At 49.1% G+C, this 135,286-nt stretch overlaps 5 protein-coding genes across 14 annotated transcripts; 1 reads left to right on the top strand and 4 right to left on the bottom strand.

The window, feature by feature from the left end:
* Positions 1–44,002: 44,002 nt before the first annotated feature.
* On the bottom strand, positions 44,003–53,474 carry LOC149273285 (sorting nexin-17-like). 3 transcript variants are annotated; one of them, XM_089506504.1, is made up of 15 exons: positions 53,415–53,474; positions 51,125–51,199; positions 50,842–50,959; positions 50,501–50,565; positions 49,986–50,096; positions 48,385–48,475; positions 47,960–48,047; positions 47,811–47,880; positions 47,425–47,517; positions 46,916–47,119; positions 46,703–46,819; positions 45,744–45,821; positions 45,474–45,548; positions 44,223–44,264; positions 44,003–44,122 (listed from the first exon to the last, which is right to left on the bottom strand). In XM_089506504.1, the coding sequence occupies exons 1-15, from the start codon at positions 53,472–53,474 to the stop codon at positions 44,003–44,005; spliced, it is 1,407 nt and encodes a 468-aa protein (XP_089362630.1). The 3 variants fall into 3 exon arrangements, with proteins under 3 accessions (XP_089362630.1, XP_089362631.1, XP_089362632.1); XM_089506505.1 differs by having other exon boundaries at positions 51,161–51,199; XM_089506506.1 differs by lacking the exon at positions 51,125–51,199.
* A 4,990-nt stretch (positions 53,475–58,464) lies between these two features.
* LOC149273284 (guanine nucleotide-exchange factor SEC12-like) lies at positions 58,465–61,311 on the top strand. 7 transcript variants are annotated; one of them, XM_089506500.1, is made up of 9 exons: positions 58,465–58,599; positions 58,880–59,075; positions 59,203–59,405; positions 59,744–59,824; positions 59,898–60,022; positions 60,102–60,275; positions 60,353–60,425; positions 60,893–61,052; positions 61,217–61,311. In XM_089506500.1, exons 1-9 carry the CDS (start codon positions 58,465–58,467, stop codon positions 61,309–61,311), a joined length of 1,242 nt encoding a protein of 413 aa, XP_089362626.1. The 7 variants fall into 7 exon arrangements, with proteins under 7 accessions (XP_089362626.1, XP_089362625.1, XP_089362621.1 ...); XM_089506499.1 differs by having other exon boundaries at positions 58,880–59,079; positions 59,195–59,405; XM_089506495.1 differs by having other exon boundaries at positions 58,880–59,079; positions 59,117–59,405.
* A 1,065-nt stretch (positions 61,312–62,376) lies between these two features.
* Positions 62,377–70,182, bottom strand: LOC149273283 (protein ABHD1-like). The gene is made up of 9 exons (XM_089506511.1): positions 70,078–70,182; positions 69,657–69,817; positions 69,356–69,538; positions 69,216–69,261; positions 65,693–65,805; positions 65,301–65,474; positions 64,596–64,644; positions 63,776–63,941; positions 62,377–62,651 (listed from the first exon to the last, which is right to left on the bottom strand). Exons 1-9 carry the CDS (start codon positions 70,180–70,182, stop codon positions 62,377–62,379), a joined length of 1,272 nt encoding a protein of 423 aa, XP_089362637.1.
* Positions 70,183–78,611: 8,429 nt separating this feature from the next.
* On the bottom strand, positions 78,612–88,116 carry KHK (ketohexokinase). 2 transcript variants are annotated; one of them, XM_089506508.1, is made up of 8 exons: positions 88,025–88,116; positions 85,886–86,002; positions 81,904–82,038; positions 80,422–80,494; positions 79,898–80,044; positions 79,585–79,673; positions 79,071–79,228; positions 78,612–78,697 (listed from the first exon to the last, which is right to left on the bottom strand). In XM_089506508.1, exons 1-8 carry the CDS (start codon positions 88,114–88,116, stop codon positions 78,612–78,614), a joined length of 897 nt encoding a protein of 298 aa, XP_089362634.1. The 2 variants fall into 2 exon arrangements, with proteins under 2 accessions (XP_089362634.1, XP_089362635.1); XM_089506509.1 differs by lacking the exon at positions 81,904–82,038 and adding an exon at positions 81,278–81,412.
* A 7,776-nt stretch (positions 88,117–95,892) lies between these two features.
* Positions 95,893–110,361, bottom strand: LOC149273281 (EMILIN-1-like). Its single transcript, XM_089506510.1, has 10 exons — positions 109,883–110,361; positions 107,217–107,393; positions 101,914–102,039; positions 101,427–101,641; positions 101,306–101,311; positions 98,445–100,625; positions 97,894–98,019; positions 97,441–97,458; positions 97,221–97,355; positions 95,893–96,224 (listed from the first exon to the last, which is right to left on the bottom strand). Exons 1-10 carry the CDS (start codon positions 110,359–110,361, stop codon positions 95,893–95,895), a joined length of 3,795 nt encoding a protein of 1,264 aa, XP_089362636.1.
* Positions 110,362–135,286: the final 24,925 nt, after the last annotated feature.

Below are 135,286 nucleotides of genomic sequence, written 5' to 3'. Positions count from 1 at the left end.
AGACAGACATTACTCCGTGACGCTCTCACGTTATATGTAAAATGCAGCCTCACCTATAGGGCTATAGATAAATCTATAGATTATCTATAGATAAATACAGCGATATATATATATAGTATATGTATCTATAGATAAATACAGCGCTGTGAAAAGTATTTGGCCCCTTCCCGATTTCTTCTATATTTGCATATTTGTCACATTTAAATGTTTCGGATCATATGAGTCATTTTAATATTAGACAAAGATAACCCGAGTAACACACAATGCTGTTTTATGTATGGAAGGAAAAAACTTCCCACCCTTCCTGCCCCTGTGTGAAAAAGTAATTGCCCCCTTTGTTACTAATTCAACCAATTAACCAAAATTAATTGATAATTGGGTTTGGTTTCACTAGACCCACCCAGGCGTGATTACTGCCGGCCCTGCCGGATCTAAACACAAAAATTCCCCCAAGACCTCCTCGACCGCTCATCCAGGAGGCCATAGAAGGACCCGGACTAACACGTAAAGAACGGCCGGTCTCACTTCCTCAGGTAAAATCCGTGTTCTCGATTCCACGATAAGGAAGACTGAACAAAAATCTCATCCATGGCTGAGTTCCAAGCAGAGGACCACCGCTGACCAAAAAGCACACAAAGCCTCCTCTCGCATTTACCCAAAAACATCTTGATGAACCCCAAGACTTTTGGGATATTACTCTGTGGACTGATGAGTCAGAAGTGGAACTTTGTGGAAATAGTGGGTCCCGTTACATCTGGGGTAAAGATAACGCAGCTTTCCACAATAACATCCTCATCACCCACACTCACGCGGAGGAGGGTTTGCTGCTTCTGGACCTGGCAACACCATAACTGATGGAATGATGAAGTCTGATCCACCAGAAAATCATGGAGGAGAACGGCCGGCCCTCAGTTTGTGATCTAAAGCTCCCGTGCAGATGGTTCTAGAGCAGGACGATAATCTGAAGCAAACATGCGAGTCCACCTCTGAACTCAGAGGAAACAAAATGAAGGTTTTGAAGAAACTATGATGTCTTTATAGGACTGAATGTGGGGTACAACATCAGACGCTTTATGATGATCTGTTCATTGATAGGACTGTGCAAAGAACAAGACGCCTTCCGTTAAGACTCAACAAATTTTCACCTAAAGCAGCAAAGCAACAAAAATTGTTCTTTGCAGTACGATCAGTAAAAATGTGTAGTCCACTTCTCACAGAGATTGCGCAGTCATATCCAACAGATGCCTTAATTATGGGCTGTAGAGTATATAATATATAATATGAGGAATATACATGGTTTTAAGGGGTTATAAGGACGGGATTAGTTATACGGGGGGAGAGTATAAAATATATAATATGAGGAATATACAGGATATAACGGGTTATAAGGACGGGATTAGTTATACGGGGCTGAGAGTATATAATATATGATATGAGGAATATACAGGGATATAACGGGTTATAAGGACGGGATTAGTTATACGGCCAGAGAGTATATAATATATAATATGAGGAATATACCGGATATAACGGGTTATAAGGACGGGATTAGTTATACGGCCGGAGAGTATATAATATATAATATGAGGAATATACAGGGATATAACGGGTTATAAGGACGAGATTAGTTATACGGCCGGAGAGTATATAATATATAATATGAGGAATATACAGGATATAACGGGTTATAAGGACGGGATTAGTTATACGGCCGGAGAGTATATAATATATAATATGAGGAATATACAGGGATATAACGGGTTATAAGGACGGGATTAGTTATACGGCCGGAGAGTATATAATATGAGGAATATACAGGATATAACGGGTTATAAGGACGGGATTAGTTATATGGGGGGAGAGTATATAATATGAGGAATATACAGGATATAACGGGTTATAAGGACGGGATTAGTTATATGGGGGGAGAGTATATAATATGAGGAATATACAGGATATAACGGGTTATAAGGACGGGATTAGTTATACGGGGAGGAGAGTATATAATATATAATATGAGGGATATAACGGGTTATAAGGACGGGATTAGTTATACAGGATGGAGAGTATATAATATATAATATGAGGAATATACAGGGATATAGCGGGTTATAAAGACGGGATTAGTTATACGTCCGGAGAGTATATAATATATAATATGAGGAATATAGAGGATATAACGGGTTATAAGGATGGGATTAGTTATACGGCCGGAGAGTATATAATATATAATATGAGGAATATACACGGATATAACGGGTTATAAGGACGGGATTAGTTATATAGCCGGGGAGTATATAATATATAATATGTGGAACATACAGGATATAACGGGTTATAAGGACGGGATTAGTTATACGGCCGGAAAGTATATAATATATAATATGAGGAATATACAGGGATATAACGGGTTATAAGGATGGGATTAGTTATACGGCCGGGGAGTATATAATATATACTATGAGGAAGATACAGGATAAAACAGGTTATAAGGACGGGATTAGTTATACGGGCCGGAGAGTATTTAATATATAATATGAGGAATATACAGGGATATAACGGGTTATAAGGACGGGATTAGTTATACGGCCGGAGAGTATATAATATATAATATGAGGAATATACAGGATATAACAGGTTATAAGGACAGGATTAGTTATACGGCCGGAGAGTATATAATATGAGGAATATACAGGGATATAACGGGTTATAAGGATGGGATTAGTTATACGGCCGGATAATATATAATATGAGGAATATACAGGGATATAACGGGTTATAAGGACGGGATTAGTTATACAGGATGGAGAGTATATAATATATAATATGAGGAATATACAGGGATATAGCGGGTTATAAAGACGGGATTAGTTATACGTCCGGAGAGTATATAATATATAATATGAGGAATATAGAGGATATAACGGGTTATAAGGATGGGATTAGTTATACGGCCGGAGAGTATATAATATATAATATGAGGAATATACACGGATATAACGGGTTATAAGGACGGGATTAGTTATATAGCCGGGGAGTATATAATATATAATATGTGGAACATACAGGATATAACGGGTTATAAGGACGGGATTAGTTATACGGCCGGAAAGTATATAATATATAATATGAGAAATATACAGGGATATAACGGGTTATAAGGATGGGATTAGTTATACGGCCGGGGAGTATATAATATATACTATGAGGAAGATACAGGATAAAACAGGTTATAAGGACGGGATTAGTTATACGGGCCGGAGAGTATTTAATATATAATATGAGGAATATACAGGGATATAACGGGTTATAAGGACGGGATTAGTTATACGGCCGGAGAGTATATAATATATAATATGAGGAATATACAGGATATAACAGGTTATAAGGACAGGATTAGTTATACGGCCGGAGAGTATATAATATGAGGAATATACAGGGAATATAACGGGTTATAAGGATGGGATTAGTTATACGGCCGGATAATATATAATATGAGGAATATACAGGGATATAACGGGTTATAAGGACGGGATTAGTTACACGGCCGGAGAGTATATAATATATAATATGAGGAATATACAGGATATAACGGGTTATAAGGACGGGATTAGTTATACGGGCCGGAGAGTATTTAATATATAATATGAGGAATATACAGGATATAACGGGTTATAAGGACAGGATTAGTTATACGGCCGGAGAGTATATAATATGAGGAATATACAGGGATATAACGGGTTATAAGGATGGGATTAGTTATAAAGCCGGATAATATATAATATATAATATGAGGAATATACAGGGATATAACGGGTTATAAGGACGGGATTAGTATACGGCCGGAGAGTATATAATATATAATATGAGGAATATACAGGGATATAACGGGTTATAAGGACGGGATTAGTATACGGCCGGAGAGTATATAATATATAATATGAGGAATATACAGGATATAACGGGTTATAAGGACGGGATTAGTTATACGGGCCGGAGACTATATAATATTTAATATGAGGAATATAGAGGATATAACGGGTTATAATGATGGGATTAGTTATACGGCCGGAGAGTATATAATATATAATATGAGGAATAAACAGGATATAACGGGTTATAAGGACGGGATTAGTTATACGGCCGGAGAGTATATAATATATAATATGAGGAATATACACGGATATAACGGGTTATAAGGACAGGATTAGTTATACGGCCGGAGAGTATATAATATGAGGAATATACAGGGATATAACGGGTTATAAGGATGGGATTAGTTATACGGCCGGAGAGTATATAATATATAATATGAGGAATATACAGGATATAACGGGTTATAAGGACGGGATTAGTTATACGGCCGGAGAGTATATAATATATAATATGATGAATATACAGGATATAACGGGTTATAAGAACGGGATTAGTTATACTGCCGGAGAGTATATAATATATAATATGAGGAATATACAGGATATAATGGGTTATAAGGACGGGATTAGTTATACGGCCGGGGAGTATATAATATATACTATGAGGAATATACAGGATAAAACAGGTTATAAGGACGGGATTAGTTATACGGGCCGGAGAGTATATAATATGAGGAATATACAGGGTTATAACGGGTTATAAGGAATGGATTAGTTATACGGCCTGAGAGTATATAATATATAATATGAGGAATATACAGGATATAACGGGTTATAAGGACGGGATTAGTTATACGGCCGGAGAGTATATAATATATAATATGAGGAATATACAGGATATAACAGGTTATAAGGACAGGATTAGTTATACGGCCGGAGAGTATATAATATGAGGAATATACAGGGAATATAACGGGTTATAAGGATGGGATTAGTTATACGGCCGGATAATATATAATATGAGGAATATACAGGGATATAACGGGTTATAAGGACGGGATTAGTTACACGGCCGGAGAGTATATAATATATAATATGAGGAATATACAGGATATAACGGGTTATAAGGACGGGATTAGTTATACGGGCCGGAGAGTATTTAATATATAATATGAGGAATATACAGGATATAACGGGTTATAAGGACAGGATTAGTTATACGGCCGGAGAGTATATAATATGAGGAATATACAGGGATATAACGGGTTATAAGGATGGGATTAGTTATAAAGCCGGATAATATATAATATATAATATGAGGAATATACAGGGATATAACGGGTTATAAGGACGGGATTAGTATACGGCCGGAGAGTATATAATATATAATATGAGGAATATACAGGGATATAACGGGTTATAAGGACGGGATTAGTATACGGCCGGAGAGTATATAATATATAATATGAGGAATATACAGGATATAACGGGTTATAAGGACGGGATTAGTTATACGGGCCGGAGACTATATAATATTTAATATGAGGAATATAGAGGATATAACGGGTTATAATGATGGGATTAGTTATACGGCCGGAGAGTATATAATATATAATATGAGGAATAAACAGGATATAACGGGTTATAAGGACGGGATTAGTTATACGGCCGGAGAGTATATAATATATAATATGAGGAATATACACGGATATAACGGGTTATAAGGACAGGATTAGTTATACGGCCGGAGAGTATATAATATGAGGAATATACAGGGATATAACGGGTTATAAGGATGGGATTAGTTATACGGCCGGAGAGTATATAATATATAATATGAGGAATATACAGGATATAACGGGTTATAAGGACGGGATTAGTTATACGGCCGGAGAGTATATAATATATAATATGATGAATATACAGGATATAACGGGTTATAAGAACGGGATTAGTTATACTGCCGGAGAGTATATAATATATAATATGAGGAATATACAGGATATAATGGGTTATAAGGACGGGATTAGTTATACGGCCGGGGAGTATATAATATATACTATGAGGAATATACAGGATAAAACAGGTTATAAGGACGGGATTAGTTATACGGGCCGGAGAGTATATAATATGAGGAATATACAGGGTTATAACGGGTTATAAGGAATGGATTAGTTATACGGCCTGAGAGTATATAATATATAATATGAGGAATATACAGGATATAACGGGTTATAAGGACGGGATTAGTTATACGGCCGGAGAGTATATAATATATAATATGAGGAATATACAGGATATAACAGGTTATAAGGACAGGATTAGTTATACGGCCGGAGAGTATATAATATGAGGAATATACAGGGAATATAACGGGTTATAAGGATGGGATTAGTTATACGGCCGGATAATATATAATATGAGGAATATACAGGGATATAACGGGTTATAAGGACGGGATTAGTTACACGGCCGGAGAGTATATAATATATAATATGAGGAATATACAGGATATAACGGGTTATAAGGACGGGATTAGTTATACGGGCCGGAGAGTATTTAATATATAATATGAGGAATATACAGGATATAACGGGTTATAAGGACAGGATTAGTTATACGGCCGGAGAGTATATAATATGAGGAATATACAGGGATATAACGGGTTATAAGGATGGGATTAGTTATAAAGCCGGATAATATATAATATATAATATGAGGAATATACAGGGATATAACGGGTTATAAGGACGGGATTAGTATACGGCCGGAGAGTATATAATATATAATATGAGGAATATACAGGGATATAACGGGTTATAAGGACGGGATTAGTATACGGTCGGAGAGTATATAATATATAATATGAGGAATATACAGGATATAACGGGTTATAAGGACGGGATTAGTTATACGGGCCGGAGACTATATAATATTTAATATGAGGAATATAGAGGATATAACGGGTTATAATGATGGGATTAGTTATACGGCCGGAGAGTATATAATATATAATATGAGGAATAAACAGGATATAACGGGTTATAAGGACGGGATTAGTTATACGGCCGGAGAGTATATAATATATAATATGAGGAATATACAGGATATAACGGGTTATAAGGACGGGATTAGTTATACGGGGGGAGAGTATATAATATATAATATGAGGAATATACAGGATATAACGGGTTATAAGAACGGGATTAGTTATACGGCCGGAGAGTATATAATATATAATATGAGGAATATACAGGATATAATGGGTTATAAGGACGGGATTAGTTATACGGGCCGGAGAGCATATAATATGAGGAATATACAGGATATAACGGGTTATAAGGACGGGATTAGTTATATGGCCGGAGAGTATATAATATATATAATATGAGGAATATACAGGATACAACGGGTTATAAGGACGGGATTAGTTATATGGCCGGAGAGTATATAATATATATAATATGAGGAATATACAAGATACAACGGGTTATAAGGACGGGATTAATTATATGGCCGGAGACTATATAATATATAATATGAGGAATATAACGGGTTATAAGGACAGGATTAGTTACAGCTTGTTGATTCAGTGAGAAGGAATTTGGGGGTTTTGCCTCATCTGTATCAGCTGCCCCACAGCGGGACATATTGGGACTGGGCTTTTTTGAACATAAATTACCGTATTTGCTCGATTATAAGACGAGGTTTTTTTCAGAGCAAATGCTCTGAAAAATACCCCTCGTCTTCTAATTGGGGTCGTCTTCTAATCAGACCTCAAATAGAGGTCTGATTAGGAGACTAAGATCCAGATCCCCCCACCGCTGCAGGGGACCTGGATCCTCCTGTCTCACCCCCCCCCCCCCATCATACACACACTTACCGGTGCTTCCTGCTGTACTGCCGGGGCAGCGGGTTGACGTCTACGCGATTCGCGTAGACAACGTCCGCTGCAGCCGGAAGGAGGTGTGGCTAGCAGCGGGGGTTGTCTGCGTCCGTCGCGTAGACCTTCCCCGACTGTCAGAGATCAGAGTTCCCCGCACCGGAACCGCACCGGTGCGGGGAACTCTGATCTCTGACAGCCGGGGAAAGTATACGCGACGGACGCATACAAACCCCCCTGCCAACTCCACCTCCTTCCGGCTGCAGCGGAAGGCGACGTCAACCTGCTGCCCCGGCTGGAAGCACCGGTAAGAGAGGGCTGAGAGGGGAGAGGGGGGGGGGGAGAGAGTGTGTGTGTGTGTGTGTTAGTTAAATGGGGGTATAGGGTGTGTGTGTGTGTGTGTGTTAAATGGGGGCATAGGGCATTTCTGGAGTGGCGTTAAGGGGGCATTTAATAGAGCACTCTGCCTCCTGAAATGCCTTATACCTCCCTATATGCCACTCTGCCCCATAATATGCCTTTTAACCCCCTAAATGCCAGAGTGGCATATAGGGGTATAAGGCATTTCTGGAGGCAGAGTGCTCTATACAATGCCTTTTAACTCCCTTAATGCCACTCTGCCTCCTGGAATGCCTTATACCTCCCTATATGCCACTCTGCCCCATAATATGCATTTTAACCCCCTAAATGCCAGAATGGGATATAGGGGTATAAGGCATTTCTGGAGGCAGAGTGGCACATAGGGGGTCAAAAGGCATACCATGGGGCACAGTGGCATATAGAGGGTTAAAAGGCATATCATGGGCCACAGTGCCATATTGGTGTGGCAAGCCTGGGGGCAGATGTGCGTAACTGGGGGACAGGTTGGAAAATACAAGGAAATAAAAACAAAAAAAATATTTTTCTCAATCATAGCTTTTATTTAAAAAAATAGTTTACATGAATTAACATTTACTGGTAAAACTTTTTTCCTTTAGGGTCGTCTTATATTCAGGCTTTTTCTTTTTTTCCTAAGTTAATATTCAGATTTTGGGGGGTCGTCTTATAATCAGGGTCGTCTTATAATCGAGCAAATACGGTACTATGTTACTGGGTTATATACTGTGAGTGGGATTGCTATGGGGGGGTGGGGGGGAAATCGCCAAGCAGCCCAGGACCAGAGGCGTATATAGGGTATGGCAGCCATGGCACGTGCCATGGGCGCCATCCCAAGGGGGGCGCCGGTGAGCGGCTTTTAAATGCCGCTCACCGGCATTTTTTTTTTTGATGCGGAGGAGAGAGAGGGGCGTCTAGCAACCGCTCGGCGCCCCTCATTCTCCTCCACGAGCCCTCTACCCCCATCCCGGTGCCGGCATTTCATGCAGAGCGCCGCAATATGCCGGCATATTGCGGCGCTCTGCATGAAATGCCGGCACCAGCGAGCGGCTTTTAAACACTGATGCGGAGGAGATAGAGGGGCGCCGAGCGGTTGCTAGGCGCCCCTCTATCTCCTCCGCATCAGTGTTTAAAAGCCGCTCGCTGGTGCCCGCTGCTTCGCTGCTGGGCGCCGAAATATGACGTCACATTACGGCGCTCAGCAGTGAAGCAGCGGGCACCAGCGAGCGGTGCAGGAAGACAGCAACATCGTGCTCCCGTCGCTGGACTTCAAGGTGAGAGGAGGGGGTTAAAAAGTGATGAGGAGGGGGTTAAAAAGTGATGAGGAGGGGGTTAAAAAGTGATAAGGGGGGGGTTAAAAAGTGGTAAGGGAGGGGGTTAAAAAGTGGTAAGGGAGGGGGTTAAAAAGTGGTAAGGGAGGGAGGGAGGGGGTTAAAAAGTGGTGAGGGGGGGTAGATATAAGTAAAGAGTGTGCATTAATGTGTGGATGCATTGAGTGAATGAGGGAGAGCATGAGTTAATGTGTGGATGCATTGAGTGAATGAGGGAGAGCATGAGTTAATGTGTGGATGCATTGAGTGAATGAGAGAGAGCATGAGTTAATGTGTGGATGCATTGAGTGAATGAGGGAGTGCATGAGTTAATGTGTGGATGCATTGAGTGAATGAGGGAGAGCATGAGTTAATGTGTGGATGCATTGAGTGAATGAGGGAGAGCATGAGTTAATGTGTGGATGCATTGAGTGAATGAGAGAGAGCATGAGTTAATGTGTGGATGCATTGAGTGAATGAGGGAGTGCATGAGTTAATGTGTGGATGCATTGAGTGAATGAGGGAGAGCATGAGTTAATGTGTGGATGCATTGAGTGAATGAGGGAGAGCATGAGTTAATGTGTGGATGCATTGAGTGAATGAGAGAGAGCATGAGTTAATGTGTGGATGAGTTGTCTGAATGAGGGCGAGCATGAGTTAATATGTGAATGTATTGTCTGAATGAGGGAGAGCATGAGTTAATGTGTGGATGAGTTGTCTGAATTAAAGTGTGAATTAGTGAGTGACTGTAAAAGTGTTTGTGTATCATAGATGTATAATTGTGGAAGGGCAAAGATGGCACTAGCAGGAGGTTTGAGCCTTGCGGACCAAGATGGCACAGGCAGGGTGTATATGGGACAAACATGGCACTGGCCGGACTGTTTGGGGACAAAGTTGACTTGTGGTGGGCTATTTGGGGACAAAGATGGCAAATCTTATGTGTGTTACCTGGGTGCTGGCCAGGTTCTATGTCGGCAGTGTGGACGCCAGGGCTGGCTTTGGGGTGCAACCTGTGATCTATGCCTGTAATTTAGGGGGTTTTAAATATACCTTTAATGCCGTGTTTTTATGTGAATTCCAACTGATCTTTACCTGCAAAGCTGGGTTTTTGTGTTATGCTGTAGATCCATATCTGCTATGCTATGTTTCCATACATTATTTATGTGTACCTGCAAATACAGGGTTAATATGTCTTATTCAGTTGATCTATACCTGCGATGCTACGTTTCATATATTATTATTGTATACCTGCAAATACAGGACTTGTATGTCTGATTCTGTTTATTTGATATATACCTTCAGTGCTGAGATCACAAGTGAATTTCAGTTGATCTGGGTTTGCGTGTTGATCTATACCCGCTATCGGCAGCAGGGACTAATATTTATTTATATATATATATATATATATATATATATATATATATATATATATAGGCAGCAGGGGCTAGTAAATGGGTTTTTATTTGGACAGGGGCGCAATTTCAGTGCTTGCCATAGGCGCTATTTTCAGTAGATACGCCTCTGCCCAGGACACATTTGTTATACTGGGTCTCCTACACACAAAGGTCGGCGAACCAGTGGGGACGCACGACTCATCTGTCAGAGAACAAGCTGCACGCACATGGTCCAGGAGCATAGAAAACACATTTACAAAAAGAGACAGCACAGCCATGACATGAGCCCAGAAAGGATCCAGTGATTGAGCAAATGTTGTCTGGAGCCAATGTTACGCTCTGCCCCCTGTGGATACACGTGGAACTTCAAGTAAAACACATGAAAACGCTGTAGGTCGTGGCCTGAAATCTTTAAATGCCCCGGAGTGCAATTACCCCCTACCCTAAAGCCACCTTTGCAAACCCTCCCCAGTACATTCACCAATACAAACACTAGCGGATGTAGATAGACACCCCCTGTTCCCTGGATGGATTCTGTCCAGTTCACCCAGTTAAACACACAGCTCAGCTCCCAGTCTGTCTCTAAGCACTGACCTGTGTTGTGTTTGGGGGTCACACAGCCCCCCAGGGCTGCATCCCATGTGCTGACAGGACCCCCCCGGCTATGGAGGGCAGGAACAAACTCAGCATCCTCTGTGCAGAGCCATCTGGTCCAGACACACGCTCTGCTCCTGGATGCGGGTGGTTTGCTCCCCGGGGCTGGATGCTCTGCTCCTGAGGCTGATGGGATGCTCTGTATCCCTGTGCAGTGTGGACGCTCTGCCGCCTGTATCCCTGTGCAGTGTGGACGCTCTGCCGCCTCTATCCCTGTGCAGTGTGGACGCTCTGCCGCCTCTATCCCTGTGCAGTGTAGATGCTCTGCAGCCTGTACTCCCGTGCAGTGTAGATGCTCTGCAGCCTGTATTCCTGTGCAGTGTAGATGCTCTGCAGCCTGTACTCCCGTGCAGTGTAGACGCTCTGCCGCCTGTATTCCTGTGCAGTGTAAATGCTCTGCAGCCTGTTTTCCTGTGCAGCGTGGATGCTCTGCAGCCTGTTTTCCTGTGCAGCGTGGATGCTCTGCCGCCTGTATCCCCGTGCAGCGTGGATGCTCTGCAGCTGCTATCAGCGCATACAATGCACTGCCAGTCAGTCTGATGTCACTACCTGGAGTGGGCGGGACTATGAAATCCTTAACCCTTTACTGTCTGTAGCCTGACACACCGGGGCATTTAATCCTCTGCTATAATGTGAGAGATTCCGGCTCGCTGCAGCTGTTGCTGTGACTTTTCCTGCGTGGGGACCCCCAACCACCTGAGGGCCCCAGAGGCGCACATGCATGGGGCTGGCGTGTTTGGGGGAGACTAAAGCCCCTGAAGTTGTTGACGCGCCTGTTCCCGAGATCCACATCCCAGGCCAGTGCCAGGAACATGGACCAGGAGCACTGCCGGGAACGTGGACCTGGACCACTGCTGGGAACATGGACCACTGCCGGGAACATGGACCTGGACCACTGCTGGGAACATGGACCACTGCCGGAAGTGTGGAACATGGACCACTGCAGGGAATGTGGACCCGGACCACTGCAGGGAATGTGGAACATGGACCACTGCAGGGAATGTAGACCACTGGCGGGAACGTGGACCCGGACCACTGACGGGAGCGTGGATTCGGACCACTGACGGGAACGTGGATTCGGACCACTGACGGGAACGTGGATTCGGACCACTGCAGGGAATATGGATCACTTCTGGGAAAGCGGACCCGGACCACTGCCAAGAACATGGACCACTGCGGGGAACATGGACATAATTTATAGGGCATTGCTCCCCGTGGTCTGCCATGGTGGCCGGGATTAGGGCCAGTTCCTTTTTGGGGTTTCTCGCTTATTAAGGACCACAGATTGTTCACAGTTCTTCCTCCAGTTTCTGAAGTTGCTGCACATACTCCGGGCGCTGCGGACTGGGACATGCGCCAAAAATCCAAAAGCCGGACACATTGTATCCACTTAAAACGCTTTACAATTCACAACATTTATCTTCTAATCCCCAAAACTGCATCAAAAGCTAAAAATATGAATAAAAAAAAGCCTAACTGATCAAACGGGTATCTAATGTTTCATGACTTCCAAGTGTCCCTGTTTAATTTGACCAGTCCCTCTATGGCCCCATATCTATGTGTCTCTCTTTCATTTCTGATGTCTCTCCTTTCTAGGAGCACCATCATATTCTGTGGCGCTGTACAACGGGTGGCAAGATATAACAAGTAGCGCATCACAGCACTCAACATCAATTTGACGGCAGATAATAACCATTAGACCCATCTAGTCTGCCCACCCCCAGTCTGCCTTCTACCCATCCCCAGTCTACCCACCACCAGTCTGCCATCTACCCACCCCCAGTCTACAATCTACCCATCCCCAGTCTAACCAACGACCCCACCCCCAGTCTGCCATTTACCCATCCACAGTCTACCCACTGGCCCAACCCCAGTCTACCCAGCGGCCCTATCCATGAACAATAAGAATTTTGGAAACAGTCTGAATGGGGGGGGTAAGAGGTGACACTGAGGCAGCAAGCTCGTGGTACTGAAATCCAAAGGATGAGGGAGGTCACATAAAGTGAGAAAAGAAAGGGCTCTTGGGGTACCCAGACTGAGCGGGGAGAGGGAGCGTTACTGGGAAGGGAGAGAGGGGATGAGAACCAGGAGAGAGCGAGTCACGGAGCCTAAGAGTGTGAAGCTCGTGCTCCGTTTAGTAAGAGGGTCCAGTGCGGAACCCAGACTGAAGAGGGCCAAGCATTGCCATAAGGGTTTATACAAGCCGTCGGAGAGGTGAGAGGAAGTAGATGGGGGTCTTACTTACCCACATATGACCCACCAGGCTTTATCAGTTGTGAACCACGTGCAGAAAGGGGTATGATAACATCCGAAACTCATGCCAATGACATCATCATAATGCTACCGATGCAGTTAATGACATCACACCAAAGAGTCATAGAACATGAAACTAATCTGAATCAGGCCTATATATAGAAACTTTTTCTGCCTGTGTTCCGGCCCCCCCCCCCCAAACCCCCCCCACCCCCCCGGCCGCAGCGGGTGATTGATGGTTTGGCCCAATGGCTTATTGATCTGCTGACGCGATGGGGCACTGAGATTAATTATTACTATTGAACAAATCGAGCTGTAACAATAGGCCATCATTTTCACAATTGGCTGGTTAATGTAACTTGAGAAGCCTCGTCATTTCCCAGGAGGCCGTAGGTGAGGGTGGCGGGTCCCACCTAGGCCGCTCGCCTACAGCACAGCTGTTACAGAGGGTCGTACGTTTTGGCCTCCGTGGGCCTCGTCAGTAGGAGGCTGCTGTCTGTTCTCAGTTGAGTTGATCTTCGGCGATCTCTCAGAGTTCACGACAAGTGTAAGGGAGAGTCCAGATGTGCGTGGAGGGATCCCAACCGGACCCTGCGGACGAGGCCCACAGAGGCTGAAGCCTATGTTCCGGGTTGTTGGTTCCCTCGTGGGGGGGTAATTTGTCTTGCCTTTTGGGTGCACACCGTGGGGCAGGGTATTAAGCGTCTGCCTGGTTGAGTTGTTCTTTTAGCGTGCGATGGCTCCTCATCACGCAGGAGAAGCGCCACTTTCATCTCTATGGCACCAGCAGACGCTGTAGTGCTGTACAGCGCTGCACCTTATAAATGCCGGAGTGCGTCATTGATCCGTCTTGCGGCTCATCAAAGCACCAGCAGTGCAGGCAAACAGCGAGTGGCCGCTGTCATCCGTGAGGCAACACGTGGATGGCTTACCAGGCGTGTTTAACCCCCGCAAAGCTCTGCTCTGTGAGCAAAGTCAGCTTTGTAAACCAATACATTAGGTGGAGAGGGCCCGGCTCACAAGCTTAGAATCTGGAGGGATTCATAATATTGGCAGCAAATCAATAATGAACACAGTTTGCTGTCATAACGTCCAATTATTGGAATAATCAACCAACAAGGGACATGAGGGACCCCCCCCCCGGCAAGATGTATGTCCCAGCGAGCCCCGCAATCAGCCAAACCCTCCCCGTGTCTGGATTCAGGCAAAACCACGCGTACCGAGACCACCTCTCAGGGGGTGCTGCCAGCAGGGCCGCAAGATGACGCGTAAATCTTATCTGAATGGCGTGTTTCTCTCCTGGGCCGGAGCATTGCTCTCCCGGATGGTGTTTCGGGGGTCTGGCTCTTTCCTGGGTGGTGCGTTTCTCTCCTGCATTGTGTTTTGGGGGTCTGGCTCTCTCCTGGGTGGTGCATTTCTCTCCCGGGTGGTGTTTTAGGGGTCTGGATCTCTCCTGCATTGTTTTGGGGGTCTGGCTCTCTCCTGGGTGGTGTTTAAGTGGCGCCTTGTGTTTTGGGGGCTGCTGGATGAGGAAGTGAGTCTCGGAGAAACATTGTGTTTACCCACGTAATATTTGGTGCCATTTGCAGATAACGCTGGCACCCTGGCCCTTTCCTGCAGTTTGTGCTCCTTGCAGGATCCCTCTCACCATTGAATAAACTGATGATCTCATAATGCAGATATAGATCTTGGCCAATCTCTAACGCGCTCTCTCTCTGTCTCATTCATTTCTTCTCCCTCTCTTTCATTCCTGCTATCTGGGCTGGCCCTGGGGCCGTCTGGCATCCTGTGCGAATCCCTAATACAATGCCCTATACACCCACATAAAACAGCGGCCGTGCTCCATTGCGCGCCCCCCGAATTCTAATAAACAAAGGCAGGTGATACACTCTGCGGCCGCATCCCTAGAACCTCTCAGGATAACGCGGCCCGGGGGGATAAGGCGGCCCGGGGGGGATAAGGCGGCCCGGGGGGGGATAAGGCTTGAAAAGTGGTGAATGATATCGCGGCTCCCCATGTGTGGCCCTTTGGCATGCGCAGCACTACTGTCGTATCATTCGTATCTGGGACGTGGTGATGTCCCGGCCGGTAAGGGGCATTTTGTTCTCAGGTATTCCCTCTACCAGAACAGGGCCCTCTAAAAGTTTTTCCTGATTATCTGGGCACATGTCCTAGTGGTAGTCTGGAGGATGTTGCCATCTCTGCTGGTTTTGTTTAAGCAAAATTAATGTGATTAATTCTGCACACACTCCTATCACTCTTGGCCAAAGAAATGTTCATCTAGAAATGGTTGATGGTTTCCCACCTGACTGGGTTATCTCAGGGTGAGCATAGCCAAACCACGAGAGGCCTGTCACTGATATTCAGCTCGCGGCCCCATGCAGGGTTAACATCAGTCATATAAGCAGCCCGCGGCCCCACACAGGGTTAACACCGGCCGTATTAGCAGCCCGCGGCCCCACACGGGGTTGGCACCAGTCGTATAGGCAGCCCGCGGCCCCACGCAGGGTTGGCACCAGCCGTATAGGCAGCCCACGGCCCCACGCAGGGTTAAAATCAGCCGTATAGGCAGCCCGCTGCCCCATGCAGGGTTGGCACCAGCCGTATAGGCAGCCCACGGCCCCACGCAGGGTTAACATCAGCCGTATAGGCAGCCCGCTGCCCCATGCAGGGTTGGCACCAGCCGTATAGGCAGCCCGCTGCCCCATGCAGGGTTGGCACCAGCCGTATAAGCAGCCCGCTGCCCCATGCAGGGTTGGCACCAGCCGTATAAGCAGCCCACGGCCCCGCGCAGGGTTAACACCAGCCTTAGAAGGTTTTTTCAGTAATTGAGGGTCTGGATCAGTAATTATTCTGTGGGAGTTGGGGAGGAAATCTCATTAATTAGCAGCTGAATTGTGGGCCGAGCGCCTTCACGCCCACAAATCTTATACAGTTTCTCCAACCATCAGACACTACGGAACGCTACGGATTCTGCTGGCGCTATACAAATCAGCGGCAGTGCGGTTCACCGTGAGATCAGCGGCAGTGCGGGTCACCGTGAGATCAGCGGCAGCGCGGGTCACCGTGTGATCAGCGGCAGCGCGGGTCACCGTGTGATCAGCGGCAGCGCGGGTCACCGTGTGTTCAGCGGCAGCGCGGGTCACCGTGTGATCAGCGGCAGTGCGGGTCATCATGGAATCAGCGGCAGTGCGGGTCACCATGGAATCAGCGGCAGCGCGGGTCACCATGGAATCAGCAGCAGTACAGATCCAAGTGAAAAATATTTTAAAACATTTCTTAATAAAGTGAAACAGTTAAGCAAAATAAAAATAAAATTAATTAAATCAACTGCAATGATGTCACCATGACATCACAAGCGGTACCATCCCATTCCAAGAGAGATCATGTAGGTATTTAAAGAGCTCACAGGGATCTCCAGTCAAAAAAAGATTCATAATAATAAAAATAAATTGTGGCCCAAACAGCACTTACCCCTCCCACCAGAAAAGTCACCCCTTCTTTGCCCCTATCTAGAGTTGTTAACAACAATAACTATAATAATACTACTACTAATAACAATAACTGTAATAACACTGTTACTAATAATAACTGTAATAATACTACTACTAACAATAACTGTAATACTGTTACTAATAATAACTGTAATAATACTATTACTAATAATTACTCTAATACTGCTACTGCTAATAATAACAATAATACTGCAACTACTAACAATAACTGTAATACTACTAATAATAATTGTAATACTGTTACTAATAACTAATAATACTGTTACTAATAATAACTAATAATACTGTTACTAATAACAATTACTCTAATAACAATTACTAATAATAACTAATACTGCAACTACTAACAATAACTGTAATAAAAAGGTACTACTAATAATAACAGTAATAATGCTGCTACTATTACTACTACTACTAACAATAACTGTAATACTGCTGCTACTACTAATAATAATAATAACAACTGTAATAATACTGTTACTAATAACAATTACTCAAAAACTGCTACTACTACTACTAATAACAATAACCAATAATACTGCAACTACTAACAATAACTGTAATAATACTGCTACTACTAATAATAACAATAACTAATACTGCAACTACTAACAATAACTAGAAAAAAGGTACTACTACTACTAATAATAATAATAACAGTAATAATACTGCTACTAACATTACTAATAACAATAATAATACTGCTACTACTACTAATAACAATAACTAATACTGCAACTACTAACAATAACTGTAGAAAAAAGGCACTATTACTACTACTACTACTAACAATAATAATAATACTGCTACTAATATTACTACTAACAATAACTAATACTGCTACTACTAATAATAACCACAACAACAACTGTAATAATACTGCTACTACTACTAACAATAACTGTAATACTGCTACTACTACTACTAACAATAACTGTAATAATATTGCTACTAATAATAACAATAACTGTAATACTGCTACTACTACAACTAACAATAACTAATAATACTGCTACTAAGACTACTACTACTAACAATAACTGTAATAATACTGCTACTAATACTACTACTAACAATAACTAATAATACTGCTACTATTACTACTACTACTAACAATAACTGAAATAATACTGTTACTATTACTACTACTACTAACAATAATAAAATAACTGTAATAATACTGCTACTACTAATAATAAGAACTGTGATAATACTGCTGCTACTACTATTGCTACTAACTGTAAAAATACTGCAACTTCTGCTAACAATAACTGCAATAATATTGCTACTACTACTAGTAACAATAACTGTAATAATACCGCTACTACTGCTAATATTAATAATAACTAATTATATTGCTACTAATACTACTACTACTAATAATAACAATAACTGTAATACTGCTACTACTACTAACAATAACAGTAATAATGCTGCTACTACTACTACTAATAACAATAACTGTAAAAATACTGCTGCTTCTACTATTACTACTAATAACTAAAAATACTGCAACTACTGCTAACAATAATAATATTGCTACTACTAGTAATAATAATAACTGTAATAATAATGTAATAATAATAATAACAATAACTGTAATAATACTGCTACTACTACTAATAAAAATAACAATAACTAATAATATTACTACTAATACTACTAATAATAACAATAATACTGCTACTATTAACTGTAATAATACTGCTACTACTACTATTACTACTAATAGTAACTGTAATAATATTGCTACTACTACTAATAATAATAACAGTAACTGTAATAATACTGCTACTATTACTACTAACAGTGACTGTAATAATACTGCTACTACTACTACTAAACAGTAACTGTAATAATACTGCTACTATTACTACTACTAATAATAACTGTAATAATACTGCTGCTACTACTACTACTAACTGTAATACTGCTACTATTACTACTACTACCACTAATAACAATAACTGTAATAATGCTGCTGCTACTACTACTACTAATAATAATAATAACTGTAATACTGGTACTATTACTACTAATAACTAATAATACTGCCACTATTACTACTAATAATAACAATAACTGTAATAATACTGCTACTATTACTACTGCTAATAATAACAATAACTTTAATAATACTGCTACTACTACTACTAACAATAACAGTAACAATACTGCTACTACTAGTAATAATAACAATAAGTGTAATAATACTACTACTAACTGTAATAATACTGCTACTAATAATACTACTACTAATCATTGTAATACTACTACTACTAACAATACTGCTACTAACAATAATTGTAATACTACTACTACTACTACTAATAACAATAACTGTAATAATACTGCTACTAAGAAGAATAATAACTGTAATAATACTGCTACTAATAACAACAATAACTGTAAGCACATACCAGTAAGTCTTACCACAGTTACTACAGACCAGTAAGTCTTATCCCAGTTACTACAGACCAGTAAGTAACCTGGGAAGTTAATGGAAACTGAGTTAAAGGAGAGGATTGTTAAATATCTGGATGGAAATGGTTTGTAAGATCAGAAGCAGCTCTGGGTTTACTGCAGGAGATCGCACCAAACAAACTTTATTTATTTTACGGGGTAACTAAAATAATACCCCAGTGAAGGACAGTAGATATCGCCTATCTGAATATCCATAAAAAAATAATACGCCAGGAAGGGGTAATAGATATTGCCTATCTGGATTTAAGGGAAGGGCAGTAAGAAATCCACATTTGTGTGGTGTGTCTGTGCATGACAGCGTTTCTTGGGAGGCATTTGGGGCCCCGACGGTTTCTCCTTCGGTAATTCAGAAAGATAACAATAAAGTAAAATATGAACAAGCCGGGGGAGATGGTTAGCTTTTAATGAGACAGTCTAAAGTAGGCCCCGGAGACACAACAAAATAGCAGGAGGGGCCCCATGATCCGGCCTTGATTATTGTAAGGGTCAGGCTTGACCTCAGATTGGCCCTAGGCGAATCAAGGGGGCGTGTGGCCACTTGGCTATTTAAGGAAGGCCAGGGGTCGTGGCCTTCCACTTTAAAAAATTTGGATTATTATCAAAAAAAAAATAAAAAAATAGCCCTATTTTGTTTCTTACCTGCTCTCTCTTTTCAGTGCCATGGCTGACCTGGATGGGCTGCTGTCTCGGGTCCGGGATTCTGCGGTGCAGTTCGGGACGTCCTGGATCGAGGAGCGTTTGGCCCAGCTGGCGGAGGAAACGGCTCAGCTGTTGGCGGGAGCGACGCAGGATCCGGTCGTGCCGCAGGAGAGGGCTACGAGGACGCGGAGGACTCGTCCGCCGGTGAGGCTGAGTCCGGAGGTGTCGGCTGGCCAGAGCAGACGCCTGAGATCGCGGCCGCCGGCCTTCTCGGCGAGTGGTGAGCAGGCCTCATCTGAGGTGCTCGAGTCGGCGGTTGAGGAGGGGTTATGTGGCTGGCGTCGTGCCAGTGAGTCGGAGGGACAGCGGGACGGCAGGCGTCGTCGGCGTTCGTTTTCGCCGGCGCCAGTGTTCCGGGGGCGGCTTGATGCGGCGTCTACCAGTAGCCGACGGGGGAGTGCACAGCCGGAGGATCTCCCGCGACGGCGGTCCCCGTCTCGGGGATCGCTTTCTTCTGCCGCGGCTTCTAGTCGGGTCCGGGGCAGGGCGCGTGGTCGGACACCCCCCCCCCTTCACGGCGGTCTCGCTCTCGGCGGGGTTCTAGCCCCCGTTCTCGGACGGGCGACCGCTTTTCCCGGGATCGAGGCGATGCGGGCAGCGGTTCCAGGCGGCGCAGCAGGGCGCGGTCTTCTCAGCGGTTGTCGGCTACTCCTGCTCTCTTCACTACACCTGCTGCTGGCGATGTGAGCGCGTCTGGAACGGCTGTGCATGGATCTCAAGGCCAGCTCAGTGAGTCTACAGGGGATACTGGTCCCGCAGGGTTATCTCAGGCTTCTCAGCAGTCCGTTGCGCGCGTGGCTGGGGCTGGGGCGGCTGCACAGGGTCCGGTGGCTCCTCCTGGGGATTGGGGCTCTCTGGTTGCCGCCTTTAAGGCAGTTTTAGACAAGTTTCCGGCTGCCTCTGCTGCTGTTCCGTCTGCTACAATTGGGAGCGCGTCCCCGGCTTCTGTCTGGGAGAGTGGTGTGGCTCGCGCCGGTGAAGTGCCGTCTGTCCCTGGCTCTTCTTTAGGATCGGCTGCTGTGGGGGAAGGGGGTGCTGGCGCGGGCTCTCCTGCAGTTGTGTCCCCTACGGCTGCGGCTGGTGCAAAGGAGGCAGGGGATTTGGCTCACCCTTCTGACACGGCGAAAGGGGAAGTTTATGTTTGCTTCGAGGGCCCTTTGGGGGCCCATCTCAAGCAGGAGGTTAAGGAAAAGATATGGAAGGGTGAATATGTCGATATTTTCACCCTGCTGCCTTTGGAGCGATTTAATTTGGATAGGTCATCCAAGACGGCGGAGAAAAAGAAGGAGGATGAGGAACGGCGTAGGTTTCGGCTGATTCCTAGGACCTTTCAAAATTGGCTCCAAGCGTTTGCCATATTGGCCAGTGTTATCGGTGAAAGGGCGTCTGATCACTGCTCGCAGCTGTTTTGTTATATGGATAGTATTGGCGAGGCGCATAGGGTTTATGGCGGTTTGGCTTGGCTCCGTTATGATGAGCAATTCCGTCAGCGCAAGGCGGTGCGTCCCTCCATTCGTTGGGACCACAAGGACATTGCTTTGTGGCTTAAGGTTACGGCTCCGGTGCAGCAGCCCTTTTCAGGGTCTGCCGGCGGAGCCCATAGCTCGCCGTCGGCGGGTCCCAGAAAGGGCTATTGCTGGCAATTCAATGAAGGCCAGTGTAAGTGGGGTTCCACTTGTAGGTTCAAACATGAGTGTTCAGGGTGTGCCGGATCCCACCCCCTGTCCAAGTGCTTTAAAAAAGCAAAGGAGGGAAAGGCCTCTGGTACTGGGGGTAAAGGGGGCGACTCCAGTGAGGGTAAATGAGATGGTCCCCTGGTTGGATAGGTATGCTGATAGGCAGGCGGCCGAGTTGATTTTTTCTGGTTTTTCCGAGGGTTTCTACTTTCCGTTTCGGGAGGGGGTGGTTGTTCAGGCCCCCTGGAACTTAAAATCCGCTTTGTCGTTTCCTGGGGTGGTGGGGGAGAAATTGGCCAAGGAGGTTGAGTTGGGGCGCATGGCAGGACCGTTTGTTAGTTCTCCTCTTCCTAATTTGAGGGTTTCCCCTTTGGGTGTGGTGCCCAAGAAAGAACCGGGCAAGTACCGTTTGATACATCACCTCTCCTTTCGTAAGGGGGGATCCGTTAACGATGGTATTGACAAGGAGCTGTGTAGGGTCTCATACGCTTCATTTGATTCAGCCTTGCATTGGGTTCGGCACTATGGTCGTGGTGCCTTGTTGGCTAAGTCTGATATAGAGGCGGCCTTCCGGCTATTGCCGGTTCATTCGGATTGTTTTCACCTCCTGGGCTGTGTGTGGGATGGGCAGTTTTTTGTTGACAAGTGTTTGCCTATGGGGTGCTCGATCTCCTGTTTTTATTTTGAAACGGTTAGTTGTTTTTTGGAGTGGGTGGTCAGGGAGGAGTCTGGGGTTCCGTCCGTCATCCATTATCTGGACGATTTTCTGTGTGTCGGTCCGAGTGGTTCTCCGGTCTGTGCCATGATTTTGGCAACGTTGCAGGGGGTCATGAATCGTTTCGGGGTTCCGTTGGCCCTGGATAAGACGGAGGGCCCTGTTACCCGGCTGAAGTTTTTGGGCATCGAAATCGATACGGTGTCTATGATTTTTCAGCTGCCCGAGGATAAAGTTACTGATTTGCGTTCGTGGGTCGGTCGTTTCCGTGCGGCTAAAAAGGTTACGTTGCGGCAGTTGCAGTCCTTGTTGGGGAAGTTCAATTTTGCGTGTCGCATTATCCCGATGGGGCGGGTTTTTTGCAGGTGGTGGGCTTTGGCCTCGGCGGGCGTCCGTTCGGCTCATCATTTCATTCCGACTACCTCGGATTTGAGGGAAGATCTTGCTGTTTGGGACGTCTTCTTGAGTGAGTTTAATGGGAAGGCTATTTGGATTGACGAGGCGGTGGCTAGCATCGATATGGAGTTTTATACGGATGCTGCTGGTGGCGTGGGTTACGGGGCTTTCTTCCAGGGTCAGTGGAGCGCGGCCTCTTGGCCTGCGGCTTGGACGGCCTCTGGGTTTTGCAGGAATCTGGTGTTCCTGGAACTCTTTCCAGTTGTGGTGGCCATGGAACTCTGGGGGGAGGTTTCATTGTGATAATATGGGCGTGGTGTTGGCCGCCGTTGGCCAATGTTTCTGGTTCCTCTCCCCCTGTGTTACGTTTGCTGCGGCATCTCGTGTTACGCTGCCTGCAGTTAAATATGTTTTTGACGGCTGTCCATATCCCTGGCGTGGACAATTCCCTAGCGGATGCTTTGTCTCGACAGCTGTGGTCGCGGTTCCGGGAGCTGGCGCCAGGAGCGTTGCAGGAGGGTCTGGCTTGCCCACCTTGGCTTTGGACCATGGGGGACGTCGCACTTTGATGTTGCTGCAGCGGTCCCTGGCTCCCTCTACTTGGACGGCCTACCAGAGGGCTTGGTCGGTGTGGGATGCGTTCCTGGCTTCGTCTGGCGACTCGTCTTCAACTAAAGGAAGAGTGTTGGCTATGTTGAGGTATCTGGGTGAGGCCTTTGAACAAGGTGTGTCGGTGTCTAGGGTCAATCAGCTGATGGCCGCGGTGTCCTTCAGGTGCAAGTTGGTTGGTGACACTGATTTTTGTAAGGAGTTTCTTGTTCAACAGGCGCTTAGGGGTTTTCGGAAAGGTTTTCGGTCGCGGGATACGCGGAGGCCGGTGACTTTTTCTATTCTGGGTCAGCTCTGTGGCCATTTGGTTTTGGTTTGTACGGATCTCTATGAGCAGGTGTTTTGCGCGGCTTTTGTGGTGGCCTTTTTTGGGGCGACCCGCATTAGTGAGTTGGTCAGCTCGTCGCGAGTCCTCAGCGGTGGGCTTCGTCTTGAGGATGTGTGTGTGGGTCGTGACGACGTTCGTCTGGTTATCAGGAGATCTAAAACTGATCAGTCGGGCAGGGGTTTTACTGTTGTGCTGCGTAAGTTGGTCGGTTCTGACCTCTGTCCTGTGGATTGCTTAGTTCGTTTTTTGCGGCTCCGTCCGCAGGTCCAGGGCCCCCTTTTTGTTCACGCAGATGGCTCCTTTTTGTCCCGGTTTCAATTTGTGGCCGTTTTCCGTAAGGGTTTATTGGGTCTGGGCCTGTCTCCTGGGGAATTCGCCTATCATTCCTTCCGTATTGGGGCCGCTACGGAGGCGGCTAGGTGGGGTCTTCCAGAGGCGACGATTATGAGGTTGGGGCGTTGGGGTTCTTCTCGCTATCGCTCGTATGTTCGGCCTTCGTTGGTTTAGTTGTTTTTCTTGCTCTGATGTTGTTTGTTGTTACTTTCTTGCTCTTTTTCAGATCGTGAGCGTTGCCGTGTCTGGATTTTCGGGCACTCCTTCGTCTACTGGGCTGAAAGGAGGGCTGCGGTGCGCGTTCGGGGTACTCAGCTTGGTCTCCCGCTCAGTGAAGCTCAGGTTCGATGGTTTGGGTTTCGGGGCAAGTCTTGGGATTTTGTCCTGTCGGAGTTTTATGATCGGGCTGCCTTTGGTTCGCCCCCTCATGTTTTGGTGTTGCATGGGGGGGGGGTAATGATCTTTGCTTGGTTCCTTTGCGGGTGTTAGTTCGGAATATAAAGTGCGATCTGCTGCGGTTGTGGACCCGTTTCCCTGGGCTAGTGGTGGTTTGGTCCCACATCACGCCTCGGCTGTTTTGGAGGGGTGCTAAATCTCTTCAAGGTGTCAACAGGGCACGGGTGAAGGTTAATAAATCGATTTCCCGTTTTGTGTCCCGATTTGGGGGGATAGTTGTGCCCCACTCGGGCGGATGGTGTTCATCTGACGGATATAGGTTCTGATATTTGGTTGTTAGATGTTCGTTTTGGTTTAGAGAAGGCGGTTGCTGTGTGGAGGAGCCACTGCATTCAAGTAGGTTCTAATGCATTGGCCGTGGCGGGGAACTGAGGTTCCGGTTGGCTGTTTCTAGGATACTTATTCGTGGTACCTGGTTATAATTGGGTGGTTTCTCATCCGAGGTATGGAAACCATGTGTTTTTTTCACGTTTTGTGGGCGTTTCCCACGGGCACGGTCCCAAGGGAATGAGGGGGCCGTTGTGCTTATGCCATGTGCTAGTGCGGTTTACGGCTCGTGGTAGGGGTGCACGGCAAAAGTTGGTGACAGCTCCCGGACGGAGGTGGAGCTGTCTGAAAAGGATGTCGGTTTATCCTTGAGGGGTGTGGTAGTGACCTCCATGGGGTGAAGTGTGGTAGTAGGGGTGGAGGGACCCTAAGTCATGGAGGTTACAATGTTACAAAGTTATGTACGTTTAAAATTCAAATAAAGTTTTATGTGTCACAGTGCTTTTACAATAAATAAAGCTGTGGCCTTTTCAAAATCCAGTTGGTTGTCCGTCTCATTTATTTTATGGTACATTACATTATGTTTTAAACCCGTTAGCATGACCCACAAGCTGTCAAGTGCTGGGATCATGCCCCCGACACCCAACTATAGTACAATGCATACTAAAGAGACAGTCTAATGCCCCTGACACTCCACTATAGCACAATGCATACTAAAGAGACAGTTTAATCCCCCGACACCCCACTATAGCACAATACGTACTAATGAGACAGTCTAATGCCCCGGCACCCCACTATAGCACAATGCGTACTAATAAGACAGTCTAATGCCCGGACACCCCACTATAGCCCAATATATACTAAAAAGACAGTCTAATGCCCCTGACACCCCACTTTAGCACAACGCATACAAATGACAGTCTAATGCCCCCGACACCCCACTATAGCACAATGCATACTAAAGAGACAGTCTAATGCCCCTGACACCCTACTACAGCACAATGCGTACTAATGAGACAGTCTAATGCCCCCCACACCCCACTATAGCACAATGTGTATTAAAGAGACAGTCTAATGCCCCTGAGACCCAACTATATATTAAAGTCTCTGTGAGTGACTGCAATACGTATGCTTCAAAAGTAAGTAGTAGACAGTTACCTGACCCTGAAGCTGCAGCTGCCCTCCTCCTCCTCCTCCGTGGGCTCCTCACTAGCAGGAAAATGCCCCACACAGGTGTTCAGGGGTCTGAACAAATCGCTGATTTGGTGGGTGGGGAATGGCCAAATGCACATGGGGGGGCTGTCTCTGAATTAACCCCTCATACATTTACAAAGGTGTTTCCGGAAAATCCACCTCTCAGCCATTGCATGCTTTACAGTGAATAACGGCTGCAGCTCCTTTAATGAAATGCCCCTGCGTGTAGGAAGGGGTATTAAGGGTAGTTGTGTTTTATCTTAACAGCCAAATCTCAGCACAGGGGCAAAAAGCCTCTTAAAAAAAGCAGTTAAATTAGTGAAAACGCCAGGCATGTTGCCCCTGTGTGGGGTGAAAGCGTCAGGCATGTTGCCCCTACTGTGGGGTGAAAGCGCCAGGCATGCTGCCCCTGTGTGGGGGGAAAGCGTCAGGCATGCTGCCCGTGTGAGGGGGGAAAGCGCCAGGCATGCTGCCCCTGTGCGGGATGAAAGCATCAGGCATGCTGCCCCTGTGCGGGATGAAAGCATCAGGCATGCTGCCCGTGTGGGGTGAAAGCGTCAGACATGCTGCCCCTGTGTGGGGTGAAAGTGTCAGGCATGCTGCCCCTGTGTGGGGTGAAAGCGTCAGGCATGCTGCCCCTGTGTGGGGTGATAATGCCAGGCAATCTGCCCCTGTGCGGGGTGAAAGCATCAGGCATGCTGCCCCCGTGTGGGGTGAAAGCGTCAGGCATGCTGCCCTTGTGTGGGGTGAAAGCGTCAGGCATGCTGCCCCTGTGTTTGGTGGTAGCGCCAGGCATGCCGCACAGTAAAGGGTTAAACATTGCGGCTCCTGCCCAGGCACTTGATCGCTCTCCGGGGCTCAGCATAGGTCCCACGCGCTTTCTCCCTCCCACGCTTGCCCCTGCGTGTCCTGCTACTTTCAATGCTCTGATTGCAGCTCCTCCCATCCCCTGCTAATCGCAGACATCGTCATCATATTCACGTTTCCACTCAAATAACCCCAAACCCTGCCGGCCATACATTCTGCCCCGCACTGGGCGCATATTCTACCCCTTGCCAGCCACACATTCTGCGCTTCTCCACTCTCCAACAACACATTCTGTGGTATACAGTAATGTATCCCCCAGCGCTGTATACAGTAATATAACCCCCAGCGCTGTATACAGTAATATACCCCAGTGCTGTATACAGTAATATAACACCCAGCGCTGTATACAGTAATATACCCCAGCGCTGTATACAGTAATATACCCCAGCGCTGTATACAGTAATAGCCCCCAGCGCTGTATACAGTGATATACCCCTCAGCGCTGTATACAGTAATATAATCCCCAGCGCTGTATACAGTAATATAACCCCCAGCGCTGTATACAGTAATATATCCCAGTGCTGTATACAGTAATATAACACCCAGCGCTGTATACAGTAATATACCCCAGTGCTGTATACAGTAATATACCCCAGCGCTGTATACAGTAATAGCCCCCAGCGCTGTATACAATGATATACCCCTCAGCGCTGTATACAGTAATATAATCCCCAGCGCTGTATACAGTAATATAACCCCCAGCGCTGTATACAGTAATATAACCCCTAGTACTGTATACATTAATATAACCCCCCGGCGCTGTATACAGTAATATAACCCCTAGCGCTGTATACAGTAATATAACCCCTAGTGCTGTATACAATAATAACCTCCAGGGCAGGATACTGTTACCCCCTAGCGCTTACAGGCTGATTATGTCACATGACAGGAAGTAAAACGCTGACTCTGCCATCACTGATGTCTATAAAGGGGGCCCCCTGGACCTATAGGAAAGGGGGATCATGACTGCTGGCCCATGCATGGTGGTTAGTAAGCTTCTTTTCATTGGTGGGTAGCTGCAACAATGTTGCAGCTATCAGGGTTTATAGGAAGGTGAAGAGGTGACTCTTACCTCTTTTTCCTGTACCAACAGCAGTTTCCAGACGTTCCCCTCCCGCCCACCCCCTTTTTTGGTCGTGTATAATTTTGTTGTATTGTGTATATTGTTTTGTTTTTTCTTTCCTGTTTGTTCTCTTCATTGTCACAGCAGCGGTCTGGGTCCCCTGGCCAGCGCGGTAATTTCAGGCAACCTGGATCATTTGCCCATAGCGGGCTTGGGGAGGCGAGTCCTTTGGGCGGCTCATGGCACCCGCAGGGCTGGGACTCTTGGTACAATCGGTGGTAATTTAACTGCCTGTTGGGCCTAGCGCTCAGCAGCTGGCAGGTTGTTTTCAGATGTGTAATGTTTGGTTTCCGCTGGCCTGAGGAATGGTTTAATAAAGCTGTGGCCAAATGCCCTATCCCACTCAATGGTGTCTAGTGTCTTTATTTCTGGGGTTTGGGTGGGGTATTTGGTTCTTCTTGTTTGTTCACCTTGCTATGGGTTTAAGCAGTCATGGAGTCTGTCTCTGCAAACAGTCCTGTGGCCGGGGAAGTTGGTCCTCACCCGGGCTCCGCATCACCCAGCACTGTATGCATGCTGAGCAGACACACACACGAACTGCAGTAAGTGGGGGCCCTTTACCATCAGGGGCCCTTGGACATTTTCCCCAGTATTAACCCCCCTTCCCTTCTCACTCCTCTGCGTCTGAACACACAAAAGGGCCACCCCTGTAGTGCCCATCAGACAGACCCACACCTTGTGACTTATCTTGTGTAGTTGGAACATATTCTCATCCAAGGGAACTCTTTGCCCCTTGGAGGACTGTTCCCAAGGAGACAACTCCAGCCAATCAGAGCTCAATAGTTTTCTAAGCGGGAACAGAGTGAACGGACAGAGGAGATGAGGGAGGACCAACTTGTTCTCCTTTCCTGTCTGTGTGTGGCCCCGGGGCCCGGTTCCTGCAGGGAGCTCCATGTTTAAGGCATATACCTGTCAGGATCTGCCCTGCCTGTATGTAACCCTGTCAGGATCTGCCCTGTCTGGCCCTGTTAGTATCTACCCTGCCTGTATGTAACCCTGTCAGGATCTGCCCTGCCTGTATGTAGGGGGAGATTCATGCAGCAGTCTGGGCCCAGGGCCTGGTTAGAACGGCAGAGTAGTTTCTTGTCACAAAGTCTCTATGTCTTCACCTCAGATACCTGCAACAAGGTATGGGCCCCTACAAAGGCCAAAGTATTTAGTACTGACAGAGCCGGCCTTAGGCGTTGTGGCGCCCTGTGCGGACTACTCCTCTGGCGCCCCCCTCACTACCCCCCCTCTCTGCCCCTTCAAACTACCGCCCCTCAAACTACCCCTTCAAACTACCCCTCCCCTCTGCCCCTTCAAACTACACCCCCCCGCCCCTTCAAACTACACCCCCCCGCCCCTTCAAACTACCCCCCCCCCTCTGCCCCTTCAAACTACACCCCCCTCTGCCCCTTCAAACTACACCCCCCCCTCTGCCCCTTCAAACTACACCCCCCCCTCTGCCCCTTCAAACTACACCCCCCCCCTCTGCCCCTTCAAACTACACCCCCCCCACACTTACCTTGTTGCCGGAGTCCTGCGGTGAGAGCGGGAGGCATCCGTCTTCTCGCTCTGCCGCGGTGCCGGCATTTCATGTTGAGAGCCGGAATAGTCCGCGCTCAACATGAGATGCCGGCACAGCGACGGAGTCACGGAGAGTAAGGGGCGCCGAGCGGTTGCCGAGAACTGACCGGGACTTAGATTTAAGCATCGTTTTTTTTTATAAACTTTACCCAAGAATCCACAAAAACCCTGGTTCATTCCCTTATCATTTCCCGTCTTGACTACTGCAACACTCTTCTGGTTGGCACTCCACTGTCTCGACTCTCTCCTCTACAGTCTATCCTTAATGCGGCTGCTAGGCTCATCTTCCTTGCACGTCGCTCCTCTTCTGCTTCCCCCCTCTGTGAAACCCTCCACTGGCTCCCAATTACCTTTAGAATTAAATTTAAGATCCTGGTACTGACATATAAGGCCATCCATAATACTGATCCTCCGTACATTTCTGACCTCATTAGCAAATACTCTCCTACTCGATCCCTACGTTCCTCCCATGGGCTAAAGCTCTCCTCCTCACTCATCACCTCTTCCTTTTCCCGTCTACAAGATTTCACTCGAGCTGCCCCATATCTCTGGAATCTACTCCCAAGGAACCTTCAGCATTCTCCCTCCCTCCCAACATTCAAGAAACATCTAAAAACCCACTTCTTCAGAGAAGCCGCACCATCTTAGCTGCTAGAACTTCCTTGTCATCGATACAACCCCCACAATACCTCTCACCCGTCACTGATACCCCCCACACTACCTCTCACCCGTCACTGATACCCCCACAATACCTCTCACCCTTTCTCTATGCCTTATGTTTGTCACCCCATTTCCCTCTAGATTGTAAGCTGGCGAGCAGGGCTCTCTCCACCAAATGTATCGGTTTGTCTTAGTCTGTCAATTCTTGTCTTGTCATATCCCTTGAATTTATGTATTGTATTAAGCGCTGCGTAAACTGTTGGCGCTATATAAATAAAGGATAATAATAATAATAAATGAATGATGTTAAATAAAGTTTTAAAAAAAAACACAAAAAAAAAAAACCGATGCTTTAATCTAAGTCCCGGTCAGGCGCCCCTGCAACCATGGCGCCCTGTGCAGTCGCACAGGTCGCACACCCCTAAGGCCGGCCCTGGTACTGGATGAGTTTCACGTGACTGTTGAGAGAATTACAGGGTGAGTGGTTCCTATTTACAGGAAAAGGGGCATATTCCGGGTGCTGGGTCTTGTTTTATGTGACTGTTGAGGGAATTACAGGGTGAGAGGTTCCTATGTATGGAGGAGGGGCACAGAAGCCTTTTGGACTTGGGGGGTGCCTGGAGGCTGTATTTCCCATTATAGACGGTGGACCCCTAGATTGCATTACTGTGACGGGACCGACCTGTACCCCGACTGGGTACTCCCGCCAAACGTTGCTTCTTCCTGCCGGGACACCAACAATTAACCCCTTCAGTGCCAGGTAGAACCAGTATTGTAAATAGAAGGGAGGGACGTCACTGCACCGGAGCTGCGTTGGCACTGTGGCTATCCGAAGCTTAGCTACACAGTGTGGCTATTGTCATGAAAAGGACAATAAAGGATCAAAGCAGCCCACCCCAAGCATCAGACAACATGTTGAGGTGAAAACAGGACTCAGTTTATTGGGAAAACACACAGCCTTATATACAGTCCAACAATGAAAGGGTCATAAATCACATTAACATATCCACTCCCTGCCCAGACAGCCCGGCGCCACACTCAGGCCACCAAGCCCCGCAATGTCAGCATAACCCCAAACCGATGTTCTCGGGGGGGGGGGGGGATCCCGGGGTACTGATGGATAGCTTGAGGTCCTTAGAATATTCTGTCCAAAAAGCGACACGACCCACTGTGGGGACGCCGAGCGGTAGCATTTTAAAGTTTCCCTGGGAGTGTGATATAGCCGGGCATGTGTTCTGTAACCGCGCCGGCTGACCCCCGCTCTCCTGGAAGTCACAGCGACAGGGGGTCCATAGGAGGCTCCCTCTCCGAACCACCCCTGATCTGTACTCCACCACCTGTGGGCTAACTCCACGAAAGAGCGCTCTGGTGGGGTCAATGGTGTCCGGGTTATGAGGGGTTAAAGTCTGCAGGCAATTGCTCGGGTCCTAGCTGAGAAACCGTTCGAGGATTATGGCCAGGACCCAGTCAGTCAAAAGGGCATGTGATACAACAGGGCAAACAAGAACCACAAGTCAATAATTAAAACAAACGGATCGCTGCAACCAAGGGTTGTGACAACTACCCCCCTGACCCACTGTCCGGCAGACCTGGCTAGATCCTCAGCAGGTTGGCCTGGGGCTGTCCAGGAAAGTTAGGTAGCTATTAAATCCCCCTCCCAAAATGCAGGAACCCCAAATCTGTCCAAGCTCCACAGTCTTTAGAGTCTCTTGTACTTTGGGAAACGTGGCACTCCGTACCAGGGCCCATACACTGTAGAAAGGAGGCTGGCACTCAGTCCCCTCCAGGAGCCCATAGCACAGAGGCTTCCCTGGCAATTACATACTTCCAGCAGACGACAGCAGACACTAATTACATCACAATATATGGTTCCCTTTGTTTGGGTTTATGTTTAAGTCACCCTGTACTTGACTAGGGGTAACTAAAGGGGGGGGGCGACAGTAAAAGAGCCAGAGTTCTCTAGATCCCAGTTTTCCCCTTTTCTCCTGCCTGGCTGACCAATATTATTGGTTCTGATGGCAGGATTGTGTAAATTGGTGTTGGTTGTATAATTTGCATATGATCTGCATATTGTGTTACATATGGTGTGATGCATGCTGGTCATAACTCACCGCCAGTCTGTTGAAAGGCTCTTGGAGACTGGTGGTCATTGTTTCCTCTATAAAGTCAGTTCCTGTTTTATCTCACAATGAGTTTTGTTTTGTTATTGGAGTAAACCAGGGCTCCCTGGTTCCACTCGGATGTGGGCAAATTTGTAAGGGAGCACCAGCTGGAGGGAGTTAAACCGGATTTGTGGTTACCCCGTGTGATCCACAAGCTCATCAGAGCCAAAGACACTATCGAGAACATCCCAGGGCTCCCCGACGCCACAGCCAAGACTGTCTGGGCTAACGTGTCGTCGAGCAGGCTAACCAACAGGCATAAAGACATTGCATGGATGGCCATTCAGGGAGGCCTCCCGCTAAGGACATTTATGCATACCAGGGGGGTGTGCAGATATAGACACTGCCCACAGTGCATTGTGGAGGAGGAGACTTCCCTTCACTTGTTCTGGCAGTGCCCGTTTGCACAGGCTTTGTTCAGAGCCCTGGAGCTGGATCTCAAGGACTCTATCGAGAGAAAGTACCTGTCCTACCATTCGGTACTTTACGGACTTTTTCCAGGAACACACGGAGAGCGCCATTGACGATGCTTAGCGTCTCATGTGCTGTGTAAAGGACGCTCTATGGTTTGCCAGGAACCGCCTGGAGCTGAGGAGGGAGCAGGTCACAGTCCGTGACTGCCGCAGGCTTATCCACAGCCTGCTGAGAGACTACTCTCTCAAGGACAGTCTAGAGGCTGAAGACTAGTCCCACTCTCCTTGGCCCCCTTTACTCTCCCCCTCACCCACCCCGACCACTCCATTCCCTCATTTCCCCAGGCTGTTTCCATTAATGTGCTAACCATATGTGCCATATCTGGAAATGTAATTGTACATTCTTCTTCTGCATATTACTGAGCTTTCCGTAAACTGAAGTCGTACTGTAACGTGTATTGCCCTGTGCTGCGTCGCAGTACTGCTTATCGACTGTCTGAACTAACGTAATTTTGTCAAAAAAGGCAAAAAATGTTTGTTTTGCCATAAACAGTTTTGTATCAATAAACTTAAATACAAAAAAAATTGGAGTAAGCCTTGGTGCTACCGGTAAGCACCTTTTGCACCTTGGATCCCTCCATGCACTTTTTATTTTTGTATGTGTTAGCCCCAGTCTTTTGGCTCAGTACGCTCAGCCGGAAGGCTGGGTTTCCTTGGGGGCACCATGTTGATAGCTTTTTGTTTCACACGATTTGCATTGTTTTGTGCACAAGCGGATGGACACAGTATATGATTTTTGATTCACTGAAAAGGTCAGTTTTTTCTGGTGAGGAGGGCAGTTAGGTAACTCTTCTGAGCCGCCTCCCCTCCTTTTGTCCGGGGAGGGAAGGGGCCGCATATCCTTTGGGAGTGCGACCCCAGAAGAAAATGAAGAAGGGGACCTGGTGTCCACTGTGGCCTTACGGCACTCGGTACTTTTTTATTATATCTTCACAGCGAAGCACTGACCTCGGGGCTTCAAGACGAAAAAGCCTCGGTGCTGCCCTTGTCAGGGCGGTAAAGCACTGTATTGCTCATTTTACAGCGCTGCCGAGGTTCCCAAAGAGCTATGTTTCCTGCTGTTTTTGATGCTGGTCCTGCCTGACGGTTGAAGTTTTGTGTTCCTGGTGGCCATGGGAAGAAGGAAAGATCGTCTGGCGGGTGTATCAGGTCGTTCCTGTCACAGGGCATATTCTGGGTGCTGGGTAATGTTTCATGTGACTGTTGAGGGAATTACAGGATGAGAGGTTGCTATGTAGAGGAGAGGAGACATATTCCGGGTGCTGGGTATTGTTTCACGTGACTGTTGAGGGAATTACAGGGTGAGAGGTTGCTATGTATGGGAGAGGGGGTCCGGAGCGTGACCCCATACATTTTAGTTAATTCACTCCAGACCGTTACGCTGCAGGGAGCTCGTTGACTAAACCAAGTTTCTGCTTATTGCTTTATTGCATTTTCATCAGTGATTGACAGTTTTATCAGTGATTGACAGTTTTATCCATGATTGACAGTTTATCATGTATGACAATCATGTAAATGCCGCTGACGTGTAAAGCTAGTTTTCTGCCTTGGTTGAACGAGACCAGAAGTTCCGCGCAGGAAATCAGCTCCCAAGCAGTGCGTCACGCAGCGGCTCTTGTGAGGTCACGGCTTTATCCTTTCTGTTAAATGTAAAAACAAGTTAACATGCAGATAGAGGGGGAAATCTCAGCAGATATACCCAACTTACCGCACATGCCGTATCCTCTACATATATCATGTGGCGTATCCCCTGCCCCTCTCCACACATGACATGGCATATCCTCCCGCACATATCACATGGCATTTCCCCCCCTCTCCTCTCCAACTATCCCCAAGTCACCTCCACATACCACATTGTGTATACCGCCACATATATCACGTGGAGTATCCCCACTCACCTGCACATATAACGCTGGAATCTTGCGCATGGTCGCAACCACCTACTCTTGATATCAGGGCCCCACAATGGGACAAGAGAGACTCGGAACCGTTACAGAAAACTTTCTCCAGCCACACAGGTCCTGATCCTTGGCCAAAGACAGCTCCTTTAGGTGCCTCCAGTGCCGATCCACATCCCACCTGTCGACACACCACATTGGCGTCCCCCAAGTCCCACTCCTCATCGCAGATTGTGCCCCATTGCCCCTTGTGATAAATCTCCACCCGGCCCTCGCACGGACTACTCCCCTGCACCAAGGTCACGTTGGAGATTCCTGTGATGGAGACAAAGTCAGATTGCAGACATGCAGATTGATTAGCCGGCCATGGAAAAGGTGAGATCTATGAAAATGGCAAGGGGCTGCCGCGGAGCGAGTGCCACTAAGATGCTTCTGTCCGCACCCTTCGGCTGGTAAATGGTGGGGAGATTCTAGGGTGCTCCAGAAGGGATAAAGGTAATTTGGCGACTATTTACATTTCCCCTCTGACGCAGCCATTACTTACTTATTTGCTTTTGACTTTTGTCATCTTAAGCTCACAACATTTTACCGGCCCCAACAGCACACAGCTTTAGCCAAATCCAATTTAGTGACTAAATCGGCGCAGTATGCGTGATGTACCCCGTGGGGCTGTAAGGAGGACATTATAAATCCTGTTACCTGACTGCGAACACAGGACCTCGGCTTCCAGGAAGTCACAGTCATACCCCTTGGAGGCCACAGCCGCACAGCGTGACAGATTGGGCTCATTCCCAGCACAAAACAATCTCTGCAGGTTGGCCCTGGCCTTCGGAGGCCGTGTTATCCACTTCTGCTTCGTTTTTATCGCTGGACCACATCCTACTTCCCGGCAAACCACAACATCTTCTGCCAGGGTCCAGTCATCTGCACAGAGAGGGCCACTGGTGCCGTTGATCTGAACCTTCACTCGGCCAGAGCAGGTGCTGCTGCCACCGACTAAACGAACCCCTGTGAGGTCTTAAAGAGACGAAGAGTTGAGCATCTGATCAAATACCTGAATCTTAATCCCTGTATCCCCAATTGTATCCCAAAACCTAATCCTTGGCTGTAGAAGGGACATGACATCACTCTGCATCTTATTCTATGAACATGAAGGGACATGACATCACTCTGCATCTTATTCTATGAACATGAAGGGACATGACATCACTCTGCATCTTATTCTGTGAACATGAAGGGACATGACATCACTCTGCATCTTATTCTATTAACCTGAAGGGACATGATGTCACTCTGCATCTTATTCTATGAACATGAAGGGACATGACATCACTCTGCATTTTATTCTATGAACATGAAGGGACATGACATCACTCTGCATCTTATTCTATGAGCATGACAGGGACATGACATCACTCTGCATCTTATTCTATGAACATGAAGGGACATGACATCACTCTGCATCTTATTCTATGAACATGAAGGGACATGACATCACTCTGCATCTTATTCTATGAACATGACAGGGACATGATGTCACTCTGCATTTTATTCTATGAGCATGACAGGGACATGACATCACTCTGCATCTTATTCTATTAACCTGAAGAGACATGACATCACTCTGCATCTTATTCTATGAACATGAAGGGACATGACATCACTCTGCATCTTATTCTATGAACATGAAGGGACATGACGTCACTCTGCATCTTATTCTATGAACACGAAGGGACATGACATCACTCTGCATCTTATTCTATGAGCATGAAGGGACATGACATCACTCTGCATTTTATGTTGACTGGTAAAAGGTATCCTGAACTTCGGAGGACCCCGGGGCCAATACAGCTATATCTATTTTTGTGCAGCTCTATCCTAAACTCCCTGGCCCTGCATCTTTATCAGGAACCCGTGATCCTCGTCGCTGCAGCTTAGTCCACCCCATGTTTTTATGCTTTATATTATAACTATGAATATTTTGGTCCAGGGAGGCTTTGTACCTGATGGAGAGCAGGTAATCCCTGCGTGGATGTTCAGGTAGCAGGTCTCGGGTCTCCACAAGCTGGCCCCGCATTCCGACAGCTTGGACTCTGAACCGGAGCAGATCAGCTTCTCCACCGTCATGATATTGGGGTCGGGTTCGGCCCGATACATTTGGATGTGTTGCAGGGATCCGCATGCCAGCTGCCGGCAGATTATCGCAGCCTCCAGCAGGTCAAAGTTCCAACTACAGACTCTACTGGGGTGGTTATTGAGTGAAACTTCTACTATCCCATCGCAGGGACCAGAACCATTCACCAGACTAACATCACCAACCCCTGAGGAACATGCGCAAAACAAGGCCACGTTACTCCATAACGTTCTACAATGTAGTGAGCCTCTGACAACTGCAGCTGTTAGGGTTAATGATAGTTTATGCACGGTTGGCCATGTGGGGGGGGGGGAGGGGGGCAGGATTGATTAGATTACTATTTATTGTTTTATGTAGCGCCATCATATTCCGTAGCGCTGTAGGTTATAGGTTCATTTTTAAAACCTGATCTGGCCAACAATTTGTACCTGGAGGTGCGTGCCACAATGCACCGTGTGGGTGTTACATTGTGAAACCTGCCAGTGACTGAATGAAAGAATCCACCATGAAGAAAATAATTATTCCACCCCAGAGGGTCACTCCATACACCTCCAAATACTGAAAGACGTTTTAAAGAGTTTTAGGAGTTTAAGTACATTTTTAAAAATATTATTTAGTTCCCACCCCATATGCCTATCCCATGCATGTTTATCCTCTCGCTGTATTAACCACTACCACTTATGCTGGGAGGCTGCTCCACTTATCTACCACCTTCTCAGTAAAGTAAATCTTAATCAGTCGTTGGTCTTGTCTTGAGTCAGGAGCCGTATGCCTATCCCATGCAGTCACTCACTGTATTGGCCTCTACCGCTTCTGCTGGGAGGTAGACACTATGCATTTGTGAGGCCACTTTGAGTTTGGGTGAAACTTGTGAACATTTCAGCTGGAGGAGGACGTCCAGCAGGCGGAATGAACTTCCCTGGAAATGTATCTGGGTACCAGAGCCAAGGTTATGCCTGTGTTATCGATGCTGCTTGCTGGAGGCAGGGTTGGCCCAATACATACGCGTTTACAAGTTCCATGGCGTCAGGGTGGGCATATTGTGTGGGGTAAATACGGGGGTTTATTCCAGAGGGTAGCAATTCAGCCCCCATATGATTTAAATGTGAACAGAGATTTACGTGTGAATAGTTATACTGGGGTATAATCTCCCTTTTGCCACAGAGTGTTCTGCTGGCTCTTCTCATGAGAACTTCCCTGACTATATTTCCACGTTCTAGGCTTTCAGTAACTGGCCGTTGACTTTCTGTACCACAGACAGGTCTTCCCACCATGCGATGGAGTTTGGAGACTAAACCCCTGCAGAGCAGCCTCATGTGATTGTAATGCACCCCCAACCCACACAAACTCCACCTGGAGCAAACCCACCTGAAGGCAAGCAGACCACACCTGCCCTTCCATGGCTTCCTGGGGCTTCCTCGGCCCAGACTCCCAGCAGACACTGAGAAATATCTTTCTCGTACCCAGTGCAAGCCACCGCTTGTAGAACGTGGCCACCTCCGGATCCGAACGCGTCTCCTTTCAGGGCTTCCACAGAGGGACCACAACGAAGCTGTCTGCAGACCACGTCGGCGCTACGTCTCGTCCAGTCCTCGTCACTCAGCCAGCCCCAGGTGCCATTGTACAGCACTCCCACTCTCCCGCCACAGGGGCCCGTACCATTCACCAGCCTGACCTGGGGCAAAACTGAGATGGGAATAAACAGCTGGGACTGAAGCAAACGCTCGGAGAGAATGGACAGATATAGTACCCGCGCCACGCATGGCCCCGTGGTCCTAGGATATAAAAGCTGGGAAACAAGGACATTTAAAATGCATGGCAGGTGTCGCGTGTCCCGGGCACGCTACTCACGTGCTTTCTTTGCTTTGCGTTCGTTCCGTTCGATGCTCATGCAGACGGCTCGGGTTAATTCTGATATGAGCGTCTCTGGATGGTCATGGTGGCGCCAGCTGTAGACGTGGGTGTCCGGTGGGAAGGAGGCCACCTTCTCCCTCTCTACATCTTTGATTTTGTCGTATTGTACGGTGAAGATTTCGATCCCCTGTCTCCGCAGCTCCCAGACCGGGGCATGGAACCCGTAAGAGGTAAAAGAACTCAGAATAATATAGATCTGGGCAGGTTTTTTGCCGGAACGGGGAGTTCCGCGGAAGAAATCCCACACCGATGTTTTGGTAAACTCTGGGATTCCTTGGTTCTTTAGCGTGTAATTCACGTGGTCCACGTGCGGCTTCTTTGTCACAAACGAGTAATGAGTGAGGAACAGGTGGACGTTATAGTTCTGCTTCCTAAAGTTCTCGATCAGGTTCTGCAGGTGTCCGAGTTCATGCAGATGGTCTGAATAACGGAATCTGTCGCTCGCTATTGCAATTTGTGCGGAGCTGGCGATGCCGTGGGAGCAGCCTGGAGGAAGCCAGAGAATTTCGGGGCATTTAGGTCGCTTACAGAGGAGGCATCTACTTTGTTAGGGATATTAATGAGACAAAATAGGCAAAACCAATATTTCGTCACACACACAAAATAACGACGCTAGCAGACATTGTAGGACCACATCCACAATATTAATTTAAGGAGATACCCTATATTTTATCTCCGATCCTAAATTCTTTCAGATCGCCGAAAATTATAATTCAAATTAGATAGATATCGCCACGATAGTCAATAAAAATATTATTTATTGTAAATCCAATTTATAAAATATCTATATGGGTCACACAGTGCATGATATAAAACAAAAAATTCTTAAAACATTTAAAAAATGAATCAATTAAAATACAGTATATTATCGATAGTTATCAATATGAATTGTTATTTTATGAGTCTAACACACAATTAATTTCCAGTCCACTCAGCAACCAAAAATTGATAATAATCAGGGCAATAATAAAGATATCACTATCTGTCTTATATTAGTTCAACTAATATGACAAATTAAAAAATAATTTAATAATGTCTAAGAGTATTTAGTGAAATTCCTAATAGATGCAAATGATGTCAAACCTCATCTACAGGTAAAAATACCTTTTCATTATTGTTATTATCACGGGTTATAAGCTGCAGTCTCACAAGCCGTCATATACAATAATGCAATATATTATTTCCCAGAAACAGGGAATTCTATATGAAGAAGACAAAATTCATCTCTATTCAGAATAACAAAACAATTATATTTACCACCACTTGTTGCTGTTGTCCAACTGGTACTTGTAGAAATTAATCCAGGTTCAGTGGCAAGAAATTAAGTGGGAAAGAATATAACTTTCTAAAAGTTATATAGGTTAGGACTCCAAGTAACTCCAAGAGTGAAATATGGTGCCAGGATCTTTAGATTCCAATTCTCTGGGGTAAATTTGGTGAATCAGTCCGTCCTTTTTCTCTTTCTTTTTTTTTTTTTAATTAGCCAAGACATAAGCTTAAAAACAGAGCTTATTATCATAGCCTCCACCTCTTGATTGGAATTCTCCAATCATAACGGTGGGTTTTACCCATTATAATTAGGATTTCTACTCATATTTACACCGTTGTAATTTCTTAATTTACCTGTGAGAGACGCTCTGGTCTAAGAATTAACTTAAAACCATTACATATGTGTTTGGAATTTATCCTTGGTCACCCTAATCGCCAGGTGTTACTTCCTAGATAGTAACTCAGGCCTTGGTAGTCTTACCATGTATCCCCCATTCCAATTTACATTCCTAAGGATATGCAGCATCTACTCCTTAACTTTCTCATGGAAGATAACATTAATTGTATCATACATACGCTGAAACATCATTATACATGAATACTCCTTTGTTCTCTATTATAGAGGGAACAAAGACAAAAAGAAATCATCACTACATGATTAAGTAAAATAAAATGGCTCTGACTCCATTTTGTGTTCATGTAAAGTACAGAATATATGGAATACATGTTTTCTATGATAAAATATCTGACAACTTCCAGAATACATCGAGACTAAAGGGGAGCCAGACAGCAGCAGCTACAAACAGAGGGGCATTTCTCGTCGTCTTCATTTACCTCACATATTTGGCGTCCACAATTACAGTTCTTCCCAGTTACACTTAGTGGCCCAGCAAAGGAGGAACCGGGATAGAAGGCGAGGAGTATTGCACAGGGTAAGGGAGCAGGGCAGAAGGCGAGGAGTATTGCACAGGGTAAGAGGGCAGAAGGCGAGGAGTATTGCACAGGGTAAGGGAGCAGGGGCAGAAGGAGAGGAGTATTCCACAGGGTAAGGGAGCAGGGGCAGAAGGAGAGGAGTATTGCACAGGGTAAGCGAGCAGGAGTAGAAGGAGAGGAGTATTGCACAGGGTAAGCGAGCAGGAGTAGAAGGAGAGGAGTATTGCACAGGGTAAGGGAGCAAGGGCAGAAGGCGAGGAGTATTGCACCAAGCTAAAGGAGAGGATTGTTAAATATCTGGATGAAAATGGTTGGCAAGATGAGAAACGGCTCGCTGTTTACTGCAGGAAGATTGCATCAAACTAACTTTAATTTTATGTCACCAGGTAAATAAAATAATAATTAGAAGAATGAGGGAGAGCGCGGCCGTCTGCAGTTTAATGTAAGAAGAATGGGGGAGAGCGCGGCGGCTGCAGTTTAATGTTAGAAGAATGGGGGAGAGCGCGGCGGCTGCAGTTTAATGTTAGAAGAATGGGGGAGAGCGCGGCAGCTGCAGTTTAATGTTAGAGAAGTGGTGGAGAGCGCGGCAGCTGCAGTTTAATGTTAGAGGAATGGGGAGATCGCGTCGGCTGCAGTTTAATGTTAGAGGAATGGGGGAAAGCGCGGCGGCTGCAGTTTAATGTTAGAAGAATGGGGGAGAGAGTGCAGCACCTTTTGGTTTTTATTCCCCGGATGAATTTGGAGGAGGTTATGGTTATGGATAGGAGACGTGGGATTACTTTTATCCTCCCTGCCAGGGCTTATTTGACTTTCAGAGCAGCAGACCGTTACGACACCAGGGCCCCTGCATGTCTACTAGGCTTCAGTTAGCCAATAAAGAATCATTTTTACCAACTTTGCTCTTTTTCTTTCTCTGGCTGCCACGCATTATCCTACGCCCGGTGTCTGGAAATACCCACCTGCACGCTGAGCCGCGACCCACGGGAGAACGGCGAGGAGAATCAGATACTTCATGGCGGCAGACCGGCTGCGGGGACTGGCAAACACCTTTATTCCGAGAAGAGACAAACTTCACTGGGATCAAGGGTCGGAACGCCACTATTTACACACGTAAAAGGGGAATTCAAACCACGAGAGAGAAGTGCACTTACACCGAGTCCCCCCCCCCCCGCAACACGCTCCCGAGACTCCCCACGTACCTGCCTCCCCCCCTCCTGAACACTTCCAACTGGGTTATTTTCTTACCCCATCGCTTTTAATCTTCTTCCCCCTGGGGCCAGTCCTTCCACTCATCCCTCTTACCCCTACACAATTAAATTCAAACTCCTGAGCACTTACCTGCCCTGCAGAGCCTGCAACAGCCCCGCTCCCCATGACCCGCAGAGCCTGCAACAGCCCCCGCGCCCCCTGACCCACAGAGCCTGCAACAGCCCCCGCGCCCCCTGATCCGCAGAGCCTGCAACAGCCCCGCTTCCCCTATACCTTATTCCTCATATATTACCACCTTTTCCCCCCCTCACCCGCGTCTCCATCGTCGAGATCTCCAGCCACTGACTTCTCTGCCCTCCGCTCGCTACGATTGCATCATCCTCAGCCAAGCGGCCCCTGTCCTTCTGTCTCACTCTAATAGATTGTAAGCTCTCGAGCCCTCTTCTTTTTGTACCATCTTATGTGCGTCATCAGCAAATTACATATTGTCCCCTATTGTAACAATATAAATAAGCGTAACGCTGAATAAAAGGTACACTCGGAGAGTACACTCCCAATACAGGGATCGTCTCGAGGACCAGGGGCTGAATGTTCTGCCCTAGCGCAGGATACAGCCCCGCACACGCTCCCTGAACGTCACTAGACACGCGTGGCACACGGATCAGTGACTGGCGAGATAGGTCGGGTACAATCCTCTTTAATGGTAAACAGCTGGATTATTGGAAGATATCAATCTGTAAACACAGCAACGGCCAATCTACATTCTGTGGAAGAAGCACGTGGATCAATATGCGCCTCCATAGAAAAGTGTTTCACTTACATTGATTGGTGTGCAAAGAATAACTGTATATTATATATATGTATACACTATATATATACGTATGTATACTATGTACAGGCAAATCCCACAGTGCAAGCAGCGCGTTCCGGGGAAATGCTGCTCGGCTTCGGGTTTCATCATCTGGTCCTTAACGGTAATTTCAGGCCGCGTACGGCGTGTCGTGGTCACCCATCGGTCAGGATTTGGTCAGAAGACATCAGGACGGCGAAGGTGCAGAGAGCCCTGCCCGCCGGAGACACGAGAGGCTTTAAGTTCATGGACGCCCTGACGTTTTGGAAGAAAAGTGAAAGGCGCTGATTGAAGATCTGTAAATACTTCATTGGTTTCTAACGGGTTAAATTGGCACAGAGGGCTTCCGACGAGCCGCTGCCGGTGCAAGCAAATCTCCGGGATCATCGCTAGCTGAAGCATTTCAATCACCGAGCGCTAGATTAAGCATAGAAACGAGCGAGCGCCTCGCGTTCCCTCGATGCTGGTGTTTAACGCGGATCCTCTCGGAGGTAGAGACCACCGGTCCATCCGCTGCACGGCTCTTCACAAGTCGTCATCGCCGATCCCCTCAAAAGCGTAGTTGCCGTGGAAGTCTTCGGCACTCATGTCGTTGGTGGAGCTGGAGTTGCTGATCCCCCGGAGGCTGACGGAGCTGAGCTTACTCTGCAGAGAAAGCAGGGCAGTCAGACTCACTGCTCGATGAGCGCACTCACTCTGTGGCCGACTACGGAGCCCAAAGAGCTCGCTCACAGCGACTACTCACCGACAGCTTGACAATGGGCTCCCTGGTGGAATCAGGGGAATCCTGAGGAGACGGGACAGAGAGAGAGAAACGGTCAGATCAGGAAAGACACACGACGTGGACATAGAAGAAACTATAGAAGAGACAAGAGCGTGGAGGGAGAGAACAAACGGCAATGCAGAGAGAGGACAGAGCGTGCAGACAAGTGTGCAAAGACGACTGGAAGAGAGAGAGAGGACAGAGCGTGGAGAGACAGAGAGAGAGGACAGAGCGTGGAGAGACAGAGAGAGAGGACAGAGCGTGCAGAGAGAGAGAGAGAGAGAGAGAGAGAGAGAGAGAGAGAGAGAGAGAGAGAGAGAGAGAGAGAGAGAGAGAGAGAGAGAGAGAGAGAGTGGACAGAGCGTGGAGAGAGAGAGAGAGAGTGTGGACAGAGCGTGGAGAGAGAGAGAGAGAGAGAGAGAGAGAGAGAGAGAGAGAGAGAGAGAGAGAGGACAAAGCGTGCAGAGAGAGAGAGAGAGAGAGAGTGGACAGAGCGTGCAGAGAGAGAGTGGAGAGAGTGGAGAGAGTGGACAGAGCGTGCAGAGAGAGAGAGTGGACAGAGCGTGCAGAGAGAGAGAGAGGACAGAGCGTGCAGAGAGAGAGAGAGAGGACAGAGCGTGCAGAGAGAGAGAGTGGACAGAGCGTGCAGAGAGAGAGAGTGGACAGAGCGTGCAGAGAGAGAGAGAGAGAGTGGACAGAGCGTGCAGAGAGAGAGAGAGAGAGAGAGAGAGAGAGTGGACAGAGCGTGCAGAGAGAGAGAGAGAGAGAGTGGACAGAGCGTGCAGAGAGAGAGAGAGAGAGTGGACAGAGCGTGCAGAGAGAGAGAGAGAGAGAGTGGACAGAGCGTGCAGAGAGAGAGAGAGAGAGAGAGAGTGGACAGAGCGTGCAGAGAGAGAGAGAGGACAGAGCGTGCAGAGAGCGTGCAGAGAGAGAGAGGCCAGAGCGTGCGGAGAGAGAGAGAGAGAGAGAGAGAGAGAGAGGCCAGAGCGTGCGGAGAGAGAGAGAGAGAGAGAGAGGCCAGAGCGTGCGGAGAGAGAGAGAGAGAGAGAGGCCAGAGCGTGCGGAGAGAGAGAGAGGCCAGAGCGTGCGGAGAGAGAGAGAGAGAGAGAGGCCAGAGCGTGCGGAGAGAGAGGCCAGAGCGTGCGGAGAGAGAGGCCAGAGCGCGCGGAGAGAGAGGCGAGAGAGGCGAGAGAGAGAACAGAGATCGGTTTAGAGTATCTCTCTGAACTTTACCAGTAAAGGTGGAGACTTCACTGCCTGCTGACTGTCTGAACGCCGCACTAGACAGCTCTGCTTCTTCCGCAGCATCTGGAGGATAGAAGAATTTATACACATTTACGGTACGGACAGGGAGGGGGGCAGCTGGTGATGTAACACAGGATGTTAACATGGGCGGGGAGGGAGGGAGGCGCGGGCAGGGAGGGAGGCAGGTGGCGCGGGCAGGGAGGCAGGCGACCCGGCAGGCAGGTCCCTGTACTTGGTGCACGTAGGTTTCCCGTTTACCTTTTTGATGCTCCCTCCGGATTTCTTGACCATCAGCTCGTCCACCATGGACTGCAGACAGATACTCATCATTATGGCCTGAGAGAGACACAACGAGAAGACCATAGGTGACCCTGCAAGATGCAGACACAGAGCCTGCGCAGCGAGGTCACAGCATGGAGGAAGCTAGGACATGATGTCATACGGAGGCTCTACCTGGGGCGAGGCAAGATGCCGGTGCTACCCCCCCCCCCCATGTTCTCCTGCTGCCCCCTACCAGAAAAGACACCGAACCAGCTGGTAGCCACATTAATATTACTGGATGTTGAGGGGAAGGCGATGGCAGAAAATAGATGCCAAGAGGAGGCAACACAAGCCTTCCCACCAGAGCCAAAGGGGAACAAAGCCCCCTGAAGGCCTAAAGGGGGGAAAATCCACCTTGGATAAGAAAACAAATAAGATGGAGCGTAACATTAATAAAACTCAAATGGGAGAAAAATATATTCACAAAGACCAGCCTGGGCAGTCCCGGCTCAGGGTTATATCCAGAAGAGCCTCCTTTGTCCAGCCGTAACCTACTTCTGGGAGCGCAGCAAGGCAGGACAGACCGGCCCTTATCTGCTGGAAATATCTAAATACACAAAATCACAGCTTTTTTCATAAAAATTAATATAAACCTGGAATCCACCGGCAGACCGGCCCACAACGGACTGTCTAGTCTGTAAAGACTCAAACCTTAATCAGTCGTCAGTCTTGTCTTAGATCCAGGAGCTGTATGTCTATCCCATGCATGTTTAATACCCTCACTGTATTACCCTCTACCACCTCTGCCGGGAGGCTGTTCTACTTATCTACCACCAACCCAATAAAGTTAAGCTTCTTTAAATCTAATCTAATAATAACAATAAAAGAAAACCAGCCAAAACCTAGAAGGTGGTGCGACCTCAGAGTTCACGGGACGCGATCTGAAGACGTCTCACCTGCGGGCTGGAGATGGTTATCCACTGCAGACGGTCCTTACTCATCAAATACTCGAAGGCCAGTTCCAGCCTCGCTTCGGTCTTGTTGGGGCTCCCCGTGCCGTTCGCAAACGGGACCTGCTTACAACCAAACGACACGCTGAAGATTTTTCCCTCTACCTGCCCCTGCCGACACCCACCACGAGTCAGGGGGTGCCGGGCCCCGCCACTCACCGATGAGGTAACGCGCCAGCATCTCATGCGCGTCACCTTAAAGCTGCCCTCTTTCATTTGATCGTTGGGCAGCTTGACCTGGAAGTTGAGCTCGTTGTTTCCGGCGCTGACTATCACCTGGCAGCCTTTCTCGGGGAAGTCTGTGACGCACGCCTCAAACTTCAGGTAACCGTAATACTTCAGGGTCTGCGCCAGCTGAATGAACTTGGAGAGAGAGACCGATGAGGTCTGTTATTCAGCATGGAATCCACACATCCGCAGCTAGAGGGGCCAACCCTGGTGGGAACAGAACTCCCGCCATTTCCTGTTAGTAAAGGTCTTTAAAAACATTGCGGCGGAATTCCATTACGGACTTCATTAGCATCACCATAAAGCATCAGCTCAGTGCGGGGTTTGAGCCGGGAAAGTCACCCAAAATGTCACATGACTGACAGCAATGGGCCCCCCAGTTTTGTGGTTTATTGGAACAATATTAAAATAAAATCAGCGTGTTGTCAAGGAAACGATACCTCCTTCTTGGACACCTTCTCCTGCAGGGACTTCAGCTGCCGGAGCTGGTCCTTGGTCACCTGCACCCACCCACGATCTATGTCACAGACGGTCTGAAGGACAAAGGAAGCCCATATTAACATCACGGAGACCCCCCGGAGAGAACCTAGCCATAAATAATCCAGACACACGCAAAGTCAGCGGGGGATACTTATACACCCGCAGAGCCAGCAAGGGGGGGGGGATTATACACGCACAGAGCCCGCAGGGGGGGGAAATATACACGCGCAGAGTCAGCGGGGGGGGATTATACATGCGCAGAGCCAGCACGCGGAGGTTATACACACGCAGAGCCAGCTGGGGGGGGGGGTTCCGGCCATAGGCAGCGCCAATCCCAGGGACCCACCTGCGCGTACAACAGGTTCAGGCCGACTCTACTCTCCATCACATCGTCATCATACGAAGAGTCCCAGTAACTGCAAACAGATCCACGCGTGTGAGTTCTACGTGTTATTACAGTAATTATTAATTACACCGCGCATTCACGGCTCTCACCTCTTGCGAAGGATGATCTTGTAATCGCGATTCCGCAGGCTGGTAACCGACACGTAGGGCAACTCAAACTCCTGCAGCTTTCTCACAACTACCACGAAACAGAGAAGGAAGGTTCCACCGGGAAGTGGGATCACAACAGACAATGGGGGAGAAAGGAAGGGGTGCGGTGACACCGAGGGGGGGTAGAAAGAAAGGGGTGCGAAGACACCGAGGGGGGGGGAGGGGTGCGGCGACACCGAGGGGGGGGCAGAAGGGGTGCGGCGACACCGAGGGGGGGGGGGAGGGTTTGCGGAGACACCGAGGGGGGAGAAAGGAAGGGGTGCGGCGACACCGAGGGGGGAGAAAGGAAGGGGTGCGGCGACACCGAGGGGGGAAGCAGTGGGTGAGGGAGAGTCAAGTGTAGTTTTAATGAGCCCATTACTCACAGGAAAAGGAGCCGTCACTTCTGTCCTTCACGAGATAGAGGCTGAAATATCCCACCAGATCCTCCGGAAGGTCCAGCTTGCTTGTGACGGCCTGCGGGAAACCGAAAAGGTGACCCAGTGATCAGGAAGGGCCAGGGCCGGCCCTACCATGGAGCAGACTGGGGCAATTGCTGCCCCAAGCGCCGTTGTTTTTTTCCGCATCCGATGCTGCTACCGGTTTTAAAACTACTGTACAAGCGTCTCCGTTTAAGTTATTTGAAAGCGGTCGGCTTGCCTGCATGCCGATCAGTTCGGCTCTTCGTCCCACCCCATTGAAGATGCGCCGTGACGCTCAAGGGGGTGGGCTCACGCAGAACAGTTGCTCGTCACCGCGTGACAAGGAGAAGATCTCGAGGGAGAAGAGCACGTCAGTGGAAGAAAGCCAGCAGAAAAAGTATTTTTAAAAAAAATAAATAATTGAGGTGATAGACGGACGGATGGAGTCATGGAGAGACATATTCATGCCCCTAGAGGGTGGCTGGGGACATAAATACACAACAGGGTGATTAGGACAATCTATACACAAAGGGGAGGGGGGGTAATACACATGGGTATGGGGGGCATTACAATTAACCAGTACAAAAGGTGGGGGGATCAAAACACAAGGGAGGGGGGCTGGCTGGGGGCATCAAATAAATCAATAGACAGGGGTGTGTTGGGGCAGAGCCTGTCCTGGTGTGTGTGTTTGGGTGTCGATGTGGCAGAGCCTGTCCTGGTGTGTGTGTTTGGGTGTCAATGTGGCAGAGCCTGTCCTGGTGTGTGTGTTTGGGCGTCGATGTGGCAGAGCCTGTCCTGGTGTGTGTTTGGGTGTCGATGTGGCAGAGCCTGTCCTGGTGTGTGTGTGTTTGGGTGTCGATGTGGCAGAGCCTGTCCTGGTGTGTGTGTGTTTGGGTGTCAGTGTGGCAGAGCCTGTCCTGGTGTGTTTGTCTGGGTGTCAGAGCCTGTCCTGGTGTGTGTGTTTGGGCGTCGCTGTGGCAGAGCCTGTCCTGGTGTGTGTTTGGGTGTCGATGTGGCAGAGCCTGTCCTGGTGTGTGTGTGTTTGGGTGTCGATGTGGCAGAGCCTGTCCTGGTGCGTGTGTTTGGGTGTCAGTGTGGCAGAGGATGTCCTTGTTTGTGTGTTTGGTTATCTGTTTCCTGGCACTTTACTTACTGTAGGGATAAATAGAACTTCGTAATTTTTATTTTTCCAGAGATAAAACGCCTTCCTGAATTTCTGGTCACTTCAAAGGACAAAACTCCAGAAATCAGTGTGAGGAAAAGTGAAAGTATTGTGTTATTTACTCTATTTCAATCTGATTATATTATGAAAAAGGAAACTTAAATTGGTTCTTCGGTGTTTGTGAAACACAATTGCCGATTTCATTATAGAGGGGGCTGTACACCACACATACAGGGGGGGGGGCTATAGAGGGGACTATACACCACACATATGGGGGGCAGCATTTCACAATTCGCCCCAGGCAGCACAATGTCTTGGGCCGGCCCTGGGAAGGGCCTCTATATCCGCAATAAACCAATAGGGTGCCCAGTATGCAGCGCTGGGGCCCGGGGCCCCCTCTTACCTCCAGCACATCCTCTGTCTGATCGGAGGTCAGGATATTCACTTTAACCTTCTGCCCGTTGGAAAGGAAGACCTCCAGCTGGACCTCCTCGGTGGGGATCTGCTGGGTCTCCTGGGGGCAGAAATACATTTTACAAAGTCCCGTGGCCCCAAAGTAACAGTATTAGAAAGGCTACGCGCAGCCGGGAGTAACCCAACACACGCGCACCGCACACGGGCTTAACCCAACACACGCGCACCGCACACGGGCTTAACCCAACACACGCGCACCGCACACGGGCTTAACCCAACACACGCGCACCGCACACGGGCATAACCCAACACACGCGCACCGCACACGGGCATAACCCAACACACGCCCACCGCACACGGGCATAACCCAACACACGCGCACCGCACACGGGCGTAACCCAACACACGCGCACCGCACACAGGCGTAACCCAACACACACGCACCGCACACGGGCTATACAAGCGCGCAGGGCACACAGATTATGTCACGGAAGCGTCTCTGACCTGCTGCGCGTGACGCAGGAAGCTGTTGAACGTTTCGCTGGATCCCAGGGCCGGGTCCTGGCGCACTGCGAGGAGATAAGAAGAGACAGTCAGGAGAAAGAGGCAGGGGCTCCCTCCTGTCTGTCACCCTGCAGTGGGAGTGGCCGGCTCCGTGTCCCTTATCTCCGTCCTGTCTGTGTCACCCTGCAGTGGGAGTGGCCGGCTCCGTGTCCCATATCTCCCACCAGTCAGTGTCACCCTGCAGTGGGAGTGGCCGGCTCCGTGTCCCATATCTCCCTCCAGTCCGTGTCACCCTGCAGTGGGAGTGGCCGGCTTCGTGTTGTGTAGCTCTGGTTGCACACCTGCTTGCATGTATTTCTCCAGCTGCTCTCTCCTCAGCTCCACCTCTGCTGGGGTGAGGGTGAAGAGTTTCTTGGGAGGGAAGGCTGGGACCACGCTGCTCCCATACTCTTTGCGAAGCTGGAAAAGGAGGAATTAGCATTTATTTTCCCAGCCATGGAAAATGGCTGGGGTCTCTCTCTCTCGGTAGGGAAGGGGGATGCCCCTTTCTGGGGTCTCTCTCTCTCGGTGGGGAGGGGGAACCCCGTTTTGGCGGGATGCTGGGCCGCTCCCCGTTCCCCGCACCTGTTCGTGGAGTCCCAGCAGCTGGCTATAGCGCACGCGGCAGTGCAGGACGCCGTTCACGTGGATGTTGTAGGCCTGGAACAGAAGACCAGAAAAGAGTTTAAATGCGAACATCCCGCGGTGCTGGGCCCGTATGATCCGCCCACATTTTATACAACCAATGGGAGACCGGCGCCATCACAGCCAGCCGCGGAGCAACGTACAGGCGATACTCTGCAGTCTGCACCATTATAGCCAGACGCGGAATAACGTACAGACGATACTCGTCACATTACAGCCGCGGAGTAACGTACAGATGATACTCGTCACATTACAGCCGCGGAGTAACGTACAGATGATACTCGTCACATTACAGCCGCGGTGTAACGTACAGATGATACTCGTCACATTACAGCCAGCTGCGGAGTAACGTACAGATGATACTCGTCACATTACAGCCACGGAGTAACGTACAGATGATACTCGTCACATTACAGCCGCGGAGTAACGTACAGATGATACTCGTCACATTACAGCCGCGGTGTAACGTACAGATGATACTCGTCACATTACAGCCAGCCGCGGAGTAACGTACAGATGATACTCGTCACATTACAGCCACGGAGTAACGTACAGATGATACCCGTCACATTACAGCCGCGGTGTAACGTACAGATGATACTCGTCACATTACAGCCACGGAATAACGTACAGACGATACTCGTCACATTACAGCCACGGAGTAACGTACAGATGATACTCGTCACATTACAGCCGCGGAGTAACGTACAGATGATACTCGTCACATTACAGCCAGCTGCGGAGTAACGTACAGATGATACTCGTCACATTACAGCCAGCCGCGGAGTAACGTACAGATGATACTCGTCACATTACAGCCAGCCGCGGAGTAACGTACAGATGATACTCGTCACATTACAGCCAGCCGCGGAGTAACGTACAGATGATACTCGTCACATTACAGCCAGCCGCGGAGTAACGTACAGATGATACTCGTCACATTACAGCCGCGGAGTAACGTACAGATGATACTCGTCACATTACAGCCGCGGAGTAACGTACAGATGATACTCGTCACATTACAGCCACGGAGTAACGTACAGATGATACTCGTCACATTACAGCCGGGGAGTAACGTACAGATGATACTCGTCACATTACAGCCGCGGAGTAACGTACAGATGATACTCGTCACATTACAGCCGCGGTGTAACGTACAGATGATACTCGTCACATTACAGCCAGCCGCGGAGTAACGTACAGATGATACTCGTCACATTACAGCCACGGAGTAACGTACAGATGATACTCGTCACATTACAGCCAGCCGCGGAGTAACATACAGATGATACTCGTCACATTACAGCCAGCCGCGGAGTAACATACAGATGATACTCGTCACATTACAGCCGCGGAGTAACGTACAGATGATACTCGTCACATTACAGCCGCGGAGTAACGTACAGAGGATACTCGTCACATTACAGCCACGGAGTAACGTACAGATGATACTCGTCACATTACAGCTGCGGAGTAACGTACAGATGATACTCGTCACATTACAGCCAGCCGCGGAGTAACGTACAGATGATACTCATCACATTACTGCCAGCCGCACCGCATATAATTATTATCTTTTATTTATATAGGGCTTAATACAATCCATATATTCAAGGGGTCTGAAAAGACGAGAAGTCAGACTAAGACAAAACGATACATTAGGTGGAGAGACTCGGCCCGCAGGCTTACAATCTTGAGGGAACGGGGTGAGTATAGATACTCGGCACCGTTATACAGCTATAGTCGGCGGCACAGGCAGTTCAGCGCACGCAGCATTAAATCGCTTCCTTCCTCACACAGGAAGTCAATGTCCGATCCACGCAGTAAACCCGAGGGGGGGGGCTTAGACAGGAAGCGCACTGCAGCTGAGCTGGGGGTTGTGTAGAAAAACTGATTCTGGCGCAAATCTTAAAAAGGGGTAGTATCACCATAGCAACCAATGGAATGGTCCAATCAGTGGGATAAATACATTAGTCGCCATGACGAGAAGACCAGTGCCCAAACCTTTTTACCCCACGCTGAAGGAAAAACCCTGTAGCTCACTAACCGGTACAGCGGCCGGAGCAGAGGGGCCCATAGCCACATGCCGGGACGGACCCCCCCCCCCCCCGAGGTGCTGGTGTCAGCAGTGGGATACGTCGCTCCTTCTTCTCTCCACAAACACCAAAGGAACAGAAAAGGGGTAATGGGGGGGAAGGGGGCCCAAAACAAACAGGAAGCCGTTACTCACCACATAGGGGGCTCCGTTCTCCGTGCTGCACGACTCTGTCTCAGGAATGGAGAAATGCATGGTCTGGGGCAACTAGCCAAACACAGAGGCAGAAAGTGCCCGGGTGCTAACTCAAAAGGGCTACTAACCAAACTCAGAGATCAGGGGGCAAAACCAGCATCTAACCCCTGGGGTATTAACCAAACTCAGAGATCAGGGGGGCAAAACCAGCATCTAACCCCTGGGGTATTAACCAAACTCAGAGATCAGGGGGCAAAACCAGCATCTAACCCCTGGGGTATTAACCAAACTCAGAGAACAGAGCTCACAGAGATACCCCAGGCAGGTGTCACTCTGACATCCTCCAGTACCAGCTCCCAGCAAATTCTCCCTCCGGAAACAACATCCAGCCCGAGGCCGCGGAGAACAGTGCATCCGACAATACTGACCGACCTGCACCACGTAAGCTACATATTGGTTCCAGGGACACTAATACTCGGGCACTAATAACTGTCACACACACGGGGTCGGGGGTAGTAATAACTGACACACACGCGGGGTCGGGGGTAGTAATAAGTGAAACAAACAAGGTTGAAGGGACGCTTATATCTGATACACAGGGTTGGGGCAACTTGGGGGTACTAATAACTGACACAAACAGGGCTGAGGAGACGCTTATATATTATACGCACATGGGGGCGGGCGTATTAATATCTGAAACAGACACGGGGTTGGGAGGTAGTAATAACTGATACACACAGGGCCGGGGGTAGTAATAACTGATACACACACAGGGTCGGGGGTAGTAATTTCTGACACACACACAGGGTCGGGGGTAGAAATAACTGATACACACACTGGGTCGGGGTAATAATAACTGATACACACACAGGGCTGGGAGAAGTAATAACTGACACACACACACGGGGTCGGGGGTAGTAATAACTGATACACACTGGGTCGGGGGTAGTAATAACTGATACACAAAGGGCCGGGGGTACTAATAACTGATACACACAGGGCCGGGGGTAGTAATAACTGACACACACTGGGTCGGGGGTACTAATAACTGATACACACTGGGTCGGGGGTAGAAATAACTGATACACACACTGGATCGGGGGTAGTAATAACTGATACACACTCAGGGTCAGGGGTACTAATAACTGATACACACTGGGTCGGGGGTAGAAATAACTGATACACACACTGGATCGGGGGTAGTAATAACTGATACACACTCAGGGTCAGGGATAGTAATAACTGATACACACAGGGTCGGGGGTAGTAATAATTGACACACATACACAGGGTTGAGGGGGCACACATAACTGACGCACACAAGGCTGGTATAAATAAAGCAATTTATATTTGATTCATGATCTGGGGCCGTCTGCGCGGTGTCGCCCACCAGTGTATATGGACAGAGTTATACTGAACGGGGGGGGGGGCACATGCTCGCAGGATGCGGGGGGGTGCAGGGGAGGGAGCATGCTTGCAGGATGCGGGGGGGTTGCAGGGGACGTCGCATGCTCGCAGGATGCGGGGGGTTGCAGGGGAGGGCGCATGCTCGCGGGATGCAGGGCATGGTTGCAGTACATGGGGGTACATGCTCCTGGCGGACGTATTTGTGAACTCACACCAATGGGGATCCGTTGGGGTTAAAAGTAATTTTAGCATTATTAGTGCAGGGGGCAATTTAGCTTTTGGGTATAGCTTTTTTTGCGATGCGCGTAGACAACCCCCGATGCTGCTGGCACTTTCGCCGGCGCTCGGTGATAGACGCCCGGTGTAAGTGCCGGCAGAAGCTGAGGTTACCAGACAGGAGGATCCAGGTCCCCTGCAGCACTGCGGGGGATCTGGATCTTAGTCTCAAAGTCAGACCTATTTGAGGTCTGATTAGAAGACGACCACGATTATAAGACGAGGGGTATTTATCAGCGCATTTGTCTGAAAAAAACCTTGTTTTATAATCGAGCAAATACGGTAAATAAAGTTTATTATTATGAGCAAGTGATAACATTAGCGCTGTATCTTCCAAAAAATCTTGACATGGAAAGAGTTAAAGTAAAAGCATTTCAAATACCGAAAGGGTGTATAATTTAAAAAAATGAATGGTTTGATGGGGTAAATTGGAGTGGCCGGGCTCAAAGATAGGGCATAGGCACAGACTGACCAAAATGGGGGGAGCGCCCTTCCCAAATGTGGCCTTTTAACCCCAAACACCAGACAAACCCATGCATGTGGGGTATCATGCACATGGGGGCAGTAGGACCAGATGTAAAAGTTCCAAGTCAAAAAAATGCGCACTTCCTAAATGTGGGGTTTTCCCTCCCAAACAACCCAACAAAACCAGGCAATGGGGGTATCAGTGTACTCAGGAGATGTTACTGAACACACATTGGGGTCTTGTTTGATAGTGACGGATACCAGGAGCTGTAAATTTACACCCAAAATACAATTTGAGTGGGAAAAAAAATACCACAAACTGTGGCAAAGGCTGGTGGTAGAATCTCATGCATGGAAAGGGTTAAATACTACCATTTGAAATACCTTTGGGTGTCTTGTTTTAAAAAATATATGGTTTGATCGAATAAATTGAATTAGCCGGCTTCTAAGATATTATTAATATATAGATTGGCAGCAGGGGCTGATAATATAAATCGTCAACAGGGGCTAATATTAATAAATATATTGGCAGCAGGGGCTGATATTAATAAATATATTGGCAGCAGGGGCTGATATTAATAAATATATTGGCAACAGGGGCTGATATTAATATATATATCGGCAGCAGGGGCTAATATTAATATATATATTGGCAGCAGGGGCTAATATTAATATATATCGGCAGCAGGGGCTGATATTAATATATATTGGAAGCAGGGGCTAATATTAATATATATATATTGGCAGCAGGGGCTGATATTAATATATATCGGTAGCAGGAGCTAATATTAAAGAATGAAAACTAACTGCCAGTTCAGCGGTTATCATTTTGAAATCATATTTCAATCAAGGTTTTTACTTCAAAGAGAAAAGTACATATTATGTAGTTAAAAATGCACGTCTAAAGCATATATATAGTATGTATAGTATGTCCCTGAATACAAAATCTGGTCACCCTAGTATGAAGGGACTGGGATAGGTCACATTGGGGGGCTGTATGGCATTCCATGAAATGTCCCAAACCCCAGGAGGTAGAATTGCAGTGTGTTTGGCCCCCCCCAGAGCTGGTGCACCTCCTTTGTCACACGCTGGCGGGGGTAGTTATAAAATTGTTTGGAAAGTGCTTTCAGCACCGTAACAACCAAAGAATGACTGAACAGTCCATTGGTTACCATGGTGATTCCAGGGCTTGGATCAAATTTTATTTATCCCCCTGCAAAGACCTGATTTCCCCGGCAGGGGGCGCGCAGTACACGGCTCAGCCAGCGTGATCACGTGACCACGGACAGCTGACGTGTCGGAGGGGGGGACGTTTGCGGTGCGCATGTGCGGAAGCTGCGAGCGCCGTAAAGTACGATGGTCTTGTAGCCAAAAGCTGTGCTGCTCTTGGGACACGGAGCTTTCTGCTTCGCGGAAGTGTGCGCGCATGCGCGCGTTATGTCCTGTCGGGTGACGCATGCGCTGTGCTGGTACCTGCTGGCAGATTCTGAAGCAAAACCTGGCACGAGAGACTGGGGCGTACCGGTAACGGCATACCGAGGGGACTGGGACATACTAGTGCGCGGGATACGGTTTTACTGGGTTATACTGGTGCGGGGGATACGTACTTACTGAGATATATTGGTGAGGAGGGTACGGGCTTATTGGGGCACACTGGCGCGGAGGGTACGGGTTTACTGGGGTGCACAGGTGTGGTGGGTATGGGTTTACTGGGGCGCACTGCTGTGGGTACGGGTTTGCTGGGATGCACTGGTGTGGTGGGTACGGGTTTGCTGGGATGCACTGGTGTGGTGGGTACAGGTTTACTGGGGCGCACTGGTGTGGTGGGTACGGTTTACTGGGCCACACTGGCATGGTGGCTACGAGTTTACTGGGGTGCACTGGCACGGTGGGTATGGGTTTGCTGGGCCACACTGGCATGGTGGGTATGGGTTTGCTGGACCACACTGGCATGGTGGGTATGGGTTTGCTGGGCCACACTGGCATGGTGGGTATGGGTTTGCTGGGGCACACTGGCACGGTGGGTATGGGTTTGCTGGGGCACACTGGCACTGTGGGTATGGGTTTGCTGGGGCACACTAGCGTGGTGGGTACGAATTTGCTGGGGCACACTGGTGCGGTGGGTACGGGTTTACTGGGGCGCACTGGTGTGGGTACGGGTTTACTCGGGCACACTGGCACAGCGGGTATGGGTTTACTGGCACAGCGGGTACGGGTATACTGAGGTGCACTGGTGTGGTGGGTACGGGTTTACTGGGGCGCACTGGTGTGGTGGGTACGGGTTTACTGGGGCGCACTGGTGTGGCTACGGGTTTACTGTGTCACACAGGCGCGGCTGGTATGGGTTTGCTGGGCCGCACTGGCACGGTGGGTATGGGTTTGCTGGGCCACACTGGCACTGCGGGTACGAGTTTGCTGGGGCACACTGCCATGGTGGGTATGGGTTTACTGGGGCACACTGGCATGGCGGGTATGGGTGTACTGGGGCACACTGGCGCGGCGGATACGGGTTTGCTGTGGCACACTGGCGCGGCGGTTACTTGTTTACTGGGGCACACTGGCATGGCGGGTACGGGTTTACTGGGGCACACTGGCGCAGCGGGTATGGGTATGCTGGGGCGCACTGGTGTGGTGGGTACGGGTTTATTGGGGCACACAGGCGCGGTGGGTACGGATTTGCTGGGGCACACAGGCGCAGCGGATACGGGTTTACTTGCACGGCGGGTATGGGTATGCTGGGGCACACAGTCGCAGTGGGTACGGGTTTACTGGGGCGCACTGGCGTGGCGGCATCCCTTGCGGCGGCATCCCTTGCGGCGGCCACATGCGGAGATCTGATGAAGAGACTTCTGTTCCAGGATGCGGGTGATTTGATTGACTTCGCTCCCCAGCATTTGCCGAGATGGGCAGACGCCGGCTCCCCGATCTGTACCGGGCCCCGTTCCCCTTATACACCATCCGGACGCACCCCGACACCGGCCTCGTCGTAACCGCCGGAGGCGGAGGAGCCTCCAAAACCGGCATCAAGAACGCCATGGTGAGGGGGGGGCTCATACAAGTGGCTGATACGTGTTTATGCTGTTTGGTTCTGTACTGAACGGTTGGTAGATAAGTTGAACAGCCTCCCAGCAGAGGTGGTAGATGGTAATACAGTGAGGGTATTAAACATGCATGGGATAGACATACGGCTCCTGAATCTAAGACGAGACCAACGACGGATTAAGGTTTGTATAGGCCGGATGGGGCCGATTTGCTAGCGGGTTCTGGGTACTCCGGTTTGGAGGCTGCTGGTCACTCACTTCCTGTCTCTCTGACAGCACTTCCTGCGGCTGGAGCGCATCTCGGGGAAGCTCAGTGCCTCGCTGCTGCATTCGCACGACACGGACGCCAGAGCCACGATGACCATGGCGTTACACGGGGACACGCTGGCCGCAGGACAGGATGCCACTTGCCAAATTCTACGCTTCCAGATCCGGCCCCAGGGACAGAAAATCGGCAGCCGTGAGAAAGATGGTGGGTTCAGGGAATGGCCGACCCGCCGGTGGCTGAGGAAGGTTTCAGGCAGGGCAGTTGGAGGTTACGTGTAAGCAGTCAGCGGGTGATAGACATGCGTTTCTCTCGTACGCAGAGAGCGGCGGAGCGCGCAAGAGGAGGCCATCTAACAGCGGCGCGGAGGAGGCGTCTAATCTCACCAAGAACCAGACTCCGGAGATCTCCCTTCAGACCCTTCAGGTGGTACAGACCGACTTCAGCCCCGACAACCTGCAGAAGGCTGTTTGCTTCAACCAGGATGGTACCAAGTTACTGACAGGGGGAGTAGACGGACATCTGCGTGTGTGGGAGGTATGTCCAAAGTGTGTCCGTACCCAGTGATAGCGTGTAGATGGCATGTAAAACCGCATCTGTTTAATCATTAGTTACCAGGAGTCACGTGGTGATGCCCGGCCTCCTGTAAGGTGCTAGGGGGGTGGCGATGCCCGGCCTCCTGTAAGCCGTCAGGGGTTGTTGCGGCGATGCCCAGCCTCCTGTAAGCCGTCAGGGGTTGTCGCAGCGATGCCCGGCCTCCTGTAAACGCTTGGGTAAATGTGCCAAGCGCTCTCCTGGCAGACGGTTAATGCGATGCCGCGTGCCGTTGGATAATCGCCATAACCTATTCTCACTCCTCGTCATTGCTGGCGCAGTTCCCTGGAATGAAGAAGCTGCTGGACTTTAAGGCCCACGAGGGTGAAGTCGAGGACATCGCGGCCAGTCCCGGGAAGAAGGTACTCCTGGTGTGGTGGTCTTGGTGGGTGACAAGGTGTTGCTGTACGCTATACATGGTGTGTCTGCCCCTAGGTGGTGACCGTGGGGCAGGATTTTCGCTGCTCAGTGTGGGAAGGAGATCAGCTGCTTACAGACCTTCACTGGAACGAAAATCTGGCCAGCATTCCTGATAAAATGTACCGCTACCGCGCATGCCGGTGAGATGTGCCCCTCTTTCTCTATGCCCCACCCCCACCATGTGCCAAGTCTTTCACACTCACTGTCTCGTTGTCCCAGGTTTGGAAGGATGGAGGACCAGAAGGACGCTCTCTGTCTCTATACGGTACAGATCCCCCATAAGAGGGAGCGGCGACCCCCGCCGTGCTACATCACCAAGTGGGATGGGCAGCGGTTTCTGCCGCTCCTCACCCAGTCTTGTGGCAAGGAGGTGATATCGTGTCTGACTGTCAGGTGTGTGGAAATCTCGCTTTGGACTCCTGGCAGCGCCGTCGGGGTCTCTGGGTAATGTTCTCTTTATTCCCCCCCAGTGATTCCGGGACGTTCCTTGGGCTTGGCACAATAACCGGTTCGGTGGCGATTTACATCTCCTTCTCGCTGCAGGTTAGTATCCGTCAGGGTCAGCCCCCTCCCACGTGTTAACTGTGCCACATGTGAACACGCAAAGCTGGAAATATGTGTCGCGTGTCCATGTTTCACAGAGTTAAACCCCAGCGGGGCTCAGTACCATCCTGACCAACCCTAATACCCCCCCCGATGGTAACCGCGTACTCACCTTAATAATAACCTGACATACTGGATACGCCGCGGCCGCGTTTATTGGTGACGTGTTCACGCTGCCGTCCAATGCCGCGGCAGTCTCCAGCCAGGGGTTCACGCTGCCGTCCAATGCCATGGCGGCCTCCAGCCAGGGGTTCACGCTGCCGTCCAATGCCACGGCGGCCTCCAGCCAGGGGTTCACGCTGCCGTCCAATGCCAAGGCGGCCTCCAGCCAGGGGTTCACGCTGCCGTCCAATGCGGTCTCTGTATAGGGTGACCTCTTCTGATTCCATCCTGGTTCCTGATTACAGAAACTGTACTACGTGGAGGAAGCCCACGGCATTGTGGTGACAGACTTGGCTTTCCTCCCTGAAACCCCCCAAGGACGAGCGCTACGTGGGGACAATGAGATGGCCCTGCTTAGTGTCGCCGTGGACAGCCGCTGCTTGCTTCATACGGTGCCCAACAGACGTAAGTAAGGTGTGAGTGGCCTTTGTGGACGGGCGGAGGGGTGAGTGGCCTTTGTGGGGCTGATGGGGCGCGGTGTGTGTGGTTGGGCGGGGCGTGTGTGTGTGTGTGGTTGGGCGGGGCTGACACGTTTTGGTGCCGTCCGCTGATGTCTTATGCTTCCTCAGGTACGTTCCCGCTGTGGCTGGTGGTCCTCCTCTGCTTGGTGATGGTAGTGTGTGTGGTGCTCTCACTTCAGTACGCCTTCCCGGGCCTCTTATAGACACGCGGAACGCACTCGGAAATCCCACGGTGGACGGGACTCCTCCCCGTGGAACCGTAGGACCAAATATCAAACCGTGAGCCACGGCAGTGATACGTCAACCCAGACAGGGTCCTTTTATGGAGAAGATGTAGGAGCTTCTACCCCGTGGGGGTTATCACAGCGGGCAGCGTGGAGCTCAGACCGCAGGAAGCCCTCATGTTCATCGCTCGCCGCCATCTTATTAATGAGCCGCGTAATGCTCTCTTCCCTGTCACTTTTTCATCCACTTGAACTTGGCCAGGGATTATTGGAAGCCCCCCCCAGCCACAAACCCGTGAAGCGGATGCTGCAATCGTTCTCACCTGGGGGCTGGTAACCTCCTTCACATGGATTTCTCCCGGTTTACGTGTCCCCCGGGGGCTGGATGGCCGTTGCCGCGATTTCTGAGCGGCCACGCTCCGTGTGCAGCCTGCACGCTACTATAAACTTTACCCTCGCCCCAAATGCCCTGTTTTTATAGAGCCGCCTGATACATTATCCGGCTTTGCGGTCCGCGACCAGGAGAGCGCCACGTGCCCCGATATCTATTGTGTCCAACGTCGTTTCATTTACCAAAGACCCAGAGTGCCGGCTCCAGGGCCCAGGCTGTTCTATGGACCGGTCCACCAATCTGGCGTAAGGCTGACAGTTTACCGTCAGGAAGGGGTTAATGCCGCTGCTGGTTCTGATCTTCAGATTTATATTAATAAACCACAAAAAGTTCAATCCGGAACCACGAAAGTGGGGCAAGTTTTTCCCGGTTAGACAGACGGCGGCACCAGCAACAGTCAGCAACTCAACAGGAGAGAGCTAACTTAATGGGGAGGAATAATCCTCCAGATCCTGAGAACAGGAAGTTAAGACGGCGCCTCCCATTATACAGACGCACGGGGGGGAGGGGTCTAGTACATATTTATTAACACTTGTTCAATTACCGTATAGGAGAGTGAGGTAGGACTTGGAGAAAGCGACCGAGGCGTCTTACACGCAGTGTGTGGAATTAACGGGTTCCCGCAGGAAATTGGGGTTACCAGGCGTGGGCCCTTATAGCGGTGGGCGTGTCAGTAAGCGCCGCCTTGTTGCCGTATTGGATTCCAGGCGCAGGGGGTTCGGCTCGGACGGGTTATAAAGGGTGCTCTCCCGGTAGCCGTTCAGCTCCTCCCCATGCAGGAACACGGACTCCGCAAACTGGCTGAACACGCGGTCCATGTACCTCTGATGGTTCGGGAACAGACCCTCCAGGAACCCGATGTGGCCTCCGTGGCGCGTGATCAGCAGCGCAACACTGCGGTGACGGGAGATGACGTCCAGGGGTAGAGCTGCAACAAGAAGTTGGGACAACATGAGGCTGCAGCAGCAGGGTGAGGGGGCAAACCAGAGCCGATCCAGAGGATCCATTTCACAAGTAAAAGGCAGCAGAGAAGACTCAGCCGACTACAGACCAGTAAATAGGAAATGAATGGAAACTGAACTAAAAGAAAATATTGTTAAGGGGGTAGTTGGTAAGTGGAACAGCCTCCCAGCAGAAGTGGTAGAGGGTAATACAGTGAGGGTATTAAACATGCATGGGATAGACATACGGCTCCTGAATCTAAGACGAGACCAACGACTGATAAAGGTTTGAGTCTTTACAGCGGGGGCCAGAAAAGCACACAAAGTGCTCCGTAGCGGAGTGCTGCAGGTCAGAATCCGTGACGAGCCGACTGAGCCAGAAACAAAAGCGGACGGCCCGAGATGCACCCAGGTCTGGACAGGGGGCTCCAGGCGCACCCCACGGCTCCAAGCTGTTCATCTCCCACAGGGGCTTACTTGGTCTTAGCCAAAAGGCAGAGAGGTGATATGGTTCTGCCCTTTACAGATCTCTGGTAGTAGTGGGTACAGTGCTGGAGTCCCCATCACCAGAAGGATATTGACTTTCTGGAGAGAGTGCAGAGGAGGCGACTAAAACGGGGCACCGAAAAGTGTGAGGCATCTCAATACATCCGGCTTCGGGGGGGAGATGAGGATGAGAGAGAAGAGGGGATGGGACAGATGGACGGGGGAGAGAAGAGATGGACGGGGATGGGAGAGAAGAGCGAGACGAAGGATGGGGGAGAGGGTGAGAGATGGGTAAACACATAAAGGGGGTTTATAGGAGGAAACAAGTTACACCAAGAAATTGGAATCTAACACTAGAGGACCTGAGACGGAACGGAAGGAAGTTTTACTTTACTGAGAGGGTGGTAGATAAGTGGAACAGCCTCCCGGCAGAAGTGGTAGAGGGTAATACAGTGAGGGAATTAAACATGCATGGGATAGACATACGGCTCCTGGGTAGAGGGTCAGAGGCTGAGATGAAGTTATGTTACCGTGGAGACGAGCCGGAAGCCCCGTATCTCACGGCGGTATTTAGTGGGAGCGGTTTATTCGCGTAATAAATACATCGCGCCTGGTGCACACTAACCTTCCTGGGGGGAAAACGGGTCATCGGAAGCGTTGAGGCAGAGCATCGGCGTGGAGATGCCACCGAGCTTGTGGCAAGGACTCGCGTTCCGGTAATACTCATCGCAGGACTGGAAGCCGAAGAGCGGGGCCGTGAAGCGTTCATCAAACTCCCGGATGGAGCGAGACTGCGGGGAGGAGGGGAGAGTCCAGTCAGCACGTCACCCGCGCTCTAATTTATACGGAGAGGGGAACCGTCGCCAGTTTATCCCGGTACTGATTCTTAGAACACCATTCCCTTCTGCCCCATCACAGGGTATAACTCACCCCCTGCTCTGAGATATTTGTGATAATAGCAATACAGAAGCAATCTCTAGCTCTGGAGGCTCATGCGCAGTCCTCTAAAATAATCCGGGGAGAAAACAGGAAGCGGCTTCCAACTTCCTGCTCGGGCTGACGGGAGAATTCCGAGGGCTCATGGGAAACGAAGGGGAATTTGCATAAAATTTTGCGGTTATATCTTTGGTATACATGCAGGCATTGAGGACCGTGGGCCGGTTGGGGGGAGGGGTCATGGACCATGGGGTGGGGGTATTCCGAGGGAGCTGTAAGGTCACTGCAACAACCCCCCCATCTGACACACCCACTCTCTCCTCCAGCCACACCCCCAGCTAATGTGCCCTGAAATGTGGGGCACAGAGTAAGGTTGGGAGTTTTACAGCCGGGGATTATCTGCCCTCTGAATGTGAGAGGAGGAAGCACCATGTAGGTTACAGCGAAGCCGGCTCAGGGCATGGAGGGGACTCAGTGACCCGTCAAGCAGAAGGAACGAGACCACTTACCTGCAGCACGTAATCCACGTCCACCACCTGCCCAATAACATCACGGTGTCTGCAAGACAGAGGGGGTAGACAGGGGAGAGGAGAGTCACTGTGTGAGGGGGATAGACAGGGGAGAGGAGAGTCACCGTGTGAGGGAGATAGACAGGGGAGAGGAGAGGCACTGTGTGAGGGGGGATAGACAGGGGAGAGGAGAGTCACCGTGTGAGGGAGATAGACAGGGGAGAGGAGAGTCACTGTGAGAGGGGGAGAGGAGAGTCACTGTGCGAGGAGGATAGGCAGGGGAGAGGAGAGTCACTGTGCGAGGAGGATAGGCAGGGGAGAGGAGAGTCACTGTGTGAGGGAGATAGGCAGGGGAGAGGAGAGTCACTGTGCGAGAGGAATAGACAGGGGAGAGGAGAGTCACTGCGTGAGGATAGGCAGGGGACAGAGGAGAGGGGAGTCACTGTGTGAGGAGGATAGACGGGAGAGGAGAGTCACTGCGTGAGGATAGGCAGGGGAGAGGAGAGTCACTGTGTGAGAGGGATAGACAGGGGAGAGTCACTGTGTGAGAGGGATAGACAGGGGAGAGTCACTGTGTGAGAGGATAGACAGGGGAGAGTCACTGTGTGAGAGGGATAGACAGGGGAGAGTCACTGTGTGAGAGGATAGACAGGGGAGAGTCACTGTGTGACGTGCGCAGTGTTGCACGTTGAACGGCTCACGCACTTTTCCACGGTTCTCTTTATTCCCCTGACGAGCGTTTGGTTAAAGAGAAGGTAATTCAGAGGCTTCTCCAGGGACTCAGTGGACACAAAAACATTCCACGGCGTGGACACGGAGATGGCGGCTCGGAGCTGCGAGGCGTCACCCGTGGCTGACAGGTAATTCAGGAGAGTCATCCTGCAGACGGACGAGGGGTTGGCGGATACTTGAACAGAAATATCTGACCACAAATTATCTACCACCAGCCACAGCTGGACTACCGTGCCGGCACACCCTCCCCAACACACCCTCTCACCTCTACACGTAAGGAGCAGTCCACACAACCACCAAAAGAGGGCACTACATACTGTGCATTTCACCACGTCCACAGGTTACTTTACTGAAACGTGTCTTACCCTCCCAAGGACACTCCGACGGCCAGGAGGGGAGCAGCCGGCAGCGTGCAGCGGACGTGGTCGATCACCCTGTGCAGGTCCTCTGTGTTGGCCGCACAGAAAGTACGAGGAGTCTGTCGGAAGAACGCGAAGTTCAGAGCAGACAGGGGGAAAAAGATGGAGGCCCATAGCCGACGGTGGAGGAACAGGAGGCTCCGAGCAGATGGGGGGGGGGGACGGGACAGGAAGCTCCGAGCGGCCGGGGGAGAAAAAGGAAGCTCTGAGCGGCCGGGGGGGGGGGGGGAGAAACAGGAAGCTCCGAGCGGCCGGGGGGAGAAGCAGGAGGCTCGAAGCGGACGGGGGGGGTACAGGAGGCTCGAAGCGGATGGGGGTGAGGAACAGGAAGCTCCGAGTGGCCGGGGGGGAGAAGCAGGAGGCTCGAAGTGGCCAGGGGGGGGACAGGAGGCTCGAAGCGGATGGGTGTGAGGAACAGGAAGCTCCGAGTGGCCAGGGGGGGAAAAACTGGAGGCTCGGAGAGACGGTGGGAGGACGGCAAGGCTTAGGGCGGAGAGGGGAGGAACAGGAGGCTAGAAACTCAAAAAGTGAAGAAAATGGCCCTAGGTGCCAGTGTTAGACAAACTCATAGCGCCAGTGATCTCTGGCAAGGATCATGTCTTTGTGGCCACGGCTATCCCATTCCTAGTGAGACCAATAACCCCCATCCCATCTCCACCCTGACACGTCACTGTGAAAAGCCCCGTACGCCCTGAACTAACTGCCTCCAGTGAACAGAAAAACCTTGTTAGAAAAACGCTTATGTTATCGTAAATATTATTGCTGACAAAGACATCAGAAAGCAGGGAATGTCTAGTCTGTGATATATGCACGAGTTCCCGCCAACACACCTACTCTGTTATTATATATATATATATATATATATATATGTGCAAAGTATAGGCCATTCTTAATTATGCAGCTTAAGAGGCGTAACCTGCTTGAAAAGTAACCAATCAGAACGATGCATGCTATTAGAAGTAGATAAGAGGTTATATAAACCATGTAATCTAAACGTGTAATCAGACAACGCGTCGATGTATGTGTGTTGTGTGCCTTGTCTCGATTCTGCGCATGATCTAAATAAAGGAAAACTCTTTCTGAGGAGAATTCGACCATTAATTCAACCAACAAACCTCTATATACCCCCTGTACAAACCAACCCCCAAACAGCCTGCCTGTGCCATCTTTGCACTTCAACACCCCAAAAATCCCGCCCGTGCACCGGTCCACACCAATTGCCTGCAGGAGTGGTGCGTCTCCTCTATGCAGTGTGCAGGCCGAGACAGCATGCAGGAAGTGGATGTGATGTCACTTCCTGTCTGCTGGATCAGTCACATACATCACCCAGGGATCCGATTGGATGATCTCTACGCTCTCTGTGCCACTAGCTAGTAGTGATGGGAAGTTCGGATCATTAAAGTGAATCGGATCATTTCGATTCGTTCACTGAAATGATCCGATTCATGATCCGGATCTTCGGATCACTCAGTGTGCCTGCACGGAGTTACTGTTTTCCAGTAACTCCGTGCAGGCACACTAACGATTGGCCCCGCCCCTTTCATTATGAATCCTCCCCCCTGCCTCCAGTGATGTCAATGAAGGCAGAGAGTCGTTCAAAGATTCGGATCTTACAGGGATCCGAATCTTACAGTGATCCGGATCATTGTAAGATCCGGATCTTTGAACGACTCTCTGCCTTCATTGGCATTCTAATCAGTCAGATAATATCACCATACTGTTATAAATAATACATTAATAATCACTGCCCCCAGGATTTACATTCCCCTTTACCTGCAACTGCACCTTAAGCTAACTTTATTGAATTAATTAAATTAACCCTCACCATTAAATTAACCCTTAACACCCCATCAACCATGACTGCCCCTAAAATTAACCCTTAACACCCCATCAACCATAACTGCCCCTAAAATTAACCCTTAACACCCCATTAACCATAACTGCCCCCAAGTTAACCCCAAACGCCCCATTAAGCATAACTGCCCCCAAATTAACCCTAAACACCCCATTAAGCATAACCGCCCCCAAATTAACCCTAAACACCCCATTAAGCATAACTGCCCCCAAATTAACCCTAAAGACCCCATTAAGCATAACTGCCCCCAAATTAACCCTAAACACCCCATTAAGCATAACTGCCCCCAAATTAACCCTAAACACCCCATTAAGCATAACTGCCCCCAAATTAACCCTAAACACCCCATTAAGCATAACTGCCCCCAAATTAACCCTAAACACCCCATTAAGCATAACTGCCCCCAAATTAACCCTAAAGACCCCATTAAGCATAACTGCCCCCAAATTAACCCTAAACACCCCATTAAGCATAACTGCCCCAAATTAACCCTAAACACCTCATTAAGCATAAATGCCCCTAAATTAACACTAAAGACCCCATTAAGCATAACTGCCCCCAAATTAACCCTAAACACCTCATTAAGCATAACTGCCCCTAAATTAACACTAAAGACCCCATTAAGCATAACTGCCCCCAAATTAACCCTAAACACCTCATTAAGCATAACTGCCCCTAAATTAACACTAAAGACCCCATTAAGCATAACTGCCCCTAAATTATCCCTAAACACCCCATTAAGCATACCAATTTATTACGTAATTTATCTGGAGTACATGCAATTAATTTAGGGGCAGTTACTGGAGTATTTAGGGTTAATTTCAGGGGCCGTTATGGTTAATGGGGTCTTTAGGGTTAATTTCAGGGGCCGTTATGGTTAATGGGATCTTTACGGTTAATTTCAGGGGCAGTTATGGTTGATGAGGTATAAGGGTTAATTTTATGCTGATGACTGAGGGTTAATTTAATTAATTTAATAAAGTTAACTGTAGGTGCAGTTATAGGTAAAGGGGGGCAAACTCAGGGGAATCTAAATCCTGGGGGCAGTGTGAACATTATTAATGTATTTATTTATAAAAGTATGGTATCAGTAATATTCTCTGAATGATTCGAATCTCTGTAAGATTCGGATCCTTGTAAGATCCGGATCCCTGTAAGATTCGAATCATTCGACTCTTCGGATCATTCGACTCTTCGGATCATTCGACTCTTCGGATCATTCGACTCTTTGAACGAGTCTCTGACTCTGAGTCATCGTTCCTGTGTGAATTAATGAGCTGTAACCTGACCCCAGAGTCTGTGTCTGAGTGCTCTGCAGATGACTCACAGCTCTAGGATCAGGTTACAGCTGCATGATTCACAGACTGAACCGCTACAAATGAATCGTTCAGTCTAGTGAACCGATTCATCCGGATCACTAAAAAGAACCGGATCAAATGAACGATTCGTTCATGATCCGGACATCACTACTAGCTAGGGGTATTACCCGCACCTAGCAGCTTTAAATGGTGGCAGGCCCTGCACCCATGATTGTTACACCCCTGAAGATACCCCAGTACCCTCTGAGTGGGTACAGCCCTGTACAAACCCACGCCCTGAAAATCCCCAACTCACCAGCAGCTTTTCTCCCCCAAAGCCACGGTTATTAAAAACAACAGATCTGCAGAGACAGATGGGACACAATGACGCAAAACCAATAAAGGGCCAAGCAGGGCCACAAGCGGCTCACAGAGCCACGCACTCTCCCTCCTCACCGGTATCCATCACGGCTGGCCTGGATCACCAAGTGCAACATGTATGTTTGGTGGCTGCTTCCCGTGAGTCCGGGTAGAAAGATGATGGTAGGACGAGAGGAGCCGTCAGGGAACTGACAGCTGCCACGGTTATCAACCCAGTCCAGGGAGATCTGCCCCCCGTCAGAGGTGGGAAGAATCTCACTAAAGAGAGAAAATGACTGATTAGGACTAGAAACCCAGACTGTTATTCAGTGGCCTGAACCCGAGCCACGTGAAAAGCACGAGTCCCGAGCTGTACCTTACTGCGTGATCTACTTACTTCCTGTAGGACACGTGCGGCCTGGACACAAAAAGGACACGGAAAACTGTTTGCAAGCGACCTTCATGGCACCAAAATGTTGGCCGATACTCATCCTTTACCACCGGGCAGTGAGATTCCAGGAAGTTGCGCAATGGAGATGCGCAAATGAGCCGTGGCACCTACAATCAAAGAAATAGTTAGTCATATTACTCTCAGTCAGGGGAGGGGGGCGGCGGGGTCTGTCAGGGAAGGGGGGCAGTGGGGTCTGGCAGGGGAGGGGGCAGCGGGATCTGTCGGGGAGGGGGGCAGCGGGGTCTGGCAGGGGAGGGGGCTTTTCCTGACAGACCAAGCCACTCCCTTCACTGACAGACCACAATTCGGAGGGAATCAGTGTTTCACCGACCCTGTTGCCCACGGACCCCGTTTCACGCGCACTCACCTTGCAGACGCGTCTGAAGTAGTAATACAGACACGCTGCACCGATCCCCAAAAGGACGCAGGACACGGCCGAGGTCCGGCTCTGACGGAGGTCCCCCTCCTGCATGTCATACAACGATACCACTGTCACAATGCCACACACCACAGTGCGACACACACAGCAAAACAGTCGACACACACAGCAATACAGTGCGACACACACAGCAACACAGTGCGACACACACACACAGCGACACAGTGTGACACACACGGCAAAGAGCACAAACACAGCGACACAGTGTGACACACACAGAGCGACACACACCACAGCTTATGCAGTGTAACACACAAACCACGGCTCACACTGTGACACACACCACGGCTAACACAATGTGACACAATATAACAAGTGCCTTTCTTGTGCTCTTCCTGTGTGGGAGGGGTTATCATATAAACACGCCCATCACTGCCTCTTCCCCACCCCCAAAGCCACAAGACCAAAGTCAGGGAATCTGCTGATCACAGACACAGGGGGGCCACAATCAGCATTAAATGCCCACCTAATGCGTGTCCGTGACACTGACCCACAGTAGCACACACACACACACTGTACACGTATCACACACACACAAACTGTACACGTATCACACACACACACTGTACATGTATCACACACACAGTGACCCACAGTACATGTATCACACACACACTGTACACGTATCACATACACACACTGTACATGTATCACACACAGTGACCCGCAGTACATGTATCACACACACACTGTACACGTATCACACACACAGTGACCCACAGTACATGTATCACACACACACTGTACACTTATCACACACACAGTGACCCACAGTACATGTATCACACACACACACTGTACACGTATCACACACACTGTACACGTATCACACACACAGTGACCCACAGTACATGTATTACACACACAGTGACCCACAGTACATGTATCACACATACGCTGTACACGTATCACACACACACACACTGTACATGTATCACACACACAGTGACCCACAGTACACGTATCACACACAGTGACCCACAGTACATGTATCACACACACTGTACACGTATCACACACACACACACACACACACACACACTGTACACGTATCACACACAGTGACCCACAGTACATGTATCACACACACTGTACATGTATCATACACACAGTGACCAATAGTACACTTATCACACACACACACACACACACATACTGGCCCACAGTACACATATGACATACTGTACATGTATATCATACACACTGTACACGTATTACACATACACAGTGACCCATTTATGGTTTTGCTGTAACACAGGTACACAGGATAAAAGACTTATTGTATCACATAACACCACGACTAGTGCGAAGGTTACACGCGGCGTGCGGCAGTGCGAGGGTTACACGCGGTGTGCGGCAGTGCGAGGGTTACACGCGGTGTGCGGCAGTGCGAGGGTTACACGCGGTGTGCGGCAGTGCGAGGGTTACACGCGGTGTGCGGCAGTGCGAGGGTTACACGCGGTGTGCGGCAGTGTGAGGGTTACACGCGGTTTGCGGCAGTGGGAGGGTTACACGCGGTGTGCGGCAGTGCGAGGGTTACACGCGGTGTGCGGCAGTGTGAGGGTTACACTCGGTGTGCGGCAGTGCGAGGGTTACACACGGTGTGCGGCAGTGCGAGGGTTACACTCGGTGTGCGGCAGTGGGAGGGTTACACGCGGTCTGCGGCAGTGCGAGGGTTACACGCGGTGTGCGGCAGTGCGAGGGTTACACTGGTGCAGCGGGCGGTGCTCACACTGCAGGGGGGGGCTGCGGATCTCCGTGACAGATCCTGGCTCAGGCAGATGAGGTGAGTGCCACGAATACAGTGCTCAGTGATTGCAAGTCCAGTTGTGTCAGTGTGTGCAGTGAGTGTGAGTACAGCTGTGTCAGTGTGTTCAGTGAGTGTGAGTACAGCTGTGTCAGTGTGTTCAGTGAGTGTGAGTAGAGCTGTGTCAGTGTGTGCAGTGAGTGTGAGTCCAGCTGTGTCAGTGTGTGCAGTGAGTGTGAGTCCAGCTGTGTCAGTGTGTGCATTGAGTGTGAGTACAGCTGTGTCAATCACAATGTGCTATGTCAGTGAGTGTGTGTTGTGAGTCCACCTGTCTCAGTTAGTATGTGTGGAGTAAGTGTGAGTGAGTGTTTTCAGTGAGCGTACCTCTATCTATGCCAGTGAGTGTGAGTCCAACTGTGTCAGTGAGTGGGTGCTGTGAGTCTAGCTGTGTATTAGTATGTGTTTGTATTGTGCTAACATGAGTGTGTGTTACATAGACACACTCATGCTAATACAGCCCCACTTACACAGTCACGCTCACACTCATGCTAACACATACATACATATTCACGTCATACATGCACATTCACTGTAACACGAACGCACGCATGCATACACTTTCCCTCCCTTCTTGACTCTTTCACTTGCTAATTCACCCTCTGCTCTCTCCCTCCAGTAACCTGCTCACCTTCCTCTCCACTCAGCGTGTGCGAGTACCGCAGATTCACGTGATCACGCTGTGCTCCCGCCAATGGGCCAGGCCAGTCCAATTGCCCCCCTGCCCGCCGTGCAAGCCCACCCCCATGGACTTATTGTCTATCGGCTATTCGCTATCTTAATTGGTTCTCTTTCTTTTAACACCCGAGGGCCGGGGCCTCACCAGTCACTCGAGGCTGAGTCACTATTACTGCCCTCGGCGTGTGCCCTGTCCCTATCTACCACAGTGTTAGCACAAGGGAGTGTGTCAGTGTGTGTCAGTGCATGGTGTTAGCGTGTGTGTGTGTAAGTGCATGGTGTTAGCATATGTGTGTAAGTGTATGGTGTTAGTGTGTGTGTGCGTAAGTGTATGGTGTTAGTGTGTGTGTGTAAGTGTATGGTGTTAGCGTGTGTGTGTAAGTGTATGATGTTAGCATGAGTGTGTGTGGGGAAGAATTACTGCGCCCCGGTGCCACTTATACTAGTGTCACCCTTGCGTCAGTGAGTGCAAGTCCAGCTGCATCTGTATGTAGACAGTTATTGGTTGTGTAGTGAGTGAGCTGTGTGAGTGTGCGGCTCTATGTGTGCCAGCTGAGTCCGTGTATAACGTGTGGCTTGTTATGTGTATATTATGTGTATCTACATGTCTGTTTATGTGTGTGCGTGTCTCACCACATGCGTTGTGTGTCTGTGTGGCTGTATATGTGCGTGTTGTGTGTGTGCGTGTCTCACCACATGCATTGTGTGTCTGTGTGGCTGTATATGTGCGTGTTGTGTGTGTGCGTGTCTCACCACATGCATTGTGTGTCTGTATGGCTGTATATGTGCGTGTTGCGTGTGTCTGCGTGTCTCACCACATGCATTGTGTGTCTGGCTGTATATGTGCGTGTTGTGTGTCTGCGTGTCTCACCACATGCATTGTGTGTCTGTATGGCTGTATATGTGCGTGTTGTGTGTGTCTGCGTGTCTCATCACATGCATTGTGTGTCTGTATGGCTGTATATGTGCATGTTGTATGTGTCTGCGTGTCTCGTCACATGCATTGTGTGTGCTTCTGGGTATCACTGTGTGGTTATTGTGTGTGTTTCCCTACCTATGCACATACAGTGTGTGTAGTTGTGCGCAATAGATATCTATATACACAGAAGCAGGGGAGGGCTGGCACCTTCTGGCCCTGGGCCGGGAAAAGCCGGAGGTGCCCCCAGCCCCCTGCTTACTAATGTACGCGCACTCACTGTAACACGCACTCACTGTAACAGACACTCACTCATCCCTGATATCCTGATCACTGCACCCCTCTTATATTGCACATCACTCCCATACACTGTACACCGAGTGCCCCATCTGACCTCCCGCATCGCCCGACACAACTGCTGTATTCTCCTCACCACCAGAGACCCCAGGGGGAAACGCGCCATTTACCCTATTGTTAGCCCCCCGCTGGCGGCCACGCGCTGGGAGTGTTGTGTATGGAGCTCGTTGTTTGCCAGTTATTGTGTTATATACCTGCAGAGTGTCTGGCTGTTGTGTTATTGCATTAATTACCCCTGTGTGGCTGTTGTGTTATATATCCGTCTGGCTGTTATGTTATATATACCCCTGTGCGGTTGTGTTATATACCCCTGTGTGGCTGTTGTGTTATATATACCCCTGGGCGGTTGTGTTATATACTCCTGTGTGGCTGTTGTGTTATATATACCCCTGGGCAGTTGTGTTATATCCCCCTGTGTGGCTGTTGTGTTATATACTCCTGCGTGGCTGTTGTGTGATTGTGTTAAATGTGTTCTCTCTCCCAGGCGGCCATGTTGGTCTCAGTGCAGTTTCTGCTCTTGCTGTTTCTATGTCAGTCTCTGGGGGCTCCCAGCTCGGCCCACAGGGGCAGGTAAGTGATGACGTTCAAGACCCCGTTCTGTACTTTGGGGATAATGGAGAAAAAGTGGCACTCATCATGTCATCTGGTAACCATAACAACCAACCTAATGGTCGGTTCAATGATCCAACTTGTAGGAATATTGCATTGGTTGTCATAGCGATAACAGCCTGTTTAAACATTTGCACCACGAACACTTCTTAAGCGTTTCCCCCACGTTTCCAAACAGACACCAGTTGCCCCCCCAGTAACAGCCACGCATGCAGGTGGCCGGTACACGATTACATCTGCCAGCCTATTGGCGAGTCCTCAGGAGGTCCTGGTTGGCCCCCCGCCGGGCTTGTTTCATTACATTATAAAAAGGGGAGTAAAGGAAACGTCCTCCATTAATGACATTATGTGACACGTGAGGTGATGCGCAGGAGCGGGGCCCGGGGGCCTCTGCCCGTGGCTGGGGGGAGCTGTATCTTCTAATCATTCATGTTTCTTTTCCAGATCAGGAGAATCTGATGATGGTGGTGAGACCCAGAACCCCTTCTCTTCAGGCCCGGAACAGCTGAAGTGAGGGCTTATTCTCGCCTTGTCCCATTTAATATGAAGACGACCTCTGCGCCACCCCTGCTTTCCTTCCTGTTCCTCCACGCTCCTCTCAATTCCCCTGCGTTCCTCCCTGTTACAACCCATTGCCCCACGCTCCTCCTTGTTACACCCCATTGCCCCGCGCTCCTCCTCGTTATACCCCATTTTTCCCACGCTCCTCCTCGTTATACCCCATTTTCCCCACGCTCCTCCTCGTTACACCCCATTGCCCCACGCTCCTCCTCGTTACACCCCATTTCCCCACGCTCCGCCTCGTTACACCCCGTTTCCCCACGCTCCGCCTCGTTACACCCCATTGCCCCACGCTCCTCCTTGTTCCTCCACGCTCCATACGGATTAGCCCTTTTCTCTCACCTTCTGACACCTGACCTGGTATTTCTTGATCTAGTTGCAGATATAGATGCGTATGTCCTCCGCGCGCATGGTCTCCGCTCCACGAGATGTCGTCATTGTGTTCTTCTTGTCTCTGTCTGCAGGATTTTACAACAATATCTGAAACACAGCGACTTGAGCCAGGAAAACGAATCGAACCTCAAGAGAGAGACAGGTACCCCATCTCTTTTTCAGCCTAAAACTGACGAGTGAATACCGAGAGCGCATGTCATAGACCGAGAGACATCTCACAAGAGAAACCTTAATCAGTCGTTGGTCTCGTCTTCGATTTAGGAGCCGTATGTCTATCCCATGCATGTTTAATACCCTCACTGTATCACCCTCTACAACTTCTGCTGGGAGGGTGCTCCGTTTATCTACCACCCGCTCAGTAAAGTAAAAAAGATTTTACATTCTTTAAACTGATTTTGTGTGGAGGTTGATCACCGCAGGGAAGGTACAGAACGGCCAAATCATCTATAAATGCGAATGAATGAGCTTGCAGCGCGTGTCTGAATGTGTGCAGGAGCCGTATCTGCGCAGGAGCAAGGAATTCTGCAATCCGTTTGGCCAGGGGTAAATCCGCCGGCTCTGACCCCACTCTGTGTTCTGCTTCCAGCGATCCTCCATCTCTTCCTTCTCCACGACTACGACAAGAGCGGACACCTCGACGGCTTGGAGCTCATGCAGCTGCTGAGCGGGATCCTGTCTGAACGTGAACACGGCCGACCGCCTTCTAAATCTGTAACTGTCTAAAGCCCTGTGGGGGGGTAATAGGATCTAGAGTGAGGGAACGTCTGATACGGATTCAATCTAGAGTAAGGGGCGGCTGATACGGATGTGATCTAGTTTTAGGGGTGCCTGATACGGATTCAGTCTCAAGTTGGGGGTTTCTGGTACGGATTCGATCTGGAGTAAGGGGTGTCTGATAAGAATCAGATCTAGATTGGATTCAATCTAGTTTGAGGGATGCATGATACATATTTGATGTAAAGTAAAGGGTGTCTGATATGGATTTCATCTAGTGTGAGTGGTGCCTGATACAGAATGGATCTAGATTGAGGGGTGCCTGATACGGATTCAATCTAGAGTAGATGTGTCTGACATAGAGTCAATCTAATTTGAGGGGTGCCTGATACAGATTCGATGTAGTTTGAGGGGTGCCTGATAGGGATCAGATCTAAAGTGTGGTGTGTAAATGGTTAAACGGATCAGGATATGCGTGACAGAGGAGGCCGCAGGTGACTTTCACCTCCCTGACTCCATTCTTAAGTGAATAGACGTGGCGGAGAGCTGGGGGGTTGGGCTCTCCCGCATGGTTTGTTTCAGTCTCCTTCGAGTTTGGACCATGGGGAAAAATATGAGATTTTGAGGGCCAAGAAGTACATTTGGAGAGATCGCCATAGAAACTATTTAAGTAAGTGAAGTTCCGTCAGGCAGCGTCACTTCCTCCCGCTTGGTGGTTTTTTTTTCTATATAACGATAAGACATAATGATAGAGAAGGAGAAGAGGACGTTGCTCTTGTGAGCTTACAATCTATCCTGCCTCTTTCTGTCCAGGTCATCTTTCTGGTTGACGAAGTCTTAGAGAAACAAGATCTAAACAGAGACGGCCTACTGAGTGCCCCCGAGCTCCTGGTGCCCCCTGTTTACGCCTCTCAATCCCTAACTGAAGATCCATCAACAGACACTATCCATGTGGCCATCCCTCCTCCTCAAGGCACCTTGGAAGATGGGACGCTGGAGGCTCAGGAGAATCTGGTGGAGGTCCTACACGCTGGAGACCAGGACAGCCCGCCACAGGATACTCCATCACCTGCAGAAGCCAATGGGGACACTGCGAAGGAGCCTGGAGCAGAAGAGAACGAAGAACTGAATGATGAGACCCTCCCCGAGAAGGTAGAAGAGGAGGAAGAACAGGGAGAAGAGGAAATCCATGAAGCAGTTGTGACCGAGGACGACGTGTAACGGATGTATCCCGGAAACCGCTGCTCCCGTCTTCTGCATCCAGGAGCCCGCCTGCGCCCCGCACGGTGAAATGGAGCGGACACCCTGGGGCATTACTAAGGAGCTATCTCTATACCCCTTCTCAGTGGAGCTTGGTCGACGGCCCGGCGCTGAGACTTTTCCTGATCCCGGTTACACTCCCTGTGCTTCAAGCAGAGCCTCCTGTCCTCTCACTCCGCTTAATCACAATGAAACGAGTAAAGACTCTGACCGCCCGAGATTATCCGAGTATAAAAACCGGACCACTAGAGCTCCATCCGGGGTATGATACACAGTATATAGACCCTACACGGGGCAACCAATCATCGAAAACCATGGATCAGGGACACGTTCCACCATCCCCCGCTTCACAACCACTACAGACGTGTCTCTGGCTTTTCTGGAATAAAGTATTTTCGTCTCTGTTAAGTTGGGGTTCTCGTTTCTTCTTGTTGTGCAGTATGTAGGATCGCCCGGTGGGGATCATTCCATGACGTGGATCCTGGGTCCACAGGAAGTTTTACATGTAACACACAATAAAACTACTGCCGATAGCAGGACTGCCGAATAAACCAATGGCAGACAAGCTCAGCCTGCGCCAGATAATCAGTAAAATACGTGGGAGACCAGGTGAGGACGGCAGGTTGTGACGGCACCACGTGCCGCCTCAGCTTCCCTGTAACCCGAGTCCACAGCCCCCCCGTGGTAGATATCCAATTCCTGGGTTATTATTTCTTACTGAACCCGGATAGGAGATATCTACTGCCCCTCCCTGGGGTATTATTTCTTACTGAACCCGGATAGGAGATATCTACTGCCCCTCCCTGGGGTATTATTTCTTACTGAACCCGGATAGGAGATATCTACTGCCCCTCCCTGGGGTATTATTTCTTCCCGAATCACGATGAGATTACAGGGAGCTCGGATGGTTGGTCGAGGTTTATTCACGCAGTGAGCTTGCGCGGATTAAGCTCGTATCACACATTTGGTCCCAATATGTGTCGTGTAAAGCGTGTAAAATCTGGGGATCTCTCTGCTGGCGATTCGTTGTGTCTCCTACTAAAGTTATGGGAATAAGAGTGAAATGATGCCACCGGTGGCCCCCTGGGGTGATCTCGGCAGGGATCTGAGGTCTCTCTGCGTGCCCCGGGTCTGGCAGTCACTGTTAGCCCCGGATGCAGAGATAAGTCCTTAGATGATCCCATCATATCCTTGAATTCCACACTTTTTCCCAGCCACGCGACAGCCAAATGTGAGCGCTTCCTGCATGGTCTGACCTGGGAAGGGAGCAGAGACTTCATTCAGAGCTCCGAGGCAGACTTTCCACGCAGCCACGCCATGGAAGATACAGGTGCGGGGCGGAGGCGCGGGGCGGAGGGGCGGGGCGGAGCGGAGGCACCAGACACTGACGGAGGAGCGCATAATTAACCCCGTACCTCCCTTAATCCTAGAGTATAAATAACCCAGTACCTCTCCTACTCCTAGCGCATAATTAACCCCGTACCTCTCCTACTGCTAGCGCATAGTTACCCCCGTACCTCTCTTAATCCTAGAGCATAATTAACCCCGTACCTCTCCTACTCCTAGCGCATAAATACCCCCAATACCTCTCCTACTCCTAGTGCATAAATACCCCTCTGGATCATATACCTCTGGACAGTGAGAATATCACTGAGGCGTTGAAGGTATCTCCGGCTCCCAGGGTGTCCACGACGGTTTCTGGTGGAAAGGAGTCGGAATGAACGACCGTCCCATCGGGCCCCAGCGCGTCGGCACCTTCCTCCGCCCAGGCACACACTATATGGGCCCTAAACGAAACAGCAGGAAGTCACACCCATTACATCACTACATGGCACAAAAATTCCCTGACAACTGCAGAGATTCCCCCTAAGACCTGCGTCTCTTTATTTCGTGAGAGTTTGGAAAATAACTTTCTTATATTTTTTATATTTTCCAATTTGCAAAGCGTTAGATGCCTCAGAAACCGCTGCACTGCGTGTCAAGCTGTAGACCCCCGGTGCGGAGGACTACAACTCCAGGCCAGAGACCCCCGGTGCGGAGGACTACAACTCCAGGCCAGAGACCCCCGGCACAGAGGACTCCGATTCCAGAAATAACTATATTTAAGGTTTTGGTAGAAATAAGAAGAAACGAGGAGTCTCACCCTTTCTTCACGCGAGGATAGAGTCCGACCACAGCCTCGGCTGCCGAGGAGAAGCCCAAACTCCTGGCCACGTCTTTACTGACAAAGACCTACCGGGAAAAATAGACATTTAGTGAGGAGGCGTGTCCTGAGCATCATGGGGAGGCATGTCCTGATCTCTGACAGAGGGGGTGTGTTCTGAGCATGATGGGGAAGTGTGTCTCGATTGCTGACAGAGGGGGTGTGTCTCGATTGCTGACAGAGGGGGCGTGTCCCGATTGCTGACAGAGGGGGCGTGTCCCTTTAAAAAAAAAAATAGATATCGCTGTCTCACCAGATCACCGAGCGGGAAGAGCTGGTAGAGATCCTCCCTCTCCTTCTCAATCTCCACGGAGATGGTGATCTGCTGCTCCTTCGGGGAGCTCCTGTTATGTTCCTCCACTCTTAAGATCATCTTAACCTGCTCCTCGGCGTTCCTGCCCTAGAAACAAACAGCAGGGGACATCTATCAAATCTCTCTGGGCCCTTGTCTATTAAACGGCTGCATCGGGGGGAGATATTTAATCAGATCCCTGATTAACTGCCCCATTTAGTTACCGGCACCCACATATATCAAGAAATCTACAACTCCCATAATGCTCAGCCGGACATCTGCTGGTTTCAATGGCAGCCACCAATCCACACGCCAGGCCACCGAATGGCTACCAGCCACTGGTCCATTATTATTATTTATTGTTTTATATAGCGCCATCAAATTCCGTAGCGCTGTACACTCGGAAAGCTGCAACCTGCGCACGAACAACCCTCAGCCAAGAGGTCTCTTCACTCTATAGCCATAGGGGCCACTCCAGATCTTACCTCCCAGTGGATCCATTTATATTGGGCCAGGTCCACTTTCTGAAAGTCCTCGGCCGTGACATCAGGAAGGTTCCTACAGGGTTAACACAGGGGTGGTGTAACGTTAGTAGGTGGCAGCTCCTCCTGCCCTGCAGAGCATTTCTATGTGAAATACTCTGCACAGCTCTTCTTGGAGACGGGCAAACCTTCAGGGCCAACAGATCACTTTATTAAAGGCTTCCCCCATTTAACAAACCGGACTGGACGCATTCCGACACCGACGCGGCCCATGAGCGGGGAAACAGCCGCTGTCCGCCTCCCCACCTGAGCGATGCCCACCATGGGGGGGGGGTACATATCATAGAGAGGGTACCGGGGGGAGTGACCAATTCCTTACATGTAATAAAGAGGGTACCGGGGGGGGGGGGGAGTGACCCATTCATAACATTTCATAGAGAGGGTACCGGGGGGAGTGACCAATTCCTTACATGTAATAAAGAGGGTACCGGGGGGGGGGGGGAGTGACCCATTCCTAACATGTCAGAGAGGGTACCGGGGGGAGTGACCCATTCCTTACATTTCATAGAGAGGGTACAGTGGGGAGCGACCCGTTCCTTACATGTCATAGGGAGGTTACGGGGGGGAGCAGCCCGTTCCTTACATGTCAGAGAGGGTACCGGGGGGAGGGAGTGTCCCATTCCTTACATGTTATAGAGAGGGTACCGGGGGGTGGGGGGAGCGGCCGTCCCTTACATGTCATAGAGAAGGTACCGGGGGGAGTGACCCAATCCTTACACTTCAGAGAGGGTACCGGCGGGAGCGACCCGTCCCTTACATGTCACACAGCGACAGTACCAGGAGAGTCCCCGGTTCTTACGTGTCATACAGAGTCACCGTCCTTGAGCCGTTGGAGATGTTGACCAGGCAGCAGGCGCACGGCGTGTCCCCCCAGGACTGCCAGCTCACGATGGAAGCGTCGATGCCCCTCTTCCTAAAGTCTGATACGATGAAACTGGGAGTGGAATGGAGGGTGGTGCAGGATAAACAAATGGCGTGAGAGCGGAGATCCTCCAATCACAGGACGGAGAAGGAAGCTGAATGCGTGCCCTGCTGCTGAGCATAGAGTGAACCGGGGGGGGCTTTGGCTTCGCTCCATCATCCTGAGTGAGCCTTGCTGCTGAGCACAGAGTGAAGCCTGGGGGGGGCCTCTATCATCTTGAGTAAGCCCTGCTGCTGAGCACAGAGTGAAGCCCGGGGTGGGGTGCGCTCTATCATCCTGAGTGAGCCCTGCTGCTGAGCACAGAGTGAAGCCCAGGGGACAACGGGTCATAGAGACGGGTCTCCTGGGGCCCAATGTGCCACTCCCAGACAGGGCATCAGGGGGCAGCACCGGGGGGGGGGGGGATGACAGTCCACTCATGCTCACGCCTGTCCTCCCGCGCTCACGTGCCCCTCACGCGTACACGCCACTCACGCCCGTCCTGCACACGACACACACCTGACCTGTTCATGTGCAGAATGGTGCGGCTTCCGTTGGTCACGTTGCTGATGACTATGGAGGCCGGGAAGGAACATCCTGTCCGGGGGATCACGTGACTCACATCTATTCCATAACTGCGCAAGTCACCCAGCGTGAAACTTCCAGAGAGAGGGAGGGGCAGAACAGGGCAATTAATGTTTAATTACAGGGCAGAAACATTGACAGCAAGCGTAAAATAAACAGGAAGAAGCGGGAGCGAGAGGAGAGCAGGAAAGGAGGGCGGAGAAGAGAGAGAGCACAGCAAGAGACTGCCACGCAAGGAGGAGTCACACATTAGAGTTTCATTGGTGGAGGGGGAGCAGCGGTCATCACTCGTTGGCTGCATGCAATGAACAGCCTCTCAGGACAACAGAGCACCGCAGGAGAAGGGTTATTACCCCCTAGCAGGCCGGGGGTACTTGGGGTAAATAAAGCACCTGGTCACACTCAGCTTCCTCTCTTCATTACAAACCATCAATAGTATTGACAGTACATTACTCACTAGTACTAATACCCCCTGCATCCCCCCCCACCAGTACTAAGACCCCCTGCATCCCCCCCCACCAGTACTAAGACCCCCTGCATACCACCCCCCCACCAGTACTAACACCCCCTGCATCTCCCTCCCACCAGTACTAACATCCCCTGCATCTCCCTCCCACCAGTACTAACGCCCCCTGCATCACCCCACCAGTACTAATACTCCCTGCATCCCCCCACCAGTACTAATACCCCCTGCATCTCCCCCCACCAGTACTAACACCCCCTGCATCTCCCCCCACCAGTACTAATACCCCCTGCATACCCCCCACCAGTACTAATACTCCCTGCATCTCCCCCGACCAGTACTAATACCCCCTGCATCTCCCCCGACCAGTACTAATACCCCCTGCATCTCCCCTCCACCAACACCAATACTTCCTGCATCTCCCCCCCACCAGTACGATAACCCCTGCATCTCCCTCCCACCAGTACGATAACCCCTGCATCTCCCTCCCACCAGTACTAACACCCCTTGCATCCCCCCACCAGTACTAATACCCCCTGCATCTGCCTCACCAGTAATACCTCTTGCTAGTAGGGATGCACCGATATATCGGTGGCCGTAATAGATCAGCCGAAAAGGGCATTATCGGCAAAATTAAAAAAACGTCCGAAAACTATCGTCTGCAGGGGCCCTGCTGCTTACCTGTGCACTGCTCTGTGAGAGCGGCGTCTCTTGTACCGGCCAGGGGAAGCAAGAACCCAGCGGAGTCACGTGCATTAACGTCAGGTCACATGACTCTGCACTAGGGCTGAAACAACGAATCGATAAAATCGATAATAATCGATAACGGAAATCGTTGTCGACGATTTCCGTTATCGATTAATCGAGTGATCGATTCGTTGTTGGAGCACTCGGCTCCTTTTACTTACCTCCGCGAGCGTTCCCCGCTTCCGCTTCCGGTTCCGTTCGTGGCTCCGTTCGCACAGAGCGAACCGCTCTGTGCGAGTGGCTCCGTTCGCACAGAGCGGTTCGCTCTGTGCGAGTGGCTCCATTCACACAGAGCGATTCGCCGGGGTGGGGGTGGGGTTTCAGGGGATGCAGGGCAGAGTGGGGGTGGGGGGGCAGGCCAGGGTAGGAGACTGAGTGCAGGGCAGAGTGGGGGTGGGGATGCAGGGCAGGGTGTGAGTGTGGGGGCAGGGCAGGAGACTGGGTGCAGGGCAGAGTGGGGGTGGGGTGCAGGGCAGAGTTGGAGACTGGGTGCAGGGCAGAGTGTGAGTGTGGGTGCAGGGCAGAGTGGGTGCAGGGTGTGAGTGTGGGGGCAGGGCAGAATGTGGGGGCAGGGCTGGGTGCAGGGCAGAGTTGGAGACTGGGTGCAGGGGCACAGTGCAAAGTGCTGGGTGCAAAGTGCCAGGGCTGGGTGCAAAGTGCCAGGGCTGGGTGCAAAGTGCAAAGTGCCAGGGCTGGGTGCAAAGTTCTGGGTGCAAAGTGCCAGGGCTGGATGCAAAGTTCTGGGTGCAAAGTGCCAAGGCTGGGTGCAAAGTGCTGGGTGCAAAGTGCCAGGGCTGGGTGCAAAGTGCAAAGTGCCAGGGCTGGGTGCAAAGTTCTGGGTGCAAAGTGCCAGGGCTGGGTGCAAAGTTCTGGGTGCAAAGTGCCAGGGCTGGGTGCAAAGTTCTGGGTGCAAAGTGCCAGGGCTGGGTGCAAAGTGCTGGGTGCAAAGTGCTGGGTGCAAAGTGCTGGGTGCAAAGTGCCAGGGCTGGGGCAAAGTGCTGAGTGCCGGGTGCAAAGTGCCAGGGGTGGGGCAAAGTGCTGGGTGCAAAGTGCCAGGGCTGGGTGCAAAGTGCTGGGTGCAAAGTGCCAGGGCTGGGTGCAAAGTGCAAAGTGCCAGGGCTGGGTGCAAAGTTCTGGGTGCAAAGTGCCAGGGCTGGATGCAAAGTTCTGGGTGCAAAGTGCCAGTGCTGGGTGCAAAGTGCTGGGTGCAAAGTGCCAGGGCTGGGTGCAAAGTGCCAGGGCTGGGTGCAAAGTTCTGGGTGCAAAGTGCCAGGGCTGGGTGCAAAGTGCTGGGTGCAAAGTGCCAGGGCTGGGGCAAAGTGCTGAGTGCCGGGTGCAAAGTGCCGGGTGCAAAGTGCCAGGGCTGGGTGCAAAGTGCTGGGTGCAAAGTGCTGGGTGCAAAGTGCTGGGTGCAAAGTGCTGGGTGCAAAGTTTCTTGAACAGTAATAGTCCACCTCTTTTCAGAATGTTTGGGGTTATTTTGTTTCAGAAATATTGTGTTTGGGTTTTTGTACTTTGAAAATATTGGTTTTTTATTACATCATAACAAAATAAGAATGTTAATGTAAATTTTAAGTTGTTTTTTAACATCCAGTTCATTAAATTATTTTAAATAAACAAAAAATTTGCATATTGTTTTTTTTTATCCGATTAATCGATTAATCGAAAAAATAATCGGCCAACTAATCGATTATTAAAATAATCGTTAGTTGCAGCCCTACTCTGCACCTTTCCTGCTTCCCCTGGGTGGGGCAAGAGAAGTGCGAGCAACTCAGAGGGAAGCAGCGGCCCCTGCGGAAGTCTTCAAGTGGCACCAGGAAATCTGCAGTTTAGGTAAAGGGGTGGGGGAGGGTGTATGAATGAGTATGTGTGAATGTGGGAATGAATGAGTATGTGTGAATGAGGGAATGAATGAGTACGTGTGAATGAGGGAATGAATGAGTATGTGTGAATGAGGGAATGAACGGGTATGTGTGAATGAGGGAATGAACGGGTATGTGTGAATGAACGAGTATGTGTGAATGAGGGAATGAACGAGTATGTGTGAATGAGGGAATGAACGAGTATGTGTGAATGAGGGAATGAACGAGTATGTGTGAATGAGGGAATGAACGAGTATGTGTGAATGAGGGAATGAACGAGTGTGTGTGAATGAGGGAATGAACGAGTATGTGTGAATGAAGGAATGAATGGGTATGTGTGAATGAGGGAATGAATGGGTATGTGTGAATGAAGGACTGAATATGTGTGAATGAGGGAATGAATGAGTATGTGTGAATGAGGGAATGAACGAGTATGTGTGAATGATTAGTAGTTTTGAATAAATGTTTGTGAATGAGTAGATGAATGAGAGTGTGTGGGAGCTTGGCACCGGGAGGCTGTGAGTGATGTGCAGACCCCATACTGCTGGCAGCATCAATACACAAGACGGGCAGCTAGCCAGGTTCCAGCATGTACTGGCTGACTTGACATGATAGGAGTGTGATTGCTGTTAATCATATATATATATATTATGTTATTGAATTCTTTTGTCCAGTTCCGGGGGGTTACTTGTAATAAAAGTGTGGTTATGTTTATTTTTAAAGGTGGGGGGTGGGGCGTCGGTTTCTGTTTCGGCCAAGTGAATCCTGAATTTTCGGTCCAGAATTTTCATTTCGGTGCATCCCTACTTGCTAGAACTCTTTCGGGGCCGGTCACGGTTCGGTACTCACTCTGCTATGTGTCCGGGGGCCAGAGATCCCATAAATGCAGACGGGGCCCCCAGTAAAGCCAGAACCGTGCAGGAATTGGAGGCATTTCCCCCTCGCTGCCAGCGCTGAGACAGACACCTGCAAGGACACAACAAACGGCGTGACGAGGAAGTATCTAGAACCGCAGCAAACACACAGAGACAGGAAAAAGTATCTAGAGCTGCAGCAAGCACACAGAGAGACAGGAGAAAGAATCTAGAACCTCGGCAAACACACAGAGAGACAGCAGAAAGTATCTAGAACCGCGGCAAACACACACAGAGACAGGAGAAAGAATCTAGAACCGCGGCAAACACACAAAGAAAGGAGAAAGAATCTAGAACCACGGGACACACACAGAGAGACGGGAGAAAGTATCTAGAACCTCGCCAAACACACAGAGAGACAGGAGAAAGAATCTAGAGCCGTGGGAAACACGCAGAGAGACAGGAGAAAGCATCTAGAGCTGCGACAAACACGCAGAGAGACAGGAGAAAGCATCTAGAACCGCGGCAAACACACAAAGACAGGAGAAAGTATCTAGAATCGCGGCAAACACACAAAGACAGGAGAAAGTATCTAGAATCGCGGCAGACACACAGAGAGACAGGAGAAAGTATCTAGAATCGTGGCAGACACACAGAGACAGGAGAAAGTATCTAGAGCTGCTGGAAACACACAGAGACAGGAGAAAGTATCTAGAACAGCAGCAAACACACAGAGAGACAGGAGAAAGTATCTAGAACTGTGGGAAACACGAAGAGAGACAGGAGAAAGTATCTAGAACCACAGCAAACACACAGAGAGACAGGAGAAACTATCTAGAACCACAGCAAACACACAGAGAGACAGGAGAAAGTATCTAGAACTGCAGCAAACACACAGAGAGACAGGAGAAAGTATCTAGAACCGCAGCAAACACACACAGAGAGACAGGAGAAAGTATCTAGAGCCACGGCAAACACACAGAGAGACAGGAGAAATTATCTAGAACCGCGGCAAACACACAGAGAGACAGGAGAAAGTATCTAGTGCCACGGCAAACACACAGAGAGACAGGAGAAAGTATCTAGAATTGCGACAGACACACAGAGACAGGAGAAAGTATCTAGAGCCACGGCAAACACACAGAGACAGGAGAAAGTATCTAGAACTGTGGGAAACACACAGAGAGACAAGAGAAAGTATCTAGAACGGTGGGAAACACGCAGAGAGACAGGAGAAAGTATCTAGAACTGTGGGAAACATGCAGAGAGACAGGAGAAAGTATCTAGAACCACAGCAAACACACAGAGAGACAGGAGAAAGTATCTAGATCCACGGCAAACACACAGAGAGACAGGAGAAATTATCTAGAACCGCGGCAAACACACAGAGAGACAGGAGAAAGTATCTAGTGCCACGGTAAACACACAGTGAGACAGGAGAAAGTATCTAGAACCGTGGGAAACACACAGAGAGACAAGAGAAAGTATCTAGAACCGCAGCAAACACACAGAGAGACAGGAGAAAGTATCTAGAAACTTAGGAAACACACAGAGAGACAGGAGAAAGTATCTAGAACTGCGGGAAACAGACAGAGAGACAAGAGAAAGTCTCTAGAACCGCAGCAAACACACAGAGAGACAAGAGAAAGTATCTAGAACCGCAGCAAACACACAGAGAGACAGGAGAAAGTATCTAGAAACGTAGGAAACACACAGGGAGACAGGAGAAAGTATCTAGAACCGTGGCAAACACACAGAGAGACAGGAGAAATTATCTAGAACCGTGGGAAACACACAGAGAGACAAGAGAAAGTATCTAGAGCCACGGCAAACACACAGAGAGACAGGAGAAAGTATCTAGAAACGCAGCAAACACACAGAGACAGGATAGGTATTGGAGTCTTCCTGCCCCTCGCTCACACCCCAAGGGGTAAGTATCTGGTATCGGGGTCTTCCTGCCCCTCGCTCACACCCCAGGGGGGTAAGTAGCTGGTATCGGAGTCTTCCTGCCCCTCGCTCACACCCCAGGGGGGTAAGTAGCTGGTATCGGAGTCTTCCTGCCCCTCGCTCACACCCCAGGTGGTAAGTACCTGGTATCTTCCTGCCCCTCGCTCACACCCCAGGGGGTAAGTACCTGGTATCGGAGTCCTCCTGCGGGTATTTATCTACCACGCTGATGATATCCAGACAGACAAGGCCGATGCACAGGATGCGCTTCTCCTCCATGACGCCTGCCTGCGGGAGCACGGACTTCACGCCTCGCTCGCTGCTGGAATGTGAACTTTGCCCTGTGATCTCGCTGAGTTGTCAGAATGTAACAGGTTAAATGGGACGCTGTGAGGGCCCCGGGCCCCCAAACAACCCGTGAGAGACAAGCACTCATCTGAAGGACCCACCGGGGGGTGCAGCCAGTACAGAAAGGGCCCCGCACCGTCTACATATTTATGGGGGCCTGGGGGGTGGTAATAGATCCTATGAGACCCCAAAACAGCGGCAGGCCCTCACTCCCCGTCTGGGGGCCACAGCTCATAGCTCTGCAGAACGTTCCCCTCGTTTCATAATGTGATAGCGGCGGCTGAGATCACTGAGCCGGTACCTACTACACACACAAATCGGCCCAAGATCACGCACAGAACGTTGGGGTCCGGCTCAGCACAGCCAGGTAGCGGCAGGTTAACTGTGGGGGCTATACAGGGCCAGCCCTACAATGGAGCCGACTGGGGCAATTGCCCCAGGCGGCACTTTGCCGCCCCAAGCGTTTTTTTTGAAGCGGAGGAGAGAGAGAGAGGGGCACCGAGTGATTTTCGCTTACTCGCTCGGCGCCCCTCTCTCTCTCCTCTGCGGCGAGTTTCCCTGTTCGGTCCCGGTGCCGGCTTGTAATGCAGAGCGCCGGAAGTGACGTGAATTTCCGGCGCTCAGCATTACAAGCCGGCACCGTGGCAGCACAGGGAGACTCGCCGCAGGACTGTTTAAGGGTAAGTAGCGGTGGGTGGGGGGTAGATAATGCCGGCCCCCCCCCGGCGGGGGGCGGCATTTTAAACTTCGGCGTTAAGTCTTCGGCCGGCCCTGGGGGTATAACTGATTTATACCCCCACACCCAGCAGGGGCAGCACTTCACTTGGGGGCAGCAATATGTGAACATCCAGAAAAGCATGGCTGGTGGGTCGCCCTACAGTTACCGCAAAATACCCCCAACATATAGAGGCAGCCGGGGGCCGTGCAATAACCCTACACTATACCAAACTTGCCCCAAAGGGGGAACTTCTGCTGTAGTGGTGTGGCTACAGGTGCGACCAGGGGGCGGGGCTTTACAAAGAAGTTTACATGACTTAGATATGGGTCCACAGGAGGGACTTGGCAAACAAAAGGGAGTTGGTAGGTACTCTTAGCTTCTATACGACTCTGCATCTGCAACATACCAGGGACTCACGTGACTCCGACCGGCGCTTCCTTAGTCATGTGACACTGAACACACCCCCTTCCACGGGACATGTGACGCTATGACCTATAAGAGCTTCAAACGCAAGAGAGACAACCGACCGGTAAGCTACGAGCGCAAAAAAAGGCCCGAGGCTCAGAGTTTATAACTTCCAAAACTTTATTGACAAACAGCAAAGCAGACAATGGGAGCTGATGTTGAGGGGAAGCTCCTGGTGGTGACGTCAGTGACATCCTCTCCCCCCGCAGCGATGTTAAATCGGCCAAGAGATTCGTGACTTTCATTCGTTCCTTCGGTTTGTTTCAGTTATTGTTTAATCCGCTCGAATGCTGCATGTTTGAGGCCTTTATTTGCGTTATAAAGTAATTGGTAGAGTTACCGCGCTGGCTCTTTACTGTTATTGGTGTTTCTATGCAGTCGGATGGGGTGAATATAAAGGGCTTTTCTTCCCAATTCATGTCCATGGCTTGACCAAAGTCGCAGGTTTTCACATGAAAGAGAGATAAAACACAAACACATAGAGCTTTCCATACAATGTAAGTAATATATACATAATATAATGTATAATCCTTATACCGCGTTACGCGTGTATACGATCCCGCCGGGCCTCTTATAATCCTTATACCGCGTTACGCGTTTATATGATCCGCCTACCGCGTTACGCGTGTATACGATCCCGCCGGGCCTCTTATAATCCTTATACCGCGTTACGCGTGTATATGATCCCGCCGGGCCTCTTATAATCCTTAATACCGTGTTACGCGTGTGTATGACCCCGCCGGGTCTCTTATAATCCGTATACCACGTTATGCGTGTGTATGATCCCGACGGGCCTCTTATAATCCGTATACCGCGTTACGCGTGTATATGATCCCGACGGGCCTTTTATAATCCTTATACCGCGTTATGCGTGTATACGATCCCGACGGGCTTCTTATAATCCTTATACCGCGTTACGCGTGTATATGATCCATACGGGCCTCTTATAATCCTTAATACCGTGTTACGCGTGTGTATGACCCCGACGGGCCTCTTATAATCCTTATACCGCGTTACGCGTGTGTATGACCCCGACGGGCCTCTTATAATCCTTAATACCGTGTTACGCTTGTGTATGACCCCGACGGGCCTCTTATAATCCTTATACCGCGTTACGCGTTTATATGATCCGCCTACCGCGTTACGCGTGTATACGATCCCGCCGGGCCTCTTATAATCCTTATACCGCGTTACGCGTGTATATGATCCCGCCGGGCCTCTTATAATCCTTAATACCGTGTTACGCGTGTGTATGACCCCGACGGGCCTCTTATAATCCTTATACCGCGTTACGCGTGTGTATGACCCCGACGGGCTTCTTATAATCCGTATACCGCGTTACGCGTGTATACGATCCCGACGGGCTTCTTATAATCCTTATACCGCGTTACGCGTGTATATGATCCATACGGGCCTCTTATAATCCTTATACCGCGTTACGCGTGTATATGACCCCGCCGGGTCTCTTATAATCCGTATACCACGTTATGCGTGTGTATGATCCCGACGGGCCTTTTATAATCCTTATACCGCGTTATGCGTGTATACGATCCCGACGGGCTTCTTATAATCCTTATACCGCGTTACGCGTGTATATGATCCATACGGGCCTCTTATAATCCTTATACCGCGTTACGCGTGTGTATGATCCCGACAGGCTTCTTATAATCCTTATACCGCGTTACGCGTGTGTATGATCCCGACGGGCCTCTTATGATCCTTATACCGCGTTATGCGTGTATATGACCCCGACGGGCCTCTTATAATCCTTATACCGCGTTACGCGTGTGTATGGTCCCGACGGGCCTCTTATAATCCTTATACCGCGTTACGCGTGTGTATGGTCCCGACGGGCTTCTTATAATCCTTATACCGCGTTACGCGTGTATATGACCCCGACGGGCTTCTTATAATCCTTATACCACGTTACGCGTGTATATGACCCCGCCGGGTCTCTTATAATCCTTATACCGCGTTATGCGTGTGTATGATCCTGACGGGCCTCTTATAATCCTTATACCGCGTTATGCGTGTATATGATCCCGACGGGCTTCTTATAATCCTTATACCGCATTACGCGTGTATATGATCCTGACAGGCTTCTTATAATCCTTATACCGCGTTACGCGTGTATATGATCTCCGTACCGCGTTATGCGTGTATATGATCCCGACGGGCTTCTTATATTCCTTATACCGCGTTACGCGTGTGTATGATCCCGACGGCCCTCTTATAATCCGTATACCGCGTTACGCTTGTATATGATCCCGATGTGCCTCTTATAATGCTTATACCGCGTTACGCGAGTATATGAACTCCGTACTGTCAGATATTTTATCACAGAAAACATGTATTCTATATTTTCTGTATTTTACATGAGCACAAAATGAAGTCAGAGCCATTTTATTTTATTTAATCATATAGTGATTATTTCTTTTTGTCTTTGTTCCCTTTATAATTGAGAACAAAGGAGTATTCATGTATAATGATGTTTCAGTATGTATGATACAATTAATGTTATCTTCCATGAGAAAGTTAAGGAGTAGACACTGCATATCCTTAGAAATGTAACTTGGAATGGGGGATCCATGGGAAGACTACAAGACCTGAGTTACTATCTAGGAAGTAACATTTGTCGATTAGGGTGACCAAGGATAAATTCCAAACACATATGTAATGGTTTTAAGTTAATTCTTAGACCAGAGCGTCTCTCACAGGTAAATTAAGAAATTACAATGGTGTAAATATGAGTAAAAATCCTAATTATAATGGGTAAAACCCACCGTTATGATTGGAGAATTCCTACCAAAAGGTGGAGGCTATGATAATAAGCCCTGTCTTTAAAAGCTGATGTCTTAAATAAAAAAAAAGAGAAAAAGATCGCACCCTGAAATGGACAGACCCTGATGGACTTATTCACCAAATTTACCCCAGAGAATTGGAATCTAAAGATCCTGGCACCATATTTCACTTGGAGTCCTAACCTATATAAATTGTAGAAAGTTATATTCTTGCCCACTTAATTTCTTGCCACTGAACCTGGATTAATTTCTACAAGGACCAGTTGGACAACAGCAACAAGTGGTGGTAAATATAATTGTTTTATTATTCTGAATAGAGGTGAATTTTGTCTTCTTCGTATAGAATTCCCTGTTTCTGGGAAATAATATATTGCATTATTGTATATGGCGGCTTGTGAGACTGCAGCTTATAACCCGTGATAATAACAATAATGAAAAGGTATTTTACCTATAGATGAAGTTTGACATTATTTGCATCTATTAGGAACTTCTAATACTCTTAGACACAAACAAATTATTTTTTAATTTGTCATATTAGTTGAACTAATATAAGAGAGATAGTGATATCTTTATTACTGCCCGGATTATTATCAATTTTTGGTTGCCGAGTGGACTGGAAATTAATTGTGTGTTAGACTCATAAAATAACGATTCATATTGATAACTGTCGATAATATACTGTATTTGAATTGATTTCTTTTTGAGATGTTTTAAGAATTTTGTGTTTTATATCATGCACTGTGTGACCCATATAGATATTTTATAAATTGTATTTACAATAAATAATATTTTTTATTGACTATCGTGGCGATATCTATATAATTTGAATTATAATTTTCGTCGATCTGAAAGAATTTAGGATCGGAGATAAAATATAGCGTATCTCCTTAAATTAATATTGTGGATGTGGTTCTACAATGTTTGGTAGCGTCGTTATTTTGTGTGTGACGAAATATTGGTTTTGCCTATTTTGTCTCATTAATATCCCTAACAGTACCGCGTTACGCGTGTATATGACCCCAATGGGCTTCTTATAACTCTTTCTCATCAGGGCCCTATGGTTTCTAACTACACCCCTGTGGCACAGCTGACATAGCGCTCTGTACCGGCAGCGCACCTCCGTCTGAGTCGAGCAGCAGAGTGCCGTTCTCATATAGAACCCCTAAGCCAGGGGCCTCCAACCTGCCGCCCTCCAGCTGCTGCAGGACTACATCTCCCATCCTCCTCAGCCAGCCCCTTAGCTGAAAGAGCATTATGGGAGATGTAGTCCTGCAGCAGCTGGAGGGCCGCAGGTTGGACGCCCCTGTCCTAAACTGTCTCTCCAACATGGTGTTTGGCAGAAATTCAGCAAAAAAACACTTTTACCGGTACTTAATGGGACGAAAATAGAAACGTTTCTCATGAGTTCCGTAAACACAGTGATTGTTTATTCATTATAAAGTCATTTTACACGCTGGAAGCGACAGGCCGTGTTACTGGCCGCGTTACTGGCCACGTTACTGGCTACCTGGGATTTCACAATAACAATCATTGTAATCTGCCTTATGTTGGGATCCTGGTTCCAGACCTTGGGGTTTGAAGAGTCCGGCTCTTAGCTGGAGGTCCGTGTGGAGATCACGGGACGGACCGAGCGCTCTCATTACGTGAGACATTGTACAGATAACCGAGAACGACACGTCAGGACCTTCCTCTCTTTACCTCAGACTTCGCAGATAATTCTTGTTTGGAAGCCCTGGAAAAAAGTTCTGCGTGTGTGAGGTCACTCGGGCTTCTTGCCTGGGGCCCTATCTGTCACCGACCTGCTCTGATCATCAGTATGTATTAAACCTGTCGTCTGCCAGCACCCTGCGCCGCTTCTATCCGCTAATAAGCTATTATCTGAGCCCTGGTGCCGCTCTGTGGGGTTTCTCTATCGCGGGTTTGGACCTGATAAGTATCTCTGCCGGTGCACTGCGGGGTCTCTAACAACCGGTGAAATTTAGTGGTAATTGTCCAAGTTTTTCTAGAAGTAATGGTGGATCTTCAGTGCAAATCAGTATTCTGCGGTAGATCTTATGTACTTGGCAGTCTTCTGTGGAGGATCTCCAGGGCCTGGCAGTACTTTGTGGTAGATCTCCAGTACCCAGCAGTCCTCTGTGGTGGATCTCCACTATCCGGTAGTACTCTTTGGTGGATTTCCAGTACTCACAGTCCTCTGTGGTGGATCTCCTGTCCCCGGCATTACTCTGTGGTGGATCTCCAGTACTCACAGTTTTCTGTGGTGGATCTCCAGTACCCGCCAGTCTTCTGTGGATCTCCAATACCCGCCAGTCTTCTGTGGATCTCCAGTACCCGGCGGTACTCTGTGTTGAATCTCCTGTACCTGACAGTACTCTATGATGAATCTCTAAGTTGTTATAGTTCTTTGAGTTGCGGTTCTAGTAAATCTTGATTCTGATAGTCCAGGTCTGGCCGGCAGGACCTAGGGGTTGTTAGTTGGCTGGTGCCTATAGCGTTTAATTTCCGTGATGAAGATCTGTAATTTTGCTCTGATTTTCCTCCATATTGGTAATTATACAGCACATGGCGGTGTCTGTTTGACCCACATCATTCATTTTCCACAATGAAGCCACGAGCCATCACTCGATACCGGCAGTCACAGTTTTCAGTAATACATACATGTTATATGCCACATAAAGGAAGTAAGAGTGTAATATCGTGGCCACTAAGCATTGCCTCGTTGGGGACGGATTGAATTTCAGCCGCGTCTCTGACCTCCCTAAACAGGCCGACGCATTTCACAGCACCGTGCCCCACCTAATCCAGCTTCTTCTTTAAAATATTTGAAATGTCTTTTTCTTTTATGTGGTTTAATTATAAGTAGCAAAAAGTGATATTTTCTAATAATTAAATGTTGATAAAATGTATATAAAGACCAGCCTTCTGTAAAGCGGCTGTAACTCCGGGGGATGGCGGCTCTCATGGACGGACCACGGTGTGTAAAGTGGGCCTCTAATATGGATCATTGCAGGCTGAACGCGGCTTTACACAGGTTTATTAAGAATACTGTACAGTAATATGTAGGATTTCCCTGCGGTGTTTAAATGGACTCCATGCAGTGAGCGTGCCCTGTGATTTAGTGCCGCAGTCCGGCCGCTCTGTCCGCAGTGGTCTCAACCCTCACCGGGGGATATTTCCTCTCCTTCTATCTCATCATTTCAATCTCTGTCCCAGTACCACAGAGCATCTGCCCCCCATCTTCCCGTACCCCTTTATCATTTGACACGGTCCACCCCAGAGGGGTTACTTTGAGGCCACGCGGCTGCTTAACTCCCAAGTGTGCCGTACTGCGCTCTAATACAGAAATAGCTTTAGACTGAGCCTTTGGAAAGACAACCATTAGTCCCAAAATATCTTCTTGTGGGTTTCCCTGAAACATTGGCGCAGCTTAAGTATTTTGGCATAGTAATAAAAAATAACCCCCCTGTTAATAAATATATGTGGCTCTGTTGAGTGGTAGTAGTTCCCCACGTAGAGAATAATCATTTGTTTGTGACCTCAGCTGGTTGAGACTCCTGAAAATAAAATCACATGAACCACATTTCCATCTGGGCTCCATCCCACCGTAAAGCAGTGAACAAAATCCTTTCTAAACACATCCTCAACATAAGTCGCCTTTCCATTAGCAGGTGAAGTAGATAGATTGTTTCAATAAACGGTTCTGAAGGGGCCAGAGGAGGTCCACTATATGTCCACCTCCCCTTCGTAGAGTAAAATCCCGCTGAATATGGTGAGTGGCTCATCTGAGTGCGCCAGTCGTCCCATCACCAGGTCGATACAGACCGTGTCCCCGGCATCCAGCTGCAGAATAAGGTTGAATACCCCCAGAGACCCGGCGCTGGTCTTATTCTCCACCAGAGGCTTTTTCTCCAGGCCCTCGGGCTGATAGCCGGCAGAATCTACTCGGGCGATGCCGTAATTTGATTTGGAGAGCACTGCTTCCATCTTCTCATCCTTGTAGCCGGTAAGGATGGCGCTAATAAAATAACGTCCTTCCACAGGAGCCGTGAATATCCCTGGAGAAAGAAGGTTGCAGAGAATAATCAACACAGTTTTACAACAATCTGAAGTAAAAACAAATTTGTTCCAATGAGACCCTCTTCTAATGGCTTTCATGCAATGGAATCACATTCTCCCTTTGGCCACCATTCCCTGGGGGACCCTCTAGCCGTGGCTGGCATTCCCTTAGGGGGACATCTTTTCTTTGTGTAGCATTGACTGGGGGGGCAATCTGCCCTTGGCTGACATTTCCTGGGGTAGCATAGCCACCCACCAGCAGTTTGTCTTGGACCTAGAAGGTGGGAGCCTCCAAACAGTCCAAGAACTCTCCCGGATCTCCAAGAACTCTTTTATCAGCTCAGCCTTGGTCCACCATCTCTCAGATGGCAGTTGGTCCTTCTCTAACCCATCTCAGGAGATTATTGATGAAATAGCCTTCACTTTTTTGACCATTTATTCTTTTCACTCTGCAGAAAAGCATCATGACTTCTTTCACTACTTCATCTTAACTAGAGAGACTTCTTCTGTTTCCTCTTGTGTAGCCTGAAGTAGATTATGCTCAGACTAAGGGTATCTTGATCCACAGCTGTGGTCAATGGGTGTTCCAGAGATCTCATCTAGACGCAACCTTCAGGCCAGACCCCACCACAGGGGTAATATATGCCTCTTCCATTGTCACTGTCAAGCCATAAAGGTTCTGTGTTGCAATAGGGGCACAAAAGGGGAATTTACATGTTCCCTCATTCACAGTGTCGCACCTCTCCGTACCAAACTACAGCAGTGGTTGCCCACCGGTTGAGCACTGGGCTTGGTGTGGGCTCATTTTGGAGACATAATGCTAGGCTCTTGGCTGCAGGATCTCAGATCCAGCATTGCCAATAGTGTTGCCTGCAGTGTTACCAAAGTAAGTATTAGTATGGTGTGTTTTGGATGTAACACGTGCCACAAGGTTAATTATTATTATATACAGGAAATATATATAATAAGTGTCTATTACTGAGAAAAAAACTCACCACTTGATGGGTCATAAGCGTTGCCATCATTCACCAGAACCTTGTCAAAGGCGATGGTACCAGGGTCCACCTGGGGGATGGTGAGGGCAGCAGAGAAGGAGATTTGTGGCACTAAGGAAGCCTCACCTGTAGGACCTGGAGACGAAAAGGAATGTAACACCCATTAAACGTCTCCAAAAACCATGAAAATAGGACACATTAGGCCAAAAATTCCACTTACCTTGTTCCCCTCGCAGCCCTGAAAGAGAAAAAAAGAGAAAAGTTGACTATAAAGTTACCTCTAGTGACAGCCCCTCATTACCCCTGTATAACACTCACCCTCCCTTTCATTACCTCTGTACCTCTGCTTGTCCCTATAATTATCCTTGTATAACACTGACCCTCCATCTCGTTACCCCTGTATTAGAGTGACTCTAATTCTTGTTATCCCTGTATAATAATGGCTTTCCCTCTCATTACTGCTGCTTACACTGACCCTAAATTTTGTTACCCCCATATAATGCTGGCTCTCCCTCTTGTTACCCGTGTCTCACATTATTCCTGAATAATCTCTCTTCCTCATTAGTCCTGTATAATACTGGGTCTTCTCATTTCCTCTGTAAAACTCTGACCCTCTCTCTTATTCCCCTTACGTTACTCCCATATAACACTACAGTATAACTATAACACTCACCAGGTGGTCCAACGGGTCCCTGCTTTCCTGTGGCTCCATCTTTCCCCGCTGGGCCGGGTGGACCTTGTGGGCCGGGTGGTCCTTGTTTCCCTATAGGACCTGGTGGGCCAGGAAGACCTGGGGGTCCTAGAACAGCAATCAGAACAATGAACACTGCTGATCTCTAAACTTATTACGTTAGAAACTTTACTAAACTAAACCTTTTCTAAACTAAACTTTACTAATTATAAACGTAAGAAACTTTACTAAACTAAACCTTTACTAAACTTAACTTTACTAATTATAAAGGTTAAAAACTTTACTAAACTTTACTAATTATAACGATAGAAACTTTACTAAAGTAAACTAAAACTGAAATTGGGTATAAAATGAATGTATTGTCAATTATGGGCAGCAGGTGCATGATAAAATATTTGCAATCAGCAAGCCGAATGGTTCAGTATGCCTCGGCTCCCTGGTTATCTCTCATTTTCTGCTAACTACGTTCACTTATTGCTTCCATCTTACTAAGACACCACCTGTCATGAGCAGAAGGTCTGTCCTGGACTCACCCATAAAGTCCTGCACGGTGAAGTTCTGGAACTCAGAAGACAGGACCAACACGGAGCTGTTCAGGCTGTTCAGTCTCTTGTTTATCCCGTTCAGTTGGCTGTTGTGTAGCTTATCAAACCACGCGCTGTGCGTCCTGACCGTGCTGTTCATCTCCTGGACACAGTTCCACAGGCCTGACACGTGTTTACCCAAATTCTCCTTGATCTTCTGCAGACTCCCCGACACTGAGTCCAGTTTAAGGCAGACATTTTCAAGCTTAGAAAGTCTGTCGTCCAGCCCTCCAGCAGAACGTCTACAATCCTGTGTCTCCTCCAGGACCGTGCTACCAAATCTCCTGATCTCCTTCTCTACATTTTCAAACTTTTCCGAGTTGTCTTCGATGTGCTCTGTCACTTCTTCCTGGATCTTATTGATCTCAGAGATTATTTTGTCCTTGGTGGTTCCTAGCTCAATGATGTCTGTCTGGTGTTTTCCAACAGTCTCTTGAAGGTCTTTGATGGTGTCGTTCAAGGAGCTGAAGGTCACAATAATGTTGGACAGCTCTCCTTGCATAGACTTCAAGTCTATGTTGGAGCTCCCTCCAAAGACACTGAAGCCATCCAGTGGTTTGCTAGAGCCAACGTGATCCTTGCCCTCCTCCTCTTTTTTCTGAATGTGTTGGCAGCTGCTCTTACATTCTTCTACCTGCTCCTTTAACTTGCCCACCTCTTCCTGTAAATTGGAGCAAACCTGCCCGCAGCTTTTGTAATCAAACTGTATCATGGTAGTGAGTGATCTTATACCGCTTTCCAAATCAAGCATCTTCCTGTTGGTCTCATTCTGGTAACGTTGAATGTCTTTACTTGTGGAATCGTATGTGTCCACCCCTGTGAGAATGGTGGTAGCCAGCCTGCCTTCCAGGTCATCCATGTCAGTAGACATCTTAGTCAAAGACTCCCCGTTAGCCTCCACCAGCACCTTAATGTTTGTTAATTCACCCTCAAGGCCTCCGAGGGTATTTTGCAAAGAGTTCCCTGATAATCGAAGGCCATTGATGTCTGAGCTGATAATGCGGATCTTGTCTTCGTTCCATTTCACCCGTCTGTCCAGGTCGGAGAATGTGTCCTTCATCTCCGAGCTGCTTGTGGTGCATTGGTCAGTGCAACTGTTTATCGTGCTGGTCACCTGTCTCTTGAGGCTCTCGATGTCCTGGACAACAGTCCCAAGGACCTCTTCATTTTTACCCACCAGGTTCTTTAAAGAGTTAACATCCAGGCCAAAGCTGGCAATTGTGTGAAAGATTGAGTCATCAATCCCAGAGCTGTTTCCCAGCTCAGTCAGGAGCATATTTACCTTCTCCTCATTGCCTTTGATGCGATCCTCCAAATCATTCTTTAGCTTGTTGATCTCATCCTGAATGCCATCCCGATAATGATAATAGTGATCTTCTAGACTCCTCTGTGTGATGTTCATCCTACCTTCGATGTGTTCCAGACGGCTGTTGAGATTTTGATCTATCTGGGTGATGGTGTCCTTATCACTGCCATCCAGTTTGCCATCCAGACGTACTGTAAGGGCAACAACAGATCCGGAGAGCGTATCTGCTTTCCTTTCTGTCTCACTCACCCGCTTGCGAAGGTCATTTAGTTCAGAGCAGCAGTCCTTAGGCATGCGCGTTGTCAACTCGACCACGTGGGCCTGGATGTTCTGCACGGCCTCCCGGTTCCTCTGGTCTACAGAGCTGATCAGCTTTTCAAGCCCTCGGATTCGATCCCTTTCCTCATTCTGCTCGTTCCGGAATCCTTCGACTCCTGAAAGGCAGGCCGAACACGACTGCTGCATCCTCCTTTCCACCTCTCTCAGAATATCTCCCCGTATTTCGGAAATCTTTTGGCTCGTTGTGCTGTCTGAGCTGCTCGCCTGCTTGTCGTTGGCATTGTTGATTTTTCCCAGTTGATCATCGTGAAAAGTGATCCTATTATCGAGCTCTATCAATCGACTCTGGATCTCATTGAGGGTTTCTTTCATTTCTGGTTGGTTGTTGGCGGAATCCGCGGGTTGTTTCCCATTCAGGACGAGTTGGATCTCAGTCTGGAACTTCTCGCTCATGCCCTGCATCGTACTTTGCAGGTTTTGCAGCTCTTTGGTCAAATGCTGCACCTTCTCTTCCAGCTGTTTTACCTTTTCCGATTCTGCTTGACCTGCGGGGGTGAACGGGAAGTTTAGCCGAAGATTTGTGATTTAGGTTATTACGACTTTTCTGCATTAATATTAAAACCTGATGTTGACAGTCAGAGCAGACAAATGTATTCAGGATTTACATCATCAGAGATGGACAGAAGAGACATATCTCATATTTTTAACATATCTCATATTTCATATATTTTCATGAAATATTTGAACATGTATTAGGAAACTCCCCCCTCCCCCAACTGCAAACCTCTCTGTTTGGTCGATGGAGTCCTTGACTATTGATCAGAATAGATCCAGATGACACGTTTTGCCAGCGATAGCCAGAGAAGAAGCTCAGGAGGCCCAGGAGGCACAAGTCAGAGAAGAAACGGAGCGGGCAAGAGCCAGAAGATGCGAGAAGTGGCGTTCAGAAGGGGGGAAGGAGGCAGGTGCTAGAAGGTACCCCAGAGGTGGCATCCCAGACCTTTGGTGCACAAACAGAGCAGACTCTAAACAGAAGAAATGTTAGTTACTAAGAAACATAGAGAATACAGAGGGGGGGGTATGGAGACTGGGGCAGATTTTACCTCCAAATGACAGCAAATGACTGGAAAGGAACCGTATTTGTGTCCTGGGAACCCCAGGTGGGGGTTTGATGAGATTACATGTTCCGTCGGTTTGTTGCCCTTGAGGTCTTATGTGTTTCCACCCGAATCTTCTATATTAGAACCCTGAGGTCAACCAATGGGAGGCAAGCATGCAGCCTATTGGCTGTATCCAGTAACATTAGCTGCGTATTTGTTACCCCGATGGGCACCTCGCAGACCCACCTTCTCCGCCGGTGCTGCTCAGGTTGCTGCCCCCACTGGATCCTGACAGGCCGGGTCTTCCGGGTTTAGGCCTCGGCCTGGTAGTGGTGATTTGAGCCCCTCCGGCCGGCCCTTCCATGCAGTCATCCCCTGAGTAGCCCTGGCAGCACTTCCACTCCATGTCTGACACCGTCTTGTAGGAAACTTTGTAACGGGGCCTCACAAAGCTGCGGTACCTGAGAGACGGAAAAGCCAGGGGCCACTGCATGAAAAAGTCCTGTTATGTGATAATACCCTACTATATGTGATGTTACCTCGCTGAATCTGGTAATACCCCACTGTATGTGATAATACCTCACCGAGTGATACCCTTCTGAGTGATAATAACTTGTTGTATGTCATAATAACCCACTGTATGATGATACCCCTCTGTATGTGATAATACCCCTCTGTATGTGATAATACCCGGCTGTAGAATAATGTCTGTTTGGTTGCTGCTGACACTCACACCAGATTTCGTGGGCACTGGATCTGCCCCCAGATACATGGCTGATACTCTGGCTTCACATACGTCTCTGCTCCGTCTTCTACTATACAGCTGACTGTCCGAGTCACCGCGTACGCGCACCAGTTCCTACAGAGGGAGAAAGGATAAGGGAGGAAGGGCAATTAAATGAAAGAAGATCCCCCATCACGGTGACAGCCTCACAGAAACCCAGAACCAGCCGGCAGATCGGCCCATCCGGCATTCTAGTCTGTAAAGACCTAAATCAGTCGTTGGTCTCCCTTAGATTCAGGAGCCATATGCCTATCCCATGCATGTTTAATACCGTCACTGTATTACCCTCTACCACTTCTGCTGGGAGGCTGTTCCAGAAGATTCAGAAGCCATACGCCTGCCCTGTGCATGTTTAAATCAGTGAGTGGGTGAGATTAAGGGCCAGACCGTTGTGCCTCCCTATACTTTCCGCTGCCCTAGGCCTAACGGCACAGAGATAAATATGCCACAGCAGACTGGTAGAGTAGTTACATAGAGCGATCTATAAGAGGAATAAGGGACAGAGAGCGAGCAGATAGAGGAACAGGCGACAGAGAGAGATCGGTGAGAGGAGAAAGTGACAGGCAGCGGTTGGGGAAAGGAACAAGTGACAGAGAGCAATCTGTGAGAGGAACATGGGACAGAGAGAGATCGGGGAGAGGAACAAGCGACAGAGAGAGATCGGGGAGAGGAACAAGCGACAGAGAGAGATCGGGGAGAGGAACAAGCGACAGAGAGAGATCGGAGAGAGGAACAAGCGGCAGAGAGAGCTTGGGGAGGGGAACAAGGAGGCAGAGAGATCGGGGAGAGGAACAAGCGGCAGAGAGAGATCGGGGAGAGGAACAATCGACAGAGAGCGATCGGGGAGAGGAACAAGCGTCAAAAAGCGATCGGGGAGAGGAACAAGCGACAGAGAGAGATCGGGGAGAGGAACAAGCGGCAGAGAGAGATCGGGGAGAGGAACAAGCGACAGAGATCGGGGAGAGGAACAAGTGACAGAGAGATCGGGGAGAGGAACAAGCGTCAAAAAGCGATCGGGGAGAGGAACAAGCGACAGAGAGAGATCGGGGAGAGGAACTAGCGGCAGAGAGATCGGGGAGAGGAACAAGCGGCAGAGAGAGATCGGGGAGAGGAACAAGCGGCAGAGAGAGATCGGGGAGAGGAACAAGCGGCAGAGAGCAATCTGTGAGAGGAATATGGGACAGAGAGAGATCGGGGAGAGGAACAAGCGGCAGAGATCGGGGAGAGGAACAAGCGACAGAGAGAGATCGGGGAGAGGAACAAGCGGCAGAGATCGGGGAGAGGAACTAGCGGCAGAGAGAGATCGGGGAGAGGAACAAGCGGCAGAGAGAGATCGGGGAGAGGAACAAGCGACAGCGAGATCTGGGGGAGGAGAAAGAGACAGAGCGATCTGGGAGAGAAGTGACAGATGGGGAGACACTAATGGTAGGGTGAGAGAGGTGGGATCGAGCAAAGAGAGCCACGTCACGGATGTCGTGAGAATGAAGGGCCGTGGCTGCACGATGTGCAATGGTTTAAAGATCTCTAAACGGCTGCTCCAAATACCCCAAGAGGAATAAACCGGGGTTTATTCGCAGCGTAACCCTTTCAGCACTGGGAAATTGTATGTGTATTAAAAAGAGGGGTGAAGGATGTTAAACTTTCCCTGAAACGTTCCCTAAATAAATCTGCTGGGTGCATTTTTTAAATGATCCACTAGATGGCAGCAAAAGCCGGCGTAACCGCGTGTGATAATACCAGCTCATTCTACATGTGTGTAACATGTATGACCTCCCCTTATATAGAGTGATCCGAGAGATAAAATGATTGTATTACGTATCTGTAAATGGAACATAGGAACTCTAAATGAAGATATTTCTCCTGCTGCAGCAACACAGTCTGGGGGCCCCTTACTGGGGGACACAATTCCACAAATGAAAACTTCTAACCACGCACAGCGCATGGTTTGTGAGTCATGGGAGGTATTCTGTGTATAGGGGCTCTGCCTCATGGGAGGCATTCTGTGTATAGGGGCTCTGCCTCATGGGCAGTATTCTGTGTATAGGGGCTCTGCCTCATGGGCAGTATTCTGTGTATAGGGGCTCTGCCTCATGGGCAGTATTCTGTGTATAGGGGTCTTGCCGCTTTAGCTTTAGGGGGGGTTATTCAATGTTTTAGGAACTCAGGAAGAGATAACCCACTCCACAACCCCCACAACCTACCCCCCTGACCCATGCCACAACTTCCACAATCTATCCCTTCTCTGACCCAATCCACAACCTATCCCCTCCCTGACCAACTCCATGACCTCCACAACCTATCCCCTCCCTAACCCACTCCGCAACTTATCCCTTCCCTGACCCACTCCACGACCTCCACAAGCTAACCCCTCCCTGACCCACTCCACGACCTATCCCCTCCCTGCCCCACTCCACAACCTATCCCCAACCCTGACCCACTCCACAACCTCTCCCCTCCCTGACCCACTCCACAACCTCTCCCCTCCCTGACCCACTCCACAACCTCAACAACCTATCCCCTCCCTGACCCACTCCACGACCTCCACAAGCTAACCCCTCCCTGACCCACTCCACAACCTATCCCCCACCCTGACCCACTCCACAACCTCTCCCCTCCCTGACCCACTCCACAACCTCAACAACCTATCCCCTCTCCACAACCTCTCCCCTCCCTGACCCACTCCACAACCTCCACAAGCCATCCCCTCCCTGACCCACTTCACGACCTATCCCCTCCGTGACCCACTACACAACCTCTCCCCTCCCTGACCCACTCCACAACCTAAACAACCTATCCCCTCCCTGACCCTCTCCACAACCTATCCCCTCCCTGACCCACTCCACAACTTGTCCCCTCCCTGACCCACTCCACAACCTATCATCCCAACCACTGCAGCCTCCATACTGTACATCATCCCAACCACTGCATCCTCCATACTGTACATCATCCCAACCACTGCAGCCTCCATACTGTACATCATCCCAACCACTGCATCCTCCATACTGTACATCATCCCAACCACTGCATTCCCCATACTGTACATCATCCCAACCACTGCATCCCCCATACTGTACATCATCCCAACCACTGTATCCTCCATACTGTACATCATCCCAACCACTGCAGCCTCCATACTGTACACCATCCCAACCACTGCAGCCTCCATACTGTACATCATCCCAACCGCTGTATCCTCCATACTGTACATCATCCCAACCGCTGCATCCCCCATACTGTACATCATCCCAACCGCTGCAGCCTCCATACTGTACATCATCCCCACCGCTGCAGCCTCCATACTGTACATCATCCCAACCGCTGCATCCCCCATACTGTACATCATCCCAACCGCTGCATCCCCCATACTGTACATCATCCCAACCGCTGCATCCCCCATACTGTACATCATCCCCACCGCTGCAGCCTCCATACTGTACATCATCCCAACCACTGCATTCCCCATACTGTACATCATCCCCACCACTGCATTCCCCATACTGTACACCATCCCAACCACTGCATTCCCCATACTGTACATCATCCCCACAACTGTATCCTCCATACTGTACATCATCCCAACCACTGCATCCTCCATACTGTACATCATCCCAACCACTGTATCCCCCATACTGTACATCATCCCAACCACTGCAGCCTCCATACTGTACATCATCCCAACCACTGCATCCTCCATACTGTACATCATCCCAACCACTGCATTCCCCATACTGTACATCATCCCAACCACTGCATCCCCCATACTGTACATCATCCCAACCACTGCAGCCTCCATACTGTACACCATCCCAACCACTGCAGCCTCCATACTGTACATCATCCCAACCGCTGTATCCTCCATACTGTACATCATCCCAACCGCTGCATCCCCCATACTGTACATCATCCCCACCGCTGCAGCCTCCATACTGTACATCATCCCCACCGCTGCAGCCTCCATACTGTACATCATCCCCACCGCTGCAGCCTCCATACTGTACATCATCCCAACCGCTGCATCCCCCATACTGTACATCATCCCCACCGCTGCAGCCTCCATACTATACATCATCCCCACCGCTGCATTCCCCATACTGTACATCATCCCCACTGCTGCATTCCCCATACTGTACATCATCCCAACCACTGCATTCCCCATACTGTACATCATCCCCACCACTGCATTCCCCATACTGTACATCATCCCCACAACTGTATCCTCCATACTGTACATCATCCCCACAACTGTATCCTCCATACTGTACATCATCCCCACAACTGTATCCTCCATACTGTACATCATCCCAACCACTGCATCCTCCATATTGTACATCATCCCCACCACTGCATTCCCCATACTGTACACCATCCCAGCCACTGCAGCCTCCATACTGTACATCATCCCAACCACTGCATCCCCCATACTGTACACCATCCCAACCACTGCATCCCCCATACTGTACATCATCCCCACCACTGCATTCCCCATACTGTACATCATCCCATCCACTGCAGCCTCCATACTGTACACCATCCCAACCGCTGCAGCCTCCATACTGTACATCATCCCCACCGCTGCAGCCTCCATACTGTACATCATCCCAACCGCTGCATCCTCCATACTGTACATCATCCCAAGCGCTGCATCCTCCATACTGTACACCATCCCCACCACTGCAGCCTCCATACTGTACATCATCCCCACCACTGCATTCCCCATACTGTACATCATCCCAACCACTGCAGCCTTCATACTGTACATCATCCCAACCACTGCATCCTCCATACTGTACACCATCCCCACCACTGCAGCCTCCATACTGTACATCATCCCCACCACTGCAGCCTCCATACTGTACATCATCCCAACCACTGCATCCTCCATACTGTACACCATCCCCACCACTGCAGCCTCCATACTGTACATCATCCCCACCGCTGCAGCCTCCATACTGTACATCATCCCCACCACTGCAGCCTTCATACTGTACATCATCCCAACCACTGTATCCTCCATACTGTACATCATCCCAACCACTGCAGCCTTCATACTGTCTTGATATTGCTGCAGCTTCTGTATTGCTCCTCATTCCATACACTGTAGCCTCTGTACTATGTGCTGCCTCGGTATTAGATTCCCTCCATCCCGGGGCACACTGCCAGTGCTGACTGTGACAGGTTGAGCCCCCCGTATGGCTGACCCTCTGAACTTTAAGCTGTGCTCCAGCTCAATTGCTGATATTTTGGGTGCCTACCTGTGTCTGCTGGCGGCTCGGAGCCCATTCTGAGGCTGTGTCACCCCCTGGCCCTGGGGGGATCCTCCGGTGTACAGGCTGTATCGAGATGGGTAATTCGTGGCATTTGAATCCCCCAAATATATGGAGAGCAGGCCAGTGAGAATGAGCCACACCGTCTTGGCCATCTTAATCCGGCTTCAGGGAGAAGAAGAAATATAGACTGGGGTGAAATTCAGTGCCTGGAGCTCGTCACTGGGACATTGCCCAGGGTCACTAATTCTACCGCAATTACCCTTAATCCCTAGCAGCTGGAGCCGGCTAATCCTCCGATCAATGGCAGCGGCGGCCTCCCTGGCCAAAGATATGTTTAGGCTGCTCCCTGACCTGCTGGAGGCTATTGATCCAGCGGAGATATTAGACTCTCCGGAGTTATGTCAGATGCCGACTGCCGGAATCCTCTGAACTGACTGTCACAGGCGAGATTCCCCGACCGTTACACCCGTGGGGATCCAGGGGCTTTCCGTGTGCGTTTTACGCTCTGACCTGTTAAACTTCCAGACCTTCAGCCCTTCTCCCAACAGTTTGCCCCAGATGTCTGCCCGGTGGGGACACCAGGGTTTCTCCGCGATGGTTGGAACCGTCACAGTTATTGCCCAATAGACCCGACCCCTTCCAGACGGGAAACTCCAAGTGTTAATCCAGCGGTGAAGCCGGCGTCCTCCACGCCGTGGATCCGTGTCCAGACTCAAAGCGGAGACCCTTTCCAGATGAGCTCCTCCAGATGTTGGTCCAGCTGCTCAGACCTCATTCACAAAGACGAAACGTGTCAACTCAGGAACTTTAATACCCGTCTGCCTGACCGCCGGGCGTCGGTTCGATATCAGGGCTAAACCTTACAGAATCTCCTCTGTGTGGATCCTTCCTAGTGTCCCCCGGGGGAATTTACACCATGTGCGGAGGTGGGGGTTCTACTCTGCCTCCTGCAGCTCTCCTGCCCCCCTGCAGCATAAACTCCCCTCTTTCTTCTGCTCTTTTTTCAGTTTCTCTGCGGAATATCACCTCCTTTAAAGCTCCTCGGACAGCCCACTGCTGCCCCATCAACCAAAGGAAATGGGGGAAGAAAGAATCCCCTGCAGCAAAAAAAAACTGACCCTGGGTGGGGAGGAGAGGGAGAGGAAAGGAGGGGGAGGAGAGGGAGAGGGTAGGGAAGGAGAGAGAGAAGGATAGAAAGAAAAAAAAGAGAGAGAAAGAGAGAGGCATAGAAAGAAAAGGGATCTCATTCCTCTCCTCCCAAATGTCCCACGTCCTGATTAAGCTCTTCCTGCACAAAGTGTAAGCTCTTGGAGTCAGATTACCCATAAATAGGTTAAACGCATGTTCACGTCTCTCGCTGTATATTTCAAGTCTCCACATTCACGCCGTACAGAGCTGCGTACAGAGGATGCAATAGATATTGGTGTCGAGTACATGATCCAGTACACAGGGTGTGTGCAGCGCCGAGCGCATGATCTGGTTCCCTGAGAGCATGTGTGCAGCACGAGCGCATGATCCGGTTCCCTGAGGGTGTGTGCAGCGCCGAGCGCATGATCCGGTTCCCTGAGAGCGTGTGTGCAGCGCCGAGCGCATGATCCGGTTCCCTGAGGGTGTGTGTGCAGCGCCGAGCGCATGATCCGGTTCCCTGAGAGCGTGTGTGCAGCGCCGAGCGCATGATCCGGTTCCCTGAGGGTGTGTGTGCAGCGCCGAGCGCATGATCCGGTTCCCTGAGAGCGTGTGTGCAGCTCAGAGCGCATGATCCGGTTCCCTGAGAGCGTGTGTGCAGCGCCAAACGCATGATCCGGTTCCCTGAGAGCGTGTGTGCAGCTCAGAGCGCATGATCCGGTTCCCTGAGAGCGTGTGTGCAGCGCCGAGCGCATGATCCGGTTCCCTGAGAGCGTGTGTGCAGCGCCGAGCGCATGATCCAGATTAGAAACCCAGAACCCGCCGGCGGATCAGCCTCATTCAGCCCCCGTCTAGTCGCCCGTTTCTCCTGCTGTAAAGACTCAATCAGTCGTTGGTCTCGTCTTAGATTCAGGAGCCGTACGTCTATCCCATGCATGTTTAATACCCTCACTGTATTACCCTCTACCACTTCTGCTGAGGGGCTGCTCCACTTATCTACTACCATCCCAGTAATGTACAACTTCTAATCCCATGTATGTTTAAATTCCCTCGCTGTATTAGCTTCTACCTTTTCTGCTGGGAGGACGTTCCAAGTATCTACTGTAAAGTATTTGAGCCACATTTGTACACTGGTGTGTGACGTGTTAGGGAAAAGGAAAAACGTAAACCGTTCCGGGGGTGTAACACTTGTGGGGTGACGGCAGGAATGACACCTGGTAATAAGGAAAGGGGTACCACAGAAGGGTTAAGTGACCGTGAGAGGTGGTGCGGGGGGTGAAGAATATTTATGTTATTTTCCGGGTAAAAGCCGCATCCGGGTTCTAAATACTCCTTGAGCACAGGTGTAACGTGTCTCCCGAAATATTTTCCTTGCAGTGATTCTTGTTCTGGACTCGCTGGGAGGTGATTCTCTGACTTTGGATCGTCCTGTGAAGGGGATTTAGTAAAATTAAAGGGCAGTTCTTGCCAAGCTGGCGGGGGGGGGGTGCGGTAGTAAGCGGGAGTAAAAGGCCACGTCTCCACACCACGTGCTGCTGGGCCACAGACACGTCTCTGCTGGAAGGTGGATTTCTCCAGCGCCAGGGATCTGCTGCCTCCGCTGCCAGGGATCTGCTGCCTTCGCTGCCAGGGATCTGCGGCCTCCACTGCCAGAGATCTGAGGCCTCCACTCCCAGGGATCTGCGGCCTCCACTGCCAGGGATCTGCGGCCTCCACTGCCAGGGATCTGCGGCCTCCACTGCCAGGGATCTGCGGCCTCCACTGCCAGGGATCTGCGGCTTCCACTCCCAGGGATCTGCTGCCTCCAGGGCCAGGGATCTGCGGCCTCCACTGCCAGGGATCTGCTGCCCCCACTGCCAGGGATCTGCTGCCCCCACTGCCAGGGATCTGCTGCCTCCAGGGCCAGGGATCTGCTGCCTCCACTGCCAGGGATCTGCTGCCTCCACTGCCAGGGATCTGCTGCCTCCACTGCCAGGGATCTGCTGCCTCCAGGGCCAGGGATCATACTTCCCTCCAGCATCAAAATGGTTAAATCTTCCTGCGACCTGAGAGAGGAAGCTCTGTGGCCCAGAGCACTAACAAACCATTCATTATAATCACAAGCAGGAGGCATGACAGCTGGAATGAGACCGCTCCAACTCCAGCACAGAGACACCCAATAATGTGACCGTCCATTCACTCGCAGACATACCATATAATGTGACCGTCCATTCACTCGCAGAGACACACTATATATAATGTGACTGTCCGTTCACTCGCAGAGACACACACTATATATAATGTGACCGTCCATTCACTTGCAGAGACACACTTTGTATAATGTGACCGTCCATTCATTCGTAGAGACACACACTACATAATATGGCCGTCCATTCACTCGCAGAGACACACACTGTATAATATGACCATCCATTCACTCGCAGACATACCATATAATGTGACTGTCCGTTCACTCGCAGAGACACACTATATATAATGTGACAGTCCGTTCACTCGCAGACATACCATATAATGTGACAGTCCGTTCACTCGCAGACATACCATATAATGTGACTGTCCGTTCACTCGCAGACATACCATATAATACGACTGTCCGTTCACTCGCAGAGACACACTATATATAATGTGACAGTCCGTTCACTCGCAGAGACACACTTTGTATAATGTGACCGTCCATTCATTCACAGAGACACACTACATAATATGGCTGTCCATTCGCTCGCAGAGACACACACTGTATAATGTGACTTCCCATTCATTTACAGAGACACGCACTGTATAATGAAACTGTTCATTCATTCACTGAGACACGTGGTGTATAAAGGGACTTTAGGACCCCCCCTGCAGGCATCGCCCTTCACTAAAGTCACAAGGACCCTTGAGTTGAAAGCAAAACAAAGATAAAGGGATGGGGCAGCATCCAACATGAAAGGACCCAGTTTGGGCAGATCTAGGGGTGGAAGGATTTCATCTACATGAAAGGAAAATTCCACTCCAGGAAGCAAAGCCTGACAGTGAAGGGGGTTACATGGCAGTGTCTGGCAGTGAAGGGGTTACATGGGAGTGTCTGGCAGTGAAGGGCTTTGACAATGTGTTAATATTATCATTAGTTATATATCGCTGTCATACTCCGCAGCGCTGTACAATGTGTGTTGTTATTATTATTTATATATCGCCGTCATACTCCGCAGCGCTGTACAATGTGTTATTATTATTATTTATATATCACTGTCATACTCCGCAGCGCTGTACAATGTGTGTTATTATTATTATTTATATATCGCCGTCATACTCCGCAGCGCTGTACAGTGTGTGTTATTATTATTATTATTTATATATCGCCGTCATACTCCGCAGCGCTGTACAATGTGTGTTATTATCATTAGTTATATATCACTGTCATACTCCGCAGCGCTGTACAATGTGTGTTATTATTATTTATATATCGCCGTCATACTCCGCAGCGCTGTACAATGTGTGTTATTATTTATATATCGCTGTCATACTCCGCAGCGCTGTACAATGTGTTATTATTATTTATATATCACTGTCATACTCCGCAGCGCTGTACAATGTGTGTTATTATTATTATTTATATATCGCCGTCATACTCCGCAGCGCTGTACAGTGTGTGTTATTATTATTATTTATATATCGCCGTCATACTCCGCAGCGCTGTACAATGTGTGTTATTATCATTAGTTATATATCACTGTCATACTCCGCAGCGCTGTACAATGTGTGTTATTATTATTTATATATCGCCGTCATACTCCGCAGCGCTGTACAATGTGTGTTATTATTTATATATCGCTGTCATACTCCGCAGCGCTGTACAATGTGTGTTATTATCATTAGTTATATATCACTGTCATACTCCGCAGCGCTGTACAATGTGTGTTATTATTATTTATATATCGCCGTCATACTCCGCAGCGCTGTACAATGTGTGTTATTATTATTTATATATCGCCGTCATACTCCGCAGCGCTGTACAATGTGTGTTATTATTATTTATATATCGCCGTCATACTCCGCAGCGCTGTACAATGTGTTATTATTATTTATATATCGCCGTCATACTCCGCAGCGCTGTACAATGTGTGTTATTATTATTTATATATCGCCGTCACACTCCGCAGCGCTGTACAATGTGTGTTATTATTATTTATATATCGCCGTCATACTCCGCAGCGCTGTACAATGTGTTATTATTATTATTTATATATCGCTGTCATACTCCGCAGCGCTGTACGATGTGTTATTATTATTATTTATATATCACCGTCATACTCTGCAGCGCTGTACAATGTGTTATTATTATTTATATATCGCCCTCATACTCCACAGCGCTGTACAATGTGTGTTATTATTATTATTTATATATCGCCGTCATACTCTGCAGCGCTGTACAATGTGTGTTATTATTATTATTATTTATATATCGCCGTCATACTCCGCAGCGCTGTACAATGTGTGTTATTATTATTTATATATCGCCGTCATACTCCGCAGCCCTGTACAATGCGTGTTATTATTACTTATATAATAATAATAAGGCCCAGTCCGACCCGGCCTGCAGAAGTCGCGCAGGTCATGCTGGGTCACAGCAGACACGAGCTGCCCAGGGGGTAAATGGTTAATGTGGAAGTTACATACATTTTACATGCTGCTGACATACAAGCCGACACAGGAAAAGTGTTTGCCTCTGGGGTAATTAGATCAGTAAAGAGTTAATAACAAAGTGCTACAATCCTTAACACACAAGCCAGTGCTGGTTACCCTGCAAGTGGCAATAAAGACGTCGCCTTGGAATTTGGGTGATTTGGGAACAAACATAGAAACGGAGTTTTGGAATTCCCTCAAAGTAACTAATACTAATAACACACATTGTACAGCGCTGCGGAGTATGATGGCGATATATAAATAATAATAATAACACACATTGTACAGCGCTGCGGAGTATGACGGCGATATATAAATAATAATAACACACATTGTACAACACTGCGGAGTATGACGGCGATATATAAATAATAATAATAACACATTGTACAGCGCTGCGGAGTATGACGGCGATATATAAATAATAATAATAACACACATTGTACAGCGCTGCGGAGTATGACGGCGATATATAAATAATAATAACACACATTGTACAGCGCTGCGGAGTATGACGGCGATATATAAATCATAATACCACACATTGTACAGCGCTGCGAAGTATGACGGCGATATATAAATAATAATAATAACACATTGTACAGCGCTGCGGAGTATGACGGCGATATCTAAATAATAATAATAACACACATTGTACAGCGCTGCGGAGTATGACGGCGATATCTAAATAATAATAATAATAACACACATTGTACTGCGCTACGGAGTATGACGGCGATATATAAATAATAATAATAACACACATTGTACAGCGCTGCGGAGTATGACAGCGATATATAAATAATAATAATAACACACATTGTACAGAGCTGCGGAGTATGACTGAGATATATAAATAATAATAATAACACATTGTACAGCGCTGCGGAGTATGACGGTGATATATAAATAATAATAATAACACATTGTACAGCGCTGCGGAGTATGACGGCGATATATAAATAATAATAATAACACACATTGTACTGCGCTACGGAGTATGACGGCGATATATAAATAATAACACATTGTACAGCGCAGCGGAGTATGACGACGATATCTTAATAATAATAAAAATAACACATTGTACAGCGCTGCGGAGTATGACGGTGATATATAAATAATAATAATAACACATTGTACAGCGCTGCGGTGTATGACGGCGATATATAAATAATAATAATAACACACATTGTACAGCGCTGCGGAGTATGACGGCGATATATAAATAATAATAATAACACCCATTGTACAGCGCTGCGGAGTATGACGGCGATATATAAATAATAACACACATTGTACAGCACTGCGGCGTATGATGGCGATATATAAATAATAATAATAACACATTGTACAGCGCTGCGGAGTATGACGGCGATATATAAATAATAATAATAACACATTGTACAGCGCTGTGGAGTATGATGGCGATATATAAATAATAATAACACACATTGTACAGCGCCGCAGAGTATGACGGCGATATATAAATAATAATAACACACATTGTACAGCGCTGCGGAGTATGATGGCGATATATAAATAATAACACACATTGTACAGCGCTGCGGAGTATGACGGCGATATATAAATAATAATAACACACATTGTACAGCGCTGCGGAGTGTGACGGCGATATATAAATAATAAAAACACGTTGTTGTACGCTGCGGAGTATGACGGCGATATATAAATAATAATAACACACATTGTACAGCGCTGCGGAGTATGACGGCGGTATATAAATAATAATAACACACATTGTACAGCGCTGCGGAGTATGACGGTGATATATAAATAATAACACACATTGTACAGCGCTGTGGAGTATGATGGCGATATATAAATAATAATAACACATTGTACAGCGCTGCGGAGTATGACGGCGATATATAAATAATAATAATAACACACATTGTACAGCGCTGCGGAGTATGACGGCGATATATAAATAATAACACATTGTACATCTCTGCGGAGTATGACGGCGATATATAAAAAATAACACATTGTACAGCGCTGCGGAGTATGACGGCGATATATAAATAATAATAACACACATTGTACAGCGCTGCGGCGTATGATGGCGATATATAAATAATAATAACACATTGTACAGCGCTGCGGAGTATGACGGCGATATATAAATAATAATAACACACATTGTACAGCGCTGCGGAGTATGACGGTGATATATAAATAATAACACACATTGTACAGCGCTGTGGCGTATGATGGCGATATAATTCAGCCTCTTTAAGGAAGGTTTTCTAGCTGAACGCGTCTCGTTGCCCTCATTGTTATCACGAAGATCCGATCCTCACGTTTAATGGAAAATGGGGCTGGCCGGAGGGGAACGGCAGCCAGGATTTTGACCTAATAAGCTTATACATTTTTCTGAAGAGATTTATGCGTCAGTTTATACAAATCGCACAAATTCCCCGCAGACTCCAGAACCGCTGTCAGGTCTACAACGTAAATATTTAATCGTAGAAGACGTTATTAAGAGTCCCGGAGAAAAAGTGTTGGGAAGCCTTAAACTCTCGCCGTAGTCTAAATATGTCCCAGCGATGAGCGAATAACGACAGCACTTTCTGTGGGGCACTTTCTTCACGTTACGCAACCCCCCCACCCCCGGGATGCAGCTTCTTTCCGTGGCGCGGGTATTTAGGTTCAGGCTGAAACCCCACATTTAAGTGATTTCCAGTTCTATGAATCTACTCCTGACTCCAAAATGTCCTCTGATTTCTCACCGGATCAACAGACTATAACTAATCCCGTCCTTAAAACCCGTTATATCCTGTATATTCCTCATATTATATATTATATACTCTCCGGCCGTATAACTAATCCCATCCTTATAACCCGTTATATCCTGTATATTCCTCATATTATATATTATATACTCTCCGGCCGTATAACTAATCCCGTCCTTATGACCCGTTATATCCTGTATATTCCCCATATTATATATTATATACTCAACGGCCGTATAACTAATCCCGTCCTTATGACCCTATATATCCTGTATATTCCTCATATTATATATTATATACTCTCCGGCCGTATAACTAATCCCGTCCTTATAACCCGTTATATCCCTGTATATTCCTCATATTATATATTATATACTCTCCGGCCGTATAACTAATCCCGTCCTGTATATTCCTCATATTATATACTCTCCCCCCGTATAACTAATCCCGTCCTTATAACCCGTTATATCCTGTATATTCCCCATATTATATATTATTTACTCTCCGACCATATAACTAATCCCGTCTTTATAACCCGTTATATCCCTGTATATTCCCCATATTATGTATTATATACTCTCCGGCCGTATAACTAATCCCGTCCTTATAACACGTTATATCCTGTATATTCCTTATATTATATATTATATACTCTCCGGCCGTATAACTAATCCCGTCCTTATAACCCGTTATATCCTGTATATTCCTCATATTATAAATTATATACTCTCCGGTCGTATAACTAATCCCGTCCTTATAACCCGTTATATCCCTGTATATTCCTCATATTATATATTATATACTCCCCGACCGTATAACTAATCCCGTCCTTATAACCCGTTATATCCTGTATATTCCTCATATTATATATTATATACTCTCCGGCCGTATAACTAATCCCGTCCTTATAACTCAATATATCCCTTTATATTCCTCATATTATATATTATATACTCTCCGGCCGTAAAACTAATTCTGTCCTTATAACCCGTTATATCCCTGTATATTCCTCATATTATATATTATATACTCTCCGGCCGTATAACTAATCCCGTCCTTATAACTCAATATATCCCTGTATATTCCTCATATTATATGTTATATACTCTCCGCCCATATTACTAATCCCATCCTTATAACCCGTTATATCCTGTATATTCCTCATATTATATATTATATACTCCCCCCCCCCCGTATAACTAATCCCGTCCTTATAACCCGTTATATCCCTGTATATTCCTCATATTATATATTATATACTCTCCCCCCCCGTATAACTAATCCCGACCTTATAACCCGTTATATCCCTTTATATTCCTCATATTATATATTATTTACTCTCCAACCATATAACTAATCCCGTCCTTATAACCCGTTATATCCCTGTATATTCCTCATATTATATATTATATACTCTCCGGCCATATTACTAATCCCGTCCTTATAACCCGTTATATCCCTGTATATTCCTCATATTATATATTATATACTCTCCGGCCGTATAACTAATCCTGTCCTTATAACCCGTTATATCCTGTATATTCCTGATATTATATATTATATCCTCTCCGCCCCTAACAACCTATAAAATATATTATATATTTTATATTCTAAGGATTTATACTATTGAGGTTTTATCAACGTTAACATTATTTAGCAGCTCGATCGCTTCTGTCTCTGTGTCATTATTAAAGGGAAAGTATATTTATGTTTCTTAAAATCCACTCAAACCAATTTGTTAAACTAAACAGCCCGGAATAGGACATTGCGATAAAAATGACATTTATATTCAGGACACCACGTTTTTGGCCGAAGAGATCTGACGGGTTTCATCTCGTTCTCATCCCCACGTCTAAGCTGAGAAGTTTGGAGAAACGTGTGGCGGATCCCGTGATTCTCAGAAATCCAGAAACTGGGGTATTTGCTTACTTATGGATTGAAACTGGGCTGGAGATCTGGAACTGGAGAGGAGAGCTGGAGAGCTGGAGAGGAGAGCTAATCCTGGCGTGTGCGTGCGCAGACGTGTCACCGTGTGTATGTGTAGAGTTATGGATGCTCGCTCGCTCGCTCCAGATCCGGTAACAGTTCTTTGAACGGTTACTACACAGAGACAAGATTAGGGGGCAGGCGGTCTGGCAGGGAAAGGGTTACATGCGCTCCCACCACAGACATGACTTCATCTTTCAGTCCGGCCCACCCCAGATCCCTGCGGACCCCCTTTATCGGAGAGCTAATATTAGCACATGCGATAAACAGAAGGAGACCGCAAATTAACTCTTTCAGTCATGGAGGGGCTGCTTTAAGACAAGGAATGGGTATTTGGGCTACGAGCGGCCCCCGGACCATCTACTACAATAACCCCATCAGAGTGCGGAGCGGCTCCAGACGCGGGGTGGGCTGAGAGAATCCGTGTACATGTTTCCTCCTGGAGGCCTAAAATAATAATAATAACAAAAAATAATAACAATGATAATAGTAATAATAATACAAATAATAATAATGATAATAGTAATAATAATAGTAATAATAATAATAGTAATAATAAAAATGATAATAATAACAATGATAACAGTAATAATAATACAAATAATAACAAAAAATAATAATAGTAATAATAATAAAAAAATAATAGTAATAATAAAAATAATAAAAAAAATGAATGATAATAGTAACAATAATAGTAATAATAACAATGATAATAATAATAATAGAAATAATAATAACAATGATAATAATGAAGATAATAATAAGAATAATGATAGTAATAAATATAACATTGATAATAGTACCTCACCTCTCACCCGTCACTGATACCCCCCACACTCCCTCTCACCCGTCACTGATACCCCCCACACTACCTCTCACCCGTCACTGATACCCCCCACACTACCTCTCACCCGTCACTGATACCCCCCACACTCCCTCTCACCCAGTCACTGATACCCCCCCACTACCTCTTACCCGTCACTGATACCCCCCCACACTACCTCTCACGCATCACTGATACCCCCCCACACTACCTCTCACCCGTTACTGATACCCCCCACACTACCTCTCACCCGTCCCTGATACCCCCCCACTACCTCTTACCCGTCACTGATACCCCCCCACACTACCTCTCACGCATCACTGATACCCCCCCACACTACCTCTCACCCGTTACTGATACCCCCCACACTACCTCTCACCCGTTACTGATACCCCCCACACTACCTCTCACCCGTCACTGATACCCCCCACACTACCTCTCGCCCCGTCACTGATACCCCCCACACTACCTCTCACCCGTGCCTTATGTTTGTAACCCCATTCCCTCTAGATTGTAAGCCTGCGAGCCGAGTCAATGTATCGGTTTGTCTTAGTCTGTCAGTTCTCGTCTTGTCAGACCCCTTGAATATATGGATTGTATTAAGCGCTATATAAAAAAAAGGTATTAATAACAATAATAGTAATAATAATAGTGATGATAGTAATAATAATAATAATAATCACTTTTTCCCACAAGGCTAAAAGTGTTCATTGTTGTGTAAGAGACAGAAGGAAATTATTACTATTTATTATCAATATAATCAGAAACATTCCAGGGCAGCTCTCCGTCTCTTTCTGAACCCTCTCTTCCTCTCTGTCTCTTTCTGCTCTCTCTCTGCCTGTCTCTTTCTGAACCCTCTCTTCCTCTCCGTCGCTTTCTGCTCTCTCTCTCTGCCTGTCTCTTTCTGAACCCTCTCTTCCTCTCTGTCTCTTTCGGCTCTCTCTCTGCCTGTCTTTTTCTGAACCCTCTCTTCCTCTCTGTCTCTTTCTGCTCTCTCTCTGCCTGTCTATTTCTGAACCCTCTCTTCCTCTCTGTCGCTTTCTGCTCTCTCTCTCTGCCTGTGTCTCTTTCTGCCCCCCTTCTGCTCTCTGCCTTTCTCTGCCCCCTCCAGCTCTCGGTCTCTTTGTGCCCCCTCTGGCTGTCTCTTTCTGCCCTCTCCGGCTGTCTCTTTCTGCCCCCTCCGGCTCTCTTCCTCTTCCTGCCCCCCTCCGGCTGTCTCTTTTTGCCCCAATCATTCTCCCTCCTTTCCCTTGCCTCCCTTTTCCTCTCCCCACCCCCTCTCAGGTCGGTCTGGAGATGTAAGGACTGGAAACCTGGGGAACGAGGAGAATTCCTCCTGCATCCCAACAAAGAGCCCTCTGTGCCCCGGAGTCCATGCGCAGCCTGGAGACCCGGCCCAGGGGAGGAATAACCTTAAATCCCCGGCTTCTTTCTGCCCCGTTAACAGAGCATACGCCGTAGCGCCGTACAATGGCGGCGTTAACTATGCCGTTATAATGAAATAATCAGACAGTGAGATTCATATCCACAGCGACAGGAGGAGAGGGCGCTGCCCCTAGGAGCTTACAATCTATTAGGAGCCTGGGGGGTGAGACAGAAGGGGAGGGGCTGCTTGGCTGAGGATGATGGGGATGGGGAGAAGTCAGCGGCCGGAGATCTGGAAGTGAGGAGGAAGGATGCTGGCTGAGGATATTAGGAGGATAGATTGTAAGCTCCTCAGAACAGGGGGTTTAGTGAAGGTTTAAGGTTAAGTAGGGGAGAGCCTGACGGAGCGAGGGAGGGAATCACAGAGTACAGGAGCCACGAGGCAGGGAATGGGGGGGCAGATACACTGGAGGGGGGCAGATACACTTGAGGGGGGGCAGATACACTGGAGGGGGGCAGATACACTGGAGGGGGGGCAGATACACTGGAGGGGGAGCTAAAAATGCCAACGGGTGTTCCTGGCTATGACATCATATCCCAGTGCTTCACATCATCATCTGAAAGCCTCGGGGTGGATGGGCAGGTTCTCAGTGGCCGGCTCCTTAATAGTGAATACGATGAGAATGGGGTCCCTGGGTGGTGATTAATAATAAAGATATAAACACGGGGTGGAGGCATCACCCCCTCTGCTGGATCCGTAGCATTTGACTTTTAACCTGCAATTCCACACGTGGACACAAGGGGGCGTATAAAACAACACAAGGCCCAGTCCATAGGCTGTACTAAGGTCACCTTTGTGGGCTCCTTCTATGGTTTTTTCTGATTTGGGTTGGGGGCCCCAGCCGATGTATGTTCACCTCGTTCTGTGTTGTTAATGTTTGGGGGGTTTAATGCTGGGTTTTGCCCCTAGGGCTGCATGCTGCCAATGATCTCCTCGCAGATCGTGTGCTTCTCTCCCATTGGCTATTCATCCAATGATGTTACAGCGATTTTCTTGCTACTAGCCATGTAGCAGCAGGGGTATAGGGGCAGCTGCAGTGATCAGGGCCCCCCGCAGTCATCAGGGGTCCCCGCAGTGATCAGGGTCCCCCGCAGTGATCATGGGGCCCCCGCAGTGATCAGGGGCCCCCGCATTGATCAGAGTCCCCCGCAGTGATCAGGGTCCCCCGCAGTGATCATGGGGCCCCCGCAGTGATCAGGGCCCCACACAGTGATCAGGGCCCTCCGCAGTGATCAGAGTCCCCCTCAGTGATCATGGGGCCCCCGCAGTGATCAGGGGCCCCCCGCAGTGATCAGCGGGCCCTGGGGGACTCTTGTTATCGCGCTTTTGGTGGTTTCTTTCCTCGGGGTTTATGCTGGGCAGTGGAGAATGAGGGTGTAAAGCGCTTGTGATCACAGCTGGGCCACTAATTCCGCCCCAGGAATGCGCTGACCCTCCGTGTATATTTAGATTTTATCCGGAAAGAAATATTATTGCAGATGAAGTTTCAGACGCTTTATCCACTAAACCCGCCGGGTTACAAGAGGTCCCGTTCACTGTGCAGGAGACACGCGTGTAACACGCAGACTACGCAGGCGGTCCGTATTCAGGAAACAATCACCCACACGCGTGTTCTGAGCCTGAATGACGTGTAGGCCACGCGTGTCCTGTGCCTGAATGACGTGTAAGCCACACGTGTCCTGAATCACGTGTAGGGGTTTCTCTTTGGGGTGAAGCTGCGATATGATTTACATGGATGTGGGTCGTGTCTGTGGACTGTCTGCGTGGCCGCCAAGTGAATAGAGAGCATTATTCCAGGGCCCATCCCCCACCTTTATTGAAACGTTCTGCGGAGGGGGCCGGCGCCGTAAATCAGCGGAACATCTGTTTGTGGGCACCAGGTGGGGGCGGGGGGGCAGGGAATAAACACTAAAGAACCGATGCTACGACCCGGGCAATGGAGGCAAAAACCCACCGACATCAAGTCATGGCACGATACCAGGCCACAGCAGTCTCTTCCTCCAGAGACCGAGACCCCCTGTGCACGCGCAGAGACCCCCTGTGCATATGCAGAGACCCCCTGTGCACGCGCAGAGACCCCCTGTGCATGCGCAGAGACCCCCTGTGCACGCAGGGAGACCGAGATCCCCTGTGCACGTGTGGAGACAGAGACCCCTTGTGCACGCGCAGAGACCGAGACCCCCTGTGCACCCGCAGAGACCCCCTGTGCACACACAGAGACCGAGACCCCATGTGCACAGAGACAGAGACCCCCTGTGCATGCACGGAGACCGAGACCCCCTGTGCACGTGCAGAGACCCCCTGTGCATGCGCAGAGACCCCCTGTGCACGCACGGAGACCGAGACCCCCTGTGCACATGTAGAGACCCCTGTGCATGCACGGAGACCGAGACCCCCTGTGCACACACAGAGACAGAGACCCCCTGTGCACATGCAGAGACCCCCTGTGCACGCGCAGAGACCCCCTGTGCACGCGCAGAGACCCCCTGTCTCACGAGGATTCTTTGTTGCTCTTCTGTTTCTGTTTAGGCTTCAAACAAAGAGGGGGGGGCAGGAATGGAAGTAATCTTTTAGACTGATACAGGAGTGTCCCAGCAGTGAGACCGTCAGACAGTAGACTGTCCCAGCAGCGAGACCTCCAGACAGCAGACTGTCCCAGCAGGTTGTCACCCTGGTAACTAGTTACCGCGTTTGCTCCTTTTTCCTCCCCGTGTGATCAGGTTCTCTAGGAGTTGACCCCACTTTGTTCTTTACTCTTCCTGACCCGACCCGTTGGTTCTCTGGGTCTTCGTTGGTTTTGGTCTCTCGGGTCTCCTCTCGGTGGCCGTGTTACCCCAAGGCTCAACCAAAGAGAGATGAGACTGTTATAGACAGCAAATCTGCTCTCTAATCGCCTCTGACCCGGGACCGGCCTCGGCACACGACCCGTTACTATAAACCGGTACCGGGAACCACGTGGGCCTCTTCATCAATGCATGTCATCATAAGACAGGGGTAATGGGGCAGATGCTGCAGATCACCTGATTCCTGCCCTCCGTGAATTACCCCAATTACCCCTCTCACTCTCTTACTCGCTCTCTTACTCACTCTCTTACTCGCTCTCTTACTCGCTCACTCTCTTACTCGCTCGCTCACTCGCTTGGTTTGAGGTTTTCTTAGGTCTTTTGTAGAATTTCCTCCCTACAGTTTGCCGGTAGGAGAGGATGGTGGGAAAGAGAGAATCCCGTGGAGGATCACTGAATCTGCACCGAGCCGGGCCACAAGCCCAGCGTCAGGATGACTCCATAAAGGCGCCACACATCCTGGTTTAAAGCTCTAATCCTAATCTGTCCGTCCCTCTCTCCCCTGCTGACTCTCCCACACCCGGTGCAGATAAAGCAATCACCGGAACATCTACCCTCTCCTCACAAAACGACGTATTCGGGGTTAAAGCTCTGATAAAGTTATTTAAGCCCAAAATAGTGCCCTCACCCCCCCCCCACCGATCCCCACCGGCCAATGATGTAATTTGGCACCAATGTGAGACGGGATGCGGGGGAGTCGAAGGGAAAGGACCGAAAGTTCTCGCTCTGAGATCTGATCGTTTATTTGTTTCCAGGATTTGGGGAGGAAAAAGATAAAATGATGGGAAGAGCTCCCCGCCGGCCCCTGATTCCCACGCTCCCCATCCACAGACCAAGGTGTTCAGACATAGGATGCGTCGGTTACTAACGGGGCCCTCACACCAACCTGCGCAAGCATTTCATAATAGAGCATTAACTATCAATCCTCTCCTATCCACAATCCTCTCCTACCCACGATCCTCTCCTACCCAATACCTTCTCCTACCCAATACTATCTCCTACCCACGATCCTCTCCTACCCAATACCATCTCCTACCAAATACCATCTCCTACCCACGATCCTCTCCTACCTACTATCCTCTCCTACCTACTATCATCTCCTACCCGCGATCCTCTCCTACCCACAATCCTCTCCTACTCACAATCCTCTCCGACCCAATACCATCTCCTACCCGCGATCCTCTCCTACCTACTATCATCTCCTACCTACGATCCTCTCCTACCCGCGATCCTCTCCTTCCCACAATCCTCTCTTACCCCCGATCCTCTCCTACCCGCGACCCTTTCTTTTTTGCCATCATCTCTTACCCGCGATCCTCTCTTATCTACGATCCTCTACTAACCACGATCCTCTCCTACCCATGATCCTCTCCTGCCCGCGAGTCTCGGTAATCTCGTTAGGGTCTCGGACTTTCGGCCTCTGGTTTATTTCCTAATCAATAGATTTAGAAGCAGATTCCATTGAATCCAATAACAGCAGAATTGAGTAACGCGCTTCTCTGTGACTGCAAGGTCAGAAGGATTCAGAGACACCAGATCCCCTATCCCAGATCCCCTATCCCAGATCCCCTATCACAGATCCTCTATCCCAGATCCCCTATCACAGATCCCCTATCCCAGATCCTTTATCCCAGATCCCCTATTCCAGATCCCCTATCCCAGATCCTCTATCCCAGATCCCCTATCCCAGATCCCCTATCCCAGATCCCCTATCCCAGACCCTCTATCCCAGATCCCCTATCCCAGATCCCCTATCCCAGACCCTCTATCCCAGATCCCCTATCCCAGATCCCCTATCCCAGATCCTCTATCCCAGACCCTCTATCCCAGATCCTCTATCCCAGATCCTCTATCCCAGATCCCCTATCCCAGATCCTCTGTCCCAGATCCCCTATCGCAGATTCCAGACCAGAGCCTCGTATGTGATGATCACGGACAGAGGATCACATTCTTTAAGAAAATGAGCAGTCTCTATATATCTGTGACAGGACTCGGCCTCTTTAGATCTGTGACAGGACTCAGTCTCTTTAGATCTGTGACAGGACTCGGCCTCTTTAGATCTGTGACAGGACTCGGCCTCTTTATATCTGTGACAGGACTCGGCCTCTTTATATCTGTGACAGGACTCGGTCTCTTTAGATCTGTGACAGGACTCGGCCTCTTTAGATCTGTGACAGGACTCGGCCTCTTTATATCTGTGACAGGACTCGGCCTCTTTATATCTGTGACAGGACTCGGCCTCTTTAGATCTGTGACAGGACTCTGCCTCTTTAGATCTGTGACAGGACTCTGCCTCTTTAGATCTGTGACAGGACTCTGCCTCTTTAGATCTGTGACAGGACTCTGCCTCTTTAGATCTGTGACAGGACTCGGCCTCTTTAGATCTGTGACAGGACTCGGCCTCTTTAGATCTGTGACAGGACTCGGCCTCTTTATATCTGTGACAGGACTCGGCCTCTTTATATCTGTGACAGGACTCTGCCTCTTTAGATCTGTGACAGGACTCTGCCTCTTTAGATCTGTGACAGGACTCTGCCTCTTTAGATCTGTGACAGGACTCGGTCTCTTTAGATCTGTGACATGACTCGATCTCTTTCGAGCTGTGACAGGACTCGATCTCTTTCGAGCTGTGACAGGACTCGATCTCTTTCGAGCTGTGACAGGACTCGATCTCTTTCGAGCTGTGACAGGACTCGATCTCTTTAGATCTGTGACAGGACTCGATCTCTTTAGATCTGTGACAGGATTCGGTCTCTTTAGATCTGTGACAGGACTCGATCTCTTTAGATCTGTGACAGGATTCGGTCTCTTTAGATCTGTGACAGGACTCGGTCTCTTTCGAGCTGTGACAGGACGCGATCTCTTTAGATCTGTGACAGGACTCGATCTCTTTAGATCTTTGACAGAACTCGATCTCTTTAGATCCGGTGAGAGGACTCGGTCTCTTTAGATCTGGTGAGAGGATTCAGTCTCTTTAGATCCGGTGAGAGGATTCAGTCTCTTTAGATCCGGTGAGAGGGTCACTTTAGATCTGGTGAGAGGATCTCTTTAGATGTGATGAGAGGGTCTCTTTTTTGCCGCAGTTTGGCACTCTTGCTGTCGGTTTGAGTGTTTTGCGGGTGAGGCTGTCCGGGGGGCTCGGTGGGGGGTAGGCAGCTGAATGGGATGATTTTGAGGCCCTCATAGTGTTGACTGCGGGGCCCGATCTGCTCCATGCGCAGCCGCCCCGGCTGGGGGTGATTTACGTTCTGCCCCGGCTGGGGGTGATTTACGTTCTGCCCCGGCTGGGGGTGATTTACGTTCTGCCCCGGCTGGGGGTGATTTACGTTCTGCCCCTGCTGGGGGTGATTTACGTTCTCCTTGTTCTCCTCGCTTTCATGTCGTCTCCACATTATTTCTTGAAGACGCATTTTCTGAATTCCTTGTCCAGCTGCTGGAGAGACGGCCGGCGGGTAAACGGGGTAAACGGCGGGTAACGGAGAGCGCAGGGTCCGAGGAGGGGGGCCCAATCCGAGCGCCGCCCCGACTGCTAGCATTTGATTTGTCACAAAACCCGATAAAGTCGATAAGTCACTGCGGGAAGGGCCGCTCGCGTCCCACCGGATCACAGGAACGTGGGGGCAAATAGTGAACTGCGGGAGCCCCACAAATACCCCTGCATGGAGCCCCAGACCCCCAGCACACGCGTGGACACACACACGGGTCCAGCACATGCCCAGAGAATTGACCTGGGGTTGATCTTCGCATCCCTCACGCAGACCCCGCGGCGATATCTCTGAAGCACACGTCACAGCAGTCTTTGGCTCAAACATTTACATCTCATCCCCAATCTGAAATTAAACTCATCTGAATGAGTAAATGACCATAAAAAGGAAAGTCGGAGCGATGACATCATGTGTGCGGGTGCCAGGGACGCGGGGGCCAAAATCCCGCTGGCAGGAGCCCAATCTGAGACTTCCAGCACAGATCCCAAAATACTCTCCCCGTGAGCTTCCAATCACTGCTTACATTACCGGCCGGCGGCGGCCCCGGGGCTCCCGCCATAACACCGGGCAGGACCTGGTGTACAGCGCTACGGAATATGCTGGCGATACAAGTCAATAAGTAACAAAGACACGGTTAATGGAGTGTGTGGGGGGAAGAGGCCTCTGCCGGTAGTCGGAATCTCTTCCAGAAATTATTATTATTGTGAATACAGAGGTCTGGGAAACAAGCAGCTAATGGTTGACAAAGAGGCCCCTGCCTACTGTATGACTGTATGATGAGGGGCCACTACCAGAAGAACTCCCATTTTTATGTTTTCATTGCAGTTCCACATTTAGCCACCTGGGTATAACACTCGCAAACGGACTGGATCCATTCTATGCTCCACATCTCTCCCAGTCTGCGCTGGGATTTGATAGTTATGGCTGAATGGGGCAGGAGGTGGATACCCCCCGGAGATCATCGGGGCTTTCAGTGAATCGAGGAATGATGTCATGGAAATGGAGCCTCCGCCGAGCAGAGTTGGTTAAAACTCACCATCACTGTCACCTGGAGCCTCATGAACTAGAGGCAGATTCAAGGGGTCACCGGTGGGGGGTGGAAATCTGAAATGGGGAAGAGGGTCAGAGACTGAGGTGGAATGGAAGGACGTTTTACTTTACTGAGAGGGTGGTAAATAAGTGGAACAGCCTCCCAGCAGAGGTGGTAGAGGGTAATACAGTGAGGGTATTAAACATGCATGGGATAGACATACGGCTCCTGAATCTAAGATGAGACCAACGACTGATTAAGATTTGAGTCTTTACAGCAGGAGAAACGGGAGACTAGCCGGGGGCCGGATGGGGCCGATCTGCATGTTGAATAGACCTGGTGTTATTAGATAGAAATGTCTGTTATCGCCGTATTTCAGTGATGCTGTTTATGGAAAATATTCGTCATTTTCCTTCCTTCGTAGAGACTCTGATTCCAGCGAAACCTCAGAGAGCTTCCAATAACGGGGGTCTCCGGGGGGTCCACACATTCTACTAACAGATTTCAGGGAGGAGGGGGGTCCCATGAGGAGGGGGTCCCGGGAGGAGGGGGGTCCGGGAGGAGGGGGTCCCGGGAGGAGGGGGGTCATCTTTACACAGAAACCCTTTGGTTGCTGAGAGAAAGGCGAATGTGTTTTTCGGGGGGATAATCGGCTGCTGACCCCGGAGATTTTTCTAAACAAAAACTCGGCTAAGTGACCAACGAGCGATCCCATTGGATGGAAACCCAAACACAGAGCGCTAACGATGTCGGCGTTTGGCAGAAAGTGAACTCCTTACTGAACATGGGCCAGAGCTTGAGATTTCACAGGGGTGCGGGGAACATTCTTTAAAGTGACAGCGAGAGACTGCTCGGGTGGGTTCTCAGGGGTGGTTGAACGTTCTGCGACAGCGAGAGAGTGCTCGGGTGGGTTCTCAGGGGTGGTTAAACGTTCTGTGACAGTGAGAGACTGCTCGGGTGGGTTCTCAGGGGTGGTTGAACGTTCTGTGGTGTGACAGTGAGAGACTGCTCGGTGGGTTCTCAGGGGTGGTTGAACGTTCTGTGACAGTGAGAGACAGCTCGGGTGGATTGTCAGGGGTGATTGAACGTTCTGTGGTGTGACAGTGAGAGACTGCTCGGTGAGTTCTCAGGGGTGGTTGAACGTTCTGTGGTGGGACAGTGAGAGACTGCTCGGGTGGGTTCTCAGGGGTGGTTGAACGTTCTGTGAAAGTGAGAGACTGCTCGGTGGGTTGTCAGGGGTGGTTGAACGTTCTGTGACAGCGAGAGACTGCTTGGTGGTTTGTCAGGGGTGGTTGAACGTTCTGTGACAGTGAGAGACTGCTCGGTGGGTTCTCAGGGGTGGTTGAACGTTCTGTGACAGTGAGAGACTGCTCGGTGGGTTCTCAGGGGTGGTTAAACGTTCTGTGACAGTGAGAGACGGCTCGGGTGGGTTCCCAGGGGTGGTTGAACGTTCTGTGACAGCGAGAGACTGCTCGGGTGGGTTCTTAGGGGTGGTTGAACGTTCTGTGACAGTGAGAGACTGCTCGGGGGGTTCTCAGGGGTGGTTGAACGTTCTGTGACAGTGAGAGACAGCTCGGTGGGTTCTCAGGGGTGGTTGAACGTTCTGTGACAGCAAGAGACTGCTCGGGTGGGTTCTCAGGGGAGATCTCGCTGTGACCGACAGGTCCTGCTATAGATCCAGAGACAGTGGGTCCCGAGCACTGGACCCCAAAGCGGACTCCGAGCTCCAGAAATGCCCCTCAGCTCCAGAAATGCCCCTGAATCAGTCCGGAGTACCATGGGGCTATTTTTAAGGCCACGGCTGAGGCGCCAGATGGATGAACGTCTCTCCAGACATCAGTTCATTTACCTCCTGATAATACCCTCCCAGGGGCTTTCAGTTCTGCCCCCCCCCCCAAGGATTTGGGGGAAGAGAAAGAAAAACAGAGGACTCGGAAAAGGTTTGGGGCAGAAGCGAGAAGCGTGGGGCACGAGGTGGAATAGTCTGCAGGAATCCACAGCTCCATCATTTACCCCTCTTTACCCCAGTCTCTCCAGCGACCCACAATACACCACGGACAATACGCCCCTTCCCTACCCAGCCCAAGGCAAAACGCCGTCCGTCTGGGGCAGATTCCCCGTCCGTCTGGGGCAGATTCCCGCCCATCTGGGGCAGTTTCCCCGTCTGTGTGGGGGAGATTCCTGTCCGTCTGGGGCAGATTCCCCGTCCGTCTGGGGCAGATTCCCCGTCAGTCTGGGGCAGATTCCCCGTCTGTCTGGGGCAGATTCTCCGTCCGTCTGGGGCAGATTCCCCGTCTGTCTGGGGCAGATTCTCCGTCCGTCTGGGGCAGATTCCCGCCCATCTGGGGCAGTTTCCCCGTCCGTGTGGGGCAGATTCCCCGTCCGTCTGGGGCAGATTCCTCGTCCGTCTGGGGCAGTTTCCCCGTCCGTGTGGGGCAGATTCCCCGTCCGTCTGGGGCAGATTCCTCGTCCGTCTGGGGCAGATTCCCCGTCTGTCTGGGGCAGATTCCCCGTCTGTCTGGGGCAGATTCTCGGCCGTCTGGGGCAGATTCTCGGCCGTCTGGGGCAGATTCTCGGTCCGTCAGCACATCCCCCGCTGCGTGCAGGCGGTTTCCTTCCCCGAGAGGAGTTTCCTATTTGGATCTTCTCGGTGGTTTTTGTGACAGATCCTTTCAGCGACCCTTTCCGGGCAGCGGATCCCGGGCCGAGACAGCTGCAGCCCGGAGCAGTCACATTAGAGAGACGCCGGCATCCCGCTCACGGCCACCAAGCGAGACTTTAACCTTTCTATAGGCACCGGTGAGACTCTCCGTGACACCGTTACCGGTGGCTTCACACATCGGGGGAGGGGGACACGCGTTTGGCAGATGACAGTAACCGGAGTGTTAACCTCTGAACTATGACATCATCATCCTCCCAGATACATGAACCTGGAAACATCTGGATGAGATCCCAGGAATCGCTGAGGAACCCGTCTTCCTGAAATAACTCAGGCCAAACAAACGAGCGGCCAAGAAACCCCTGGTATGGCTTCCTCCTCCCGTCCCGAGGCCAACCCGGGAAACTGTATAAATAAAACTAGAAGAGAAACCGGAGGAGGACGCTGGGGGAGGGTGAACATGCGTGGCTCCTGCAGGGGCCACGGTCAAAACATACTTTAACTTGTGAAGAAACGGCCTGATTGGCCCTTAACGGACCTCCGTGTCCCCGCAGGCCCACGGTCTCCTCATTGCCCTGCCAGTGATTGGCTCAGTATAGGGACTTTGTCAGGTATTTTATGATTTATTCTGCGTACGGCTCTTACTGACGCATGTGAAAACGCTAAAAAACACATAAAAAGGAGAAAATCTGCCGTCTGCCACAAGAGCCGTAAAACGGTCGCCTCTGAGCCAAAATCCACCAAACTATAATGAAAGGAGCGACGTGGAGGCGAGGGTCACAGCGCCACCTGGTGGACAAAGTCAGATATGTCGGAAATTGTACATATTTTATAGCTTTAGAAAAAAGTAAAATTCTAACGTACGTTATATAAAACGTTCCGATTCTTATTACAGACCAGCAACCGCCAGGACATACCAGTGGCTGCCAGCATCCACCGGTACTGAGGAGGACGCTGACGGCAGGACACGCCAAGAACCGTCAGACAGATACTTACATACATCAGTCCATCTCTCTGTCTGTCAGCCTTGTTCAGCTGCATGCGAATGTGTCAATCTGAAATACCCCGCATGCAAATGTGTCAATCTGAAATACCCCGCACGCGAATGTGTCAATCTGAAATACCCCGCACGCGAATGTGTCAATCTGAAATACCCCGCACGCGAATGTGTCAATCTGAAATACCCCGCACGCGAATGTGTCAATCTGAAATACCCTGCACGCGAATGTGTCAATCTGAAATACCCCGCACGCGAATGTGTCAATCTGAAATACCCTGCATGCGAATGTGTCAATCTGAAGAAAAAATCTATCGGCTTTCCCTCTGTTCCCATCCCGGGAAGAACCAATATTTTTTTTTCCATTTGCATACATTTTGGGATTTGCTTTTCTCTCCGTAGCAATCAGTTTCTCATTTTCCCATTATAATCGCCTTTCTGCAGGCTTTGTTGGCTTCTTGGTTCTCTTTATAAAAGGTGCTGCGGATCCTTTGCTTTTATAATGGCTGAATGCTGTTTTCTTGGGTTTTTTTTCCCGTTTCGGGTTAAAATAAAATCTGTGATTAAAACTTTACCTGGATTCGCAGCCGTTTCCGTTGGCCATCAGAGCTGATCCTCCGCATCACCGCGAACCTCTGGCGGCTTGTAGAGGATTAACACGCAACCCTTTCTAATGTCTGCGCTCCGGCCAAAGTGTCTCCACATAAGGGTCATCATTCATTTAGGGTTCGCATATAAACAATTCCCACTCACTCCACCCCTTCTAAGAAGTGAGTAGCCTCGATAGCTCACTGACCAGTCATTCCATCATGTTTCTGCCATACTGAACCTCACTTACCAACAGACAACAAAGGAAGGGATTCTTTACAGTGAGGACAATAAAGGTACAGAATCCACTGCCAAGGGAGGCGGTGTTATCAGATACATTAGATACCTTCAAAAGGGTCTGGATATTTTCTTAGAAAGGCAGGACATACAGGGATATAAATAGAATAACATTAATATTTTAGCGTTTGACTCAAGCAGGAATTTTTTCCCCTGATGGCAGAATTCGAAGTCGCTTAATTAGGGTTTTTTTTGCCCTCTTTTGGATCAAGAGTAGGAAGGTTAGGTAGAAGGGTTGAACTTGATGGACTTTCTTCAACCTTATGTACCATGTAACATCTCCAGCTCTCCCACATTTAAGATCACTCCCACTGCCCAAAGCTGGAAGCCCCTTCTAATTGTCTTTGACTACGTCTCCATCTCTGCCCTCCCCAGAACCTAGTTTGAAAATTCCTCTATCCATCATCTCTCCTAAAACCGCAGCCCCCTCATCAGGCGCTGTCCATCCCTGCCGACTGCAAAGCCGGAACCTGGGACACGGAGCACACGATCGTCAGGGACTCATCGATGGTCAGGAAAACGGGACTGTATTGCTTAATACTCACACAGTATAGCACAGGACTATAAAAAGAACGGAGAATTGGGCAGGGAAAGAAATTCTGGAAACAGAGAGGGGAAACAAAATGAAAACAAACGAATCAGGAATGAGTTATTCGACAGAATGAAACAAAAGGGGGTGTTCCCGGGGGAAACAGCGTCATTCATTGGAGAAGAGGCATTAAGGCAGCATCAGTGCTGTGAGGCCAAGAAAGCTTCAGAGAAATACTGCGCTGATAAAATGTCACTTTGTCATCGTCCAGCTGGACATTTCATAGCGATGAGGGGTCCGGGTAAATGTACCTCAGAGCGGTGCCACCACAGCGATGCTAGAGCAAATGTCGAAAACCTTGGAAAGTGGGGGACTTGCATGTTCCAACGATGAAAAGAGGCCAGAGCTTACCAGTAATGCACCAACTTTGAACAACCGGCAGCAGGGAAGGAACCCATGGTTCTCACCCAAGGAACAGGACCACAGTGAAGATACAAAAGCGCATGGACCCAGGGACCCCACAGAGCCAGCTTCATCCTTGAATGGTAAAAAAAAATGTCCCCCAAAAATATCAAAACTAAACCAGTCAGTGCTTTAATAACAGTATGTAGCTAAAACATTGTCAGTGGCGGCTTTTTTTGGACATTTGCTCTGATGAATCTTGAGGCCTGACGCCTCTCCTGCTTCTCCTCCAGCGTCTATGAGCTCTTCGTGCCGGTGGGTTGAACGGGTCCAAACCCTCTGTGGTGAGTGCCGGTGAGGTCTCGCTGAGACTGTCACTAGCGGAAGACTCCCTGGAAGACTGCAGACTGCGCAGGAGGCGCTGCGTGCTGCTCATACACTGTTGGTTGTGCTCTTTCTGCTGCTCTGCAAGAAGCAAAAGATTGGAGGAGAGCTTCTCGAAGATACTGTTCTGCTGCTGCATGGTCTGAGACAGAGCTGCTATGCTTTGATTGAACGACCTCTGAAAAGCCTTGACATTTCTGTTTAACGCTTTAACGTTATTATTCAGGATATCCAGCTTCTTGGCCATCGTCCGCCTGAAATGACTCTGCTCGGCGTAAATCAAAGTAGTGTGATCCCTCAGGGTTTGTCGTCTGACATGAGACATTTGCTCTTGGGAAGTAATCGGCCTACATGTTTCCGGTCCTGTCTCCCTTAAAGCTTCCTCTTGAAATATTGATCTTGCATCTTCATTTTCAGGAAGGTTGTCTTCTGCATATTCCAGGTCATTAGTGTCATCGTGACCGACCATTTGGAGGTCCTCACCTTCACCCGTCTCATCGTCATCGGCGAGCTCTTGGCTATCATGAAGATCAGCCATGTAATGATCCGATGGTCCTCCTACAAGGAAAATGAGGTAAGTAACAGATTTTCGCAGAGGAAACTCCTTTTTACACCCATTCCTTGTGTCTGCACAGGTCTCGGTCCAATCCTGACAGCTCAACAGCCCTCGTGTGGTTTAGAAGTTCGGGTTTCTGGTTCTTCTGTTCTGGAGAGGTCGATTTAATATATTTAATCGGTGATATTACTATGGAGATGCATGAAAGGTAAGTCTGTTTAACCCACCCCTCCATGCCCCTATATCCCATACTGATCCACTGTATCATCACCACCCCCTCCTCCAGGTAGCTGCCCTGGGCACCTCTCTGCACCCAGACTCAGGGGGTCCAACCACTCTGCGGAGGTCTCATACTGGATCAACGTCCCCTATAAACATTTAATTTCCCAAAATGTAACTGGACCAAAAATGACAGGGAGATCAACGATTAAGCCCTGCGTCCCCCCCCAAGGCTGCACACACTGACCTCAGTCCCATTACCCCCCTTCCATCTGTGCCTCACCAAAACCCTCTACTCTACTACCCCACTTTCCTTAATTCTTGGTATTTTTTTTTTTTTTTAATTACTTGCCTGCAAAGTACTGATCCATCATCCTCCCGGAATCAGTAGCTCCAGGAACACCAGCGACAATGTCAGCTGAAATCATCTTCTCCATCACACGCTCGTAAGGCCAAAAAGAGATGTTTAAAGGGGCTCCCCCACCTGTCGCCCTTCGATGTTTTGCAATTTTGCTGAGTTTGTCTTTTACTTTCCTCTTAATATCTGCGTATCTTTTCTTACAGTTTTGCACTGACCTGGGGTAGGCAGAAACAGCATTTACGGCGGACACAATTTCTCTCCACAGAGCGTTCTTCATGGCCGTCGAGTTGCGTGCCGCCAGTTTGCCGAACAGTCTGTCGTAATGCGGCATAATGCTATTGACCAGGATGTCGTTCTCCTCTTCGGAGAAGCGGATGTTGCGCTGGCGCTCTCGCTCGGCCTGCTGCGCCTGCAAAGGGTCCTCCAGCTGAAGGTCATCGCCGTCCACCTGATGCTGTAGAACTGGAGAAGATGTCTAGGTCTCAGGATCACTGCTAGACTACGCCATCAAAGTTTGGCTTTAAAGAAAAAAAAAACAAACCCAAGCTGCCACACGATGCGAGTCACTGCACAGTCACACACCACAGCAACCCGGTCTGACGTGACACGAAACACTCGGTACGGAGCCTCCTTATATTACGGGAAACACTCTATACGGAGTCCGCTTATTTCACGCCAAACACTCTATACGGAGTCCGCTTATATCACACCAAACACTCTATACGGAGTCCGCTTATATCACGCCAAACGCTCTATACGGAGTCCGCTTATATCACGGGAAACACTCTATACGGAGTCCGCTTATATCACGGGAAACGCTCTATACGGAGTCCGCTTATATCACGCCAAACACTCTATACGGAGTCCGCTTATATCACCCCAAACGCTCTATACGGAGTCCGCTTATATCACGCCAAACACTCT

This window comes from Sceloporus occidentalis, unplaced genomic scaffold, assembly GCF_023333645.1.
Source record: "Sceloporus occidentalis isolate IW3139 unplaced genomic scaffold, rSceOcc1.0.p SCAF_387, whole genome shotgun sequence".
Taxonomy (NCBI): domain Eukaryota; kingdom Metazoa; phylum Chordata; class Lepidosauria; order Squamata; family Phrynosomatidae; genus Sceloporus; species Sceloporus occidentalis.
The sequence above is the reverse complement of the archived record's forward strand: the minus strand, read 5'-3'. Positions and strand labels throughout refer to the sequence as shown.

Excerpts from the sequence above, each read along its gene's own strand:
- LOC149273285 (XM_089506504.1), bottom strand. The coding sequence starts at position 53,474 with ATGCATTTCTCCATTCCTGAGACAGAGTCGTGCAGCACGGAGAACGGA. Across the intron at positions 51,200-53,414 it reads AGAACGGAGCCCCCTATGTG|GCCTACAACATCCACGTGAA; the intron begins GTGAGTAACGGC and ends CTTCTGTTCCAG. Across the intron at positions 50,960-51,124 it reads TGCTGGGACTCCACGAACAG|CTTCGCAAAGAGTATGGGAG; the intron begins GTGCGGGGAACG and ends CTCCTTTTCCAG.
- LOC149273284 (XM_089506495.1), top strand. The coding sequence starts at position 58,465 with ATGGGCAGACGCCGGCTCCCCGATCTGTACCGGGCCCCGTTCCCCTTA. Across the intron at positions 59,406-59,743 it reads GACATCTGCGTGTGTGGGAG|TTCCCTGGAATGAAGAAGCT; the intron begins GTATGTCCAAAG and ends TTGCTGGCGCAG. Across the intron at positions 60,276-60,352 it reads ATATCGTGTCTGACTGTCAG|TGATTCCGGGACGTTCCTTG; the intron begins GTGTGTGGAAAT and ends ATTCCCCCCCAG.
- LOC149273283 (XM_089506511.1), bottom strand. The coding sequence starts at position 70,182 with ATGCAGGAGGGGGACCTCCGTCAGAGCCGGACCTCGGCCGTGTCCTGC. Across the intron at positions 69,818-70,077 it reads ACTTCAGACGCGTCTGCAAG|GTGCCACGGCTCATTTGCGC; the intron begins GTGAGTGCGCGT and ends CTTTGATTGTAG. Across the intron at positions 64,645-65,300 it reads ATAAAGAGAACCGTGGAAAA|ACACCGTGATGTTATTGGGC; the intron begins GTGCGTGAGCCG and ends TCTGTCTTGCAG.
- KHK (XM_089506508.1), bottom strand. The coding sequence starts at position 88,116 with ATGGAGGAGAAGCGCATCCTGTGCATCGGCCTTGTCTGTCTGGATATC. Across the intron at positions 82,039-85,885 it reads GCCCCCGGACACATAGCAGA|TTTCACGCTGGGTGACTTGC; the intron begins GTGAGTACCGAA and ends TCTCTCTGGAAG. Across the intron at positions 80,045-80,421 it reads ATAAATGGATCCACTGGGAG|GGCAGGAACGCCGAGGAGCA; the intron begins GTAAGATCTGGA and ends GTTTGTTTCTAG.
- LOC149273281 (XM_089506510.1), bottom strand. The coding sequence starts at position 110,361 with ATGATCCCTGGCCCTGGAGGCAGCAGATCCCTGGCAGTGGAGGCAGCA. Across the intron at positions 107,394-109,882 it reads CTGTGGCCCAGCAGCACGTG|CCGGATTAAGATGGCCAAGA; the intron begins GTGTGGAGACGT and ends TTCTCCCTGAAG. Across the intron at positions 98,020-98,444 it reads CACCGTGCAGGACTTTATGG|GACCCCCAGGTCTTCCTGGC; the intron begins GTGAGTCCAGGA and ends TTGCTGTTCTAG.